This window comes from Muscardinus avellanarius, assembly GCF_963383645.1.
Source record: "Muscardinus avellanarius genome assembly, chromosome: 10".
Classification (NCBI taxonomy): domain Eukaryota; kingdom Metazoa; phylum Chordata; class Mammalia; order Rodentia; family Gliridae; genus Muscardinus; species Muscardinus avellanarius.
In genome coordinates this window covers 13986904-14106015 of record NC_137796.1, presented here as the reverse complement: position 1 = coordinate 14106015, position 119112 = coordinate 13986904, and the positions used below count along the sequence as shown (strand labels likewise).

The 119112-nt window shown below is 41.2% G+C and overlaps 1 protein-coding gene across 2 annotated transcripts; it reads left to right on the top strand.

The window, feature by feature from the left end:
* Positions 1 to 44664: 44664 nt before the first annotated feature.
* AP1G1 (adaptor related protein complex 1 subunit gamma 1) lies at positions 44665 to 118744 on the top strand (the record flags this gene model as incomplete). Of its 2 annotated transcripts, XM_080704136.1 has the most annotated exons (23): positions 44798 to 44998; positions 62237 to 62361; positions 72013 to 72154; positions 75156 to 75252; positions 76750 to 76826; positions 77606 to 77614; positions 80055 to 80150; positions 80966 to 81046; positions 81240 to 81338; positions 88227 to 88282; positions 91743 to 91856; positions 95028 to 95168; positions 96588 to 96642; positions 100054 to 100176; positions 100352 to 100441; positions 101356 to 101483; positions 104605 to 104709; positions 105877 to 106018; positions 106208 to 106334; positions 112472 to 112579; positions 112937 to 113097; positions 116603 to 116701; positions 118643 to 118744. In XM_080704136.1, the coding sequence occupies 23 exons, from the start codon at positions 44798 to 44800 to the stop codon at positions 118742 to 118744; spliced, it is 2478 nt and encodes an 825-aa protein (XP_080560262.1). The 2 variants fall into 2 exon arrangements, with proteins under 2 accessions (XP_080560261.1, XP_080560262.1); XM_080704135.1 differs by lacking the exon at positions 77606 to 77614 and having other exon boundaries at positions 44665 to 44998.
* Between the last annotated feature and the right edge of the window lie 368 nt (positions 118745 to 119112).

The window sequence follows — 119112 nt, the reverse complement described above, 5'->3', positions numbered from 1 at the left end:
TCACTGCGCACGACAAGTGGTGGCCCGTACGGGGAACTTCGCTTTGATCAGAACCTCGGCAGTCCAGGGCAGCTGGCTGGTAAGTACTCCTTTGACTCCGAAAAGGGAGGAGGAGGCTCCGTTTACGGAGGGTTACTTTCCCCGATCAAAGGGGGCTCCATTAAGGAGGATATTTAGTAAATAAGGCTCGCGGATAAGCGAGGCTCGCGGAAAAGCGAGGGACAGCGCTGTATTTTCCCCGATCAAAGGGGGCTCCATTAAGGAGGATATTTAGTAAATAAGGCTCGCGGATAAGCGAGGCTCACGGGAAAGCGAGGGACAGCGCTGTATTTTCCCCGATCAAAGGGGGCTCCATTAAGGAGGATATTTAGTAAATAAGGCTCGCGGATAAGCGAGGCTCGCGGAAAAGCGAGGGACAGCGCTGTATTTTCCCCGATCAAAGGGGGCTCCATTAAGGAGGATATTTAGTAAATAAGGCTCGCGGATAAGCGAGGCTCGCGGGAAAGCGAGGGACAGCGCTGTATTTTCCCCGATCAAAGGGGGCTCCATTAAGGAGGATATTTTTTAGTGTAAGCAAGTTAGAGAATCGGGCTGGTCCTGATTCGACTCCCTCTCCTAATCCGCCACCATAGATGGAAGACACCTGAGGTTAGTTGGAAAAGGCGCCTAATGTGTAAAGGATAGGTCAGAAGATTAGTTCCTAACGTAAGAGTTGTAAACTGCTGCTCAGTACCGTAGAGATGAGTTGTTTTCTTTAAGATCTTTGGGGAATTATTTCTACTTTCCCTCTTCCTTTACCTTGGTTAATGATAGTTTAGGTTGTTTTATTGATACCTGTTTTCTGACTTTCTGCTATGCTTCTATGCATCCTTGGAGACTTTGGAATTTCTGCTCTTATTGCTGTAATTGTGGCCTCTGTGGCCGTGGCAGTTATTGCAGCCACTATGAATGCTCTATCCTCACATGTGGCTGCTGGCATGGCTCAGCAAGCTCAATTATCTGGACTATATGTATAACGTATGTGCAGTATCAGAATTTCTCCCATGCAGGCAATTTGTTTCGTCAATTAAGCAAGACGCTTCTAGGAACTTGGAGCCGTGAATTTGAACACACCATGATTGAGCTATGAGCATCCATCGCTGCAATTAATTCTACCCGCGTGGAAGTCGCCGCAGTGCAACAATGAATGGACTTAATACACGGAACATTGGGTTTTTTAAAAGACTGGGGTGGCATGGCGTTCTGGGCATTCTTGCTGGTGGTAGCATGATGTTTCATGGTTGGATATATCAGGCGAACTCGACAACGCACACTGCAACAACAGCGCATATTGGTGCAAGCTCTGGCAGCCCTTGAAGCTGGCTTATCTCCCCATGTACGGCTCAGTATGCTGGATCGGTAGTCAGTGACGGGTAAGATCGTCCCCGGGACCTTTCAACCTAAGACAGGGAAACAATCATGCTATTGTTCTCCCAATGACGGGTAAGAATGGTCCTTGAGGGTCGGCAACCTAAGACAGGCACGATCCCGAGCCTTATTTTAATAAAACAAAAAGGGAGATATGTCGGGGCCCACTCGGCAGGACCGAGGTGGCACCCAGGCTTGTTGCCAGTGTGGACTCAAGATGGCGCCTGGGCTTGCAGCCAAGTCACGAGGCTCACGAGGCTGGCGGTGCCCTGAGCCTGCGCAGTGAGCCCTATCAGGCGCCTTACGGATAATTAGTGACGCAACGCCTCGTGCTACCACCTGCCCGCCCAGGAGAAGGTTAAAAAGCGCGCATGCCCTAGCGGGGAGGAAGGAGAAGGAGAAGAGGGTTGGTGGACAGGAAGAGAGTTTCTTGGCGGACTGCTCTGGGCTCCGAGCTGGGACGGACATGTTCACAAAGCCACCACTGTGACCGGTGTGTGCTGCAGCAGAGACGTAGAGTGCCACGGAGGAGGGTTGGTGGAGTGATGAGGGAGGAGATAGAAGACTGATGTTGTTTTTACCTGAGAGGGCGTTGAGAGAGCATTAAAGAGGAACGGGAACTGTATAAGAACCTGGGGTAATAAAACTGCTTGAGGAAGATCGTGTAAGAGTCGTCACTGCGCACGACACCCTGGCCCTATTTTATTTTTTATTCTGAAACAGAGTATCACTAAATTGCTGAGGCTAGCCTCAAATGTGCATGCCTCCTCTCTCAGCCTCCCAAATGCTGGCAGGTATGGACCACTGTGTTGTCTTAAAATTCTTAGATGAACATTTTTTTTTTCCCCCTGCAGTACTGTGTATGGAACTCAGGGGCATTCTACCTCTGAACTACACCCCCAGCCCTATTTTTTTTATTTTTATTTTGAAACAGGGTCTTACTAAGTAGCTGAGGCTGACCACAAACCTGTGATCCTCCTGTCTTATCCGCCCAAGTACTGGGATTGCAAGCGTGCACCACCACACTTGACTTTAGATGAACTTTTTTTTTTTTTTTTTTTGTGGTACTGGAGATGGAACCCAGGGGCATTCTACCTCCGAGCTACACCACCTGCCCTATTTTTATTCTTTATTTTGAAACAGGGTCTCACTGAGTTACAAAGGGCCTCACTAAGTAGCTGGGGCTGTCCTTGGACCGCGATAGTCCTGTCTCAGCCTCCCAAATGCTGGGATTACAAGCGTGCGCCACCACGCCGGGCTTAGTCTTTTTATTTTTGAAACAGGGTCTCACTTAGTTGCGAAGGGCCTCGCTAAGTAGCTGAGGCTGTCCGCCAACCTCAATCCTCCGGTCTCAGCCTCTGGAATGCTGAGATTACAAGTGTGCGCCGCTACATCCGGCTAGATGAACATTCTTAACCTATGAAACGTTATTGATATCAATAAACTTTCTCCTGGATCCTTAAGTATCTCTCTTTTTTTTCAGGGAGGCAGAATGATGTGAATTTAAATCCCATCTCAGGAGCCAGGCGTGGTGGCTGGCGCACTCCTGTAATCCCAGTACTTGAGAGTCTGAGACAGGAGGATCACAGGTTTGAGGACAGCTTCAGTAATGTAGAGAGGCATTCAGCAACCTAGTGAGACTCTTTTCCCAAACAAAAAATAAATAAAAAGGGCTGAGGGTGTAGGTCAGAGGTCGAGGGTGTAGGTCAGAGGTCGAGGGTGTAGGTCAGAGGTTGAGGGTGTAGGTCAGAGGTAGAGGGTGTAGGTCAGAGGTAGTAGAAAGTCCCTGGATCCAATCTCCAGTACTTCAAACATGCACACTCACACCACCTCATAATTTCTAACTGTAAGACTTTTGGTAAGTGGTATTGCCGTCAAATATGTGTTAAAGAACAAAGAAAACAGAAGAACAAAATCTTTATTTTATTTTTGTAATACTGGGGATTGAACCCATGGGCACTCTACCTCCGAGCTATATCCCCAGCCCTATTTCTTTATTTTAAAACAGGATCTTGTTGGGTTGGTGAAAGTCTTACTACTTGCTGAGGCTGTCCTTGAACCTGCAATCTTCCTATCTCAGCCTCCCAAGTTCTGGTATTACAGCTGTGCACCACCATGCCCGGCTTAAGAACAAAATCTTAAAAAAAAAAAAAATGAGTATATCAGCCAGGCGTGGGGGGCACACACTTGTAATCCCAGCATTTGGGAGGCTGAGACAGGAGGGTCGTGGTTAATGGACAGCCTCAGCTACTTAGTGAGGTCCTTTGCAAATCAGTGAGACCCCATTTAAAAATAAAGAATAAAAAATAGGGCTGGAGGTGTTGCTCGGAGGTAGAATGCCCCTGGATTCCATCCCCAGGACCAAAAATAAATAAATAAATTAATTAATTAATTAAAAAAATGAGTATATCTAACTGGTACAGTGTTTGCCTAGCATGAGTGAGGCTGTGGGTTTGATCCTAGCACTGCGAAATCAAGCACAAAAGCAAAAAATAAGAGAAGATTCTACCCACTAAAACCACCTGCCCAAGCTGGGCGTGGTGGCACACACTTGTAATCCCCGCGCTTGGGAGGCTGAGACAGGAGGATCGCACAGGTTCGAAGCCAGCTTCAGCTACTTAGTGAGGCTCTCAGCAACTTAGTGAGACCCTGTTTCCAAATAAAATAGAAAATAGGTCTGGGAGTATAGTCTGGAGGTAAAAAGTCCCTGGGTTCCACCCCAAGTACCACATACACACACACACACACACACACACACACACACACACACACACACTAAAACCACCTGCCCAAACAAACAAAATGAGCGTTTTGAAGAGTGAATGTACACCTGTAAGTGAGGGAGACATTTCCAGGGAGTCAGGGGAGTCCTGTGCGTGTGGACTCAAGCGTAGACTCCGTGGCTCACTCGCTGCTCCTCTTTTTCATCTGTAAAATACAGACAGTCCTGTGGACTAGAAGGAATAATGTGTTTAAACCCCAGCGGGTAGTAGGTGACCAACAAGCAGTAGGTTTCTTTTCAGTTTCTATTCCCTTTATGCTAATAGAGTATGTGTGTGTGTGTGTGTGTGTGTGATACTAGGGAAGGAACCCAGAGGCTTTCTACCTCCAGGCTACACTCCCAGACCTATTTTATATTTCATTTGGAAACAGGGTCTCACTAAGTTGAGCCTCACTCAGTAGCCGAGGCTGGCTTTGAACCTGTGAGATCCTCCTGTCTCAGCCTTTCAAGTGCAGGGATTACAAGCGTGTGCCACCATGCTCGGTTTATATGCTAATAGATTAAATACTGGTGATTGATTGTATGATACTGAGTAAAGGTGAGAAAAAAAAAAACCCAGATGTCCAAACTGATTTTTTTGTGTGTGACTCTTCTTTTTTTCTCCTTCCTCCCTTCCTCCCTTCCTCCCATCCTTTCTCTTTCTTTTTTTTTCTGCTACTAGACATTGAATGGAGGGGATTCTACCTACCTCTTAGCTACAACCCCAGCCATTCACTAATTATTCATTTATTATTTATTTATTTAACGGCGTCTTGCTCAGTTGCTGAGGTCTCGAAGTTGCATTCCTCCTGCCCAGTTCCCCAAGTCCTAGGATAACAGGTTTGCAACATCACATCAGATTGCTTTTTTTTTTTTCCAGTATTGGGGATGGAACTCAGGGGTGTTCTACCTCCAAGCTATACCCCTAGCCCTTTGTTCATTCTTTATTTTGAAACAGGGTCTCACTAAATAGCTGAGGCTGGCTGCAAACCTGTCATTCTCCTGTCTCAACCTCCCAAGTACTGGGATTATAAGTGTGCACCACCACACCTGGGTTAGATTGCTTTTTTAAAAAATAATTTTTTTGATGACACTGGGGGTGGAACCCAGAGGCTTTCTACCTCCCGCTATACTCCCAGACCTATTTTATACTTTATTTGGAAACAGGGTCTCGCTAAGTTGCTGAGAGCCTCACTCAGTAGCTGAGGCTGGCTTCGAACCTGTGTGATCCTCCTGTCTCAGCCTCCCAAGCGCGGGGAATACAAGCGTGCGCCACCATGCCTGGCTACAAAATTTATTTTTATTTGTTGTGCAGTGCTGGAGATTAAACCTAGAGTCTTATAATAACCTTCCACATGCTAGGTTATTGGTGTACCACCGAGCTATAGCTCCAGATAAACTTTATATTTATGTGTGTGTGTGTGTGTGTGTGTGTGTGTGTGTGTGTGTGTGTGTGTGGTACTGGGATTAAACCCAGGGTTGTTCTAACTCTGAGCTACACCCCAAGCCGAGTTATTTATTTACTTATTTATTTATTTATTTATTTATTTATTTTTGAAACAGAGTCTCACTAAGTTGCTGAGAGCCTTGCTAAATTGTTGAGCCTGGCCTGGAACCTGTGATCTCCTGACCCAGCCTCCCAAATCCTGGGATTACATGTTTGTGCACCATGCCTAGCTTCAATAAATTTTTCTTTTTATGGTACAAAGAGTTGAACCCAGGGTCTCCGAACTACACCCCTAGTCCTAATTTTTAGTTTTATTTTGAAACAGAGTCTGGCTAGGTTGCTGAGTCTCACTACTTGCTGAGACTGTTCTGGAACCTGTGATCCTCCTGTTTCAGCCTCTCAGGTACTGGGATTAAAGGCATGTATCATCATGCCTGGCTTTCAAGAAACTTTATTTTAAAGAGGAATTTAAGATTCACAGCAAAATGCAAAATTATTACTATTATTACTTGCAGTATTGGAGATTGAACCCAGGGGCATTCTACCTCTGAGCTACACTCCCAGCCCTATCTCCTTCCTTCCTATTTATTTATTTATTTATTGTGGTACTGGGGATAGAACTCAGGAGCATTCTACCTCTAAGCTGCATCCTCATGTCTATTTTTTATTATTTATTTATTTATTTATTTATTTTTGTGGTGCTGGGAGTAGAACCCAGGGGCTTTCTACCTCTGGGCTATACTCCCAGACCTAGTTTATATTTTATTTGGAAACAGGGTCTCACTAAGTTGCTAAGAGCCTCACTAAGTAGTTGAGGCTGGCTTTGAACCTGTGAGATCCTCCTGTCTCAGCTTCCCAAGTGCAGGGATTACAAGCATGCATCACCACGCCCCACTTTTTATTATTTATTTTGAAACAGGGTCTCACTAAATTACAGAGGGTCTTGCTAAGCAGTTTAGGCTGTCCTCAAACTTGTGCTCCTCCAGTCTCAGCCTCTCAAGTGCTGGGATTACAAGCTTGCGCCACTACACCCGGCCCAATAATTGCTTTTACAAATTAATTTTTGCTTGTAATCCCAGCATTCAAGAGCCTGAAACTGGAAGATCACGGTTCATGGACAGCCTCAGCTACTTAGTGAGGCCCTCTGCAACTCAGTGAGACCCTGTTTCAAAATAAAGAATAAAAAATTGGGCAGGGGGTGTAGCTCGGAGGTGGAATGCCCCTGGGATCCATCCCCAGACCTACAAAAAAAAAATATATATATAGCAATTATTGGTTATTGGTTATATAAAGTCTTTATTTCAGATCATTTTTCCCCCCTTGGCTTGGGTTATAGCTCAGTGGTAGAGCATTTATCTAGCATGTATGAGGTCCTGGGTTCAATACCCAGTACTGCAAAGAAATAAAAAATAAAAAGGACTGGAGTATAACTCAGAAGTAGAATGACTCTGAGTTCAATTCCCAGCAGCACAAAAAAAATAGAAACCTGTGTGTGTGTGTGTGTGTGTGTGTGTGTGTGTTCGTGTGTGTGTGTGTGTGTGTGTGTGTGTGTGTGTGTAGTACTGGGGATTGACCCCTTAGCTATACTACAGCCCTATTAGATTTATTTTGAAACATGGCCTCAATAATGTACTGAGTCTGGCCTTGAACATGCCTCAGCCTTTCAAGTGCTGGGATTACAGACCTATGCCACTGTGCCCCAAATCCTTATTCAGAATTCTATTTTTGCCAGGCTTGGTGGCACACAGTTGTAATTTCAGTATTTGGGGAGGCTGAGACAGGAGGATGGCAGGTTCCAGGCCAGCCTCCGCAACTTAAGTAAGACTCTATTTCAAAATAAAAACTAGTACATTCTAGGGGTGTAGCTCTGAGGTAGAATGCCTCTAGGTTCAATCCTGAGTAACTAATACACACACACACACACACACACACGCACACGCATGCACGCGCACGCGCGCGCGCACACACACCATTCAAATAATATGGGGCTGCATGGTGGTGCATGCTTGTAATATCAGTACTTGGGAGCCCTGAGACAGGAGGATCACAGGTTTAAAGCCAGGGCACCTAGTGAGATCCTGTTTCCAAATTAGAAATAAAATAGGGCTGGGGATGTAGCTTGGAGGTAGAATGCCTCTGGGTTCAATCCCTAGTGCCACAAAACAAAACAGAACAGAACAAAACGATACAGGGCTAGTGGGAAGATCTTCAAATCTGAGGCTAGGGCTATGGCCTAGCAAGCTGGCCACCTCTCCACCTCCTCTCAGAAGGGAAGCGCCTCACCTGGCACCTGCTGGGGCCCTCACCGTCCTCTGGCTGCATGGCTGGTGGAGGAGTTTGGTGTTCGCTGATCTGGCATCAGGAACTGGCCACCCTGTTACTGCGGATGTCACAACACTTCCCAGACTCCCCGCTAATTTTGAGGCAACTCCTAGAGCTGATTTTAGAGGCACAAGGATGGGGCTGTGCACTTAAAGGAAAACAAAAACCATTAGCTGTGGGTTCTTTTAGGCAGCTTATGGTGCCCCCCCCCCCTTCTGTGGTACTGGGGATGGAACCCAAGGGCATTCTACCTCGGATCTCCACCCCCAGCCTGTTTTTATTCTTTATTTTGAAACAAGGTCTCACTGAATTGCAAAGGACCTCAAAATAGCTGAGGCTGTCCATAAATGGCAATCCTCCTGTCTCAGCCTCCCAAATGCTGGGATTACAAGCGTGCACCACCACGCCCGGCTTTTTATGGTGCCTATATTAAGGAAATAAATTTGTGCTGGATGTGGTGGCACATACTTTAATCCCAGTACTTGGGAGGCTGAGATAGGAGGATCATAGTGCTTCAGCCTCCACAAGACTCTGTTTCAAAGTAAAAGAATAGAACACAGTAGGGAGAACATGAGTAGTTTAGGATTTTGGTCGCGGGGTTTCCAGGGTCTTGCTTTGCACTCCGTCTCCTGCGACTGAGGCTGGGCCATAAAGGAGCAATGGAGGGCTTTGCAGAGCCTGAGACCCAGCGCCTCTGGCCGCTCCCAGTGGGCTTCTGCCCTGGCCCTGAGCTGACCCCAAAGAAGCTGCAGGGACAAGTGGAGAAATACCAACAGCTACAAGAGGGCTTGAGTAAATCCGTGTCAGGGAGGCAGAAACTGGAGGCGGAAAATGACATCGCACAGGAGGGACCGGCCCGCTGGGTGGGTCCAACGTGGTCTTTAAACTTCTGGGTCCCGTGTGGCTCCTGTCAAACAGGAGCCGAGGGAGGCTCGGGCACAGTGGGGAAGAGACTGGGCTCCATCGCAGCTGAAATGAAGCTGGGCAGGGGAGGTATGGGATGAGGCCGCTCTGTAGTAAATAATGAAATGGAAATACACTCGGCTCTTTTCTGAAAATAAATTTAGAAATAAAATAGGGCTGGGGGTGTAGCTCAGAATGAGAGATAGAATGCTCCTGGGTTTCATCCCCAGTGTCATGAATGCACACCCACACACATACACGCGCGCGCACACACACACACACATACACACACGCGCACACAGATTTAAAAAAAAAAAAAAAGGAAAGAAACCAGCGTGAGGAGAATGGCGTGAGTCAGAAGTCCTTTTGCTGTGTCCGCAGTATCGTCCCCGCCAATGTTGGGGCGGACGGCACCACGTCCTCCGTTTGGGGCTCGCGGTGATCGCACTGTTGTGCTTGCTGAGGTTTCCTTTCTCTCCCCCGAATGCCGACACAATACAGAATGATTTACAAGCCAAGAGTAACTTCAAAAAAGAAAACCCTGTGATACAGAGCGTCTTGGATGGGGGTTTGAGATGCCTCTTAAACCTTTTTTCTGATAATGCGAAGGAAGCAAATTTTTCCCCCCTGTGGGACATAATGGCCTGAAACTATCACCCTAGTACTTGAGAGGGTGGGTTGGGAAGATCACAGGTTCCGGGCCAGCCTCAGGAACTTAGTGAGACCTTCAGCAACCTAGTGAGACCCTGTTTCAAAATAATGAAAAGGCTTGGGGGTATAGCCTGGAAGCGGAATGCCCCTGGGTTCCATCCCTAGTACCACAAATAAAAAAATATATATATATTTTGTGTGTGTGGTGGTACTGGGGTTCCTGGAAGCCCTTCTTCCTCCAGGATACACTCCCACGGGCTACACTCCCAGACCTATTTTTTAACTTTTTTATGTGGAAACAGGGTCTCTTAAGCCAGAGAGGCTGGCTCCGAACCAGCACGATCTTCCTGTCTCCATCTCCCAAGCGCGGGGATTACAAGCGTGCGCCACCACGCCCATCTTTAAAATATGTATTTTTCTCTAAAGTAAAGAGTCTCCGGGTGTGGTGGTGCAGGCTCGTAATCCCAGCATTCGGGAGGCAGAGACCGGAGGATCATGGTTCACAAACAGCCTCAGCTACTTACCGAGGCCCTTTGCAACTCAGTGAGACCCTGTTTCAAAATAAAAAGACTGAAAAAATAGGGCTGGGGATGTAGCTTGGAGGTACAATTCCCCTGGGTTCCATACCCAGTACTACAAATAAATAAATAAATAAATAAATAAATAAATAAATAAATGAATAGCCTGGTCTTTTGGGCTTTTGTGTTCACTTAAAGGAAACAGATTTCTTAATTCTCTCATAGGAGGTCAAAGAATGTATGGAATTGTCCATTGTTCTTTTAATTTTTACATTGATTCATTTATGGACTATGTCAAAATTTAAGGATTAGCTGGGAGTGCTAGCTCACGCCTGTAATCCTAGTACCTGGGAGGCTGAGGCAGGAGAACCAATCGCAGGTTGGAGGACAGCCTCAGCAAATAGTGGGACTCTCATTAACCTAGTCAGAGCCTGTTTCAAAATAAAAATAAAATAGGATTGGGGACATAGCTTGGAGGTGGAATGAACGCCCCTAGGTTCAATCCACAGCACCCCCCAAAAAAACAAAAACAAAGCAAACTTAAGAATTAATTCTAAATCCTTTCCCCAGACTAGAATGTATGGTGGCTGGGGGCCATTTCTTAAGAGAAATGTGAAAATGCCTTTTGTGATAACATTACATAAACAACAGCAGTGAGGCTAATTTCTGACTTTCAGGCTTATTTATAGACTCCTGTGACTCAGCCGGTAACCAAACGGCCCGGCGGAGCGGCCTCTTTGACTCATGTGCCTGTATTCCCCGCAGGGTTTTCCCTCTCCGCTCCCCGCTCTCAGTAGAGCTCTCTGACGTGTTCAGGGACAAGGAAGAGTTCCTTGTGAAAGAGGCTGACTGCATTTCTCCAGGGAGAGCTGTCCCCTTGCTCTAAAGGGCATATGGACGCTTCAGTTGCTGGCACCATCATTTAAGAAACCCACAGAAGCCAGGCGCCATGGTTCACGCTTGTAATCCCCCGCGCTTGGGAGGCTGAGACGAGAGGATTTGCAGGTTTGCAGCCGGCATCAGCAATTTAGGTCCTCCACGACTTAGTGAGACACTCTTTCAAAATGAAAGAATAAAATAGGGCTGGGGTGTAGCTCTGAGGTAGACTGCCCCTGGGTTCCATCCCCAGTACCATAAAATAAAATAAAATAAAATAAAATAAAATAAAATAAAATAAAATAAAATAAAATAAAAAAATAGGACTGGGAGTGTAGTTCAGAGGTCTTAATCCTCCTTACTGCTACACACACACAAGAAAAGAAAGAAAGAAAGAAAGAAAGAAAGAAAGAAAGAAAGGAGCCCACTGAAGCCTGTGCAGTGGCACACACCTATAATCCCAATACTTGAGAGGCTGAGATAGGTGGAGAGGCAGGTTTGAGGACACAGTGAGATTCTTAGCAACCTAGTGAGATCCTATTAAAAAAAAAAAAAAGCCGTGCGTGGTGGTGCACGCTTGTAATCCCCGCGCTTGGGAGGCAGAGACAAGAGGATCCGAAGCCAGCCGCGCTGGCTTAAGAGACCCTGTTTCTAAATTAAAAAAAAAAAAAAGTATAAAATAGGTCTGGGAGTGTAGCCCAGAGGTAGAGGGGCTTCCAGGAACCCCAGTACCACCAAAAAAAATAGGCTTGGGGTGTAGTGCTGAGGTGGAGGCCCATTACAAAGCAACACACACACACACACACACACACACACACACACACACACACACACTCACGAAACCCACTGAATCGCTAAATCCAAGACAGAGGCCCCCTTGAATCCCACAGATTCCAAATGACACTCCATGTCTTCCACAAAGCCTTCTTTTATGGCTCTGACTTCCAGAGACCTCCTGCTTCTCTGCTTTTTTTTTTTTTAAACTAGTACTTATCTACTAAAAGATAATACAACTTTTTTTTTTTTTTTGTATTTTGAGTTCTAACTCTGAGCTATACCACCAGTACTTTCTTTTTCTTTTCTTTTTTTTTTTTTTTTTTTTGCGGGTCTGGGGATGGAACCCAGTGGCATTCGACCTCCGAGCTACACCCTCTGCCCTATTTTTTATTCTTTATTTTGAAAAGGGTCTCACTAAGTTGTGAAGGCCCTCACTAAGTAGCTGAGGTTGTCTGCGAACTGATCCTCCAGTCTCAGCCTCCCGAATGCTGGGATTACAAGCGTTCGCCACCACGCCCGGCTCCACCAGCACCTCTAATTGTTCGTCCTTCCTTCCTTCCTTCCTTCCTTCCTTCCTTCCTTCTTTCTTCCTTCCTTTCTTTCTTTCGTACTGGGAATTGAACCCAGAGGCATTCTACCTCTGAGCTACATCCTCAGACTGATTTTATTTTTTGTTTGGAAACAGGATCACGAGGTTGCTGAGAGCCTCACTAAATTGCCGTCTGTCCTTGAACCTGCGATCCTCCAGGCTCAGTCTCCCAAGTACTAGGATTACAAGTGGGCACCACCACACCTGACTTATTTTCTTGTTTTGAAACAGGGTCTTGCTAGGTTCCTGAGAGTTTTGCTAATTTGTCGAGGTTGGTTTTGACCCTGTGATTCTCCTGTCTCAGTCTCCCAAGCACTGGGATTATAGCCATGTGCCATCATAGCCGTCAAAATATATTCTTTTTTTCTTCCTCCCTCCCTCCCCTCTCCTTCTCTTCCTTCCATCTCTTCTGTCTTTTCTTTCCTTCCTTCCTTCCTTCCTTCCTCCCTTCCTTCCATGGTGCTGGGGAGTGAACCATGGCTCTCGTGCATGCTAAGCAAGTGCTCTACCACTGAGCTACAGCTCCAGCCCGTGGTATAATTGTCTAGATGATAGCGGCGATCTCTTCTATTATGTGTATTACAGATTCCGATAAATCCAGGACAGTATGGCGGAGAGAAACGAATCAGGCTATGTATTGGTTGAATGCTTACTAGTGAGCTAGAAGGAAAGCCCAGAGTTGGAAGGTATATATATATATATATATATATATATATATATATATATATATATAATTTTTTTTATATTGGGGGTTGAGGGTTGACCAGGGGCATTCTACCACTAAGCTGCCCCTCCAGCCCCTTTTTTTTATTTTTTGTGGTATTGAGGATTGAACCCAGAGGCATTCTACCTTTGGGCTATACCCCCAGCCCTATTTCATTTTTTTTAAAATTTGGAAACAGGTCTTACTAAGTTGTTGATGGTCTCATGAGGTCACTGAGGCTGGCCCTGAACCTTTGATCTTCCTGTCTCAGCCTCCTAAGTACTGGGATTACAGGCTTGTGCCACCATGCTTGGCATGTATTTCAGTTTGAAACAGAGTCTAAGTTGTGGAGGGCCTAAGTTAATAAGGCTGGCTGTGAACTTGTGATCCTCCTATCTCAGCCTCCCATGTACTAGGATTACAGGCATGTGCCATCACTCCTGGCTTTTATTTTTTATTTTGGAAACAGAGTCTTCCTAAATTGCGAATGGTCTTGCTAAATTGCTGAGGCTTACCTGGAACCTGTGATGGTCCTGTCTCGGCCTCCTAAGTAGTGGGATTACAGGTAGGTTCCACAGTACCTGACAGGAAGATCTAGACTTGAACCTGCTTTATTATAATATTTATTTATTTATTTATTTATTTATTTATTTAATTCTTTTTATTCTTAAAACAGGGCCTCACTGAGTTGCAAAAGGACTTGCTAAGTAGCGGAGGCTGTCTATGAACCACGATCCTCCGGTCTCAGCCTCCTGAAGGCCGGAATTATAAGCGTGCGCCGCCGCGCCCGGCCTTGAGCCTGCTTCTTGCTATATGAAAGTGTGGCAAATCATTCAGTCTCTCTGGGTTTCTGTTTCCTTTAGTCTAAAATGAGGATGATAATATTTATCCTAAAGACAGGTCATAATTTACCAGGCCCTTATGAGGGGTAGCTGCTATTCCAAGTACTATAAATGTATCAGCTTGTTGTTTTTTTTTTTTTTGTGTGTGTGTGGTACTGGGGTGGAACCCAGAGGCTTTCTACCTCCGGGCTATAATCCCAGACCTATTTTCTATTTTATTTGGAAACAGGGTCTCACTAAGTTGCTGAGAGCCTCACTAAGTAGCTGAGGCTGGCTTCGAACCTGTGTGATCCTCCTGTCTCAGCCTCCCAAGCGCGGGGATTACAAGCGTGCGCCCCCACGCCTGGCCTCAGCTTGTTTAATTATCATGCTGGTCCTCAGATGCCAGTGCTCTGTATTAGTCTGGTTTTACAGATGGAGACACAGAGGGTCAGATGTGTTCAGAGATGTTAAGTAACTTGTTGCAGGTCACATAATGTAGAAAGGAAGGCAGGGTTTTAAACCCAGGCAGTCTAGCTTCAGAAACCAAGCTCTCGACTGCTGTATTATGATATTTTTGTGGTTTACAAGCTGATGGGTGTGGCGCAAATGAGTCAATGTACATAAACTACTTGTGTAAATCGTGAGCTGCGATGCACTACTGTTAACGGTGGGCAGCTAATAAACGCGCCAGTTAAATTGTGAGGCGGCACACAAAACGTTTTAATATTCTTATGATAGTTTGTATGTTAAGTGCTTTCATATATTTGATCCCTTCTGGATAACCAGCCAATTGAAATTCATAGTGAAACAAGGCAAAAAATAATATTGGAAAGATGAGTAATAAGCCCAGAGTGGTCAGGGAACAAAGGAAGTTAAACCCAGCCAGAACTACTGGAGTCTGTGACTTCTGCTCATTGCCTCGGGTCTCTCTCTCTCTTCTCTCTTTCTTTCTTCCTTCCTTCCTTTCTCTCTCTCTCTCTCTCTCTCTCTCTCTCTCTCTCTCTCTCTCTTTCTCTCTTCTTTCTCTTCTTTCTCCTTTTGTGATACTGGGGATTGAACCTGGGAGCATTCTACCTCTGAGCTATACTCCCATCCCTATCCTATTTATTTTATTTTTATTTTTATTAGAGGTACTGGGGATGGAGCCTAGGGGCATTCCACCTCCGAGCGTCACCCCCAGACCTATTTTTTATTCTTTATTTTGAAACAGGGTCTCACTGAGTTGCAAAGGGCCTCACTAAGTAGCTGAGGCTGGCTGTGAACCGTGATCCTCCTGTTTCAGCCTCCCAAATGCTGGGATTATAAGCGTGTGCCACCACGCCCGGCTTCATCGCCTCTTTAGGTTTTTTTCTTATTGCTATTGTTATTTGTTAAATTAAAGCATGCAAGTTGTCAATAGTAAAGAAAACCATACAATGATTTTTTCTTTCAGCCATCACTTCTTCCTAGATATCGGCGTAATCCCTTTAGACTGTATCGGGGGCTAAAGGTGTGACTCATGCGCTTGTTAGTATGTTGAGATCCTGGGTCCATCTCTAGCATTGTAAATAAAAATGTAGCTGGGTGTGGTGGCACATGCTTGTAATCCCAGTACTTGGGAGGCTGAGACCGGAGGAGCTCAGGTTCATGGCCAGTCTCAGCTACTTAGTGAGGCCTTCTGCAGTTTAGTTAGATCCTGTTTCAAAAATAAAGAATAAAAAAACAGGGCTGGGGTGTAGGTTGGAGGTAGAATGCCTCAGCTTCCATTCCCAGTACCAATAAATAAATTAAATAAGTAAATAAAAATTTAGCTAGGTGTGGTGGCACATGCTTGTAATCCCAGCATTTGGGACTTATACAGGAGGATCACGCAGGTTCAAAGCCAGCCTCAGCTACTTAGTGAGGCCCTTTGCAACTCAGTGAGACCCTGTTTCAAAATAAAGAGTAATAAGCCAGGCATGGTGGCGAATGCTTGTAATCCCAGTACTTGGGAGGCTGAGACAGGAAGATGGCGCAAGTTTGAAGCCAGCCTCGGCTACTTAGTGAGGCTCTCAGCAACTTAGTGAGACCCTGTTTCCAAATAAAATATAAAAATAGGTCTGGGAGTGTAGCCTGGAGGTAGAAAGCCTCAAGGTTCCATCCCCAGTACCACAACACAAAACAAAAAAACAAAATAAAGAATAAAAAATAGGGTTGGGGGTGTTGCTTGGAGGTAGAACGTCCCTGGGTTCTATCCCCAGAACCAAAAAAGAAAAAAATTCAAACTCCCAAATCTAGCTTGGTGTGGTAGCACATGCCTGTAATTCTAGTACTTGGGAGGCTGAGGCAGGAGGACCACATTCAGGAGTAGCTTCAGCACTTTAGCAAGGGCCTTTGCCACTTAGTGAGACCTTGTTTCCAAATAAAACAGAGGCTGGGTTGGAGGTGTAGCTCAAGGGTAGAACGCCTCTGGTTTCAAATCCCCCACCTCCAACACATATCTTCTTTGGCATTGGGATCTACAAAACTGCACTGTGTGTGTGTGTGTGTGTGTGTACTTTTCGAAACAGGGCCTTGCTAAGTTGTTGAAGGCCTGGCAGAGGAGGATTTCCTAGAACACGCAATCCTCCTATGTGTATGAGTGCGTGTTGTACTGGTATTGAACCCAGAGACATTGTACCTCCAAGCTCTATTCCCGACCCTATTTTATTTTTTTTATTTTGAAACAGAGTCTTGCTAAGTTGCTAAGGCTGGCTTTGAACCTGCAATCCTTCTGTCTTAGCTTCCCCTGCACTAGGTTTACAGGCATGTGCAGTCACACCGAGCTACCACTGAATTTTCTTATAATGATTTTTTTCAAAATGTAAAATATTTTTCAATAAAAATATAGTTCATTGATTGCAAAAATGAAGTGTAAAGAAAATAAAACCCCTCTATAGTCCTCTCATCCTAAATAACCATTTTTATATTTTAATTTTGTTTTCTCAAGTTTTCCTATGTATATATACATTTTTACCAGTTTGTTTTTAATAATATTGTTTAAAATTTTTTTCATACCATGATAAAGAAATTTAGAGCCATAATTTCATTTTTTTGGCAACATAATATTCCCTTTTATGGATGTGCTGGGATTATATTATGTCTGAGAAGATGAGAGTCTTATTTTTTGGGGGGGTGCTGCAGATTGAACCCAGGGGCAGTCTACCTCTGAGCTATACCCCAGATCTTTACATTTTGTTTTCATTTTGAAATAGAGCCTCACTAGGCTGCTGAGAGTGTTGTTATGTTGTTGAAGCTGTTCTTGTACCTGCAATCCTCCTGTCTCAGCCTCCTAAGAACTGGAATTACGGGTGCGCACCACCACATCCAGCTGGGAGTCAGTCTTTCTAAATTTTAATCACAAGCCACAGAAAGCAAAGTTCCTAGGTTAATGATGACTCGGCTATATAAAACAGTGCAATTGTTTTTAATTTCCAGTTATAGGAGGGAGGGGCATGGTAATTATATAGAAAATATAAGTTAAAAATGGAGGGGGTTTTAGGTTTTCATTTTCTCTTTAATGCTCAGCCATTTGGCATGGTAAATGAAAGCTCCTCTCCTTAAGAAGATAAATTATCTTCTCTTTTGTGGTTTGCAATAGAAAACAATTTTGGCTTCTAAGTTTTTTTTTTTTTGTGTGTGTGTGTGATGTTTCAGAGGGAACACTTTAGCTAACTCTGCTTTGCAACCTGCAAACTTCTTACTTTTATGGAAACCCCAAATGAATTTGGCATGTGTTCCATGCACAGCTAGAGCACAGAGGAATTTTCATTATGTCATCATTATGATCTAGTTTACACAACTTACTAACCACGTGACTCGGGGCTGCACTGGACAGAAGTGTGGCAAAGAAGCAGGTGAGTCTGAGTCCCATAAACATGTGTCTCCCCAAACCTTTGCTCTGAGTTGATTCTCCCTCGAGTGTGTGTGTTGGGTTGGTGACAGGTGATGGGTAGGGTATTCTAATTTGTAAGATGACATCCTATATCAGAAACCCAGGGGGCTAAGGGGACTTTCAGCAAGTCACAGCTTCTTTGACTCTCAGCTTCTTTATATTTTTTTTTAAATTTTATTTTATTGGTGCACTGTATTCATACATCATAGTGGGATACAAACTTTTGTAGACATACATGCACACATCGCCCAGTCAGCCCCCACCCGATCCCCACCCCATTCTCTCCCCATCCCTCCCTCCCATGCTTGGCTTAGTGGTTGACATCTAGTATTATAGCAATTTATCCAAAATTAAAAATGATAATCTCACATAACAGTTTCATTTGTCTGATACCAAGCTTTTGATGACTTAAAGATAATATTTCAATATTTCTTTTTGCTTTCTTTCTTACCAGAGAATATTTTTTTTCTTTTTTTTAGGTGAAACTATCATATATTTATTTTTCAGAAAAAAATCTATCCTGATATGGAATATGGACTCTAGATACCCAAAACAATCTCGAAGCAAAAACAAAGCTAGAAGATGTATATTTTCTGATTTCAAACCATATAAAGCTACAATAATTGAAACAGTGTAGTACTGTTCTAAAGGCAGATATATAGACCATTGGAGTTAAATACAAGCCTAGAGCTAACTTCTTCCCTATATTGTCAAGTTATTTTTGACAAGGTTTCCACGAAGATTTGGTGGTGGAAATAATAATCTTTTAACTAAATATTGTTGAAAAATAATAATTACATGGAAAAGAATAAAATTGGACCCTTACCTAATCCCACATACAAGTATTAACTCAAACTAGATAAAAGACCTAAATATAAATCTTAAGACTATAAACTTTTAGGAGAAAATCTGGGTCATAAAACCTCACAACATTGAAATTGGCAGTGATTTCTTGGATATGATTTCAATGGCACAGGCAATACTAATAGAATTGGATAAAATATTTCCAAATGCTATATCTGAAGGTATATTAATATTCCAACTAGAAATCCTAAAAATTAACAACAATAAAGGCAAACAATACAATTTAGAGATAGGTAAAAGACTAACATAAATAATGAATCTCCACAGATAACCAATCTTAGTTGTCTGTTAGATGGAAACTCTTGTTTCTCTGGTTCTGGTGAGTGTTACCTATTTCTTCTTTGTAGTTAATCTCTTTGAGTATTTTCTCTAGCGCTGGTTTTGAAGACATAAATTCCTTCAGTTTCTGTTTGTCATGGAAGCTTCTTATTTCTCCATCTAATTTGATAGAAAGTTTTGCTGGATAGGAAATTTTTGGCTGGAAGTTGTTTTCTTTCAGAGTTTGGAATATGTTACTCCAAGCCCTTCTGGCTCTCATGACTTGGTTTGGGAAGTCTGGAGTGATTCTAATTGGTTTGCCTCTGAATGTCACTTGGCCCTTTGTTTTTGTTGCCTTTAAGATTCTCTGCTTCGCTTCCACATTGGTCATTTTGACAATTATATGGCGTGGGGATCCTCTTCTCGGATCCTGTCTAAAGGGAGTTCTATAAGTTTCCTGGATCTGTGTATCAACCTCTTGCTCTATATTTGGAAAATTTTCTGCTATTACTTCCTTGAAGAGATTGTTGATCCCTTTGGTATCACTTTCTTTTCCCTCCTCTATTCCAATTATTCTTAGGTTAGCTCTCTTAAGATGGGCCCATATTTCTTCAATGTCAGATTCCTGCTGTTGGATATCTTTTTCTAGATTAGAAACTATGCATTCATTTTTGGATTGCTCATCTTCTAAGAGCGAGATTCTGTTCTCCATGTGGTCTAATCGGTTGTTTGTGCTTTGAATTGAGGCCTTTACTTCATTAATTGCATCCTTTATCTCTTTTTGGCTCTCTCTGAGTTCTTTTCGAAGCACCTCTATTATTTCTACAGTTATTTTCCTGATTTGATCTTCTAGAAATCTCTGATTTTCTGTTTTATCAGGTTCTGATGTTGTGGGGTTGTGCACATTCATTACTTCAGTGTTATTCCTCTTTCCCATGATTTCGGAGGTTTGTGCCTTCTCTGGGTTCTACCCTTGGGTCACTATGGCTTCACTTAATGTGCTCTGGATCTCGAGTCTGTATTATCTCAGACCCTACTACTCCTTTACTGGGTTGTATCACAGAGTCTCCGACCCAGGGAGTCGATAGAGGCTGCTTTAAACTATGGGGGGTGCCAGGTTGCACGCTCTCCTATGGTGTGATATCTCTGCCACCACCACTCCCTCACTGGGTCAAGTCCCAGGAGGCACAATACTGGGATTTCTCCTCTGTGGCCCGCAATTTGACTCACTGTTCTTGAGTACGTAGATGTAGCTGTACTGGACTCGGTGAATTCACTGCTGCTGCCGCTGGTGGCAATATGGCGCTGCAGCCACGCCCTCGGCCATGAGGCTGGCGTATTTTTTCTTCTCTGGTTTTGATTTCCACTCTGAATCCCTGCAGCGTGTGCTGAGCTCAGCCACTGGGAGCTTTAAATGCTGTCTGCGCCGAAAGATCCTGCCTGGCTGTTCCGCATCGGCTCACCTCGGCTTGCTGTAGCCGTCCGCTGAGTTCGCCGCTGCCGCCGGCAGTATGGCGCTGCTGCCGCGTCCTCGGGCGCGTGTATCTCCTCTGTGGCCCTGACCTCTGTTCTCAGTTCGCTTTCTCTCTGGAGCCTGGTGGTTTTTTTGTTTTTCTGGTGATGGTGTTTTCTGGCTATGAAAGGCGCTCTTTTTGTGGTAATGGAGATTGGTTGTTAGCGGGACTCTTAAGCCCTGCTTTTCTCGGTCGCCATCTTCCATCAGCTTCTTTATATTTAAAACTAAATTATTAGCTGGGCGTGGTGGCGCACGCTTGTAATCCCCGCGCTTGGGAGGCTGAGACAGGAGATCACGCAGGTTCAAAGCCAGCCTCAGCTGACTTAAGAGACCCTCTTTCCAAATAAAATATAAAATATGTCTGGGAGTGTAGCCCGGAGGTAGATGGCCCCTGGGTTCCATCCCCAGTACCACCAAAAAACAAAATAAATAAATAAATAAAACTAAATTATTTATTTACTGACTCAAGAGATTGTCTATAGGGTCAAGTTAGATTATACTTTTGAAAGTGTTTTGTGAACAAAGAGATATCAACATTTAGTAATAAAAAAGATAAATTCCTATTATTACACCCTTGGTCTTCCTTCTTTCTGACCACTGGGCATGCCCCAGAAGTTCCAGGACAAAATTGTAGTGAGGGACCCTACAGGGTGGAGCATGTCTATATCCGGGTATTTGGGAGGTTGAGACAGGAGGATAACCGGTTTGAGACCAGCCTCAGCAATTTACTGTGACCCTCAACAACTTGGTGAGACTCTGTTTTAAATAAAAAAATAAAACAGGGCTGGGGGTGTAGCTCAGAGGTGAAATGCCCCTGAGTTCAAGCCCCAGTACAAAATGATGATGATAATAATAATAATAATGATGATGATGATGATGTAGCCCAGTTCAAATTTTTGTAAAATATTTTGAAATCCCAGAATGAAAGCAACTGCCTAAGTAACAAGGTGCAACTTCCTGCTCATGATATTCAAGTCCTAAAGTCAGGGTTTGTAGTTCACTTTCTCAAAGTCGGCTGCTGTGTTTTAATCACGTAGTTGCCAAACTAGCTGAAGGGTTTTAGGTAGGTCACCTTTCCTTGAAATGTGGCAAGATATCAAGGCCCTCTTTCCATTCACATGGAAAAGACTGCTGTCACATGTTAGCAATTATTTATTAAATCAGGAACTGTCTGGTTAGACTTTCTTTGGCTCCCGTCTTCAGTTCATGGAGTCGTAGACAGAAACCCCATTCTCTAAGAGTTTTTAGCTATTATTAGCCACATCTTCCCTTTTTATATATGAGGAAATCGAGGGCTTGGAGAGCTTAAATGACTTGTCCAACACACAAGGGGCGGTACTGGGTTTGGATACATTCCTCTGCTTCAGCTTCTAGCTCTTTTTGTAATATTCATTGCAAAGAACCAGTTGTCTTAAGTACTCGGGAGGCTGAGACTGGAGAATCGTAGGTTCGCGGCCAACCTCAACAGCTAGTGAGACCCTGGTTCAAAATAAAAAGTAAAATAGGGCTGGGGGTGTAGCTTGGAGGTCGAATCCCCTTGGCTTCAATCCCCAGTACTATATAAAATAAAATAAAAAGGGCTGGGAGTGTAGCTTGGCGGTAGAATGCCCTTGGCTTCAATCCCCATGATCACACACAGAAAAATGATTCACTGCAAGGTCCCTGCGCTTGGGAGGCTGAGACAGGAGGATCGCGCAGGTTCGAAGCCAGCCTCGGCTACTTAGTGAGGCTCTCAGCAACTTAGTGAGACCCTGTTTCCAAATAAAAATATAACATAGGTCTGGGAGTATAGCCTGGAGGTAGAAAACCTCTGGGTTCCACCCCCAGTACCGCCAAAAAAACAAGAACAAACAAACAAAAAAGAAAGATACCATAAAGCCGGGCTTAAGAGACCCTGTTTCCAAATGAAACATAAAATAGGTCTGGGAGTGTAGCCCAGAGGTAGAAGGTCCCGGGGTTCCATCCCCAGTACCACACACACACAAAAAAAAGATACCATAAAGGCATAGACTCCAAGGCGACTTGAAATATGGTTCCGAAGCGAAAGAGAGAGCTAAGGTTTCAAAAGGGACAGAACCACCACCACTCGGCCCGGCTAACGGGGCTCCGCCCCCACCGACATCGCCCCGCCCACTTCCTCCGCTGCTCTCTGGCCCCGCCCCCTTCAGGTGGCACCACCGCTTCCTGGTAGCCCGGCGCTCCCCACCCGAACGCGGAACCAAAGTGCGGCGGCTCCGGGCTCGGCCGGATCTTTCTTGCTCAGACTCCTCGCAGCGGTGACTCGGCAGCCGCGTCCAGCGTCATCAGTGACAGACCCGACCCTTGCTACGCTTCGCGTCGCTCTGCCAGGAGCAGTCGCCTCCTCCCTGGCAAATAGTCCTCGGCGGGGTCCGCGTTCTTGGGCCCTCCAGGAGGGGGGAGGCCCCAGAAGTTGCGGTCGGGGGACGCGGGATCCAGCCTGCGAGGGAGCTGGGCACCGCAGCGGTCGCGGTAGTTTGTGAAGTTAGTTGCAAACTCCCTCCCTCCTCGGGATCCCTCCGCCTGCGGGAGCGGTGGTGAGGTCGAGGGAGCCGCCATTTTGGATGTTCGGTTCCTGCTGCCACTGCCGCCGCCGCCGCCGCCGCCCCCGGAGCTGCTGGTTTCCTTCGAGGTTTCGGGCCGGTGAGTGTCACTCGCGGCGCGGGGCGCGCCCGGCGTGTCTCCCCCGCCGCGGCCGCGAGCGCGCGGCCGGGAGCTCCCGGTCAGCCCCCGGGGTCCGCTCCCAGCCCGTGGGGGGCGAGGAGCGAGGACAGAGGCTGGGCCGGCTCGCTCCCGCCCCGGGTCGGCCCCGAGGCCGCGGCCCGAGCCCCGCGCGGAGCGGCGTGCGCGCCGCCGCCCGGCCGGCAGGTGCAGGCCCCCGCGACCCCGACTTCCCCCGCGGCCACGCTCCTCGGCGAGCTCCGGGAGCGGGCTGAACTCGGCGGCGGGCCCAGCGCGCGTGTCCTCCGCGCCCCGGCCCGGCGTCCTGGGTGCGGACGGTCGGGGCTCCCGGAGAACTCCGAGCATGGCACCTGCTGCCCTAATCGGCGCCGGCCCCTGCAGAGCCGTCCCCCCAGAACCGAGCCGGATATTGGCCTCGCCTCCCTCCAACCTTCCAACTAACTTCTTTTCTGATTTTCCGCCTTTTTTTTTTTTTCTTTCTTTTAAACTCACCTGCGACTACCCGGCTTACCCTTCTCTGAAACTCCTGGCCCCGCCGACGTCAGTTTCTAATAATTCTTTCGATGTTCCTGGTTGCCTGAGAGAGGTTGGTTCTGTTTCCCTGTTAGGGCTGGAGGAGATCGGTCGAAGCACTCGCGCAGAGTACACTCCAGCGGGTTAAGAGGCTCTGGGGGAATTGGAGCTGTCAACTGTTTTCTCCCTGTGGATTCCCGTTCCGTGCCGAACACAGAGCTCTCTGGTACTAATTGACAGTTTTGTAATTTTTTTCTGGGTATTGGATATCCCTGAGCATGGAAATCTGACTGTGAAGAAGAATATAATTCTGGCGTAGGTAGAAGGAAGCGTAACTTTTTTTTGGTTGCTATAGGGATTGGTTAACAGAAACGAGGGCTGAGTGATTTCTTAGTGCTCTTAACTTTCAGATGTTTGTACAGTAGTGATTTTTGTGCACATACTGAATATGTTGGTTTCTCTTGGGATAGTTGGATTTTAAATAGTAATTTTCACTGTTCCCCGTAGTACTTGCCAGACTATATACACCCTAGCTTTTGGGGTTGAAAAATAGGAATCCTCCAGGTACCCACATATACATACATACATACTTTTTTTCTTTTCTTTCAGTACTGGGGATGGAACCGACGAGAATTCTACCTCCGAATTACACCCCCTAGCCCTATATTTCTATTCTTTCTTTTGAAATAAGGTCTCACTGAGTTGCAGAGCGTCTCACCAAGTTGCCAAGGCTGGCCTTGAACTTGCAATCCTGTCTTAGCCTCCCAAGTACAGGGATTAGAAGTGTGTGCCACCACACCCATCTGAGGTACCAATAATCTAGTCACGCCAGTTCTTAAAATGTTTGCAGTAGTCGTCTCAGTACTTGGGAGGCTATTGCAGGTTGGAAGATAGCTTCAGCAAGAAGTGAGACTCCACAAGCTAGAGACCCTGTTTCCACATAAAAGTAAAGTAGGACTGAGGTGGTAGCTCCAAGGTAGAATGCCCCAGGGTTCAATCTCCAGTGCCGCACACAAACACAGAATAAATCAAGTAGGACTGGGATGTAGCTCAGAGGTAGAATGCTCTTGGGTTTCACACACACACACACACACACACACACACACACACACACGTTGCTTCCAGTCTAAGCATGCTTGAATAAAAATAATTTCACAATAATTCACTGATGATTTCCTACTTTTCAAGGTAGATGAGTGTGACTGAATCACCTTTCTTTCATCTCAGTCTGCAAAAGAGAATTTGAGAATACAGTTAACTGACTATTGAAATTTAAATTTATAACGTGAATTGAGTCATATCTTAATACTTATAACCCATATACAAATGCATTCTTCTGAATTTATCGAAATGAGACCAAAGATAAATTCCTTTACAAATCATAAGGGTTTCTTAGAAGACTGAATATTTTTAGTATAAATACTCCTTGTTATTTGTTTTTAGGAAATACTTCAAGAATATATCAGTTTTAGATATGAGTGAGTTCTGTGGGTGCATTACTCTGTTTTTGTTTTTGGTACTGAGGATTGAAACCAGGGCCTTTGGCATGCTGGGCAGAAACTCTTAACACTGAGCTGCATCCCCAGCCCAACTACATTACTCTAAAGCTCGAATTTTTTTCTTTGGCTTTAAAAGAATTGTCAGAGGATACTTATGGAATACTAACTCATTTACCAAGTATCTCCTTGTAGTTTTAGTGAAATGTTGTTTCTCGGTTACATATTTAAAAAAGGTATTGGGTGTGGTGGCACAAGCTTGTAATCCCAGCATTTTGGAGTCTGAGACCGGAGGATCGCAATTCGTGGACAGTGTCAGTTATTCAGTGAGGCCCTCTGCAACTCAGTGAGACCCTGTTTCAAAAACAAAGAATAAAAAATAGGGCTGGGGGTGCAGCTCAGAGGTAGAATGCCCCTGGGTTCCATCCCCAGTACCGCAAAAAAAGAAAAAAGGTATTGAAATAGCTATTAAGTAGGTGTTATTTAACTCAGTTCATGTTATAGTAAAATGTGCTAGTATTTAAATGCTATTTATTCTTAGCTGGGCACAGTGTTGTATGTCTTTAATCCCAGTGTGTGGGAGGCTGAGACAGGAGGGTTGCAGGTTCAAGGCCAGCCCAGCAATTTAGCAAGATCTTCAGCAGCATAGTGGGACCCTGTTTCAAATGAAAAAATAATAGGAAAAAAAGGGGCTTGGGGGTTGGTGCTGTAGTTCACAGAGGTAGAATGTCCTTAGGTTCATTGAATCCCCAGGACCAAATAAAATAATGCTAGGGGTGTAGCTTAGAGGTAGACCTTACTCTGGGTTCAATCTCCAGTAAAACACACACACACACACACACACACACACACACACACACACACACACACACTGAATGCCATTGGTGATTAGGTGATTTGCTGTTCACTAATAGAAAGTGTCCTTTTGCCTTAACAAATTGTTAGCAAAGTGCTGTTTAGTGCACTAGTGATTGATTAGTACATATATGGATATCTGTCTAAAATTGTTGAAAATGACATTTGGAATTAAAACTAGTGTTGCTGGGCGTGGTGGCGCATGCTTGTAATCCCAGCATTCGAGAGGCTGAGACCAGAGGATCGTGGTTCATGGACAGCCTCAGCTACTTAGTGAGGCCCTTTGCAACTTAGTGAGACCCTGTTTCAAAATAAAAATAGGGCAGGTGGTATAGCTCAGAGGTCAGATGCCCCTGGGTTCCATCCCCAGACCCACCAAAGAAAAAAAAGAAAGAAATTAAGATTAGTGTTTAGGAAACTTCCATTTATTTTCTTTTGGGAGTAGTTATTTGATCCATTTTTATTGACAGCAATTTTAGATTTGAAAGTAAAATATTTATATATTTACTTCCTTATTTATCATTTATTCATTTATTTATTGGCACAGGAGATTGAACCCAGGGCCATTCTACCTCCAAGGTACACCTTCACCTCTGGCTTCAGCTCCTTCAGTGTTTATTTTATTTTATTTTTTTTTTCAGTTCTGGGGATGGAACCCAGGGGCATTCTACCTCCAAGTGACACTTCCAGCCCTATTATTTAGTCTTTATTTGAAATAGGGTCTCACTGAGTTACAGAGGGCCTCACTAAATAATAGTTGAGGCTGTTTGGGATGTTTATTTTAAAAATGAGTTTTAAGCTGGGCGTCGTGACACATGCTTGTAATCCCAGCATTCGGGAGCCTGAGACTGGAGGATCACAGTTCGCAGACAGCCTCAGCCACTTAGTGAGGCCTTCCACAACTTAGTGAGACCCTGTCTCAAAATAACAAATAAAAAATAGGGCAGGGGTTGGGCGTGGTGGCATACGCTTGTAATTCCTGCGCTTGGTAGGCTGAGACAGGAGGACTGCACAGGTTTGAAGCCAGCCTCAGCTACTTAGTAAGGCTCTCAGTAACTTAGTGAGACCTGTTTCCAAATAAAATATAAAATAGGTATGGGAGTATAGCCCGGAGGTAGAAAGCCCATAGGTTTCACCCCCCCAAAAAAAAAGGGCAGGGGGTGTAGCTCAGAGGTAGAATGCCCCTGGGTTCCATCCCCAAACTCACAAAAAAAAAATAAATAAATAAATAAAAGTTTTAGAAACTGGGCATGGTGGTGCATGCTTTTAATCCCAGCTTTTGGGTGGCTGAGACAGGAGGATGGGGTTCATGGACAGCCTCAGCTGCTTAGTGAGGCCCTCTGCAATAGGGCCTGGTGGGGGGTGTAACTTGGAGGTAGAATTCCCCCGGGTTCCATCCCCAGTACCACAAAATTAAAAAAAATAATAAAACGATTTTAGAAATCAGTGGTAGCAACCAAAACAAAACCCAAGCATAATAAATCACAACTTTTTATAAGACTTTAACAAGTTGAGTATTTCCCAAAAGATTATAATTTTTGAGCTGGTCGTGGTGGTGCAGGCTTGTAATTCTAGCATTTGGGAGGCTGAGTAGGATCATAGATGCGGACAGCCTCAGCTACTTAGGCCATTTGCAACTCAGTTTCAAAAAATACAGAATAAAAAATAGGGCTGGGGGTATAGTTTGGAGGTAGAATGCCCCTGGGTTCCATTCCCAGTACTGAACAAAAGAAAAAAAAGTACAAAAAAAAGAGATTATTTTTGGTGCTGTGGATTAAACCCAGGGGCATTCTACCTCTGAGTCTTGTCCCCCATTCCTTACTATTTTTTTATTTTGTTTGTTTGTTTATTTATTTTGCGGGTCTGGGGATGGAACCCAGAGGCATTTGACCTCTGAGCTACACCCCCTGTCCTATGTTTTATTCTTTATTTTGAAACCGGGTCTCACCGAGTTAAAAAAGGCCTCACTAAGTAGCGGAGGCTGTCCGGGAACCGCGATCCTCCGGTCTTAGCCTCCCGAATGTTGGGATCACAAGTGGGCACCACGCCTGGCTACTGCCTGGCTACCTTTTTATTTTTTGAAACAGGTGAGGTTGCTTACAGAGTTGCTGAGTCTGGCCTCAACCCTATGATCCTCTTGTCTCAGCCTCTGGAGTAATGGGGTTACAGGCATGTGCTACCATGCTCTGATTGTGTTCAGTTTGGCTTTCTTTCATCCATGTTACTTTTAATCAGTTTCTTATTCAGGATAATATTTAAAGTAGCAAGCAGTTTTAAAGTTAAGAGAACACATAGATTTATCTTACTTCACGTTTCATGGCTTACAAATTTTGAAAATAATTTTCTCATTAATATATTAGGGTTTTTCCAGGTATCTTTGTGTAGCAAATTTTATTTTGAAGGAAAAAAAAGACAAAAAGGGTATTTCAATGTGATGTATGATTACAATGCACCAATAAAAATAAATAAAGGACAAAAAGGGGAAGAGGTTTCTTTTCTACTTTGAAAACACGTATATGTTTTTTTTCACTGAATAAACAATACAAAACACTTAATTTGGCTTGAGTTCTGGTTTATTAGAACAAACCTGTCAAAGTTTGAAGGGTCCAGAAGTGGGAGGAACCCGCACTTGCCAAACCTGTAGTCAGCATTAGCTAACACTGTATAAAAGTCAAGGTTTAGGATAAGATGATTAAAATGAGAAGTGCTTTTTTTTACAAGGAACTTACAAGTTTTGCTTTTTTAAAATTTTAAACCTTATTCAGACCATTGGAGAAATAAAATTAATTAAATTATAAGCTGAGTGTGGTGGCACACGCTTGTAATACTAGTACCGGCTAAACTAAAACAGAAGGTTCGAGGTTTGTGGCTAGCTTCAGCTTCTTAGTGAGGCCCTTCACAGCTTAATGAGACCCTGTTTCAAAATAAAGAATAAAAAATAGGGCTGGGTGTAGCTCTGAGATCGAATGCCCCTGGGTTCAACCCCAGTAACACACACACACACACACACACACACACACACACACAGTCATAAATATTAGTGAAAAATGCTTAGAAGGGCAAATCATAGTTTTTTAAGAGATGAGGAAAGTCAAGCCGGCATGGTGGGCACGCTTGTCATCCCAGCATTGGGGAGGCTGAGACCGGAGGATCGCGGTTCGCGGACAGCCTCAGCCACTTAGTGAGGCCTTCTTTAACTCAGTGAGACCCGGTTTCAAAATAAAATAGGGCAGGGGGTGTAGCTCGAAGGTCGAATGCCCCTGGGTTTCATCCTCAGACCCGGGAGGAGGGGGAAATGATGAGGAAAGTACACGCAACCCTTGTACTTGATGAATAATTAAATGCAGTTTTAAAGCAGGTAGTTTTTAAGCCTTTTCTCTGTTGTACAGTCTAGCCATCTGAATGTAACCTGATAAGTACTTGTTTTGCTAACTCCAGCTTGTCGGATCTCTTTGTATTCCTATTGGACCGGGCATCAGTAACTTACCTGGCTTTTTTAGCTTCTCTGGCTTTGAGGTTAATGTTACGGTTTCCCAGGAGTAGCAAATTTGAGAAAGACTTGATCTTAGCTCTTTGGAGCTGGGAAATCACTTTTTGCTCTTCCTTCTTTACAAACTTGTGTTAAAATTACAACTGTCAAAGTAAATGATGTGCAGTACTCGGTTAAAAAAGCTAACTTGTTACTTATGCATTTGTAAAACTCAAGTAAAAGGAGTTTCTTTAGTGTTTTTATAGTTCAAGTTAGTGAAGCTATTTACTAAACCTCACTATTGAGAAATTAACTAGTTTAAAAAAGCTAAAGAAAAGGAAGAGAAGCTAATTTTTTTTGCATTGGAACCCAGAGGCATCATACCTTTGAGCCACACCCCCCGGCCCAGCCCTATTTTTTAGTCTTTTTTTTCTTTTTCTTTTTCTTTATTTTTTTGTGGGTCTGGGGATGGAACTCAGGGGCATTCTACCTCTGAGTTACACCTTCTGCCCTACTTTTTATTCTTTCTTTATTTATTTTGGTGGTACTGGGGTTCCTGGAAACCCTTCTACCTCCAGGCTACACTCCCAGACCTATTTTTATATTTTTACTTGGAAACAGGGTCTCTTAAGCCAGCGAGGCTGGCTTCGAACCTGTGCGATCCTCCTGTCTCTGCCTCCCAAGCATGGGGATTACCAGCGTGCACTACCACGCCTGGCTTATTCATTATTTTGAAACAGGGTCTCACTAAGTTGTGGAGGGCCTCACTAAGTAGCTGAGGCTGTCCGCGAACCACAATCCTTTGGTCTCTGCTTCCCGAATGCTGGGATTACAAGTGTGCGCCCACCATACCCAGCCAGAAGTTAATTTTATAAATTTCTTTTTAAAAAAAGTCTGTGTGGCCAGGCGTGGTGGCGCACGCTGGTAATCCCCGTGCTTGGGAGGCGGAGACAGGAGGATCTGTCCAGGTTTGAAGCTAGCCACGCTGGCTTAAGAGACACTGTTTCCAAATTAAAAGAAAGAAAGAAAGAAAGAAAGGGAGGGAGGGAGGGAGGGAGGGAGGGAGAGAGAGAGAGAGAGAGAGAGAGAGAGAGAGAAAGAGAGAGAGAGAGGGGAAAGAAAGAAAGAAAATTGGTCTGGGAGTGTAGCCCGGAGGTAGAAGAGTTTCCAGGAATCCCAGTACCACCAAAAATAATAATAATAAATAAATAAAAATAAAAAAGTCTGTGTGAAAGATTGGTTTCCTTCCCATGTTTTGAAAAATTTAAAAACATTGTTTTAACCTATAATGAGAATATTGTTTGAGATGACTGGTTGGGGAAAAACTAACTGAAACTAATTAGGTATACTATATAGAGTTAATTGAATCTTTGTAAATATTAGGTTTTTGGTATGATTACTAAAGGGAAAAGAATTATTGTAAGAAGAATGAATCCAAGCCGGTGTGGTGGCACAGGCCTGTAATCCCAGTACTTGGGAGGTTGAGACAGGAGGATCTCAGGTTCAAGGGCCTCAACAAGTAGTGAGACTCAGTAGTAGCCTCAGTTACTTAGTGAGGCCCCCTCTGCAACTCAGTGAAACCCGGTTTGAAAAGAAAGAATAAAAAAAAATAGGGCAGAGGGTGTAGCATGGAGGTAGAATGCCCCTGGGTTCCATCCCCAGACCCGCAAAAAAAAAAAAAAAAAAAAAAGGAAAAAAAGAAAGCAGAATATCTTATCTCCATATCTTTGAAAATATTAGGGTATAAGTTGACATTAGTCCTTTTATGATTTACTCAGCAAAATCTTCAGGTGGTAGCAGAATCTGCTTTTCCCATCACCTTCCTTTGAATATCTATTATATAATTTATTATGCTGAGGAAACTAATAGTAACTTGAGACTCCAGTTTTTTCTCATTAATGGAATGATGCCTTTGTGTCTGAATTTTTTTCAGTTTTTATTTTTATTTATTTTTTTTTTGTGGGTCTGGGGATGGAACCCGTTTGACCTCTGAGCTACACCCCCTACTCTATTTTTTATTCTTTATTTTGAAATAGGGTCTCATTAGCTGTGGAGGGCCTCACTAAGTAGCTGAGGCTGTCTGTGAACTGTGATCCTTCGGTCTCAGCCTCCCCAAAGCTGGGATTACAAGCGTGAGCCACCACGCCCAGCTTTTAATTTGTCTTTTTAAATCTCTGTGATATAGGCTGGGCGTGGTGGCGCATGCTTGTAATCCCTGCACTTGGGAGGCTGAGACAGGAGGATGTCAGCCTCAGCTACTGAGTGAGACTTTCAGCAACTTAGTGAGACCCTGTTTCCAAATAAAATATAAAATAGGTCTGGGAGTAGAGCCCGGAGGTAGAAAGCCCCTGGGTTCCACCCCCAGTACCCCCCCCACACACACACACCTCTATGATAATATGATAATTGTATTGTTCATTGTAGTAAGTGAAAGAAATCTAAAGACTTCTTAAAAATTTGTTTTGGGTGGTACTGGGGTTCCTGGAAACCCTTCTACCTCTGGGCTACACTCTCAGACTTATTTTACATTTTTATTTGGAAACAGGGTCTCTTAAGCGCAGCTGGCTTCGAACCAGTGTGATCCTCTGTCTCTGCCTCCCAAGCTCGGGGATTACAAGCGTGTGCCACCACACCTGGTTTATTCTTTTTATTATTAGTTTTTTTTCTTTTTTTTCTTTTGCAGTACTGGGAATTGAGCCCAGGAACATTCTACCTCCAAGCTACATTCTCAGCCATATATTTTATTCTTTTTTTTTTTTTCCTTCAGTACTGGGGGTGGAACCCAGGGGCATTCTACCTCTGGGCTATACTCCCAGACCTATTTTTTATATTTTATTTGGAAACAGGGTATCACTGAGTTGGAAAGGACCTCACTAAGTAGCTGAGGCTGTCCTTGAACCTGAATCCTCCTGTCTTAGCCTCCCAAATGGTGGGATTACAAGCATGCGCCACCACACCCGACTCCATATATTTTATTTTTAATTTTGAAACAAGGTCTCACTAAGTTGCTGAGGGCCTCACTACATAGCTGAGGCTATCCATGAATGGTGATCCTCCAGTCTCAGCCTCCCAAGTACTGGGATTACAAGAGTGTGCCACTATGCCTGGCCTTTTTCTTTTGGTGGTACTGGGGGTGGAACTCAGGGGCTTTCTACCTCTGAGCTATACTCCCAGACCTTTTTTATATTTTATTTGAAAACAGGGTCTCACTAAGTTGCTGAGAGCCTCACTAAGTAGCTGAGGCTGGCTTCGAACCTGTGTGATCCTCCTGTCTAAGCCTCCCAAGTGCGGGGATTACAAGCATGCGCAACCACGCCCGGCTTTTTTTTTTTTTTAAATATTACTGGTGATTGAACCTAGGGGACATTCTACCTCTGAGCTACACCCCCAGACCTTTTTATTTTTTTACTTTGTTATTAGGGGACGAACCTGGGACATTCTACCTTCTGAGCTACATCCCCAGCCTCACTAAGTAGCTAATGCTGTCAGCGAACCGCGATCCTCTCGTTTCAGCCTCCCGAATGCTGGGATTGCAAGCGTGAGCCAACACGCCCAGCTTGAACTGCACTAATTCAGGAACCCTACTATGTTTTGCTAGTAACATTAGGGTTAGAAGAGTTGAAACATTGCTTATAAGTTTATTAATGTTAAATAAGATGCTTATCTTTTTTACTTGTCATTTTCTTGGCCTTTGTGGCTTTTTGTGCATTTTATGTTATGTGATTAAGTTTTATTTTTGTGTGTGTGGTACTGGGGATTCTACCTCAGAGCTATACACTCAGCCTTATTTTGTTTTATTTATTTATTTATTTATTGTGGCGCTGGGGATGGAACCCAGAGGCTTTATACTTCTGGGCTACACTCCCAGACCCATTTTCTATTTTATTTGGAAACAGGGTCTCACTAAGCTGCTAAGGGCCTCACTAAGTAGCTGAGGCTGGCTTCGAACCTGTGTGCGCGCGTGCGCTCGCGTACACACACACACACACACACACACACACACACACACACATTTTGTTTTATTATACTGGGGATTGAACCCAGGGCCATTTTTTTTTTTTTTCTTAGCTATACCCCAAGGCATTTACTTGTTTATTTATTTTGTGGTACTGGGGTTGGAACCCAGGGGCATTCTGCCTCACCAAGTAGCTGAGGCTGTCTGTGAACATGATCCTCCTGTCTTAGTCTCCCAAATGTTGGGATTACAAGCATGCACCACCATGCCTGGGTTCTTTTTATATTGATTGATTGATTGATTGATTGATTGATTGATTTGTGGTACTGGGGATGGAACCCAGGGGCATTCTACCTTCAAACTATACACCCACCAACTTATTTTTTATTCTTTATTTTGAAACAGAGTCTCACTGAGTTGCAAAAGGCCTCACTAAGTAACTGAGTAGTTGAGTAGCTGAGGCTGTCTGCAAACTGCGATTCTCCTGTCTCAGCCTCCCAAATGCTGGGATTACAAGTGTGCGCCACCACGCCTGGCTCTTTTTATTTTTTGTTTTGAAACAGGTCTCTTTAGATTGCTGAGGCTCTCCTGGAACCTCTGGTCCGCCTGTCTCAGCCTCCCAAGTGCTGGGATTACAGGTGTGTCACACCCTGCTCAGCCACATTTACACATATCTTACATTTGATTTTTATGGTATTGGGGGTTGAACTCAGGGGCATTCTACCTCTGAGCTATGTCCCCAGCCCTGTTTTTTGTTCTTAATTTAATTGATTAGTTAATTAAGTCATTCGTTCCTTTTTGTCCTACTGGGGGTTGAACTCAGGGCATTCTACCTTCAAGCTACACTCCTAGCCCAATCTTTTATTCTTTATTGTTTTTAATTTTTATTCTTGGTCTGGGGATGAAACCCAGGGGCATTTGACCTCTGAGCTATACCCCCTACCCAATTTTTTATTCTTTATTTTTTTTTTTTTTTTTTTTTTTTTTTTTTTAATTTTATTTTATTGGTGCACTGTATTCATACATCATAGTGGGATACAAACTTTTGTAGACATACATGCACACATCGCCCAGTCAGCCCCCACCCGATCCCCATCCCATTCTCTCCCCATCCCTCCCTCCCATGCTTGGCTTAGTGGTTGACATCTAGTATTATAGCAATTTATCCAAAATTAAAAATGATAATCTCACATAACAGTTTCATTTGTCTGATACCAAGCTTTTGATGACTTAAAGATAACATTTCAATATTTCTTTTTGCTTTCTTTCTTACCAGAGAATATTTTTTTCTTTTTTTTAGGTGAAACTATCATATATTTATTTTTCAGAAAAAAATCTATCCTGATATGGAATATGGACTCTAGATACCCAAAACAATCTCGAAGCAAAAACAAAGCTAGAAGATGTATATTTTCTGATTTCAAACCATATAAAGCTACAATAATTGAAACAGTGTAGTACTGTTCTAAAGGCAGATATATAGACCATTGGAGTTAAATACAAGCCTAGAGCTAACTTCTTCCCTATATTGTCAAGTTATTTTTGACAAGGTTTCCACGAAGATTTGGTGGTGGAAATAATAATCTTTTAACTAAATATTGTTGAAAAATAATAATTACATGGAAAAGAATAAAATTGGACCCTTACCTAATCCCACATACAAGTATTAACTCAAACTAGATAAAAGACCTAAATATAAATCTTAAGACTATAAACTTTTAGGAGAAAATCTGGGTCATAAAACCTCACAACATTGAAATTGGCAGTGATTTCTTGGATATGATTTCAATGGCACAGGCAACAGAAGAATATACAAACTCCCTAAAAAATAAAAGAAAATATTGTATATCCAAAGACAATGTAAACAGAGTTAAAAGTTACTAATAGAATTGGATAAAATATTTCCAAATGCTATATCTAAAGGTATATTAATATTCCAACTAGAAATCCTAAAAATTAACAACAATAAAGGCAAACAATACAATTTAGAGATAGGTAAAAGACTAACATAAATAATGAATCTCCACAGATAACCAATCTTAGTTGTCTGTTGGATGGAAAATCTTGTTTCTCTGGTTCTGGTGAGTGTTACCTATTTCTTCTTTGTAGTTAATCTCTTTGAGTATTTTCTCTAGCGTTGGTTTTGAAGACATAAATTCCTTCAGTTTCTGTTTGTCATGGAAGCTTCTTATTTCTCCATCTAATTTGATAGAAAGTTTTGCTGGATAGGAAATTTTTGGCTGGAAGTTGTTTTCTTTCAGAGTTTGGAATATGTTACTCCAAGCCCTTCTGGCTCTCATGACTTGGTTTGGGAAGTCTGGAGTGATTCTAATTGGTTTGCCTCTGAATGTCACTTGGCCCTTTGTTTTTGTTGCCTTTAAGATTCTCTGCTTGGCTTCCACATTGGTCATTTTGACAATTATATGGCGTGGGGATCCTCTTCTCGGATCCTGTCTAAAGGGAGTTCTATAAGTTTCCTGGATCTGTGTATCAACCTCTTGCTCTATATTTGGAAAATTTTCTGCTATTACTTCCTTGAAGAGATTGTTGATCCCTTTGGTATCACTTTCTTTTCCCTCCTCTATTCCAATTATTCTTAGGTTAGCTCTCTTAAGATGGGCCCATATTTCTTCAATGTCAGATTCCTGCTGTTGGATATCTTTTTCTAGATTAGAAACTATGCATTCATTTTTGGATTGCTCATCTTCTAAGAGCGAGATTCTGTTCTCCATGTGGTCTAATCGGTTGTTTGTGCTTTGAATTGAGGCCTTTACTTCATTAATTGCATCCTTTATCTCTTTTTGGCTCTCTCTGAGTTCTTTTCGAAGCACCTCTATTATTTCTACAGTTATTTTCCTGATTTGATCTTCTAGAAATCTCTGATTTTCTGTTTTATCAGGTTCTGATGTTGTGGGGTTGTGCACATTCATTACTTCAGTGTTATTCCTCTTTCCCATGATTTCGGAGGTTTGTGCCTTCTCTGGGTTCTTCCCTTGGGTCACTATGGCTTCACTTAAGGTGCTCTGGATCTCGAGTCTGTATTATCTCAGACCCTACTACTCCTTTACTGGGTTGTATCACAGAGTCTCCGACCCAGGGAGTCGATAGAGGCTGCTTTAAACTATGGGGGGTGCCAGGTTGCACACTCTCCTATGGTGTGATATCTCTGCCACCACCACTCCCTCACTGGGTCAAGTCCCAGGAGGCACAATACTGGGATTTCTCCTCTGTGGCCCGCAATTTGACTCACTGTTCTTGAGTACGTAGATGTAGCTGTACTGGACTCAGTGAATTCACTGCTGTTGCCGCCGCCGGTGGCAATATGGCGCCTCTGCCACGCCCTCGGCCATGAGGCTGGCGTATTTTTTCTTCTCTGGTTTTGATTTCCACGCTGAATCCCTGCAGCGTGTGCTGAGCTCAGCCACTGGGAGCTTTAAATGCTGTCTGCGCCGAAAGATCCCGCCTGGCTGTTCCGCATCGGCTCACCTCGGCTTGCTGTAGCCGTCCGCTGAGTTCGCCGCTGCCGCCGGCAGTATGGCGCTGCTGCCGCGTCCTCGGGCGCGTGTGTCTCCTCTGTGGCCCTGAGCTCTGTTCTCAGTCCGCTTTCTCTCTGGAGCCTGGTGGTTTTTTTGTTTTTCTGGTGATGGTGTTTTCTGGCTATGAAAGGCGCTCTTTTTGTGGTAATGGAGATTGGTTGTTAGCGGGACTCTTAAGCCCCGCTTTTCTCGGTCGCCATCTTCCCGGAAGTCTTATTCTTTATTTTGAAATGGGGGATTATAAGCATGCACTACCATGCCTGGTTATTTTTTATTTTGAAACTGGGTCTCACTAAGTAGTGGAGGGCCTAAGTAGCTGAGACTGGCCGTGAACCTGTGATCCTCCTATCTCAGCCTCCCAAGTACTAGGATTATAAGCATGTGCCACCATGCTTGGCTATATCTTACTTTTGAAATCTTAGTCTTGGTGAATTAGGTTATGGATAATTGACATAGAAGAAATATCCTGTAATTACAGTAGCAATTGGGGAAAATTGAACTGAAGACCTCTTAGAGGGCTGGCTGCTGGCTGCTTATATAGGGTGTGGTTGTATCTCAGTGTGGTCATACTTTCTGAAGCATATTCTTAGTCTTGAGGGTCCAGAAATTCCATTTTAGTGGTTCACCTAGGGTTGATTTAGCCCCCCCAAATTTTTTAGTACTGGGGATTAAACCCAGGAGCATTTTGCCTTCAGCTACATTCCCAGCCCTATTATTTATTTATATATTTAAAAGGTTTTTTTTTTTGTGTGTGTGTGGGTCTGGGGATGGAACCCAGAGGCATTTGACCTCCGAGCTACACCCCCTGCCCAATTTTTTATTCTTTATTTTGAAACAGGGTCTCACTGAGTTGTGGAGAGCCTCACTAAGTAGCTGAGGCTGTCTGCGAACCGCGATCCTCCAGTCTCAGCCTCCCAAATGCTGGGATTACAAGTGTGCGCCACTACACCCGGCTCAATAATATGTTATTTTATGTTTTAAACTTTTCTAAACAATGCTGTGTATGTTTCTTATCTTATTTTGCTTAAGATAATTTATCCAAGGATTTTTTTTTTTATACAGCCAAACAAATATAATGGACATCTGTTGTTCCGGTCACTGTGTTAAGAATGTTACATGTATTCTTATTGAATTATTTTAACAACCATTTGAGATAGGTACTCTTTCTACATTTTGCAGATGAGGACACTGAAGGTCTGAGAGTTTAAGTCATTTGTTCAAGGATTTATTCAAGTGGTGGAGCTGGGATTCAAGCCCAGGTAATTTTACTCCAGCATTATCATTTTTAGCTGTTAATCCACAATCTTTGTTTTAATTCTGAAATAAAGAATCAGAACAATAATAGTAACAACTCCCCAAAAACCAAAAACACTAAGAATTTGGTATTTTTCATTATTCTTTTGGCTTAAATTCTTATCTGACCAGACACGAATCTGTTTGTTGTATTTTTCTCACTTGGTATGAATGTGTTGCTGCAGAAATACTGAGATTACAAGCGTGCGCTATCACTCCCCGCTCTTATTGTTTTGTATAAAGAATTTCTCTATGTGTGTTCGTTTCTCTAGTGAAATATTCATATTTCTAATTTATAGAAACTGGGGAATCTTTAGTATGTTCTTAAGAGTATGTATTTAAAAGACTGAAGCACTTTGCTTTATTCTTTTTCTTATTTTACTTGACATTCAAAATCTTCCTTCAAAATAGAAGGTCATAATCTCCAAAGTTTACTTATTTATTTTGTGGCACTGAGGATTGAACCCAGAGGCCTTCTACCTTCAAGCTATACCCTCAGTCCAGTTTTATTTCTTATTTGGAAACAGGGTCTCACTAGGTTGCTGAGAGCCTTGCTAAGTTGCCAAAAATGGCTGTAAACCTGTGGTCCTCCTCCTCAGCCTCCCAAGTACTGGGATTACAAGTGTGCACCACCACCAACTGTCCAAGGTTTATTAATGAAAGAAAACTTGGGAAGACAGGAGAAGCAGCTGGCTGAGTAACCCCATTTCTGTACTCCAGTGGTTTTCCTTCATTTTCTTTTATTTTAGTTGCTGTTTCTTCTAATACTTGGTTCCTGTGGTGTGCCTTACTTTTTTTGTGATTTGGCCAAAATATGGACACAGATTTTTTATTATTATTATTATTATTCTTTGCAGAGTTGAAAATGTCTGGAATATTTTCAGAATTGACTTTCTGACTTAGGTAGAAATAAAGACAAACACAAGTCTCAGGGGATTTTTACCCTTTTCCACATATTAAAGTATTACATTTTCTTGTAATCTCATTTTACCTGGTTAGAAGTCCAAAAGGGAAGTGGTTTAAGAGGAAGCTTCTCTGACCTGAGTCTATTTGGAAGCCACATCTTTCAGTATGTTACTCAGAAATTTCTTGTGTCCTTTGTGGACATCTTGATACTTCTGTGGTTATGAAATATTCTCAACCACAGAGGTACCAATAATATCAATATTCTCAAGCCCTTTCTAGAAGTCTTCAGCCCTCCATCTCTAGTTCATCTCTAGTTTATTTGTACACACAATGACTTCATCTTTTATTTTTGTGTGTGTGGTTCCGGGGATTGAACCCAGGAGCATTGTCCGAGCTATACCCCCAGCCCTGTTTTATTCTTATTTTGAAAAAGGGTCTCACTAGTTTGCTGAGAGCCTCACTCTTGCTTAGGCTGTCCTCATACCTGCTATCCTCCTGTCTTAGCTCCCCAAGTACGGGATTATGGTGTGTACCACCACACCCAACTCATGACTTAATCTTTCAAGTGAGACCTCCTCAGCTATCCTTTATATGGGGGTTTACTTGTTTTGAGATGAGGTCTTGTTATGTTGCCCAGTTCCTGGGTCCAGGCCACTTTCCTGCCTTGTCCTCATGAGTAGCATGTACCTCTATCATCTCTAGTCTTTTTTTTTTTTTTTTTTTTTTTTCCCAGTACTGGAGATGGAACCCAGGGACATTCTACCTTCGAGGTACACCCCCAGCCCTATTTTTTTTTTTTTTTTTGGTGGTACTGGGGGTAGAACCCAGGGGCTTTCTACACTTCGGGCTATACTCCCATACCTATTTTATATTTTATTTGGAAACAGGATCTCACTAAGTTGCTAACAGTCTCACTAAGTAGCTGAGGCTGGCTTCAAACCTGTGTGATCCTCTTGTCTCAGCCTCCCGAGTGCAGGGATTACAAGCATGCACCACCATGCCTGGCCCCATCCCTATTTTTTATTCATTATTTTGAAACAGGGCATCACTGAGTTGCAAAGGGCCTGCTAAGTAGCTGAGGCTGTCCACAAACCGTGATCCTCCTCTCTCAGCCTCCCAAATGCTGGTATTACAAGCGTGTGCCACCATGCCTGGCTCTAGTCATTTTTTTTTTTATAGACTCAATAGTGTTCCCATATCTTTTTTGGTGTGTATGTGTGGTAATGGGAATGGAACCCAAGAGTGTTCTGTCTCTGAGATATATCCCCAGCCCTATTTTGTTATTTATTTATTTATTTATTTATTTATTTATTTATTTATTTTGGTGGTACTGGAGTTCCTGGAAGCCCTTCTACTTCCGGGCTCCACTCCCAGACCAATTTTATATTATTTTTTTAAATTTGGAAACAGGGTCTCTTAAGCCAGCGCGGCTGGCTCCGAACCTGTGCGATCCTCCTGTCCAAGCGCGGGGATTACAAGCGTGCACCACCATGCCTGGCACTATTGTTTATTTTGAAATAGAATCTCACTAAGTTGCGAAGGACCTCTGTAAGTTGCTAAGGCTGGTTTTGAATTTGGGATCCTTTTATCAGCCTCTCAAGTACTAGAATTATAGGAATGTACTACCACTCCTCGCTCAATATGCCCCATATCTTAACCCATGATCCTTTTATCAGCCTCTCAAGTATTAGAATTAGAGGAATGTACTACCACTCCTGTCTCAGTATGCCACATATCTTAACCCATGCAGTACATACAACATTCTTCTTAAGATTTTATAGTAATATTTTATTTCACTAGTGGTTAAAATACACCTTTAAGCGTTTTGCAGCAATTAGTAATTTTTTCATTACTCTTAAGAGTATATTCTGACTCATTAAATTCATCATAATTGTTTAGTCAGAGATTAAATGGAGATTGAATCCTGGGTCATTCTATCTCTGACTTACACGCCCAGCCCTATTTTATTTTTTATTTTGAAGCAGGGTCTCACTAAGTTGTGGAGGGCCTCACTAAGTACCTGTGACTGGCTGCTAACTTGCAGTCCCCATCTCCACCTTTGAAACTCTGGGATTATAAGCGTGTGCCACCATGCCCAGCTCAGTCAAAGAGATTTTAATGTTTAATAGTTTTTTAAATTGAAAAATTTTTTTTGGAACTGGGGATTGAATCCAGGGTTATTCTACCTCTGAGCCACCCCTGCCCCTAGCCTTATTTATTTCTTATTTTGAAACAGGGTCTTGCTAGGTTGATGAGAGTCTCATTAGTTGCTGAGGCTGTCCTCAAACCTACAAGTACTGGAATTACAAGCATGGGCCATGCCCGGCTGTTTAATTTTAAAAGGCCTCTTAGCTGGGCACAGTGACACACAACACCTATAGTAAGATAGGGGTGAGAGTGTAGCTTGGAGGTAGAATTCTCCTGGATTCAATCCCCATACATACACAGAAGTTTGAGGCCAGCCGTAGCAATATAGTGAGTCCTTGTGTCAAAATAAAAGAGAAGAGCTGGAGAAGTAGGAGTAGTATAGTGCATGTCTGCCAGGCGCTCGCCATAGATTTCAAAGTCAGCAGTCTTGCCTCTTCCCCCTTTTTCTGTGTTTAGGAATTGAAACTCTGGGTCCTAGGATCAGTCCTCTGTGTGTGGAAGGGTAGCATAAAAATGGTACTTTACAGTCATGCACCTGCAATCCCAGTACTCAGGAGGCTAAGACAGAAAGGATTGCAGGTTCACGGTTGGTAGCAGGTAGTAATTTAGAGCCTGTTTCAAAATAAAAAATAAAGTAGGGCTAGGAGTATAGTTTAGAAGCAGAATTCCTTTGGATTCAATCCCCAGCACCACAAAAGAAGTATCTATTCATACCTTCTATTCATTTAAAAATAAGATTGTCTTATTATTGAGTTGTGAGATTTATATATTTTAAATATAAATAGCAGTCCTTTATCAGAAATGTTTTGTGAATATGCTTTTTCTGTGGCTTGCCTTATTTGTGTAATATCTTTTTGTTGTGGTGGCGGTACTGGGGATGGAACCCAGGGGCATTGTACCTCCGAGCTATACCCCCAGCCCTATTTTTCAGTCTTCTCATTTTTGAAACAGGATCTTCTTGAGTTGTGAAGGGCCTTGCTAAGTAGCTGAGGCTGTCCACAAACCACAATCCTCCGGTCCATGCCTAATATCTTTTTAAGAGCAAAAGTTTAAAAATTTTATAGTGTCTAGTTTATCATTTTTGTTTTACATTTTGCTCATTGTGTGTGAAGTCTGATAACTTAAGTTCATAAAGACTTTCTTCTGGAGGATTTTTAGTTTTAGCTTTGATGTTTAGGTTTATTATCCATTTGAGTTAATTATTGTGTATTGTGTGAGAGTAGGATTGAGGTTAATTTTTCCCCCCAAATAGGTATCTAGTACTATTTAAAACACTATTCTTCTATTGAATAACTAAAACTGCTTTGTTGAAAATCAATAGAGCATAATTGTGTGGTTTGTTCCTACACTTTCCATTTTGTTCTATTCTCTAAGTCTTTATGTTCAGATCTATACTGTCTTGATTACTGTAGCTTTGTACTAATTCTTTTTTTTTTTTTTTTTGCGGGTCTGGGGATGGAACCCAGAGGCATTTGACCTCCGAGCTACACCCCTGCCCTATTTTTTATTCTTTGAGACAGGGTCTCACTAAGTTGCAGCGGGGCTCACTAAGTAGCTGAGGCTGTCGGCGAACTGCGATCTTCTGGTCTCAGCCTCCCGAATGCTGAGATTACAAGCGTGCGCCACCATGCCTGGCTGTAATTCTTATTTTTGTTTATTTTTTTATTTTTTGTGGTACTGGGGGTAGTACCCAGGGGCATTCTACCTCTGAGTTATACCCCCCTGCCCTGTTTTTTATTCTTTATTTTTGAAACAAAGTCTCACTAAGTAGCTGAGGCTGTCTGGGAACCTCAGTCCTCCTGTCGCAGCCTCCCAAGTACTGGGATTGTAAGTGTGGGCCACCATGTCTGGTGCTTTGTAGTAATTCTGAAATTTAGGTAGTGCAAATTCTCCAATGTTGTTCTTTCTTTTCCTAATTATCATTTTGGCTGTATAGGTTCTTTATTATTTTAACTTTTTTTTTTTTGTACAGGAGATTGAACCTAGAGGCATTCTACCTCCATGCTTTGCCCCCAGCCCGGTTTTATTTATTTTGAAATGGAGTCTCACTAAGTTGTTATCAAGCCTGTGATCCTCCTGTCTCAGCCTCCCAAATACTGGGATTACAAGCGTGCGCCACCATGCCAGCTAACTTTTTTCTTTTAAATTAAAACTATTTTCTGGGCGAGGTGGCGCATGCTTGTAATCCCCGCACTTGAAAGGCAGAGACAGGAGGACCGCGCAGGTTCGAAGCCAGCCGTGCTGGCGTAAAAGACCCTGTTTCAAAAATATAAAATAGGTCTGGGAGTGTAGCCCGGAGGTAGAAGGGCTTCCAGGAACCCCAGTAACACCCCCCACCCCCCAACACACACACACTATTTTAGTTGGGCATGATGGCACATGCTTGTAATCCTAGTACTTGGGAGGCTGAGATAGGAGGATCGCACAGGTTCAAAGCCAGCCTCAGCTACTTAGTGAGGCTCTGGGAGTGTAGCCTGGAGTTAGAAGGCCCCTGGGTTCCATCCCCACTACCACACACACACACACACACACACACACACACACACACACCTATTTATAGCTGGGTACAGTGGTGCATGCCTATAATTGAAGTACACGGGAGGTTGAGATGGAAGGACCATAGGTTTGAGGCCAGTCTCAGCAATTTAATGTGTTCCTCAGCAACTTTGTGAGACCCCCATTTCAAAATAGAAAGGGCTGGGGTGTAGCTCAGTTGTAGAATACCCTGAGATTCAAAGCCAGGAAGCATAAAACAAAATACTTATTCATGGCACAAATCATCTTATCCTCTGAGGTTGGTTTATTATTTTTCCTCCTTACTCCATTTTTCAAAGTGTATCCAGTGTACTCAGGTGAAAAGTTTGTTGGACAAATGATAATCTGATAATTGGTTCTCTCCTCTTATTTCTCATATTTTGTTGAACTGTGATTGTAATCATATTTGTCTGAACCTTTGTTGAGTTATGTTGAATTTAACAGCAATTGAACAGAAAATATGTCTAATCTAAAGTTGGGCCTGGGTCTTGTTTTAAAGATTGGGCAATGATTTGTGTTGAATTAGTTTTTGAGATATTTGTATGTATTAGTGATGGATTTTACATATTGGTTTTTGTGTCTTTTTTTCTTAATTTAATAGTTAGCAGTTTGCTTGTAGCCTCTCTAGAAATATATTTATTTTACTGAGTTAAGAGTTTGCATTTAATAGCTTTGTTCTGGTTTAGCAAGCTTTGCTTTGCTTAGTTTAGCTAAGCTGGATTTAGCAAGTCTTGAATTCCTATATCAGTCAGAAGCTTATATGGAGCTGGGCGTGGTGGCGCACACTTGTAATCCCAGCACTTGGGAGGCTGAAATAGGATCACGCAGGTTCAAGGCCAGCCTCAGTTACTTAGTGAGGCTCTCAGCAACTTACGTGAGACCCTGTTTCCATATAAAATATAAAATAGGTCTGGGAGTATAGCCCGGAGGTAGAAATACCCTGAGTTCCATCTCCAGTACCACAAAAAAAAAGAAAAGAAAAGAAAAGAAAAGAATTTTATATGAGAAGTTTTATGAATTGTTTTGGTAGAAAAAAAAAAAAGAGGTAAATATCTTTATTTCATGTCTTTTCAAATCCAGAGGATGCCAGCCCCCATCAGATTGCGGGAGCTGATCCGGACCATCCGGACAGCGCGAACCCAAGCAGAAGAACGAGAAATGATCCAGAAAGAGTGTGCTGCCATCCGGTCATCATTTAGAGAAGAAGACAATACGTACCGGTGTCGGAATGTGGCGAAGTTACTGTATATGCACATGCTGGGCTACCCTGCTCACTTTGGACAGGTAGGCTGGGCTGGACCACACCTAGCAAGGATCCTCTTAATGACACTGCAGATCAGGGGCTATCCTTCTTCCTGGCAGGAAATACTTTTGCTAGCCTGGTAGTTTGTACTTTACTTGATCTTCTAGCACTGAGGGAAGGGGATTGAGAGAGCAAACTCTCATGCCCGGAAAGGCATGATACTGATATCAATTCCTTCCCAATGGGAAGCTCTCTTTATGTGGATCAGAGAGTGTTTTGATGGTGGCAACTAGTTTACAGATTAACCAGTAACTTGAGATTGTTCTGCTAGAGGACCTGTACTATAATGAGTATTAAAAATATTTGCTAAATTTTTCTAAGTTCTCTGTGCATGATATTATATGGAAAAACTTAAGACACATGTTTTACATCAAAGAAATTAAATGGTTGCGTCTGTTTTGTTCTAATTACCTCATGCCTTGATTGCCACAATTTCTGAGCAGGTTGGCCTGCTGATTCTTTCCCACACACAAATGTATACTGTTTGTTATAGCCAGTGTAGGTTTTGAAGGTGATATTCTCATTGATAAGTTCTTTCTTCTTTTCATGTTTATGTTGTGATAAGGATTTAGCAACAGTGGAGAAAATAGCTTTTAAAAAAAATGTCTTAAAATGCTGCTAAATTATATTTCATTTAGTTTAGAAATTATATGCTAAAGAGTCTTTTTAAGGAATAGGCTACAAAACTGAAAGAATGTGCAACACTGGGAAAGAAAACAATGCCACTCACCTTTCCTTTTTCAAAGATAACTTCTTGAAGCCGGGCGTGGTGGCGCACGCTTGTAATCCTAGCATTTGGGAGTCTGAGACTGGAGGATCACAGTTTGCAGACAGCCTCAGCTACTTAGTGAGGCCCTCTGCAACTTAGTGAAACCCTGTCTCAAAGAATAAAAAATAGGGCAGGGGGTATAGCTTGAAGGTTGAATGCCCCTAGGTTCCATCCCCAAACCTGCAAAAAAAAAAAAAAAAGATCTTGAGACAGGCATGTAATCCCAGTACTTGGGAGACTGAGACTGGAGGATCGTAGGTTACCAGTCAGCCTCAGCAATTTAGTGAGGTCCTCTGCAACTTAATGAGACCCTGTTTGAAAATAAAGAGTAAAATTTGGCTGGGGTATATATCCAAGGTATAATGCCTTTTGGTTCCATCCCTAGTACCACAAAAAATAATTTTATTTTTATAAAATAATTTTATTTTTTGAAATAGGGTCTCACTAGTTTGATGAGACTGTCCTCAGCTGAGGCTGTTCTCAAACCTGTGATCCTCCTGTCTCACCCTTGCAAGTATTGGGATTACTGGCGTGGACCACCAGGATTGGAAATATTTTGTTTCTTTTGTTGTTTTTCTTTTTGTGATACTGGGAATTGAGCATAGGGGCCTTCTATCTCTGAGCTACACTCCCAGCCCTAGTTTTTCATTCTTTATTTTGAAACAGGGTCTTATTACATTGAGGAGGGCTCAAGTAGCTGAGGCTGTATGAGAACTTGCGATCCTTCTGTCTCAGCCTCCCAAATGCTGGGTTTACAGGTGTCCACCACCACGTCTAAACTGGGTGTGGTGGCACTCGGCTGTAATCCCAGCATTTGGAAGGCTGAGACCTGAGGATCGTGGTTTACGGACAGCCTCAGCTACTTAGTGAGGCCCTTTGCAACTCAGTGAGACCCTGTTTCAAAGTAAAGAATAAAAAATAGCTCTGTGGGTGTAGCTGGGAAGTAGAATACCCCTGGGTTCCATCCCCAGTACTGCAAAATAAATAAATAAAATAAAATAAAAAGGGCTGGAGTTGTAGCTCAGATGTGGAATACCCTGGGTTCAAACCCCAGTATCACCACCACCACCACCAAAAAAAAGTTTTTACCAGCAAAGATGGCCATCAGTTCCATCAGTTTATCTTCTGTTTAGTGTAATAACTTTAGTGTAAAAAGAGATCTATTGCCTCCAAGTTAAAGCAAAAAAGTACTAGGATTGAATCTTACCATATTGAATCTTCCCATATTGACTTGGTTTGGTATTGTGCTCAACTTCTGGGTTGGGAATAGGGTCAGCTTCTTTAAAATACATAACTGAGTATGGGAGAACATTAATTCCTCAAAGGTTGAATTGTTAATGAAAGAAGAAATGGGACTGAATCAGAAGAAAGGGATCCAGCAAAAACACTAACTGTCTCATATAAGTATTTACATATTTGGTTTTAGACAGAATTAGTGTCATAACAGCCATCTTCTATATATCATGAACAGCTTTTTTTTCCTGGTACTGAGGATTGAACCTAGGGGCCTTCTACCTCTGAGCTATACTTCCTGCTCTATTTTTTTATTCTTTATTTTGAAACAGGATCTCACTAAGTTGCAGAGGGCCTCACTAAGTAACAGGCTTGCCATGAACCTTTGATCCTCCTGTCTCAGCCTCCCAAGTACTGGGATTACAAGTATGCACCACCACATCCAGCTCCTATTTATTTTTTATTTTGTTTGTTGTTTTGGGTACTGGGATTGAACCCAGAGACATTCTACTTCTGAGCTATACCCAGGCCCTACTATTTATTCTTTCTTTTGAAACAAAGTCTCACTAAGTTGTAGGGGAGTCTCACTAAGTAGCTGAGGCTAGCAGCAAACCTGCAACCCTCCCGTCTCAGCCTCCCAAGTACTGAGATTGTAAACATGTACCACCGTGTGTGTGTGTGTGTGTGTGTGTGTGTGTGTGTGTGTGTGTGTGTGCGCGCGCGCGTGTGCCCACGGGCTACACTCCCATGCCTATTTTTTTTACTTTTTTATGTGGAAACAGGGTCTCTTAAGCCAGCGAAGCTGTCTCCGAACCAGTGCAATCATCCTGTCTCCACCTCCCAAGCGCGGGGATTACAAGCGTGCGCCACCACGCCCGGTGCTGTGTGTGTGTGTTTTAAAATTTGTTTCTAGCCAGGTGTGGTGGCGCACGCTTGTAATCCCTGTGCTTGGGAGGCTGAGACAGGAGGATTGCATGGGTTCGAAGCCAGCCTCAGCTACTTAGTGAGGCTCTCAGCAACATGGTGAGACCCTGTTTCCAAATAAAATAGAAAATAGGTCTGGGAGTATAGCCTGGAGGTAGAAAGCCTCTGGGTTCTATCCCCAGTACCACCAAAAAAAAAAAAAAAAAAAAAAAAATTGTTTCTATAACATGGTTAAATAAAAATGTGTTTTATAGGTCTATCTAGGTGACTTTTATTTATTTAATTTTGTGGTACTGGGGATATAGAACCCAGGGGCTTTCTACCTCTGAGCAACACCATCATCCCTATTTTCATATTTTGAAATAGGGTCTCACTGAGTTGCAAAGGGCCTCACTAAGTACCTGAGGCTTTTCGAGAACCATGATCTTCCTGTATCAGCTTCTCAAATGCTGGGATTCCAAATGTATGCCACCACGCCCAGCTTTCTAGGTGACATTTTTAACTTAATTATTTGATGAAACACTGAACATTTAGTTGGAAAATGTGAATATTTAAGGAAGCTATACTAAAATATTGGTACAAAAATAATGAATTTTTTGAGTAGGGATAGAAATCAAAATTTTAAATCCTATATATATTTTATTTGTTTGAATAAGTTATTGCCTATCCATATGAGTAATTTGGTATCTGACTCATCAGAATTTCCATTATATTATGTCATAAAATGATTCAGATCTAGATTTTCTTTTCTGTATCTATGAATAATAGTGCCATTCTTGTTTACTTTGAGTAACAGCCACCCTTTAGTGGCATTTTTTTTGGTTGTTGTTAAATGGGCTGTTCATTATGGCAGCCAACGGCTTTGTGTAGCCATTGATCTCTTAAAATGTGGCTAGTTAAACTGAGATGATTATTAAAGGAAAATAAGCATTTTTTGAGTATTTGAATCAATTATTTTTTGGTACTGGAGGTTGAACCCAGGGACATTCCTTTCTCTGCCTCCCAAGGGCAGGGATTACAAGCGTGCACCACCATGCCCGGCTGACCACAAATAAATTAAAAAATTTCTAGTAGCTCTGGCCATGGTGACCAAATTAAACACACACACACACACACACACACACACACACACACACACACACACACACACACACTTATATGCATACATATATACATATACATGCCAGTGTGGTGGTGCAGGCTTTTAAGGAGTACTAGGGAGGCTGCCACAGGAAGATCACAGGTTTGCGGCCTGCCTCAGCAGCTTAGTGAGGCCCTTTGTAACTTAGTGGGACCCTGTGCTTGTAATCCTCGGGCTCGGGAGGCGGAGACAGGAGGATCGCGCAGGTTCTCTAAGCCAGCCTCTCTTAAGAGACCCTGTTTCAAAAAAAAAAAAAAAATATATATATATATATATAATAGGTCTGGGAGTATAGCCCAGAGGTAGAAGGGTTTCCAGGAACCCCAGTACCACCAAAAAGAAAAAATAAAAGAAAAAGAAAAAAGGCCAGGGATTTTACTCAGAGATAAATGCTCCTGGGCTCAATCCTCAGTAACTGCCCCGCCCCAAGAAATTCTAGTAGAGCAGCCACATTCAAGACTCATTAAAAAAGACACATTTAAAACGCTTTTAAGTGTTCTTTCTTTCTTTCTTTCTTTCTTTCTTTCTTTCTTTCTTTCTTTCCTTCCTTCTTTCCTTCTTTCCTTCTTTCCTTCTTTTCTTCCTGTGGTACTGGGGATTGAACCCAGGGGCATTCTAGCTCCTAGTTAGAATCCCAGCCTGATTTTTTATTCTTTATTTTGAAACAGGGTCTCCCTTAAGTTGCAGAGGGCCTAAGTAGTTGAGGCTTGGCTGTGAAACTTCGATCTTCCTGTCTCAGCCTCCCAAGTACTGGGATTACAAGTATGTGCCACCACGACTGCCTTTCATTTAAGTTTTATAATAAAACCCATGGCATAAGTAATAGTCTCATATTATTGATGAGGCAACTGAATTTCATATAGTTTAGATGACTTGCTTAAATCCACACAATTTATAAATGTAAGTGAGGGATATAGAATTAGCTTTTTTTAAACACTAAAACTATTCATTCTTTGGGTTTAATTCAAATTTATATATAACTTTCCTTTTTTTTTTTTGGTGGTACTAGCGATTAAACCAAGGGGCATTCTACCTTCGTGCTACACCTCCAGCCCCCCTCCTCCCCTTTTTCTTTTTTTCAAAACAGTCTCACTGAATTGTAAAGGACCTAAGTAAGTAGCTGAGGCTGGCCACAAACCTGTGATCCTCCTGTCTCAGCTTCCCAGTTACTGTGATTACAAGTGTGGGTCACCACACCTGGCAACTGTTTTCATTTATTTATTATAGCCCTGCCTTACTGTACAAAAGATTTGATTAACATAAACTAAGATCTGGGAGTAGTAAGAATTCAAAACATAAAGCCAGTCTAGTTACAGTTGGGTTAGGCAGCCAGGGCAAGAAAAGAGACATTCAGTTATGTGGTTGTTACTGTCAGAATGGAAGAGCAAGACTGGGAACCTGCTGCCTGCATGTGTTATTTTACTGTCTGTGTTGTGTGATTTGGAGCAAGATTTTAACAGTTCTGTATTGTAGTTTCCTCATCTGTAAACATAGAAACTGTCCAGCCAGCTATGCTGGTGCATGCTTGTAATCTCAGTACTTTGGAGGCTGAGATAGGAGGATCACAGGTTCAAGGCCAGCCTCAGGTACTTAGATCCTTCACAGCTTAGTGAGACCCTGTTTCAAAATAAAGAATAAAAAGTAGGGTTGGGGGTCAGTTTGGAGGTAGAATGCTCTTAGGTTCAATCCCCAGTAACACACACATGTGTGCACACACACCCCTAATGCTTACTTTATAGGGTTATTATGAAGATTAAGTAAGCTAACAAATGTTAGCCACTTATGCATTATACATAAAAAGCCCTCAAATGTTTTCTATTTTATGATTTTCTCAAGGACAGCAAACATATTTTGATGCACTCAGAGTTTTAATATAGGTCTTTTTGTAATATGATCTTTTTGTAATACTATCATTGCTGGGTGTGGTGGCATATGCCTATAATCCCAGCTATTTAAGAAGCTGAGACAAAAGGATTGCAAGCCCGGCCTGGTGGCGCCCATTTGTAATCCCAGCATTCAGGAGATGGAGACTGGAGGATCATGGTTTGCAGACAGCCTCAGCTACTTAGTAAGGCCCTTCGCAACTCTGTGAGACATAGCCAGGCGTGGTGGCTTGTAATCCTGGCGCTTGGGAGCGAAGACAGAAGGATCACGCAGGTTCGAAGCCAGACTCACTGACTTAAGAGGCCCTGTTTCCAAGTAAAATGTAAAATAGGTCTGGGAGTGTAGCCCAGAGGTAGAAGGGTTCCATCCCCAGTACCACCAAAAAAAATAAAGGTCTCAGAGATAGAACGTCCCTGGTTTCAATCCCCAGTACTGCTAAATAAATAAATAAATAACTAATAAAAATAAAAGATTTCTCAAGGAAAAAAATAGGATTCAATATGAGCAGTTTGGGATTTTTTTTCCCCCTGCCAGAAAAATGATAAAACAACCGGCATGGATGTCCAGACCTGTAATCTGAGTACATAGAAGGCTGAGGCTAGAGGATCTTAACGTTTGCAGCCAGCCTCAGTAGCTTAGTGACGCCCTGTCTCAAAATAAAAAATAGGCTGAGTGGTCACTCTCCATTACTGCTAAAACAAACAAAAAGAATGATAACACAGGCTCTAGTCCATATACACTTTTTTTTTTTTTTATGGCACTGGGGATGGAACCCTTCTACCTCTGGGCTATACTCCCAGACCTATTTTTTCTATTTTATTTGGAAACAGCGTCTCTTAAGCTGGCGAGGTTGGCTTTGAACTTGCGCAATTGTCCCGTCTCTGCCTCCCAAGTGCAGGGATTGCAAGTGTGAGCCACCGTGCCCAGTCATATATATATTTTGAAACAATTAACAAGCTTGTTTTCTAAAAACCCTTCCTTTCTTCCTTCCTTCTTTCCTTCCTTTCTTCTTTTGTGCTACTAGAGATGGAACTCAGAGGCATTCTACCATCCTAACTACAGCCAGCCCTAATTTTTTTTTCCCTTTTTTTTTTGGTAGTGGGGATGAACCCAGGGGAATTCTACCTCCAAGCTATACCCCAGCCTCATTTTTTTTATTGTTTATTTTGAAACAGGGTCTCACTGAGTTGCAAAGAGCCTCTCTAAGTAGCTGAGGCTGTTTGTAGATCATGATCCTCCTGTCTCAGTCTCCCAAATGCTGGGATTACAAGCGTGTGCCACCATGGCCCCTATTTTTTGTATTTTATTTTGAAACACGGTCTCACGAAGTTCCGGACAACCTCACGGAGTTGCTGAGGCTTGGCTGTGAACCTGTGATCCTCCAGTCTCAGCCTCACAAGTACTGGAATTACAAGCCGGTGTGCACTGTGCTTGGCTTAGAAAGTTATTTCTAAATATTAAAATGAAATAAAGCTGGGCGTGGTGGTGCACACTTGTAATTCCGATACTAGATAAGCTGAGGCAGGAGGATCTTGGTTGGCAGACAGATTAAGGCTACTTAATGAGGCCTTCTGCAACTTACTGAGACCTTATTTCAAAATAAAGAATAAAAAATAGGCTGGGACTATAGTTTGTAGGTAGAATGTCCCTGGGTTCCACCCCCAGTACAGCCAAAAAAAAAAAAATAAATAATAATAATAATGACTTTTGAAAAGGTTTAGCCAATCATTGATAGATTATTCACTTCAGAAAGCTCTATTGTTAAATTTACAGCAAGTGCTGATGTGCATTTGACCTTGTGTGAAACTTGTAATAGTTAACAGAATGGGTTCAGCTTTTTTCCAAGGGCAACAGATTAAACATTGATGAAAGTCAACATTTGTACTTGGTTTAAAAGGAAGATGTAACAAGGCCAGAAACCTCTTAAAGCTCTCTTTTTAAAAAAATGATTTGATAATATTTTTTTAAAACTGAAACACTAAAAATCATGTAGAAAAGAAATTAAAGTTGTCAGTCTGTATATCAGATCTATTCTATCAGAATTTCCTTGGGAGAGAAGTATTTTCCAACACTCTCCCAGGTGATTCTGACCACTCTAGTTTGGGATCTAGTTTGGGATCTACTTTTTTTTTTTTTTTTTAATTAGGTACAGGGGATGGAACCCAGGGGCCTTTTACCTCTAAGCTACACACACTCCCAGCCCTATTTTGCATTCTGTATTTTGAAACTGTGTCTTGCTGAGTTGCAAAGGGTCTCACTAAGTAGCTGAGGCTGTCCAGTAACCTTGATCCTCCTGTGTCAGCCTCCCTAATGCTGGGATTACAAGCATGCACCACCAGGCCTGGCTCTGGGATCTTCTAAGGCTCTGCATTTGTTCCCAAAGGGGCAGATAGCTTCAGTCTCTTAGGCTTATCTCTCATACCTGGCTAGCATGCTTCTACTGGAGTGGACTCTGAGGCCACTTCAAGACTGGCTACAGAAAATTATTGATGCTCTTGAAGGCAGGGTGCCACAACTATTAAGGGTTGTCTTTTCTGTAATGGCTCAGCTGTCCTAGTGATACAGAAACCAAAACAGGCTCTTAGCTTAAGGTAAAACCAGGATTAAGGAAGTCCAGCTCATAACTCTGGTTGGTTTCTTGAGAGTTGATGATGTGTTATGTAAGTCTAGATGGGAACCTTTCTCTCCCTTCCTTGCCTGTGCCCTTTCAAATTGTTTTCACAGAGCCGGGCATGATGGTGCATACTTGTAATCCCTGTGCATGGGAGTCTGAGACAGGAGGATCTCACAGATTCGAAGCCAGCCCCAGCTACTTAGTGAGGTTCTCAGCAATTTAGTGAGACCCTGTTTCCAAATAAAGTATAAAATAGGTCTGGGAGTATATAGCATGTATATATTTTTTTAGCAAATGTTGGGGGTATTTTTTATCCTTTAAACTGTTAATCAGTGATATTGTCTAGCACATTGGTTTGTATACTGCAAAAATTTATTAAAGCAAAATGCATCCTTAGAACTGGCATGATGGTGCACAGTTATAATCTTAGTACTTGGGAGGTGAAATAGGAGGATTACAAGTTCAGTAAATAAATAACAAAAAGCATTTGAGTCTTTTTAGCCGGCCTCAGCTACTTTGTCAAGCCCTCCACAAATTAGTGAGACCCTGTTTTAAAATAAAGAATAAAAAATCGGTAGAATGCCCCTGGGTTCAATCCCTGGCATCATAGTAACACACATAAAATTTGTCTTCAGAGGTCAAGCCATAGCATCTCAAAACAGAGTCTTACAGTTGGAAGTAAATGTAAAAAAAAAAAAAAAAAAAAAAAGGAGCTGGGTGTCACACTACTTCAGTACTTGGGAGGCTGAGACTGGAGAATCACAAGTTCTCAGCCAGCCTCAGCTACTTAGTGAGATCCTCTGTGATTTAGTGAGACCCTATTTCAAAATAAGAGAATAAAATAGGGCTGGGGGTGTATCTCAGAAATAGAATGCCTTCAATTAAAAAAAAAAAATTAAGAGCCGGGCATGATGGTGCACGCTTATAATCCCAGCATTCAGGAGGCTGAGATGGGAGGATCATAGTTCGCAGATAGCCTCACCTACTTAATGAGGCCCTCTGCAACTTAGTGAGACTCTGTTTCAAAAGAATAAAGAGTAAAAAATAGGTTAGGCAGTATAGTTCGGAGGTAGAAGGTAGAATGCCCCTGGGTTCCATCCTCAGTACCGCAAAAAAAAAAAAAAAAAAAAAAAAAGCTACCTGAGTATGGTGGTGTACTCTTTTAATCCCAACATTTGGGAGGCTGAGACAGGAGGATTATGGTTCCTGGACAGCCTCAGCTAATATTTAGTGAGGCTCTTTACAACTCAGTGAGACCCTGTTTTAAAGTAATAAAAAAGGGGAGTGGTGAGTTGGCCCGGGCCACCCTCCCCCCTCATGCCATTTTGGCATGGGGCTGTAACTATTTTCTGTATTTCTATTTTCTATAATTTTTATCTTTTTAATAAACTTATTTAAATCTTCATAAAAAATAAATAATAATAGGGCTGGAGTGTAGCTCAGAGGTAGAATGCCCCTGCGTTCCACCCCCAGTACCGCCCCCCCCAAATTAACATGACAAAAAAAGAAAAAAGAAATAGAATGACTCAAGTTTTCATCCCTAATACCACAAAAAAGGGGAGTAGAAAAAAGATAGTTGTCAGTTCTTTTGTCCGGAAGGTAGGGGAGGGAGAAGGTTAGTGTGAAAAAAACAAGTCTATGAAGGCAGAAATTAAGTGTAGTGTGGACAAAGGAGAAATTGATAGTAGATGAAAAATATAAATAACTGTTAATAGAAAATTTCAGTTATGTATAGATTAGGAAAGAACGTATTTTTCCTTTTTTGTGTATGTGGTACTGGGGTTGAATCCAGGGACATTCTACTTGCAAGCTATACCCCCAGCCCAGTTTTCCATTCTTTATTTTGAAACAGGTACTCACTAAGTTGTGACGGACCTCACTAAGTAGCTGAGGCTGTGTGAACTTGCGATCCTCCTGTCTCAGCCTCCCAAGTCCTGAGGTTATAAACGTACACCACATACCAAGCTATGAACATATTTCTGAACAAGCTCCTATATGCATTCACAGAAATTATAGAATGGCACAGTTATTGTTTGTTATAAATTTGCTTACAAAAGGCTGACTTTTATTTTCCGTAGTTGTATTTTTGTAAGATTCTAGTGTTAAATATCAGTAATCCCAGTACTTGGGAGGCTGAGACAGGAGGATGGCAGGTTCAAAGCCAGCTGCCAGCCTCAGCAATTTAGTGAGGCTCTCAGCAACCTACTGAGACCGTGTTTCTAATAAGAAATAAAATCGGTCTGGAGGTATAGTTCATAGATAGAATGTCTCTGGATTCAATTTTGAGTAACACACACATATACACACACACAAATCTAGTGTTAAATTTTGAAAGTCTTTTTCATAAAACTACTCTAAGACTCAAATCCTTTTTGGTATGTATGTATGCATGTATGTATGATCAAGGATTGAACCCAGGAGCATTCTACCTATGAGACCTACATTTCTAGCACTTTTTTTTGGGGGGGGGGTGGTGCTGGGGATGGAACCCAGAGGCTTTCTACCTCCAGGCTATACTCCCAGACCTATTTTATACTTTATTTGGAAACAGGGTCTCACTAAGTTGCTGAGAGCCTCACTAAGTAGCTGAGGCTGGCTTTGAACCTGTGCGATCCTCCTGTCTCAGCCTCCCAAGCGCGGGGATAACAAAGTGTGTGCCACCACGCCTGGCCTTCTAGCACTTTATTAAAAAAAATTTTGAAACAGGGTCTCACTAAGTTGCTGAGAGTCTCACCAAATTACTGAGAATGGTTTTGAACTTAGGATCCTGTCCTGTTTCAGCCTCCTCAGTACTAGGATTACATGTGTGTACCAGTGCCTGCCCTTTCTATTTATTTATATTTTTAATATATATGGTGTTTAGCTTTTGAAGGGGAAGCAATTTTCCTACTTTTTTTTTTTTTTTTTGGTGGTACTGGGGGTGGAACCCAGAGGCTTTCTACCTCCAGGCTATACTCCCAGACCTATTTTCTATTTTATTTGGAAACAGGGTCTCACTAAGTTGCTGAGAGCCTCACTAAGTAGCTGAGGCTGGCTTCGAACCTGTGCGATCCTCCTGTCTTAGCCTCCCAAGCGCAGGGATTGCAAGTGTGCGCCTCCACCCCCGGCTCCTACATCTTTTTTTAAAAATTATATTAGCTTTTCTAACCATAAGTCCCTTTATCTTGCAGTTAGATTTATGTTCTAGATTTAAGAGATACAAAAGGATTATTGATGAAAACTCTGCTTTTGATTGTTGTCCTCTGGTCACTTAGTTTCACTACAGGCAACTGATGGTATCAGTTTCTTGACTATCCTTCCAGAGATGCATTATGTATCTAAGGGGATACTGGTTTCTTTTCTACTCCTTAATCTGTCTTTAGGTTATATATAGATATATATATATAAATCTTCCACATGAAGAGTATCTTTGTTTATTTAGCAGCTTCTTTGGCATGCTTATAATAGTATATTTAGCATAGTATCCTGTTACATGAATGAACAATAATTTATTAAGTTGGTACCTTATTAAGGGGCACTCATTGCCAGTCTTGCTGTTTCAAATAATACTTCAGATTATTTAGTACATGTGTGAATGTAAGTTTAATGTCAATATTTCTCTCTCTCTCTCTCTCTCTCTCTCTCTCTCTCTCTCTCTCTCTCTCTCCCCTCTCTCCTCTCTCCTCTCTCCTCTCTCTCCTCTCTTTGGTACTGGGAATGGAACTCAGGGGTTTTCTACCTCTGGGCTACAGTCCCAGACCTATTTTATTTGGAAATAGGGTCTCACTAGTTGCAGAGAGCCTTACTAAGTAGCTGTGGCTAGCTTGGAACCTGTATGGGCCTCCTGTCTCAGCTTCCAAGTACTGAGATTTACAAGGGTGTGCCGTCATGCCCGGCTTGTAATTTTGAAAAAGGAATTGCCTAGTTAAAAGATATATTTTTTGCCAGGCGTGGTTGTGCTCGCTTATAATCCCAGCATAGGCTGAGACAAGAGGATTGCGGTTCTTGACCAGCCTCAGCTACTTAATGAGGCCCTTTGCAATTCAGTGAGACCCTGTTTCAAAAATAAAGACTAGCTGGGCATGATGGCACACGCTTGTAATCCCGGCGTTTGGAAGGTTGAGAGAGGAGGATCACAGTTCGCGGCCCATCTCAGCTACTTAGCGAGGCCCTTTGCAACTCAATGAGACCCTATTTCAAAATAAGGAATAAAAAATAGGGCTAGGGTCATAGCTCAGAGGTAGAATGACCTTGGGTTTCACCTCCAGTATTGTAGAAAGGAAGGAAGGAAGGAAGGAAGGAAGGAAGGAAGGAAGGAAGGAAGGAAGGAAGAAAATAGGGCTGGGGATATAGCTCAGAGGTAGAATGCCCCCTAGGTTTTATCTCCAGTACCGCAAAAAAAAAAACAAAACACATATATTTATTTATCATTTAGTAGGTCAGATCTTTCTACAGCTTGTTGTGCTATTAAGTTCAACTGGGCAATTGAGTGAGAACTTGTCTCAAAAATTTAAATAAAAAGAACTAGGGCTGTAGCTCAGTGGTTGAGTGTTTCCTTAACATGTGCAAGGCTCTGGATTCAATTCCTAGTTTTAAAAAAAGCCTCTTTTCACATTGTCTTTCCTACATTATACCACTTTTTTTTGGTTTTCTTTGAAACTTTAATAACCTTTTTTTTTTTTTTTTTTTTTTTTGCAGGTCTGGGGATGGAACCCAGAGGCATTTGACCTCGGAGCTATACCCCCTGCCCAATTTTTTATTCTTTATTTTGAAACAGGGTCTCACTGAGTTGCAGAGGGCCTCACTAAGTGATCCTCCAGTCTCAGCCTCCCAAATGCTGGGATTACAAGTGTGCGCCACCACGCCCGGCTTCAATAACCTTTTTAGAGATGATAAACCTGTCATATTTTCAGCACTTTTCCTGGCTGCCTGAGTAAAAAGTGTGTGATTAATTAATCCTTCACTGGAGGGTGTATTTCATATGTCATTCCCAGCCATATAATCTTATGGGTTCCCTTAAAATTTTCACTATCAGAAAAAACAATGTTCAGCCAGGTATGAGGGTGCATACTTGTAATCCCAGTACTTGAGAGCTGAGACAGGAGGATTGTAGGTCCGTGGCCAGCCTCAGCTACTTAGTGAGGCCTTCTGCAACTTAGTGAGACCCTGTTTCAAAACAAAAGAATAAAATTGTGCTGGAGATATAGATCTGAGGTAGAATGCCCCTGGGTTCCATCCCCTGTACCACCCCCAAAAGGCAACAAAGGAAAATAAAAAAAATGTTGAAGCAAAGTCACTGTACAAATAGGGATTCTTGTAAATAATTTAGTGTTTGTCCTTTTGTATTTTAGGGTTTTTTTTTTTTTTTTCCCTTTTCTCTTTTGTGGTACTGGGAATAGAACCAAGAGGCTTTCTACCTCTGGGCTACACCCCCAGCTTTATTTTATTTTATTTGGAAACAGGGTCTCGCTAAGTTGCTGAGGCTCACTTTGAACCTGTGATCATTCTCTCTAACCTTTTCAAATACTGGAATTACAGGCATGCACCACCACACTTGGCTTTCTTTATTTGTTAGTTAGTTAGTTAGTTAGTTTGTTTGTTTATTTATTTATTTATTTATTTATTTATTTATTTATTTATTTATTTATTTATTGTGGTACTGGGGATGGAACCCAGGGGCATTCTGCCTCAGAGCTACACCCTCAGCCCTATTTTTTTCTTATTCTTTATTTTGAGACAGGGTCTCACTCAGTTGTGAAGGGCTTCACTAAATAGCTGAAGCTGTCCTTGAACAGCAATCCTCAGGTCTCAGGCTCCTGAGTGCTGAATGACAAGCCTGCGCCACCACGCTGGGCTCTGCTGTTTGGTTTGTAGATAAGTTTTAAAACAAAGGTTGTAGAAAAGAGCAGACTGTATTTACCCAATCACTGGTGTCTTTTAGTGTGACTATCTCCAAATGTGGCCCTAAAAATATGAATGATGCCTGAGAATATGGTTTACTCATTAGTTGATCTTAGTATTTTTGGATGTTTGTGTAGTGCTTGGAGTTTGTCAGAGCAAGATTCAATTAGGATGATGAAAGCTTGTGTGATATCTGAGTCTTGGAATTTTTTTTCACTACTAAAACATTTACTCACAATTATTAAATGGGATGTTTGGAAAAAACTTAGTTTGAAAAAAGCAGATATGTCTAAGATTTCGGCTTCTAATTTTTTTTCTCATCAACAGTGAGTTTTCTGCAGACATTGTAAATAACTTTGATTAACTTCTATTTCAGAAATTGTTTTCAAAATTTAAAATGAATGTTTAGAAGAGAAGGATTGTTACTTACCTAATTTCTTTTGCTCTCACCAGGTATTTAAGTATCCTTTTCAATTTTGTTTTTTCTCTCTTAGAGACTTCTTTGACTCACTCATGCTAGTGTAGTCAATCAGCTATTGTTTTTTTTTCTTTCTTTTTTTTTGGTGGTACTGGGAATGGAACCCAGGGGCCTTCTACCTCCCGGACCTATTTTATATACTTTATTTGGAAACAGAGTCTATTAAGGCAGTTGAGGCTGGCTTTGAACCTGCGTGTCTCAGCCTCCCAAGCACACGGGGATTACAAGTGTGCGCCAATATTGCCTGGCCTGCTATTGGTGTTTTTTAATTTTTTTTTCTTTTGTGACTAGGGATTGAACCCATGGGCGTTCTACCTCTGAGGTATACCTCTAGTCCTATTTTTATTCTTTATTTTGAATCAGGGTCTCACTAATTTGTAGAGGGCGTCACTAAGTAGCTGAGGCTGGCCATGAACCTGTAGTCCTCCTGTCTCAGCCTCCCAAGTATTGGGATTATAAGCATGTGCCACCATGTCTGGCCAATTTTTAATTTTTTGACAGTAGGTTTGAACCCATAGACATTCTACCTCTGAGCTATAGCCATAGTCTTTTTGGTTTTTATTTTATTTATTTTATTTTGTTTTACAGTACTAGAGATGGAACCCAGGGGCATTCTACCTCCGAGCTACACCACTTAGCCCTATTTTTTTTTTTTTTTTTTTTTGTGGGACTGGGGGTGGAACCCAGGAGTTTTTCTACTTCAGGGCTATACCCCCAGGCCTATTTTATAATTTATTTGGAAACAGGGTCTCATGAAATTGCTGAGAGCCTCACTAAGTAGCTGAAGCTGGCTTTGAACCTGTGAGATTCTCCTTTCTCAGCAGTGTGTGCCATCACTCCCTGCTCAGCCCAACTTTTTAATTCTTTATTTTGAAACAGAGTTTCACTGATTTGCAAAGTACCTCACTGAGTAGCTGAGGCTGGCTGAGAACTAATGTGATCTTCCTATCTCAGCCTCCCTAATGCTGGGATTATTAGCATGTGCCACTATGCCTGGCTGTTTGGTTTATATTTATCAAACAGGGTCTTGCTAAGTTGCTGAGCCTGGCCTTGAACCTGTGCCTTTTGCCTTAGCCTCCCAAGTGTTAGGATCATAGATGTTCATTTACCACCACACCCAGTGAAAGCACAACTTTTAAGTAACTCAAAACAATTCTATTTGTGGAGCTGTTTACTTCCCTCAATTTCACTTTTGAACCTACTAGATAAAAATCATCTTGGAAAGCAGCCCCACGTGATCTTGCCTCCTGTGGACACAAGTCTCCTTTGGAGCCCCTTTCCTTAGGATGCATGATCCTAGTGAGGAACATAGTTTTGAAAACTCTGCTTGGAGAGTCTGACTTATCTATGCCCTTTGAAAACCACTGCTTCAGGGGAAATGTTTGGCCTTTCCCTGTTTGTCAAGATGGAATGATAAAGTATATCAAAGTGACTGACTTTCATGAAAGGCCAGATTGAACCACAAGAACTCTTAAGCCCTGAGGAATTCTAACAGTTAGGTAAAGAAGAAATCACATAAAACATTTTAGGTTAATTTCCCTACTGAATTTTCTTCTGGAATCCTAAATCCTCACATCTCATAGAACTTGGATGAAGTCCTAAATGAGGCACTTTTCACATGATATTAAAGTTATTATCTGTCTTTAATTAATTTTACATTCCTGATTTTTAGGGTACTGTTTGGCACTTGGATATATTTTTAGTTATTAAGTGTGTGTGTGTGTGGGGGGGTACCAAGGGTTAAATCCAGGAGCATTCTACCTCTAAGCTACACCCCCAGCCCTACTTCATTTTTTATTTTGAAACAGGGTGTCAAGTTGCTGGAGGCCTTGCTAAATTCCTGGGGCTGGCCATGAACCTGTAATCCTCCTGTCTCAGCCTCCCAAGTACTGGGATTACAGGCACGTGCTACCATGCCTGGCTAATTACTGAGTTCTTTTGATTCTCAAAATAAGAATCAAACCTTTGATATATGAGTTAAGCACATATTGAATGTAAATTAGGAATTAAATTGGTTTATTAATATCTTAGCAATACTTGACCAGTTTCTGTGAATCTGTAGAACTAAGTTAAAATTCACAGATTATTTAGCAAATACTCTGAGACTTTGGCAATATGACCTGTTCTAGAACTTGATTATTCTCATGAAGATATCAAGAGGACTTAAGAAGTCTATGTTTTTACTGAAGTAGTTTGATGATACCAGTTTATATCATCTGTGGACTGTGAGTTAAAAGCATAGGGTTTCTATATTGTGGTAGCAAGTTTTTAATTTCATTTTCTTTTTCTTTTGCAGTTGGAATGCCTCAAGCTTATTGCCTCTCAAAAATTTACAGACAAACGCATTGGCTATTTAGGAGCAATGCTGCTGTTAGATGAAAGACAAGATGTCCATCTTCTCATGACTAACTGTATCAAGAAGTAAGCTTTGCCTTCCTCCTTCTAACAACTACTTTGCTCTTTAGGGATTTTGTATGAAACACCAAGAGCACCCAGTACTTGGGAGGCTGAGACAGGAGGGTTGTAGGTTCAAGGACAGCCTTACCAAGTATTGAGACTCCTATCAACCTAGCAAGATCCTATTTAAAAATAAAAATAGGGCAGGGGGTATAATTCAAAGGTAGAGTGCTCCTGAATCAATCCCCAGTACTACCCCCCCCCAAAAGAAAGCAAATCAGTAGTTTCTCTTTACTGATTTTATAGTTAGTGACCAGAATTTATTTAAATTGATCTTGGTTCAGTTTATATGTAAAGAGACTAAGGAAAATGAAGGTATTGTTGTATGTCTTCAGGTATATGAACACAAAATAACATTGAAATAAACATTTGGTAATATCTAGACTTTGTTATATCAGACTTTTGCCTACTATGAATAATGAAATTTCACATTTATTTAAGAAATAAATAAGAAAAAATGATTAAGAATTAGCTGGGTGTGGTGGCAATTTATGCTTGTAATCCCAGCATTCAGGAGGCTGGGACAGGAAGATCTCAGTTCGCAGAAAGCCTTAGCTAAGTAGTGATGCCCCCTGCAACTTAGTGAGACCCTATTTCAAAATAAAGAATAAAATATGGGGCACGGAGTATAGCTCGGAGGTAGAATGCCCCTGGGTTCCGCCCCCAGTACTGGGGATGGGGGGAGAGAAATTGCCAATGTATATTTTAAGTAAATACTTTTTATTTTATTTATTTATTTTTTGTGGTAAGTAGCTCTCCTCAAATCACAATCTTCTTGTCTCCATCTCACAAATGCTGGTATTACAAGGTGTGCCACCATGACCAGCTCAGTAAATACCTTTTAAAGGTAAAATGAGGTCTTGCTTGTCACTGGTTGAATTCACCTGAGATTTCAGTTGCATGAAATTGTACTTACCCTTTTGAATTTTATTATATCATTTTTATTATAATAATAATTATGTGTGTGTGTGTGTGTGTGTGTGTGTGTGTGTGTGTGTGTGTGTGTGTTGCTAGGGATTGAACTCAGGGGCATTCTACTTCTGAGCTCCACCCCAGTCTGATTTTTTATTCTTTACTTTGAAAAGGGTCTCACTAAATTGCAGCGGGCCTTACTAAGTAGCTTAGGCTGGCCACAAACCTGGGATCCTCTTGTTTTAGACTCCCAAGTACTGGTATTACAAAAATGTGTCATTATGCCCCGTTTATTCTCTCTTTTTTTTTTCTTTCTATTTTTCTTTTTTGTGGGTCTGGGGATGAAATCCAGGGGCATTCTATCTCAGAGCCACATCCCCAGCTCTATTTTTTATTCTTTATTTTGAAACAGGGTCTCACTAAGTTGCACAGGGCCTCACTAAGTAGCCAAGGCTGTCTGAGAACTGCGATCCTCTGTTCTCAGCCTCCCAAATGCTGGGATTACAAGCGTGCGCCACCATGCCCGGCCTATACTTTATTTTGAAACAGGATCTCTCTGAATTGCAGAGTGTCTGAGTAGCTGAGGCTGACTGCAAACCTGTGATCCTCCTGTTTTAGCCTCCTAGGTAGTATAGGTTTTTAAAAATTCTAATAGCTACTTCATTGATGTGCTAGTCCAGGTAATGTTTATCTTGTGAGCCAAGTAAGGAATACTTGCTGCATGGAGAAATTAGAAGACCTGAGCAGGGCAGAGTGTGGTGGCACATGCCTGTAATCCCAGTACTTTCAAGGCTGAGAGAGGAAGAGCTTAGGTGGAGGCCAACCTCAACAACTTATTGAGACCCTGTTTCAAAGTAAAATAGGACTGGGGTATAGCTCAGAGGTAGAGTGCCCGTGGATTCAATCCCCATTACTACCAGGTGGTGGGGGAGGGAAGAAGACCTGAGCAGGGAATTCGTTTTTCCTCTTGTCCCTCTATAAGAATTCTCTTAGAAAGCTAGAAAATTCTGATGGCCTTAAGTATTAAGTTAAAATGTACTTTATGCCTGGGTGTGGTGGCGCACGCTTGTAATCCCCGCACTTGGGAGGCAGAGACAGGAGGATCGCAGAGGTTCGAAGCCAGCAGCACTGGCTTAAGAGACCCTGTTTCCAAATAAAAAATAGGTCTGGGAGTGTAGCCCGGAGGTCGAAGGGCTTCCAGAAATCCCAGTACCACCAAAAAAAAAAAAAAGGTACTTTATGAACTGGGTGTAGTGGCACAAACCTATAATCCCAGTACTTGGGAGGCTGAGACAGGAGGTTCGAGGACAGTCTCAGCAAGTAGTGAGACTCTCATCAACCTAAAGAGACCCTGTTTCAAAATAAAGAATAAAAAATAGAGCTGGGGGTGTGGCTCTGAGGTAGAATGCCCCTGGGTTCAATCGTGTGTGTGCGCGCGCGTGCGTGCGTTTGTATGTGTCTGTCTATCTCTTACACACACACACACACACACACACACACACACACACACACACACACACACCCCAGTACTTTTGGGTTTGTTTAGTTTGGTTTTGGTTTGTCTCTAAGTTTAGTCTTCTTTTTTTATTTTTTTGCAGTACTGGCTATCAACCCCAGTGCTTGCAAATGCTAGGCTAGTACTCTTTCTCTGAGCTATATCCCCAGCGCTACATTCCCTTTGAAGCTTTTTCATTTTAATTTGGACTGTTTCTGTCTTTGACAGAAAATAGAAGCAAGGTGATAGGGATATAGATGATAAAACTTGTGAACATTTAAACTTGTACTTTTTTCTGTATTAACGATCTACTTTTACTTTCTCTGTGGGTAATAGAAGATCCCAAAGTACCAGTATACCAGTTTTGATTTGGTTGTAATACCAAGGTATAGTAGTGTGTGTGTGTGTGTGTGTGTGTGTGTGTGTGTGTGTGTACATACACACACACACACACACACACACATTTATTTTTGTGGTTCTGGGGGTGGAACCCAGGGGCTTAAGTAGCTGAGGCTGGCTTTGAACCTGTGCAATCCTCCTGTCTCAGCCTCCCCAGTGCTGGTATTAGAAGGTATAGCATTTAAATACAAGTCTGTAGCCGGGCTTGGTGGCACATGCTTATAATCCCAGCTCTTGGGAGGCGGAGACAGGAGGATTGCGCAGGTTTGAAGCAGGCCTTGCTGACTTTAGAGACCCTATTTCCAAATTAAAAAAAATATAAAATACGTCTGGGAGTGTAGCCCTAGAAGGGTACCACCACCAAAAAAATAAATAAAATAAAATATAAATAAATAAATACAAGTCTGTAAACCTAATTTTTGGATGAATTCTTAGTTTTTGACCATGAAATAATTCTGATAAAAATACTAAGTTGATTTATTCAACTTCATTGCACACCTGCTCTGTGTCAGGTGCTGTTGCAAGCCCTGGTCACTGGAGAGTGAGAAAGTGGGCAGAAGCCCTTGGTGTTGTGGAGGCTCCATTCCAGATGTTCAGCATGCTCCTTCTGTTGCATTTGCCTTGGATCAGCCTCTAAGAGAGTTCCTTTAATTTTTGTTCCTGCATGCTCTGTTGCCCTTATCACTCAAGCTTTCAATCACATGCTGATAACTTGGCAGTTCTGCCTGGTAGCAAGTTTGTATTAGAAAGTTAATAGGAAACTTAGGTATAGGTTTGTAGCTTGATAAAAATTGAGGAGTGAGGCACATAGATAAAGAAGAAATCTTTGTGTTTAGTTTTAATAAGACCCAGCCAATCCCAAAGTGAGTTTAGGAGAGAACTTTTTAATCAAAAAATTGACAGCTGCTGGGTGTGGCGGGCACGCTTGTAATCCCCGCGCTTGGGAGGAGGAGACAGGAGGGTTGCGCAGGTTCAGAGCCAGCCACACTGGCTTAAGAGACCCTGTTTCCAAATAAAAAAGTATAAAAATAGGTCTGGGAGTGTAGCCTGCAGGTAGAAGGGTTTCCAGGAACCCCAGTACAAAAAAAAAAAATTTTTTTTTTTGACAGCAGATCAGGCACTTCAGTCCAAGTTTTGGATCATTCAGTTTTTATTTAAATCTATCAATGAAAGCCAGACTTGGTGCATGTCTGTAATCTTGGTATTTGGGAAGCTAAGACAGGAGAACTGCAGGTTCAAGACCAGCCTGAGCAACCTAGTGAGGCTCTCAGTAACTTAGTGAGATCCTATTTTCAAATGAAAATAAAATATGGTGAGGATATAGCTCAAAGATAGAACACCTCTTGGTTTTAATCCTTAGCACCAAAAAACAAACAAGCATCTGTTAACATGTATGTTTTTATTTCTGGTTAGTTGGTTTGTATTTTTAGGCATCATAGTTTATCAACAGTTTTATTGCTTAATGAATGTTTGCTTCATTATTTATTGGCTTAGAAAAACTCTAAAACATCTAGGTTTGAAAGTACAAACTTGGAGCTGGGCGTGGTGGTGCACGCTTGTAATCTCCACGCTTGGGAGACTGAGACAGGAGGATTGCACGGGTTTGAAGCCAGCCTCAGCTACTTACTTAGTGAGGATTTCAGCAATTTAGTGAGACCCTGTTTCCAAATAAAATATAAAAAAGGTCTGGGCATATAGCCCGGAGGTAGAAAGCCTCTGGGTTCCACCCCCAGTACCCCCCCCCAAAAAAAAAAAGTACAAACTTGGCCAGGCGTGGTGGCGCACTCTTGTAATCCCTGCGCTTGGGAGGCTGAGACAGGAGGATCACACAGGTTCGAAGCCAGCCTCAGCTATTTAGTGAGGCTCTCAGCAACTTAGTGAGACCCTTTTTCCAAATAAAATATAAAATAGGTCTGGGCATGTATCCCGGAGGTAGAAAGTCCCTGGGTTCCACCCCAAGTACCACCAAACATAACAAAAAAAAAGAAAAAATAAAAAAAAGAAAGCACCAACCTGTAATCCCAGTACTTGGGAGGAATTCAGGTTCAAGGTTAGCCTCAGTAATATAGCAGTAATATATGTTTAAAAATTAAAATAAAAATATTTTTGAAAGAGACTGTGGAGCCAGGCGTGGAAGTGCACGCTTGTAATCCCAGCATTTGAGAAGCTGAAACAGGAGGATCTGGGTTTGCAGTCAGCCTCAACTACTACTTAGTGTGAAGCCCTTTGCAACTCAGTGAGACCTTATTTCAAAATAAAGACTAAAAAATAGGACTGGGATGTAGCTCAGAAGTAGAATGCTTCTGGGTTCCATCCCCAGTACTACAAAGAGAGAGAGAGAGAGAGAGAGAGAGAGACAAACAGACACACAGACAATATCTTGGAGGTAGAATGCACCTGGACCCAATCCTCAGTATCACAAAAAGAAAAAAAAATTTAAGATGTAAGAGGCTTTGAAGTTGAATCTTTTAAAAATTGGATTTCAGCTGGTGCATACCTGTAATACCAGCTGCTCAGGGAGCTAAGGCAGGGGAATTCCTAAGTTTGAGGCCAGCCTCTACAACTTAGTGATTCCTTGTCTCAAAATGAGAACTAAAAAGGGCTAAGGGATGTATTTAAGTGGTTAGAATTGGATTCACCTTCTGGGTCCAATTCTCCAGTACTACCCCTCCAAAATATATGTAGCATTGGGGAGTATAGCCCATTGGTAAGTATATGCCTAGCATGCTGTGAAGCCCAAGTTCTGTTCCCAGCACTGGCAAAGTAAAGACAAAGACCTTTGGAAATTGAAGTGGCATGGGAAGCCATGGCAATTTATAAATGAGAATAGGCTGGGAGGAGTGAGGGTAGGAAGATAGGCATTGGACGGCTGTGGAGATTCTTCGGAGTGATGCTAAATTTGGCAAGTTGTAGTTTCTTAAAAGTCGAGGTGCAGTGTAGAACCTGAACCCTGTCAGTGGTGCTTTAATATTTTGTTACATTAAAACTCTGGTTTGTCTTACACTTTGAATCTTATACTCATGCTCAATTTTGTAACATCATGATGGGTTGTTTGGAAAAAAGTTGGTTTGCTAAGTTAAGATCTTCCAGATGTTAATAATTTTCACTATAGTAAAAATCTAGCCCTGCGTGGTTTTCACACATTTTTAATCCCAGCATTTGGGAGCCTGAGACAGGAGGATTGCAGCTCGCAGACAGCCTTAGCTACTTAGTGGGGCCCTTTCCAACTTAGTGAGACCTTGTTTCAAAATAAAAAATAAAAACTAGGGCTGAGGGTGTAACTAGGAGGTAGAATGTCCCTGGGTTCCATCCCCAGTACCACCACACACACACAAAAAAAAAAAGTTCACTGAAGAGCTGAGATTTAGTCCAGCCATGATGGCCCACACCTGTAATCCCTGTACTTGGGAGGTTGAGACAGGAGGATTGCAAGTTTGAGGCCATCCTTATTAGCAACTTAGCTAGGCTCTCAGCAAGACCAACCATTATAAAAATAAAAAAAAAATAGGGTGGTGGGTATAACTCAGAGGTAGACTACCCCTGGGTTCAATTCTCAGAGCCACACATACAAAAAAGACTTGGATTTTATTACTGACAACAAATATTGTCATTTGTTGCCCTTTGAGTAATAGGCTCATTGTCCAGAAAATTTCTTCCAAATATCCAAATCTTAATAACCATGGTTGTCAGTTATTTTTCAAATAAAAAATGTGCATTTTAAAAGCATATAGTTCATAGTTGTTATTGCAAATTAAAAAGATACACAAAGGATATTCTCTGAGATGGTCATTTCAAGTCACTATACAACAGAAGTAATTTATACATAGTTCTCATTTTGTCATGAAGGATATTTTTTAAATGTTCACTGAAGCCAGGTGTGGTGGCACATACTTATAATCCCAGCATTTGGGAGGCTGAGACAGGAGGATCTTGGTTCATGGCCAACGTCAGCTACTTAGTAAGGCCCCTTGCAACTCAGTGAGACCCTGTTTCAAAATAAAGAATAAAAAATTGGGCTGGGGGTGTAGCTCAGAGGTAGAATGCCCCTGGGTTCCATCCTAAGGACCACCAGAAAAACAATGTTCACTGAAGAGTTGAGATTTAGTCCAGGCATGATGGCCCACACTTGTAATTCCCGAATTTGGGAGGTTTGAAAACAACCTTAGCAACACAGAGACCATAGCAACCAAGTGAGTCCTTGTTTCCAAACAAATAAAAAGGGCTGGGAGTGTAGCTCATAAATAGATTGCCCTTGAGTTCAATCTTTAGTACCCCTTCCCTTCCCTCCCCCCCCCCAACACACACAGTTGAGATTTAGAACCTGATATGGTGGCACATACCTTAAATTCCAGTAATTGGGCGGCTGACACAGGAGGTTCATAGGTTCAAGGCTAGCATGGTCATTTAAAGAGACCCTGTTTCAAAGTAAAAAATAAAAAGAGATGGGAGCGTAGTTGAGTGGTAGAATCCCTCTGGGTTCAGTCTGCAGTACCGTACATACACACACACACACACACACAAAAGTTGAGACTTAGAACTGGTTGTTCTGCTCAGTAGTAGAGTACTTGCCCAGGATGCACTGAGACCCTGGGTTCTATCCCCAGTACTGGGCAAAAAAAAAAAAGAGTTGAGATCTAATAAAACTATGATTGCTTTATCAGCTATATGTGGCAGTGCATTTAGTGACTACTAGTGTAGTTTTGTGTGCCTGTCTTGTTTTGAGTTAACAGAGCAGTTTTTCCCATTAGTGCACATGTCAACACAGTTGACGATGTTAGGATTAGGAAAATGGTTGGGATTGCATGAACTCAATCTGAAATAGCCTTCAGGACTTCCAGAGACTCCTTGAACAACACCAGGCTAAAGGATACGAAAATGCTCTGAAAACTAGTATAGAAGTAGTAAAACTCACATGGTAAATCGGCTTCTGTATAGCAAGAGTTGGTTATGTGGTTGGCATGGTGCACAGGCCTGTAGTCCCAGTACTTGGGAAACTGAGTTAGGAGGATGGAAAGTCCAAAGCCAGCCTAGCAACTTATCAAGGCTCTCAGCAATTTAGCAAGACCTTGTTTCCAAATAAAAATACAATAGGGGTGGGGGTATAGTTTAGAGGTAGAATTCCTCTGGTTTTAATCCCCACCTTCATAATCAGTCAATGAGTTGATTACAATATATAGATTAGCTGATACATTAACATTTCTGGAAATAAGCTTTATGATTAATTTCACCCCCACCCCACCCCCGATGCTGAGGATTGAACCCAGGGGCATTCTACTTCTGAGCTACACTTCCAGTCCTATTTTTTATTCTTTATTTTGAAACTGGGTCTCACTGAGTTGCAAAGGGCCTCACTAAATAGGTGAGGCTGTTTGCGAACCACGATCCTCCTGTCTTGGCCTCCCAAATGCTGGGATTACAAGCGTGGTGGTGTACCACCACGCCTGGCTGCTATTAATTTTTTTGAAAGAACAAAATAAAAATAGCCTGGCACAGTGGCACATGCCTATAATCCCAGTACCTGGGAGGCCATGGCAGAAAGATTAGAGACATGAGGCTAGCCTCGGCAATTTAGAGAGACCTTATTTCAAAGTAAGAATATAAAAAGAGTGTGGATATGGCTTGGAGGTTCAATCCTCAGACCTCCCCAAAAAGAATACATAAAATTAAGAAATGTTATTAACAATAGTAAATATTTATTCAATTTTAATAATTGTAGATGTTATTAATATTTAAAATCTTTTATTTTAAATATAAATTTTATATTATTATGAAATATATTTAACATATTGATGTTTAAAATGTAAATTGAGGTTTACTAAAGCATTGGATTAAAGGTCTTAGAGGCTAACTTAATTTCTGTTGTGAATGCAGTAGAAGTTGTAGTGTGTGTGTGTGTGTGTGTGTGTGTGTGTGTGTGTGTGTGTGACACTAGAGATTGAACCCAGTGGATGGATTTTACCTCTGAGCTACACTCCCAGCCCTATTTTTAAAGTCTTTTTTATTATTTTTATTATTTATTTATTTATTTATTTATTTATTTATTTATTTATTTTGCGGGTCTGGGGATGGAACCCAGGATCATTCAACCTCTGAGCTACAGCCCCTGCACTATTTTTTGTTTTGAAACAGGGTCTCACTGAGTTGTGGAGGGCCTCGCTAAGTAGCTGAGTCTGTCTGTGAACCGCAGTCCTCCTGCATGCTGGAATTACAAGAGTGCTACCCTGCCCAGCCATATTAATTAAAGTCTTTTAAAATGCATTTTTGCTTCATATTCTTATCATTGCCAGTTTGTACTTTTTTTTTTTTTTTTTTTTGGTGGTACTGGGTTCCTGGAAGCCCTTCTACCTCCGGGCTACACTCCCAGACCTATTTTTACATTTTTATTTGGAAACAGGGTCTCCTAAGCCAGCGCACGCGGCTGGCTTCGAACCTGCGCAATCCTCCTGTCTCTGCCTCCCAAGTGCGGGGATTACAAGCGTACGCCACCACGCCCGGCTCAGTTTGTACTTTTAATAGCTAAATTTTCTAAAGTGTGTCTCAAATGTCTAACAAATCACGTATAATTTCTGCTATTCTCGGTATTAGAAACATTGGATGCAAACTTATGAGAACAATTGTTAGTCATTTTACTGTATTGATGATTTGAAATAAATTGGAATAGATATTTTCTTTGTCGTTAATTCTGTTAATCATTTTGTTTATTAGTGAAATATTGAGTCATTCCAAGTTTGTTGACTTGTACAGCTTTTTCCGGGGGCAGCAGGCAGAATGCGCTCAGCATGTTCCTTTTGGCCCCCTTTGTTTTGCAGTGACCTTAATCATAGCACGCAGTTTGTACAGGGACTCGCGCTTTGTACCCTTGGCTGCATGGGCTCATCAGAGATGTGCAGAGATCTTGCTGGAGAGGTAGAGAAGCTCCTGAAAACGTCCAACTCTTACTTAAGAAAAAAGGTAACTTTTAATGAAACTAAATGTCTGTGTTGGATTAGGAAGTATTATGAAGATGAAAAGGCAGATTACTTGTTTGTGAAAGTTCAGATGATAAATTTTTCTTTGCAGCACATATATTTTATTTTATTGGTACACTGTAGTTGCACATCATAATGTGGATCATAATGACAATGGCATACATTCACATAATACTTGGTGCTCCCTCCTCCTCTTTCCTCCCTCTCTCCCTGACAATGAGTGTTCAGGTTAACCATGCTACATTCACAGTTATACACATATTCGAATGTAGCTACTCCATTATCAGCCTCAGCCCTCTTCCTCTACCCTTCCTTTCCAGCTTTGCTGAGGTTTCCCCTCCATTAACTGGAGTCTTTCTGCTGTCAATAATACTCTGCAACATTTTTATTTTATTTATTTATTTATTTATTTATTTATTTATTTATTTATTTATTTATTTATTTTGGTGGTACTGGGGGTGAAACCCAGGGGCTTTTCTACCTCCGGGCTATACTCTACTCCCAGACCTATTTTATACTTTATTTGGAAACAGGATCTCACTAAGTTGCTGAGAGCCTCACTAAATAGCTGAGGCTGGCTTCGAACCTGTGCAATCCTCCTGTCTCAGCCTCTTAAGTGCTGGGATTACAAGTGTGAACCACCATGCTCGGCTGCCTTTTTAAAATTTTTTTTTGAGGTATTGGGGATGGAACCCAGGGGCATTCTACCTCTGAGAGACACTCCTAGCCCTAATTTTTTATTCTTTAATTTTGAAACAGTGTCTAAGTTGAGGAGGGCCTCACTAAGTAGCTGAGGCTGTCCGCAAACTGCAATCCTCCGTTCTCCACCTCCCAAATGCTGGGATTACAAGCGTGTGCCCCCACGCCCAGCAGCATGTGCTAATTTAGTTAGACTTTATTTCATAATAAAAAAAAGTGCATGGAGTATAGTTCAGAGGTAGCATGCCCCTGGGTTCAATCTCTAGTACCATACACACACAAACACAAAGAGAATGATGTAGGACCTGCTTTCTAAAGTTGGTATGTCTGATTAGAATGGTAATGAAAGAGAATTAATTTTATTCTTCTAATTTTTTAAAAGTTGTACCTGAACCTTAAAACCTTTGTATAACATTTAGAAGTCCAAGAAATGGAAGCTTACCACTCTCTGCTTTACATTTATTAGCCTTCTTTATTAATGATGTGACAAAGAGGCACTGAAAGGGCTTAGTCATTTCCCAGGATGCTGTACTTTTTTTTTTGGTGGTACTGGGGGTGGAACCCAGAGGCTTTCTACCTCTGGGCTATACTCCCAGACCTATTTTGTATTTTATTTGGAAACAGGGTCTCACTAAATTGCTGAGAGGCTCACTAAATAGCTGAGGCTGGCTTCGAACCTGCGCGATCCTCCTGTCTCAGCCTCCCAAGCGCGGGGATTACAAGCATGCGCCACCACGCCCGGCTGGATGCTGTACTTTTAATGATGGATGCAAAAATGGTTAGTTCTTTCCTTAATTTGTAAGCCAGTATTTTTCTTAAAGAATGTGCGAACTATTCTTATTTACTTACTTATTTTATTTTTGAGATGCAGGGGTAGAACCCAGGGGTATTCTACCTCTGAGCTACATCCCCAGCCCTATTTTTTAGTCTTTTTATTTTTTTATTTTTATTTTGGTGATACTGGGGTTCCTAGAGACCCTTCTACCTCCGGACTACGCTCCCAATTTTTTATACTTTTATTTGGAAACAGGGTCTCTTAAGCCAGTGAGGCTGGCTTCGAACTTGTGCAATCCTCCTGTCTCCACCTCCCAAGTGCAGGGATTACAAGCGCCCAGCATAGTCTTTTTATTTTTGAAACAGTATCTCACTGAGTTGCAAAGGGCCTCACTAAGTAGTTGAGGCTGTCCGTGAACCCCAATCCTCCAGTTTTCACCTCCTGAATGCTGGGATTACAAGCATGCGCCACCAAGCGCAGCTTGAACTACTCTTTTTTAGAAGGCACATTATTGCATTAAGTAAAATATTCCTTGAGGTTAGAAGCCTCCCTGCCTTTGTACAACGTGGAAGGAGTTAGCAGAAATCTATTTTTTTTGTGTGTGTGTGTGGTATTGGGGATGGAACACAGGGGCATTTGACCTCCAAGCAACACCTCCAGCCCTATTTTTTATTCTTAATTTTGAAACAAGGTCTCACTGAGTTGCAGAGGGCCTCACTAAGTAGCTGAAGCTGTCTGTGAACCATGATCCTCCTGTCTCAGCCTCCCAAATGCTGGGATTACAAGCATGAGCCACCATGCCTGGCTAGCAGAAATCTTAATCTGTCTAAATTTTAGTAGTATTTCTTTCAAATGGTACTATATTTACTTTGGAGGGCTAACCAAAATTCGTCTTTAAATGTACCCTTTTTATAGTGAACAAATTAATAAGATTATCTTTTCTTTAGTAGAAACTATTTATGTATATTTCAAAACTTCCATACTTCTTTGTGTCCTTTTCTCCTTTTCTTGTTCATACGTACTCTACTGCTGAACTATACCCTTCAAACCCTTTTCTTGATGTCATCAGAGTCTCTTGGAGGCAGTATGGATACTGTTAAACTTAATAGCAGATTTATAGCATCTTTAGTTTATATCTTTCCATTGTAAGTTGTGTTTATATCTCTTGGTCATCTTACTCTGAGGAATGATTATTAGGGATGGAAGTCCTTATCTATATTTTTGTCTTTTACTTCTCCAGCTCCCTACAAAAGTTACATTTAACCTGTTTGATAAATTCTTATTAACCATTATAATCTAGAAAGTTTTACCCACTTGTCTAATAGTATGTGGGCAAACGGATAGGTGAGCTGGAATGAGTGCCATAGTATGGACTGTAACGTTTCAACCCTCTAACAAATAATAAATCTCATATCTAACGTCTTTTTTCTTTATTTGTTGAAGTTCCTTTGTTGTTTTTTTAAAAGATTGGTTTCCTGAAATAATGTTTTTGTCCTTTTATTTTTTATAGGCAGCACTGTGTGCTGTTCATGTCATCAGGAAAGTTCCTGAACTTATGGAGATGTTTTTACCAGCAACCAAAAATTTATTGAATGAAAAGAACCATGGTAATGTGATTGGGATGCACTCTTGAAGCACTGAGGGAGAAGGAAAGAGGAAGGATGTAAAGAGCTGTCGGTTCTGTGTCTCGGGGGTAGAGCTGCCTTCAGCTGTGCTCAGGCCTTTGCCAAGAAGGCCTGGTCTGCATGGCGTCTTCTACTGTTATTCTCGTTTTATAATTAGATTGAGTCTTTCACAGTAATCTTACCTTTCATCTTTAGTCTTTTCTTAAATTGTTAATCAATATAATGTATGGATAATCGTACTCTTGATTTCTTGGCCATTTTATAATATAAAGAAAATTTTTCTTGTTATGTGGTAGAAGTCTAAGATTAGTGAAAATTCTGTTGGGCTACAAGAATTTGTAATGGATATCTTTATATAAAAAGTAAGAGAAATTAAACATTTATTATTCTCAAACATTTTATTCTTATTTTGAAGTCAGTGAAATGAGTTCTAAGTAAAGAAAACTTATGTGTCTTAAATGATAAGAAACAAAATGGTAGGGTATATTTAATTTGATTAATTCAGTACTGTTCTAGCATGTTAAGATGTGCTAGTTGAACAATTTAATGTTCAGGTCACTTATGTATTAATTACTGGAAAGTAATTGTGAGATTTCTCTTTTTTGGACTGGGGATTGGACCCAGGGCCATTATACCCCTGAGCTATACTCCCTGCCCAATTTTTTATTTTTGTTTTGAGAGGGCTCACTAAGTAGTTGAGACTGTCTGTGAACCCAAATCCTCCTGTCTCAGACTCCCAGGTACTGGGATTACAAGCATGCGCCACCAAACCCAACTTTGTTCTTTTCTTATAAAAAGAATCTCACAAGTCAGGTATGGTGGTGCAGGCTTGTAATTCCAGTACTTGGGAGGCTAAGACTGGAAGATCCGGGTCACTCACAGCCTCAGCTGCTTTGTGAGGCTCTCCACAAAGTGAGACCCTGTTTCAAAATACAGAATAAAAAATAGGGTTAGGGGTGTAGCTCAGAGGTTGAATACCCCTGGGTTCAATCCCTAGTACATAAATAAATAAGAAAAGAGCAGAACAAGCTATTATACTTTGTCATTCCTGACTGTCTTTAAACTTTGATACATATCTGGAAATACAAAATCTTATTAAGATTTTTGTCTCTTAAATTATGTGTCAGAACCCAGCTATTAGTTTATTGAGTAAGTTTAGAACAGAAGAGACTGAGTATATATTAACTGTGTCTTTGTGGATAGTCTCAGATCGAAAGATATATAGCTGTCATTTTTAAATAATTATTTTGATCACATAATTTTTATAAATATTCTAATTTGTCATATTTGACCAGTGTTAAATCAGCAGCTTTCTATTAAGTACCTCCTTTGTGCTCACCACAATGTTTAGATTCTTGAGGGGATTAAGAAGCAAAAAATAGTAACTGTCCTTTGGAAATGACCTTCAGTAACCAGAGCCCTGTTCTACAGAGTGGCACAATAGAACCTCACTTTTTGTTTTCTGTATCTTTCTTTCAGGTGTCCTTCACACATCTGTGGTCCTCCTCACTGAGATGTGTGAGCGAAGCCCAGACATGCTCGCACACTTCAGAAAGGTGGGTGCCGTTTTGTATGCCCAAGTTTTTCTTAGTGAAAAGCAAGTTTCCTGAAAAGTACATGATTTTCTCACTTATGATTTTCTTTTTAAAGCAAGCTGTGGAGCTGAATAAAGGATTTAACTAGCTCTGCTGTGTGGTAGGGCTGGAAGCCAGATTTAGGCATATAAGAACTGGCAAAAGTATAGTTATTTTCCTTTTCAGAATAGAAGTCTTCTCTTGTTGTTGGCAGACATACAAATCTCTCAAGTGTTTTATCTGCTGTTTTCACATTGAGTCAGGAAATGTAACCTGAGGTCACCTTACAAATAGGAATTTTTAAAAAATACAGATAAATTTCTTTTTTTTTAAGATAAAACTGCAAACTGAAATTTGATTTTTATTATTTGTACTTTAGAGCACTGATTCCTGAGATTGAAGTCTTAGCTTTCTGAAGCCCGTTTCCCCCGTTTGTTAATTAATATTTTAAAGTAGAAGTTTTTATTTATCCTTTTACTTTTAGAAGGTAGTAGGAAGGAGGACCCAGAGAAAGACTATTCTTTGGTTAGATACTTGCAATTAATTCCATTTATAGGATACTGGTCACTACATAAATAGGGCTCACCTTGTATTTTAGATATAACAGCAGGTTTTTTAAATTTTTTTGGTTTTTTCCCCCTTCTTAGATGTTCATGTCTTGATTAAATTATTGTAAAGTAGTATGAGACCCGTATCTGTCCCTAATGCTTGCTTTGTATGTTTTGTTCCTGTTGTCTGTTTGGAATCCCGCTGTATGTTAGAATGAAAAGGTAAGAATTAACCCTCTTTTAGATGGTGCATGCTGGCATTAGGTCCTTAGTAGCTTTTTGTGTATCCATCCACAAATGTGGCTTTTAAACTATACTAATGCTGAAGCTGTGCTTAATACTGTGAATTATTTGTTCTAGCATTTTTGGCTAACTCCCTAGTCCAGTTTTTGTCTTGTCACTTAAACGCCTGACTCAAAGTCAGCCTTGGATTTCAGTTGCAGCCCCTCCTGAATCGTAAACAACCTTCTCTGCCTTTCCCTTAATCTTCCCATGAGAAATGGAGATGTTTCCCTGCAGCTTTGGTGTGATGGCGATTCCAGATCAGTCTTGAGCCTTGACACAAGACACTGTTCTTTTTGAAATAGATATTTTATAGCCATACGTGGGTAACCTCATACTTAAAAAAGCTCTTTGTGTACTTCTGAGCTTTTGATTCAGACTTGGAGCTTTTATTTTTCCCTTCTTGGACTTAATTTTGCCTAGATGCCTTGGGATATTAAAGGGCTTAGAGGTAGAGTAGGTGGGCACCAACTGATTTTCATGGCTGCAGCCTTCCCTTTGTCATCTTATTTTGTTTGTCCTGTCATCAGTTTTAGTAAAATGCATTTTTGTCTAAAAAATAAAGCTGGGTTACAAGAATTTGTATGCTGAACACTTAGACATTTGTGCTTTCTGTCCCAGGGTAAACATATGTGATGTGCTGACCTTTTGGCAATGAATAAAACAATTTAGTAGCCCAAGGAAAAAGGACTTCTCCAAGAACTAAACCAGATCTTAAAAAATAATTAGGGTTATGAGTAGTACAAAAAAAAAAGCAGACCTTTGGGAAGTATGCAAGGTGAGCTGCTTACCTCTAACACAAGTTTGCCCACAGTTGACAGTTTTTTTTTTTCTTGGTGGTACTGGGGGTGGAACCCAGGGGCTTTTCTACCTCCGGGCTATACTCCCAGACCTATTTTATAGTTTATTTAGAAACAGGGTCTCACTAAGTTGCTGAGAGCCTCACTAAGTAGCTCAGGCTGGCTTCGAACCTGTGCCATCCTCCTGTCTCAGCCTCCCAAGCGCGGGGATTACAAGCGTGCGCCACCACACCCGGCCTTAGTTGACAGGTTTAATGAGGATTTGTTTAGAATTTATACATCTTTGTGGCTTAGACTTGTCTTATTCTTGGAGTTGTCCAAATTAGATTTTTGTTCAGATGACTTAGAAATCACTAAATTTTGAAGTGTTATGGCCAAACTTATTTAAATTCATACAGATTGTGTTCTCTTGCAGTTAGAAATGGCCTTAAGATTTTGAGTACATGCCTTGGGTGTAGCTTGGCTTTTCATTGTACTCTCTACCCCCTTGTAGGCCTGGAAAGTAGGGAAAGAAGAGGGATCACAATGAGAAAAATAATTGTTCTGTTGCAGAGTTGAAACTGTTGAAATTGGCTACAAAAAATGCGGTATAGCTCACTTTGGACACTGGTTTAACTTTAGGTCATTAGAGTTGTTTATATAACTAAACTGAATTTTCAGTTGGAGGCTGGAAGTTCCTGTTGGCAAACATTTTGGAGTAGGGTTTAGCAGCAAGTAATTGACATGTTGATGTTTGAGGCATGTGTAAGTTCAGCGTGGCAGTATTGCCTGGTCTGCTATGTAGTGTAGTAGAGAAAGTAAAGGAAGGACACGAGAATTCCTGATAAGGACTTTACATTCTCATTTGTAAGATAAAAAAAGAAAAACAGGCAACAAAGCAATGTGTGTAGTTATGTGCTAATGTTACATTGCAACAAAATTGTGTCTTAGGAGTTAAGAACAGGAAGAGTATTCATGGCCTTGGTGTCTTCTTAAGGTGAAAAGTATATATTCTTCTTGTGTCTTTTTCACTTAGTTAACATGTATGATTTTGGAATTCCCAGTTTCTTGGAAAAGGACGTAACTAGCTCTATCTTAAGAGGAGAAAACCTTTTTTTCTATGGGAAGTGGTATGCTTTAAGGCTGTAATTTTAATGAGATCACTAGTAACATTTTGGTGTGACATTTCATATCCAAATGTTTGAATGGATAAAAATGGAAATTTTTTGTCACCTAGGTGTGTCAAGTTATACAGAAGTAGAAATGTAGTATGCTCCGTGGGCATCTGTTTTACTCAGTGTTCATAGTTATCTGACCTACTGTTCTTTGTAATGCCTTTACATATATAACTAGAATGAAATTGTCTAAAATGGTTTGTTTTTATCTACATAAAATATGTTTACCACTTCTGCAGTGTTTTGGCCTAAGTACACTAAGTCACGTTTTTCAGCATCTACAATATAGCCCTACTCATTCTGTCAGTAGACTTTTCTGGGATTCAGACCCTTGCATCCTTTTTCTGAACCAAAGGACTTGCTTTTCAAGAGACATTCTTAGATAATTCACTGTTTTGTTTTCTGACGCATCTTTCTCTTTTGCAGCTTGTACCCCAGTTAGTTCGTATTCTAAAGAACCTCATCATGTCCGGATATTCCCCAGAACATGATGTTTCTGGTATCAGTGACCCCTTTTTGCAGGTGAGGTTGAAAAAACACTTTGTATAAATGTCACATGAATTTAATACCTTTTGAGTAGACCATTTCCTTCCTCTTAAGTTTGTATTGGGTAGAAATTTGGCAGTGATTGATTAAACTATTAACATATAGGGACACAGTTCTGTATTTTATTAGATTAGTAGATTTTTTTTTTTTTTTTTTTTTGCGGCACTGAGGGTGGAACCCAGGGGCATTCTATCTTCAAGCTACATCCTCAGCCCTATTTTTTTTTTATATTTCATTTTGAAACTGGGTCTCACTGAGTTGCGGAGGGCCTCACTAAGTAGCTGAGGCTGCCTACAAAATGTGATCCTCCAGTCTCAGCCTCCCGAATGCTGGGATTATAAGTGTGTGCTACCACACCCAGCTAAATTACAATTTTTTTAAATAGTTTTTCACTACTTTGATACTTGAGTTGCCAACATAATATATCTCTGCAAGTGGTGGCATACTTTAGAAGGGTGGATTCTCTAAGAACTTCATTAGACATAGACACATATATGTAGCTTCCTCATTTTGGTGCTGGGACAGTCTACCTCCAAGGTATACCCCCAACCCTTTGTATTTTTTATTTTGAAAAAGGATCTTAAGACAGGCATGATGGTGCATACTTGTGATCCAGCATTTGGGAGGTCTTGCTAAGTTTCAAAGCTGGCCTTAAATTTATATACGTTCTTTCTTCTCTAAAAATAATATTTAAAATTCTTTTGTAAGGCCTTATTATTTAGTGAATTTCATAGCATGTAAGATTCCTTTGTGCCACATATAATTTGTTGATCTCATACTTTGCCTGTCAGGTACGAATTTTGCGGTTATTAAGAATCTTGGGACGAAACGATGATGACTCGAGCGAGGCGATGAATGACATCCTAGCACAGGTGAGTAGACCCTGCTCACTCCTGCTGCATGCTCCTTTCATCTAGCGGGAGTAGGATGAGCCTGATTCCTATATGGAGCAGCTTTTTCCCCCCCTCATTTGGGGGCCATAATCAAAATGTATCTCGTCGTCTCTGGATCAGTTTTTGGAAGCATTGTCTTATCACTTACGTACTGTCTGTTGTGTTTTTTCAGGTTGCCACTAATACAGAGACTAGTAAAAATGTAGGGAATGCTATTCTTTATGAAACGGTTTTGACTATCATGGATATTAAATCAGAGAGTGGACTGCGAGTAAGTCTTTTTTTAATCGTATTTTTCTGAAGCATTTTATTTAGCAGTTGTCTTGGACTTCAGTACTTGGGAATTAATTTCATTTGGAACTTTAGGAATTAATGATAGAATAAAACATGGTTTTGGTATGTAAAGTATCATTTTCTTTCATTGAGGGCTTAACACTGATTATAATAATAAAATTTGGAAGAACTTAGGTATAACTAGATATATAGATATTTTTGAGAAGATGAAATATTTCAGGATAAGATTTGATTAGAATCATAATTGGAGTTGTACTCATTATTTCAAACAAGAAAAACATAATATTTGAGTAAATTTATCTTTAAGGAATAAACAGAGAAACTCAAGCAGTACTAAAGGCACAAAAAGAAAATATGTTGTAACTTTCACATGTATGTAGTCTCTCAGTTCTTCTTCCAGAAGGAAACACCGTTAGCATTTTCTAGTATGGTTCTTTAAAAAATTTTTTTATTGGTGCACTGTAGTCATACATCTTAATGGGGTACAAAATGGTAGAGGTGTACATGCACACATCACTCATATAGCACTTCTTCACTTCCTACCCCATGCCTCCCCCTCCCTCCTGTTCATGTTTGGCTTAGTGATTGACTTTGATATGTTTGTGAACGTACGTCATGTGCATTAGGGAGTTTCCTTCTTCCCCTCTACCGCTCCCCTTAGTTAGATTTCCTTATTTGTTCAACTATGGTTTCTCCTTCTTTGTCTAGAGTTCTTCCTGTGACTCTTTCTCCCTAGCTTCCACACATTATAGCAAGCATCTGATTTTTTACTTTCTGTGACTGACTAATCTCACTTAACATTATCCAGTTTCATCCATTTCCCTGTAAATGACATAAAGTAAAATTCCATTGTGTATATATATCCCATAGTTTTTGTCATCTTTTGATGGACATCTTGGCTGGTTCCATAGTTTGACAGTTGTGAATTGTGCAGATATGAACATAGATACACATGCATTAGTTTGGTAGTTTGCTTTCCATTAATTTGGGTAGATACCCAGAAGTGCTATTGCTGGATCATATCTCATATTTTTTAGATATTTTATCCATATCCAAATGTATCTATGCATGCATATTTATTCTCTTCTCTGCTGCCTTTTTTTTTTTTTTTTTTGGTACTGCAGATTGGACCCCAGGGGCTTTCAACCTCTGATCTATACCCCCTGTCCTTTTTCTTTTTCTTTTTCTTTTCTTTCTTTCTTTCTTTTTTTTTTTTTAAACAAGATCTAATTTGCAGAGGCCTCCTTAATTTTCTGAGGCTGGCCGCAAACCTGTAATCCTCTTGTCTCAGCCTCTCAAGTACTGGGATTACAAGTGTAAACCAACATACCTGGCTTTTTCTCAACTTTTAACAAACTCTATGTCAATTTTTTAAGTTTATATTATGATACTTGGGATTGAACCCAGGGGCATTCTACCTCTGAGCTACACCCTCCGTCCTATTTTTAAAATTTTTATGTTGAAACAGGGTCTCACTAGGTTGATGAGAGTCTACTTGCTGAGGCTGTCCTTGAATTTGAGATCTTTCTGCCTCAGCCTCCTAAGTACTGGGATTACAAATGTGGGCCACCATTCCCAGTTCAAATAATATGTATGTATGTATGTATGTATGCATGCATGCATGCTCATTTATTTTGTGGTACTGGGGATTGAACCCAGGGACATTCTACATTCAAGCTATACCCCTAGTCCTTTTTTATTTTTATTTGGAAACAGGTTTTGCTAGGTTGGTGAGAGTCTTAACTACTTACTGCGGCTGTCCTTGAACCTGTGATCATATGTGTGATCATATGTTTGCTCATTTGTTTTGTGGTACTGGGGATTGAACCCAGGGACATTATACATTCAAGCTATATCCACAGTCTATTTTATTTTTATTTGGAAACAGGATTTTGCTAGGTTGAGAGTTTAACTACATACTGAGGCTGTCCTTGAACCTGTAATCATCCTGTCTCAGCCTCCTAAGTACTGGGATTATAGGCATGTGCCACCATGCCTGACTTTAAATAATTTTATTTTTATTTTTATTTATTTATTTATTTTGTGGTACTTGGAATGGAACACAGGGGCATTCTACCTCCAAGTTATACCCCCAGCCCTGTTTTTATTCTTTATTTTGAAACAGGGTCTCACTGAGTTGCAAAGGGCCTTACTAACTAGCTTAGGCTGTCCTCCACCCACAGTCATCCTGTCTCAGTCTTCCAAATGCTGAGATTACAAGCATGCACCCCCACACCCGGCTATTCTTTATTTTTTGCAGCAGGGTCTCACTAAGTTGGGAAGGGCTTCACTAAATTTTTGAAGAAAAGTTGTAAAAATAGTTTAGAGTTCCTCGCCAGGCATGGTGGCGCACCCTTGTAATCCCTGCGCTTGGGAGGCGGAGGCAGGAGGATCTCGCAGGTTTGAAGCCAGACTTGCTGGCTTAAGAGACCCTGTTTCTAAATAAAAATATAAAATAGGTCTGGGAGTGTAGCCCAGAGAAGGGTTTCCAGGAACCCTAGTACCACCGGAAAAAAAAGGTTTAGAGTTCCTATATTCTGAGTGTACTTCACCCATCTTCCCCTAGTTTTAAGTTCTTGTAAAATTATAGTGCAGTTATCAAGACCTAAGAATTTAATAGTGCTATTACACTATTCATTAAATTATTGACATCAGATTTCACTAATTTTTTTTAACTTGATATATATTTTTTGTTCCAGGATCTAATTTATGACCCCACATTTAATTACCATTTCTCCTTAGTCTCTAATCTGTGACAATTTCTCAGTCTTTATCTTTCATGTTTTTCACGTATTTGAAAAGCATTAAGTTACTTTGTAGAATATACCTCATTCTGAGTATATTCTCTTGTAATTTTATAGATTAAGGTTAGATTACTTTGGCAAAACTACCACAGAAATGATGTATCTTTCTGAGTTAATCATATCAGAAGGAGCATTCTATATATTGGCTTATTAGCTATTATATTAACCTTGATCATTTGGTTAAAGTGATATCTGCTGTGTCTATTCAATATAAAGTTTTTATTTTTTTCCTTTTTAACTAATTTTTTTTTTTTTTTTAGTACTAGAGATAGAACCCAGGGGCATCCTACCTTCGAGCAACCCCAGCCCTACTTTTTGCTTCTTTATTTTGAGACAGGGTCTCACTGAGTTGCAGGGCGCCTCACTAAGTAGCTGAGGGTGTCCGTGAACCGCGATCCTTCTGTCTCAGCCTCCCAAATGCTGGAATTACAGGTGTGTACCACCATGCCTGGCTTAATTTAAAATATTTTGAGGGAGCCACTTTTTTTTGGGGGGGGGTACTCTGGATGGATCCCAGTGGTACTCTTATCTCTGAGCTACCCTCTTAGGTTCTTTTATTTTTTTATTTTGAAATAGGGTCTCGAAGGTTGCTATGTTGTAGAGAGTCTTGCTAAGTTGCTGAGGTTGATCTCAAATCTCTGATCCTCCTGTTTCAACCTCCCAAGTACTGGGATTACAGGTGTGTGCCACTGTACCTGTCAGGGAAAACACTTTGAGACTATATGAATATACTGTTGATGGACTTTTGCCCATTATCAGAGGCTGTTAACCTGAAATCATTATGAGAATGGTGTACTAATGGTAGTTTGCTACTTTCTTCACTTTTTCCCCCTCATTAAGTTATTGGAGGTTTTTTTTTTTTTTTTTTTTTTTTGTAGTACTGGGGTTCCTGGAAACTCTTCTACCTCTGGGCGACATGCCTAGACCTATTTTTATTTAATATTTTTATTTGGAAACAGGGTCTCTTAAGCCAGCACGGCTGGCTTTGAACCTGCGCGATCCTCTTGTCTCTGCCTCCCAAGTGCGGGGATTACAAGCGTGTGCCACCACGCCCAGCAAGTTATTGGAGTTTTATAAGGAGGATCTGTCCTTTCTCCTCCATGAATTTATTCATTCATTCAATCAATTATTTATTAATATTAGAATGGTTAACTCAAAGCCTTGAAGGAAACAAATATACTAGCTCAAATATAGTATCATGACAGTATCCAGTCATATAACCAAAGCAATTTCAATTAAGTTCCTTTTCTCTCCCTTCCTTTCAGATAAGATGGTAACATATGTATTATTCTATACCTTACTTTGTTCAGCTAACATCTTGGAGCCAGTTTCATATTGACATAGAGACCAGTCCTAATATTTTCTGTTTCTTAATTTTAATATAATTTACATTAACAACCCTGGTGAACTGTCAGATGCCTGTAATCCCAGGAGTTGGGATGTTGAGACAGGAGGATTCCAGGATGTGAGGCCAACTTTCAGCAAGACCCTCAGCAGCTTGGTGAGCAGGCTGCATTGTACCTCGGAGTAGGCTGTGCCCGGCTTCGGTCCTCGGTACCCTCTTCCAATTAACATAAAAGTTATCATCTTAACCTTTTTTTTCTTTTTTGTGCTACTGGGGATGAAACCCAGGGGCATTCTACCTCTGAGCTACATCCCCAGCCCTATTTTTTGTTCCTTTTTTTTTTTTTTTTTTTGGTGGTACTGGGGTTTCTGGAGCCCTTCTACTTCCAGGCTACACTCCCAGACCTATTTTTTATATTTTTATTTGGAAACAGGGTCTCTTAAGCCAGCACAGCTGGCTTCGAACCTGCGTGATCCTCCTGTCTCTGCCTCCCAAGTGCGGGGATTACAAGTGTTCACCACCACGCTTGGCTTATTCTTTATTTTGAAACAAGGTCTCACTAAGTTGTGGAGGGCCTCAATAAATAGCTGAGTCTGTTCATGAACCTGCAATATTCCCGTCTCAGCCTCCCGAGTACTTGGATTACAAGCATGCACCACCATGCCTGGCCATCTTAACTATTTTTAATGTATAGTTCAGTGGCATTAATATATTCTTTGTTGGGTAACCAATGTCATCATTTTTCTCCAGAACTTTTTTAATCTTCCCAAACTCTGCCATAAATAATAAATGACTCCTCATTCTCTATCCCCAGTCCTTAGAAACTGCTATTCTATTTTCTATCCCTTTGAATTTCTCTATTCCTAGGTACCTCTGAAAAAGATATGACTAAAAGCAAAAAGTGTTTTTCCTAGCTCCTCCTTTACAGAATTATTCAGTACTTTACTTTTTTTGTGTGTGTGTGGTACTGGGTGTGGAACTCAGTGGCTTTTCTACCTCGGGGCTATGCTCCCAGACCTATTTTATACTTTATTTGGAAACAGGGTCTCACTGAGTTGCTGAGAGCCTCACTAAGTAGCTGAGGCTGGCTTCGAACCTGTGCGATCCTCCTTTCTCAGCCTCCCAACCACTGGGATTACAGGCATGCGCCACCACGCCCAGCTCTCAGTACTTTACTTTTGACACCAGGTGTATAAGGGTAATATCCCAAACAACAAGCAGTTTACCAGGAGATATCAGTGGAGTTTCTCCAATATAATTTAGTTCTGACACTATCTTGACAACTCAGCAAGACCCTGTTTCAAAAATAAAATAAAAAGGCAAGGGGTGTAGCTTGAAGGTATAATGCCCCAGGAAATAACTAAAGATGCTACTGTTACCCTGGAAATTTCAATAGATTTAGGAGTTATATGCCAAGAATGGGTATGAAGGCTGAATATATTTATATATTTTATGGTGTCATAGTATTTATATAACCATAGTATATAAATACATAGTCATAATATTTGCCCTTTGGTGTTGTTTGTTGTCATCAAGTTTATGTATATTGTATGATATTTCAGATTTTTCCCCCCTAGGGATTGAACGCAGGGGCATTCTACCTCCTAGCTGCACCTCTGGCTGTGTGTGTGTGTGTGTGTGTGTGTGTGTGTGTGTGTGTGTGTGTGTGTGTGTGTGTGTTTTTCTGGGATTGAACCCAGGGACATTCTATCTCTTACTTATACCCCCAGTTTATTTTTGTTTTTGAAACAGGGTCTCGCTAGGTTGACGAGAGTCTCACTATTTGCTGAGTCTCCTATCTCATTCTCCCAGGTACTGGGATTATAGACATGTACCATCGTGCCTGGTCCAGTTTTATTTTTCATTTTCAAATAGGGTCTTGCTAATTTACTGAGAAGCTCACTAAGTTGCTGAGGCTTACTTTGAACCTGCAGGTGTACACCACTATGCCTGGCTAGAATTCATTATTTTTAATGGCTGCACAAGATTCCATTATATAAATATGCTGCTAGAATATTTAGCAAATTTGCTCTAAATGGACCTTTAGGATATCTCCTATCATTTGTGATTTGCTGATTGTGCTGCAGTAGACTTTTGTATGCATATATATATGGTTAAGTTTTTTAGATAATTTCTAGGATTGGAATTGTTGAGGCAGATGACATATTTTCTTTTTTCCTATTATTTTAGTTTTAAAGATCATATTGTGATTCTAGAATTTGGCAACATTCCATAAAATAGAATAAATATTTCCTATATTTTCATTTTAAGTATAATTATTGCCAGTTTCTTTCTATGGGTTGTGTACATTTCTATGGGAGGTTAAGACTGGAGAATCATAGTTTGCGGACAGCCTCAGCTACTTAATGAGGCCCTCTGGAACTCAGTGAGACCCTGTTTCAAAATAAAGAATAAAAAAATAGGGCTGGGAGTGTAGCTCGGAGGTAGAATGCCCCAGGGTTTCATACCCAGACCCGGAAAAACAAAAAACAAAACCAAAAAAACTTAAAACATAATCTTCCACAAATTACTGTTGAAATAGAATATGCTTTTAATAATTTACCTTTAGATTTTTTTCTTTTGCTAGCAGTCTATAAATACCAGCTGCCATCTTTAAATAATTTGTACTCATGATAGGCCAGGAAGTTATTGTTAGATCCAGGAAACATAAACAGTTCACTTTCCTAGATATTTCACATATGTTATTTCTCTTTAGGTTCTAGCCATAAATATCCTGGGTCGTTTCTTATTGAACAATGACAAAAATATTAGGTAAGTCAATCTTGTATCTTGGATATTTTGAACAGTATTTTCAAGAGTAACTTTGTTCAAGATTGTACATGTATTATCTGACATATATAGAACTTAACTCATAATTTTTAGTTTTAGTCTGATCTTAAAGCAACTGTTTTGCAAACAGTTTGAAGATTTGCCATATGACTTCAACTTTTATTCCTATTTATACTCTAAGTTGGGAGTCAGCAGATTTTTCTGTAAAGAGCCAGGTGGTAGGATTTCAGGGCCACTGGGTTTCTAGCAACTCTCAGCTCTGTCCCTTAGCATACAATTGACTTTAGACAATTTGTAAATTGCAGGCATGGCTGTGTTTAATAGAAGTTGGTTTGCAGAATCAGCAGAAGGCTGGATTCTGCAGGTGGGCTGTAGTGTGTGGACCCCTGCCCTAAATTAAGAAGGAAAACAAAACATTTCAAAACTGAAACATTTCAGTTTAACAAATATGTGACATCTTTGAGAACTTGTTTTTTTTTTTAAAGTAGATTAATCATGCCGTGTGTGTGTGTGTGTGTGTGTGTGTGTGTGTGTGTGTGTGTGTGACTGGGGATTCAACCCAGGGTCATTCTACCTCAGAGCTATGTCCTCAGCCCTATTTTACTTCTATTTTAAATAGGGTATTGCTAGGTTGATGAGAATCTCATTATTTCCTGAGGCTGTCTTTCAACCAGCAGTACTCTTTTCTCATCCTCCCAAGTCATGGGAGTAAGCACCACCATGCCCGGCTATTTATATTTTGGTATACTAGGAATGGCACCCAAATTCTACCTCTGAGCTGTAGTCCAGCCCTATCTTTTTTTTTTTTTTTTAAGCAGGGTCTTGATAAGTTGCAGGGGCCCTCAGTAGCTGAGGCTGTCTGTGAACCTATGATTCTCCTGTCTCATCCTTCCAAGTATTGGGATTACGGGTGTGCACCACTGCATCTGTAATAGGTTTGCTTGCTAAATTTTCTAATTGAGAAGTGGAAATAAATGTAGCACCTTAGATTATCTTCTTGTAAAATAATTTTTATTTATTTTTTATTATTTTGCGGAACTAGGGATAGAATGAAGGGGCGTTCTACCTCTGAGCTACACACCTAGCCCTGTTTTTTATTCTTTATTTTGAAACAGTGTCTCACTGAGCTGAGTGTGGCTGTGCATACTTGTAATCCCAGCATTTGAGAAGCTGAGACAGGAGGATCATGGTTTGAGGACAGCCTCAGCTATTTAGTGAGGCCCTTTGCAACTCAGTGAGATCCTTTTTCAAAATAAAGAATAAAAATAGGGTTGGGGGTATGGCTTGGAAGTAGAATGCCCCTGGGTTTCATTCCCAAAACCAGAAAAGAAAGAAAGAAAGAAAGAAAGAAAGAAAGAAAGAAAGAAAGAAAGAAAGAAAGAAAGACTGACTAAATTGTGGAGAGTCTCACTAAGTAGCTGAGGCTCGCCATGAACCTGCAATCCATCTGTCTCAGCCTCTTAAGTACTAGGATGCCACCATGCCCAGCTTCTAAAATAATTTTTAAGCATTTGAATCTTAAGATCTTTCTATTTTTTATACTTTTATGGTACTAGGGATTGAACCTAGGGGCACTCCACCACTGAGCTGCATCTCCATCCCTTTTTATTTTTTATTTATCTTTTTTTTTTTTTTTTTTTTTTTTGCGGTACTGGGGATGAAATCTAGGTGCCTTCTACCTCCAAGCTACACCCCCCAGCCCTGTTTTTTATTCTTTAATTTGAAGCAGGGTCTCACTGAGTTGCAAATGGCCTCACAAAGTATCTGAGGTTGTCCACGAACCACAATCCTCCTGTCTTAGCCTCCCAACCCTTTTTATTTTTTATTTTGAAACAGTCTTGCTAAGTTACCATGTACTGGCCTCGAACCTGTGATCTTCTTGTGTCCACCTCCCAAGTACTGGGATTGCAGGTGTGTAACCATCATACGTGGCTTAAACTCAGGTTATTTACTTACTTACTTATTTACTTACTTACTTACTTATTTATTATTTGATTTTGGGGATTGAACCCAGGGCCATTCTATCTCCAAGGTATGCCTCCAACCCTCTTCATTCTTTTATTTATTTTTATTTTTTTATTTTTTTATTTGCGGGTCTGGGAATGGAACCCAGGGGCATTTGACCTCCGAGCTACACCTACTGCCCTATTTTTAATTCTTTATTTTGAAACCAGGTCTCACTGAGTTGCAGAGGGCTTCACTAAGTAGCGGAGACTGCCCATGAACCGCGATCCTCCGGTCTCAGCCTCCCTAATGCTGGGATTACAAGCATGAGCCACCACGACCAGCTTTATTTTTTATTTTGAAACAGGGTCTCACTAAGTTGCTTTGGCTGATCTCAAGCCTGTGATCCTCTAATCTCAGCCTCCCAAGTACTCCAAGTACTGGTATTACAAAAGTATTGGTATTAAAAGTCTGCCTTTGCATTTATTTATTTATTTACTTATTTGTTTGTTTGTTTCCTTATTTATTGTGGCACTGGGAATGAAACTCAGGGGCCTTCCACTTCCAGGCTACACTCCCAGACCTTTTTTTTTTTCTTTTTTCATTTTTGGAAACAAGTTCTCGCTAAATTGTTAAGAGCCTCAGTAAGTTGGTGAGGCTGGCTTTCCTTTCCTTTCTTTTCCTTTTAATTTTTTTTTTTCCATTTCTTTTGTGGCACTGGAGATTGAACACATGGGCAGTCTACCTCTAAGCTATACCCTCAGTCCTATTTTATTTTTCAAACTGGGTCTCGCTAGGTTAATAACAGTCTATTTGCTAATGACAGTCGAAGCTGTAAACCTCCTGCCTCAGCCTCTCTAGTACTGGGATTACTAATAAGTGTGTTCCACCAAGCCTGGCTGCCTTTACTTTTATTTTTTAATTTTTAATTTTTTTTCAGAACTGGAGATTGAACCCAGAGGAATTTTACCTCTGAGCTAAACCTCCAGCCCTGTTTTGTATTCTTTATTTTATGGCAGGGTCTAAGTTGTGGGTGGCCTCACTAAGTCGCTGAGGCTGGCTATGAATCTGTGATCCTTGTGTCTCAGCCTTCCAAATATTGCAATTATAAGCGTATGTCACCACACCCAACTCTCCCTTTACTTTTAAATATTTAAAATGTAGCCTGGGTTCGTGGCACATGTTAGTAATTCAGAACTTTGGAGGCTGCGGCAGGAGTACCGCAAGTTCAAGGACAAGTTCAGCAAGGTAATGAGACTCTTAGCAGTCTGGTGAGACCCTGTTTCAAACCAAAAAAAATAAAAAGAGTGTTTAGGGCTGTAGCTCAGAGGTAGAATGCCCCTGGGTCCCATCCCTAGTGTCACCAAAAGAAAAATGAAATGAATAAAAAGTTTGCTTTCCTTCATTCATTAGACATCTTTGTTGCCATTATTAAGGCAGAGGAAAACTCTTTTGAATTTTACATTTAACTGGTATTCTACAACTTTGTCTTATCCAGATATGTAGCTTTGACGTCTTTGTTGAAGACTGTACAGACAGATCATAACGCAGTACAGAGGCACAGAAGCACAATCGTGGACTGTCTAAAAGATTTGGATGTCTCAATAAAACGGTAACAAGCCAAGACTTTCTCAGTTAGTGTTTTTGTTATATAAAGTGAAAGAAAAAGATAATCATTCTATGCCTCCTACTTATAATAGTTTTGGGAGCATCAGTGTTGAGATTCATGTAGTTAGTAACTGTTCACAAATGAACTCTGAAGAGTGGATCCTTTTTTAGAAAGGATTGGCAGAGGAGTTCAGGTCAACTAAGGAGACCATTAGAAAGTACTTAAATGAACACTGCAGTTATCCTCGATTCTTCAATACATATAATAGGTACAGATAAGCCTGGGGAAAAGTTTACTTAACAGTGGCACTGTGCTATGTGTGTTGAAGGATGAAAATAAGGAGTGATCCATCGGCTAAGTGTCTTAACACAATGCTGAAACTCAAATTGCTGACAGCACACATTTTCCACAGTGCCTGGGACCCAGGATACTGGAGGTCGCTGGTTTCTTAGAATAGTGCATCTAGGAATGACTGTTGGGCGGCCAGCAGCACTCTCAATGGCATAAAATCTTCCCTCACCAGAGTGACTGTGCTGGTCCTCCTATTAGAACTGCAGATGTCTGTAAAACCCAGCTCTAGTTAGCCTCAGTGAACTTTGGTTATGTGTGCAGATCTGGAATGAAATAGACTTAAAATGATCTGTGAGACTATTCACTTAACAAATGTTCATTCATACTTTTATTTGCATAGAATAGATGCTAGTGCTTGGGCAGTCCAAAGATAAGACCTACACTCAGTACCACCAACTTCTGTGGTACTTGCAAAGGAATTATAAGCACTTTTTCAGTCCATTCTCAGAACAGGCCAGTGTGAGTCAAGGCACTTAACTTTTCTATCCCCAATAAATAGTTAACAGTCACAGAGGGATCAAATGAATTGCCCTAAACCTTAACCCTTGTGAGGGACAGTCCTAGGAGGAGAAATAAAACTTCTGACTCCTGTATTTTGTTGTTTTTCTATAGCTTGTTACTGAGCTTTGAATTTCAGAAATGAAACCTTTGTCCTTTGACTGGCTATAGAACAGTAAGAGCTTAGACTCTGGACCCAAACCTGTCTCATTTCGAATTCTGTCTGTGCCCCTATTAGACCAGGTCAAATTACTTATTAACCTTCCATTGCCTTACCTGTGTCATATGTAAGATGCAGATAGAAGAATATATTCTTGATAGACTTATACAAAATCAATTGAATTAATGTATGGGAATTACTTAAGCATTTTATGAGTAAGTTCTTCCTAAGGGTTGAACTTTTGTTGTATTTTATGTTAGCTACAATCGAAAGTACATACTTATAAATCAGTGCATAGTATTCACATGTATTTTCATACATTTTTACCACGTATGAAAATTTCATAGGATGATTTTGTATGTTAACTATTTTTATTTTTGGCTTTCTTGGAAAATTTGATAGGCATTTATAAAAATTCTTATTTGGTGTCATACATGCCCTCTTTTCCTTTTTAAAATATTGGTACTATGGATTGAACCAGTGGCATTCTACCTCTGAGCTACAACCCCCCTCTTTTTGATTTTTTAAACAGAGGCTCATTAGTTGCTGAGGCTGGCCTGCAATCCTCTTGTCATAGCCTCCCAAGTAGTGAGATTTCAGGCATATGCCACCATACCTGGTTCCCTTTTTTCCTTTTAATGCTCTCATTTTTTCTTTCAGTTTATTTTTGTTTTAATTTTCTACATATCTTTTGATGTAAATGATATCAAATTGCCTTTGTAAAGAAGTAGAGTATAATAAAAATAGAATATGGTGGATAATTATATCACTTAATTTTGTACTGAGGATTAAAACTAGGGGAATTCTATCTTTAAGCTATATCCCCAGCCTTATTTTATTTTATTTTATTTTATTTTATTTCATTGAGGTACTGGAGATTGAACCCAGGGACAGTCTACCTCTGAGCTATACCCTGTTGTACCTCTGAGCTATACCCTGTTTTTTGAAACAGGATCTCACTGAGTTGTGAACCTTACTAGCTAAAGCTGGCCACATACCTGTGATCCTCCTGTCTTGGCCTCCCAAGTCCTGGGATTGCAGGCAGCTGCCCAGCCCCTTTTTAAATTGTGAAATGGTGTCTCATTAGGTTGATGAGAATCTTGCTACATTGCTGAGGCTGTCTTTGAACCTGCAGTCCTCCGTTCTCAGCCTCCCCAAGTACTAGGATTACAGGCATGTGCCCTCAGCCCAGCAAATATGTCTTATTTTTAAAGGACTAATAATCATTGGGTAATAATTTTGTTGCCTCTTTTTCAGCCTCATAAGTATTCTAAATTACAGCTTCATAAAAGAGACTGCTGAACCCAAACTGTATTTTTGGTTATTAGGAGAGTATCTCTCAAGGATTTTAAAAAATTATTTTCAGTACCTAGGGGATTGAACCCAGGGATATTCTACCTCTAAGCTACATCCCCAGCCCTATTTTTATTCTTTGTTTTGAAACAGGGTCTCACTAAGTTGCGGAGGGCTTCAGTAAGTAACTGAGGCTGGCTACAAACCTGTCATCCTCCTATCTCAGTCTCCCAAATACTGGGATTTTAAGCATGTGCCACCACTCCTGGCTTTCAGGATTTTTTTCTTTTTTGGTACTGGGGGTGGAACCCAGGGGATTTTCTACCTCTCCACTATACTCCCATACCTATTTTTTTATACTTTATTTGGAAACGGGGTCTCACTAAGTTGCTGAGGACTTCACTAAGTAGCTGAGGCTGGCTTGGAACCTGAGCGATCCTCTTGTCTCAGCCTCCCAAGCGCTGGGATTTCTTTTTTTGTTGGTGGCACTGGGGTTCCTGGAAGCCCTTCTACCTCCGGGCTACACTCCCAGACCTATTTTTATTTGGAAACAGGATCTCTTAAGCCAGTGCGGCTGGCTTCAAACCTGCACAATCCTCCTGTCTCTGCCTCCCAAGCGCGGGGATTACACCACGGCCAGCTTTCTCAGGGATTTTTGAAGAAAAAAATTGTTTTGAATGGTGAAGCTAGCAGAACTTAGATTACATAAGAACAAAACTCCTTGGTTATCTTGGTTTTAAAGTTTGGACTTGCAAGGTTATGCAAAGACATTAATTCATCTGCCAGTGCTTTGTTAATGGGGAGAGCACACCTGGGTTGTTATTTCATTTCCACTGTAAATATCATGATTTTTTTAAATCCCCTCCCCCAAGGCGTGCAATGGAATTGAGTTTTGCCCTGGTGAATGGGAATAATATCCGAGGCATGATGAAGGAATTACTTTATTTTCTGGATTCTTGTGAGCCAGAATTTAAAGCAGACTGTGCATCTGGAATCTTTCTTGCTGCAGAAAAGTAAGATTTAATTTTTACCTTTATTGTTAAAAGGTGCTTGGAACATTTTGTAAACATGGGGGAAATGCTTTAATCATTATGATTAAAACATGTCACGTTTATTTCAAGTTCCTAATTAAGTTAGTTATGAGAAAGCCATTATGATCAGCAGTTGAGTATGCATGCTACAGCCAAAGGAAATCTGACTTTTATAAAATTTCCTCCTATATCTGTCTTTAACCTTTTATCTATGCTGTCTTTACAAAGAGAGAGCAGAATTATAGCATTTGAATTGAAGTTCTATGTAACACTTGAAAGAGGAAGTACTTCAAGATTTCAGCTGTATACCTATTTTTTCTTTCTTTCCCCTCTGAATGTAAAGGAAGGGGCTCATGGTCCTGATGTTGTCTGGGTCAGAGAAAAGTTCTACACACACACAGACACACACACACTTTTTTTTTAATGGTATGGGGGATTGAACCCAGAGGCATTCTACCTCCAAGTCATACCCCAACCTGATTTATTATTTTTTTATTTTGAAATAGGGTGTCACTAAGTTGCTGAGTCTAGTTTTGAACCTGTGATCCTCTGTCTCAGCCTTCCAAGTACTGGGATTACAAGAGTGTGCCACCATGCTTGGCTTTTTTCTTATTTTGAAATAGGATTTCTAGGTTGATGAGAGTCTCACTACTTGATGAAGCTGTCCTTAAACTTGCGATCTTTCTGTCTCAGCCTCCCAAGTACTGGGATTACAGGCGTGGCCACCACATGCTTTCTTTCCTATATTCTTTATCCTCTCTTGTCCTGGCTATGATTTTGTACAAAGATTTTTATTTTTTTGTGCTGGGGATTGAGCCCAGAGGCATTCCACTTCTGAGCTATACTCTCAGACTTTTTTAGTTTTTATTTTGAAATAGAATCTCCCTAAATCTCTCAGAGTCTTAAGTTGCTGAACCTTGCCTCGAGCCTGTAATCCTGTCTCAGCCTCTTTAGAAATGGGCCCGCGCGCGCACGCGTGTGTGTGTGTGTGTGTGTGTGTGTGTGTGTGTGTGTGTGTAGAACTTTTCTCTGACCCAGACAACATCAGGACCGTGCCGAGGGTCTAAGTAGCTGAGGCTGGCTGCAAATCTGCAATTTGACTCTCCTAGCCTCCCAAGTACTGGGATTACAAGCTTGCATCACATCTGGCATGTTTTGTTTTTTGAGAGACTAGAACAAAGTGCCAGTTGTCAACTCAGTAACTCCTGTTGCAGTATTGTGGGTGACATCTGAGTTGACTGTATTTTATCATCCTCTGAAATGACAAATGCTGCTAGGTTTAAAGGTATAATGTCTCCAGATACAATCACTTAACCAGGGAGCTTAGAAGGCTACGGGACATAGAATGCAGTATAGTTTACAAGTTTGAATTTTTTTCACTCTGTACCCTTGTTTACTCAGGTATGCACCTTCCAAACGGTGGCATATAGACACAATTATGCGAGTTCTGACAACGGTAAGTAGTCTTTAAGTTCTGGGATGTTCTGTGAGGCAGACAAAGCCATTTTCCTTATGGAACTTACTTTCTAGTGAGGGAGATTGGAAATTCATTAGGAAATATGTAACATAAGGTTGGGAAGGAATAAATGCTATGAAAAGTACTATAAGGAAATATAATGATGACTGGTGAGGGTTAGGCAATGGGGGAACAAGCCAACTGCTGCAGGTAGAGCAGGTCTTGGAGGAGGGAGTGTTTGCTTCGTGACTTAGTGACATGTGCAGCAAGCCTTGAGTGATCTCAGGGGCTGAGTGTACTAATCAGAGGGAACAGAGAGTACCAGGAACTGAGGTAACAAGCGTGGCCTCCTTGGAGAGCAAGAGAAAGAGAGCACAGCCAATGAGGGGAGAAGCAGAGAATGGGTTAAAGCCAAATAAATAAACAGGGCTAGACTATATGGGACCATATCGGAACTTGGATTTTATTTTGACATGATAGGAAACTATTAGAGGGTTTTGAGTGGCTGAATTTATTTAGGATTTATTTATAATTCCTGTTTTAGATGGTGTCCTTTCTTTTGTTTACTAGATTTTTGAGGCTTCTCTGTTTACCCTTCACCCTTCAGTTAATAGATAAGGGTTAGACAGTAAAAATGAAAATGTATTTACAAGAAAGAAAACATAACTATATTTTATTATGTTACCAGAAGTAAATATTATAAATAAAAATGTTCATATATATGACCACATTCAAATTAAAAATTTAGTAAGCTGGGTGTGGTGGTGCATGCTTGTAATCTCAGTATTTGGGAGGCTGAGACAAGAGGAACACAGGTTTAAGGTCAGTCAGCAAGTAGTGAGACTCTCTCATCAACTTAGTGAGGCCCTGTTTCCAAATAAAAATAAAATAGGACTGAGGACATTGCTTGGAAGTAGAATGCTCATGGGTTCAATTCCACTACGAAAGAAAAAGAAAGAAAGAGAAGCCGGGCGTGGTGGCGCACGCTTGTAATCCCAGCATTCGGGAGGCTGAGACCTGGAGGATCGTGGTTTGCGGACAGCCTCAGCTACTTAGTGAGGCCCTCTGCAACTCAGTGAGACCCGGTTTCAAAATAAAGAATAAAAAATAGGGCAGGGGGTGTAGCTTGGAGGTCAAATGCCCCTGGGTTCCATCCCCAGACCCGCAAAAAAAAAAAAAAAAAAAAAAAGAAAAAGAAAGACCTTAGCAAAAGAGAAAACATCTACATAACTACAATGCAGTGGCCAACTAGGGGAAAACATTGTAGCATATGATTACATATAAAAAATTTTAATCTATAACTTGCAAATAATAGGAAAATCAAATACTCTGATAGGATAATTGGCAATGAAAAAATGGATAATTAACATTGGAAAAAATACTGTACTAAGGCTGGGAGTGGTAGTACATGCTTGGAAGGCTGAGACAGGAGGATTGTGCAGGTTCAAAGCCAGCCTCAGCTACTCAGTGAGGTTCTCAGCAACTTAGCAAGACCCTTTCTCCACTTTTTCCAAATAAAATATAAAATGGATCTGGGAGTATAGCCCGGAGGTAGAAGGACCCTGAGTTCCATCCCCAGTACCTTCAACAAAAAAAAAAAAAAAAAAAAAAAAACACTGTACTAGTAAAAAGAAATAGTAACCAGAACCTTGGTGTGTTGGTGCATGCCTTTAATCCCAGTCCTGGGAGGATTATAGATTTGAAGCTAGCCTCAGCAATTTAGCAAGGCCCTAAACAACTTAGTGAAACTCTGTTTTAAAATAAAAAATCAGAGCCGGTTATTGTGGTGCACACTTATAATCTGAGCATTTGGGAGGCTGAGATAGGAGGATCCAGGTTCGTGGACAGCCTCAGCTACTTAGTGAGGCCCTCTGCAACTTAGACCTGTTTCAAAATAAAAACTAGGACTAGGGGTGTAGCATGGAGGTAGAATGCCTCTGGGTTCCATCCCCAGTACCACAAAAATAAGTAAATAAATAAATATTTTTAAAAAGAAATAGTAAGTAAAATAAAAATGAGACATCACTTTTTACCTGCCATACATTTTTCTTTGTGGTAGTGAGGATCATACTTAGGGCCTTATGCATAATAGGCAGTTGTTCTACTCAGCTACACCTGTAGTTCTCTCTCTCTCTCTCTTTTTCTTTCTTGAAACTGGGTATTGTATTCTAACCTTTGTGCTATACTCCAACTCTTTTTAATTTTTTTTTTCTTTTTCTGGTTCTGGGGATAAAACTGAGGGATGCTATGCCTCTGAACTATACCCCCAGCCCTTTTTAAATTTTTAAATTTTGAAACAGGGTCTCGCTAGGTTGCTGAGAGTTTTACTAAATTGCAGAGGCTGATCTTGAACCTGCAATCCTCTTATCTCAGTCTCACAAGTACTGGGATTACAAGGCAGATGCCACAATGCGTGGCTCTTGTATATTTTAAAACTGGGAGCCAGGCATGGTGGCGCTTGCTTGTAATCCCAGCATTCAGGAAGCTGAGACCAGAGGATTGTGGTTCGCGTCCAGCCTACTTAGTGAGGTCCTCCACTACGTAGTGAGACCCTGTTTAAAGATAAAGAATAAAAAAACAGGGCAGGGAGTATAGCTGGGAGGTCGAATGCCACTGAGTTCCATCCCCAACCTCCCCCCCAACCCCCTCCCCCACACAAAAAATAAATAAAACTGGGTCTTGCAAAAGTTTCAGAAGGTCTCACTAAGTTCCTGAAGCTTGAACCTGTGATCCTCCTTTCTCAGCTTCCCAAGTACTGCAGTTACTGGCGTGTGTCCCCACACATGGCTCCCATGAATGTCTTAAATTTTGGAAATTTTAGTTTTACCCTTTCTGTGTGTGTGTGTGTGTGTGTGTGTGTTTGTGTGTGTGTGTGTGTGTGTAGTGGGGGAAGGGGTACTGGGGATGGAACCCAGGAGATTTCTGCCTCTGGGCTACACTCCCAAACCTGTTTTATATTTCATTTGGAAACAGGGTCTCACTAAGTTTCTGAGAGCCTCACTAAGTAGCTGAGGCTGGCTTCAAACCTATGTGATTCTCCTGTCTCAGCCTCCCAAGTACTGGGATTACAAGTGTGTACCACTACACCTTCTTAGGTCTAACCTATTTTGAATAGGAAAAGTCTTTCTTGAAAATTTGAACCTTTATATTTTACTTTTAATTTGAACCAAGAAATGATTTTATTTTTTGACAAAATTTAAAAACTTAAAATATTTGAGTAAGACTCTGAAGTTTGAGCTGCATATGGACCTCAGAATTGAAACCAGACCTGTCTTTGAGGATATTTTATTTTATTTTATTTGCAGTACTGGGGATGGAACCCAGGGGCATTCTACTTCTGAGCTACACCTTAAAAACAGCATTTGTTAGGACTACTGTGTTTTCTAGGGGTAACTCTGCATTTCCTTCTAGGCAGGAAGTTACGTTCGTGATGATGCAGTACCCAATTTGATCCAGTTAATAACCAACAGTGTAGAGATGCATGCCTATACTGTACAGCGCTTGTACAAAGCAATTCTTGGGGATTATTCTCAAGTGAGTACTTAATTTGCTTTTCTTCCTACTTGGGAACAATTCTTCTTTTGTATTCCTGACATGTCACTGTTACTCACATTCGATATGTGCTCAGTTTTGACCTCTACAATTAGGTGACCAATCTACAACAGGGTTTTTTTGTAAAGTGTTGAAGTTCTTGGCTTTCTCTTGACAGCAACCTTTGGTACAAGTGGCTGCGTGGTGTATAGGTGAATATGGTGATCTTCTTGTATCTGGCCAGTGTGAAGAGGAAGAGCCTATTCAGGTACCTCATATCTCTTGGTTACAAAGGAGAGGAGAAAATGGTGTTTTTTGGTTTTTGGAGATTAGTGTTTAATGGGGAGTTGATAAAGGATTTTTTGAAATGTTTGTAAAGAAGTAATTCTACAATTATATTGGGAAACTTGCTATTTTTGGAGATGGAACTTATTAGGTTACTATGAGATTTTAAAACCACTTTAGGGGGCTTGGAATGTAGTTCAGTGGTAAGGTGCATATACAGCCTTGGGTTCCACCCCTAACACCCAAACCAAAAATCGAATTAGACAAACAAGTAAGCAAACAGAAAAAAAATTTTTTTTCCCCTTGTGTTTGTGTGTCTGTGGTGCTGGGAATTGAACCAGGGGTATTCTGCCTCTGAGCTACACCCCAGCCCTGTTTTGTTTTTTATTTTGAAAACAGGATCTTGCTAAGTTGCTGATAGCCTTGCTAAGGTGTTGAAACTGGCTTCGAATCTATGATCCTCCTGTCTCCGCCTCCCAATGCTGGAATTACAGGCATGAGCCACCACACCTGGTTTAGATTTTTTTTAGGCCCCACTCCTTTCTAGCAAACTGAATTATGTGTTTTTTGTTTTGTTTAGTTTTGGCCTTCTGGCTGGTAAGCAAGAAGTGAGACATACCCATGTTTCCATTTGCTTATCATAGGAATGAATTGAGAGTTGTGGCAATAACCCCTGAACTCTTTGTATCTTTTACTTCTTTCTGCTTCTGCCACTTAATCTGTAGTATATACGCCTTTCAGTCTGGAGTAGTCGTTTACCATCCTTTTTGCCTCCCTTCTCCCTGTTTCTTATTGATAGTTGCACCCAAGGCTTTTTTAATAGTAGGCAGCATCCTCTGACTTGCTACTCAGATTCATATTTTTACTGATCTCTCTCTCCCCCCACCCTGCCCTTAGGTAACAGAGGATGAAGTGTTGGATATTTTAGAAAGTGTCCTAATCTCTAATATGTCCACCTCTGTAACCCGAGGTTATGCCCTTACTGCCATTATGAAGCTTTCTACTCGATTCACCTGTACTGTAAAGTGAGTATTGAGGAAAAGTAGGATGAATAGATTGTTTTGTAACTTTAAAACATGTTTTATTGTGGAAAATTTCAAGCATAGAAAATAGGATGATGAAATGAGTTTGCGCTTTCTCAATTCCCTCCATTCACAACGATCAGTTCATAGTTAATCCTTATTTCACTAGTATTTTGCTCTCCCCTCACTCCACCAGGATAAACATGACTAATGTAGCTTGCCCATATGATTTCAACACCAGGACCAGGAAATTGTGGGAAGGGAAAAGGGGTTGCAATTATCTTCTTAAACTTTTAAAATTGTAGGTCTTAATGGGTGCGTGTGTGTGTGTGTGTGTGTGTGTGTGTGTGTGTGTGTGTGTGTGTGTTGTGTGTGTGTGTGTTGGTAGAGATTGAACTCAGGGGCATTCCACCTCCAAGGTATACCCCCAGCCCTATTTTATTTTATTTTGGAACAGGGTACCCCTAGATAAGAGTCTCATACTTGCTAAAGAAGGTTCTCCTTGAACCTGTGATCCTCCGGTCTCAGCCTCCCAAGTACTGAGATTATAGGCGTGTGCCACTATACTTGGCTTCGTAAGTCTTTCTTAGCTGTGCATGGTAGCGCGTGCTTGTAATCCCAGCATTTAGGAGGCTGAGACAAGAGGATTGCAGTTCGAGGACAGCCTCCGCTACTACTTAGTGAGGCTCTTTGCAACTCAGTAAGACCCTGTTTCAGAAAGAAAGAATAAAAAAATAGGGCTGGGGGTGTAGCTCAAAGGAGGAAGAAGAAGAAAAAGTCTTTCTTGAAAATTTGAGCCTACTGTGGATTATTTTAATCTAAAAAGTTATGTTTTTACAATCAACTTTCTGGTACCTTTCTTCTATTTACTTATTTATTTTGGTATTGGGAGAATGAACCAGTTGCATTCTACTTCTGAGCTATATCCTATCACTTTTTATTTTTACTTTGAAACAGGGTCTTGCTAAGTTGCCAAGGCTGGTCTAGAACCTCTGATCCTCCTTTGTTAGTCTCCCAAGTACTGAGATTGAATATGTGTGCCACCCCACCAATTTTTTTTTTTAAGTGGAGAAGTTATTTGCCTTTATAAAGGTGTTGGCTTTATACATCTACACAAATACACACACACACACACACACACACACACACGTACACACACAAATACGTACACACACATACATGCACACCCGGGGGGAGGGTGGTATACTGAGGATTGAACCCAAGGGCATTCTACTCTGGAGCTATACTCCAGCACAATTTTGTTTTTATTTTTAAACAAGTTAGCCATACCTGTAATCCACAGTCTGTACTTAGAAGGCTGAGATAGGAGGATTGCAGGTCAAGAACACCATTAGCAAATAAAAAAGAAGACCCTCAGCAACCTAGCGAGACCCTGTTTCAAACCAAAAAATAAATTAAGGCTGGGTGTAGCTGAGAGGTAGAATGCCCTGGGTTTGGTCCTGAGTACCAAAACAAAAAACCAACAAAAACCAGACAGAGTCTCACTAAATTGCCAAGACTTGCCAGGCATGGTGGTGCACACTTGTAATCCCAGTACTTGGGAGGCTGATACAGGAGGATCACAGGTTGTGTAGCTTGGAGGTAGAATGCCCCTGGGATTCATCCCCAGTAACACACACACACACACACACACGCACACACGCACACACACACACACACACGCACACACACACGCACACACACACGCAGCTTGGAGGTAGAATGGAATGCCCGGATTCAGTCCCGTATAAACACACAATAAACACACACACACACACAACCAAGGCTGATCTCGAGCCTGCAGTCCTCTACTAGTATTACAGGCATGCATCACCATGCCAATCCATTTATTATAATGTATCTTGAGTGTTTTAGTGAGTACATCTTGAAATTTATTTTTTTCATTTTGAAGAAAGTTGATTTTAGGGTCAGTTTTCTAGACAAGCATATTTAAGGCAAACATAGTTCTAGATTTTATGCTTTATTTAATTTAAGGTCGACAAGAAATGGTACTTTTTATTTACTCTTTAAATTGTTAACTAGAAAAATTTGACACCGGGCATGGTGGCACACACTTTTAATCCCAGCATTCAAGAGGCTGAGACAGGAGGATCCAGGTTCACGGACAGCCTCAGCTACTTACTTAGTGAGGCCCTTTGCAACTCAGACCCTGTTTCAAAATAAAGAATAAAAATTAGGGCTGAGGGTGTAGCTCAGAGGTAGAATACCCTTGGCTCCATCCCTAGTACCACACACACACACACACACACACATACACACACAAAAAAAAAAGTTCAATAAAGGCATTTATGTTATACTTTAATACTGCAGAATATGTTTCATATATACCGTTTGATGGCTCTTAACACTGAATGTTAGAAGGGCATCAAATAAAATGTAGATGAACAAGGTATACTATGTATATTGTCTACCTTATTTAAGATTCACTAGAAATTATACTAAAAGACTACACTGGTATCATGTCGTTTATTTTAGAGTAACTGAAAATATACCTCCAAGTGTACCTTGGAGATAGAACACCCCTGGGGTACACAAAAAAAAAAAAAAGGAAGGAAGGAAAAATTTGAGTTTAGCATTCTGATGCTGAAGCTTAATTTAAAGTTATTAAAGCTGAGTGTGGTGGTGCGTGCTTATAATCCCAATACTTGGGAAGCTAGGACAGAGGATTGCAGGTTTGCAACCAGTCTCAACTACTTAGTCCCTCCACAATTTAATGAGACTCGGTTTCAAAATAAAGAATAAAACAGTATGGCTGGGGGTGTAGCTCAGAGTTAGATTGCCCCTGAGTTCAATCTCCAGTACCACAAAAATAGGAAAAAAATACTAAAGAAGAGAATGAACTATACAAACTTCTTTTGTGGCAGAGTAATAATTGATACTTTTGTCTAGCAAGTTTTAGGATATAGGATATTTAGCAGACAAAAATCTTAATGTTACATTTAGAATATATAAATGATGAATGCTGGGTGGATGAAGGTAAAAGTGTTTTGTTTTTGAAAAATTATGTAAAACAAAAGATGAGTATGTCAGAATTTTAACCATTCATGCTTGTTAATGAATTTTCTTTTCAAGTATTTGATTTACTTGTTCTTTTGTCCTATAGCCGAATTAAGAAAGTAGTTTCCATCTACGGAAGCAGCATTGATGTGGAGCTCCAGCAGAGGGCAGTAGAATATAATGCACTTTTTAAGAAATATGACCATATGAGGTAAGCCAAAGAAACTCAGCAGTGCGTATGCCTTAGCATCCTGAGTTGTCATGCTAATCCCTAAAGAAGATTCATTCCTGGTGCTGTATAGCATGGGTCTCACAACCCTATTTAGTTCTCATTGCTTGGCCACTTCTGCTTCGTCATCTTCTATTCTGCCAGATCTCATTCAGTATTTTAGTGTGTGCCTTTCTTTTTCTTCTTTTTTCTTTTTTAACAGGTCTGGGGATAGAACCCAGAGGCATTTGACCTCCAAGCTATATCCCCTGCCCAATTTTTTTGTTCTTTATTTTGAAACGTCTCACTGAGTTGTGGAGGGCCTCACTACGTAGCTAAGGCTGTTTACCACACCCAGCTTGTTGTTGGTTTTTTGTTTTTTCTTTTTTTGGTGTGTGTATTTTTTATTTTTATTTTATTTTTATTTTTTGCTGTCCTGGGGATGGAACCTAGAGGCATTTTACCTATACTCTCAGCCCTATTTTTAATTCTTTATTTTGAAACAGGGTCTCACTGAGTTGCAAAGGGCCTCACTAGGTAGCTGAAGCTGTCCGTGAACCATGGTCCTCCTGTCTCAGCCTCCTGAATGCTGGGATTACAAGCATGCGTCACCACGCCCAGCCATGTGCTTTTCTTTTATTACGGAATATCTACTTTTTTGGAGGGTGGTGGTACTGGATATTAAACCCAGGGCCTCGTACATGTTAGGCAAGTACTATACTACTGAGCTACATCCCATTCCCCTTTAAATTTTAAGACAGGATCATGGTAATTTGCTCTGGAACTTGCTATTCTTCCACCCCTTGAGTAGCTGGGATTATAGGTGTTGGCTGCCTTGCCTGGGTATATCTACTTTCTTGATTGTAGAGTGTCAATACTTATTAACTTTTCTTGCTTTCCAGTTTCTCCTCCATTGAAATATAGGCATTGTCATTTAGGGTAGACAGTTGGTTTTTGTAAGTTTTTTTTTTTTTTTTTTTTGGTCTGCCCTTAATCTAGCCAGGAATTTAGCTCATGTATTCTTATAATTCACATTCTGTTTTAGTGTATATATTGGGACATAAAGAGCGATGGTTTTACATGTTAGTTTTCAAAATAGCTAACAGTAATTGTTTTGGGTAGGGAACCTAGTTTAATTGCCTAGAATTTAACCATTTCAGATTCTTCTAGGTCTGCCCTACTTGAGAGAATGCCTGTCATGGAAAAAGTGACCACAAATGGCCCTACTGAGATTGTGCAAACAAATGGAGAGACAGAACCAGCTCCACTAGAGACCAAACCACCACCCTCGGGGCCACAACCCACCAGCCAGGTAGTCTTTCCCTTGCTTGTCTGGAGCTCCTAATAATCTTATAGTTGCTTGTAGCTTATTTCTTGGCTGATTCCCTTTAATGTCTAGATTGACTGATAATTTCCTTTTTAAAAAGGTCTTAAAAGAGCTTTGCCTTATTTGTAGTTTAGTCAAGTAACTAATGAATTGGGGTGTTATCTCCTTGTTTAGGCCAATGATTTATTGGATTTGTTGGGAGGAAATGACATAACACCCGTTATTCCAACTGCGCCTACAAGCAAACCAGCTTCTGCTGGTGGAGAACTTCTTGACTTGCTGGGAGACATCTCACTTACAGGTGAGGCTAGATTGGAGTTATTTAAGGCTTGATTGGTGATAGAGGCCATGAGGAAAACATAGACTCTCCAGCACATGAATTGATTGAAGATAGAAAAACCTAAGCGAGAAGAATAGAGTTGTTACCACACCTGGGATATAGGCTGTCATGCTAATGATCTGCTAAGATACAGTGCATAGAGCCAGCATGGACGCACGCCTGTAATCCCAGTATTGGGAGGCTGAGACAAGGACTGTAGGCTCGTGTTTAATTTTAGGAGAGTAAATTATTCATGGTTTTTTGTTTTGTTTTGTTTGTGGTACTGGGGATGGAACCAGGGGCATTCTACCTCCTAACTACACCCCCAGTCTTATTTTTTATTCTTTATTTGGGGCCTCACAAAGTAGCTGAGGCTGTCCGCAAACTGCGATTCTCCTGTCTCAGCCTCTGAAATGCTGGGATTACAAGCGTGCGCCACCACGCCTGCCTCATAGAATTTTAAGATACAAGAGACTTCTTCCAGGTTCACAAAGAATATATTACAAGTTACCTCTAGTTTTAGTTGGTGTCTAAAGACACAGCTGTTTTATTTTATTTTACTTTTTTTTTTTTTTTGTGGCTGCTGGAGATTGAACTCAGTACATTCTACCTTGGAGCTATAGCCCCAGCCCTATTTTATTTTTTATTTGGAATCGGTCTCACTAAGTTGCTGAGGGCATCACTGAATTGCTGAAGCTGCTTTGAATCTACAATCCTCCTGTCTTAGCCTCCCAAGTACTAGAATTACAGGCCTGTGCCAAAATACCTTGCAAGATATGACTTTTTTCTCCCCTTTTTCTTTTTTTAATATAATTTTTATTAGTCCATTGTATTTATACATCATAATGGGGTAAAAAACTTGTGTAGACATAAACGCACACATTACCCAGCCAGTCCCCACCCATTTTTTTTTTTTGTTGTTGTTGTTGTTGTTTTGTGGTACTGGGGATGGAACTCAGGGTATTTCTACCTCCGGGCTACACTCCCAGACCTATTTTATATTTTATTTGGAAACAGGGTCTCACTCAGTTGCTGAGAACCTCACTAAGTAGCTGAGTCTGTCTTTGAACTTGTGCAGTTCTCCCTGTCTCAGCCTCCCAAGTACTGGGATTACAAGCATGTGCCACCACATCTGGCTAAGACATGGCTTTTTCTAGGTTTCTTTCTATTCATGGTTTATTTTCCGTAACTATTGCAATTTGTGGTGATTAACCTATTACCTACCTTTTATTCTCCCTACTCTTACTTTTCCTATTATTAAAGAAATTGGAGAAAATCATCCTAATTATAATTCAAACATAACTTTCATTTGGGAATATTTTTACTTGTCTTTGTTTATATATGAAAGACATTTGTGATTGATGTGTTAAGCACTATTATGAACCTCTGAGTTGGAGAATATCACAGTGGTGTATAAATTTTATCTTAAACTGTAATATAAAGTATAGTTGAAAATGTCTCTTTAAAAAATATAATGGGAAGGTATAGGATATGAGACCTGGAATAGAAAACAGCCATCAGGGAATTAAATGGTCAGCCAGGCTCAATGATCACAGGTTACATGATTTTGTTCTGACTTTACAGGCTCACAGAACTTATGATTTGTATATCTTAATAAGATTTCAAAATATTTCTTGTCATATACCTTTGAGTCATTTACAGATAGTCAATTTCAAATCCTCAGATGTGACAGTTGTACTGAAAAAGTAGAAAAGCATATCAGTACCTAGTCTGAATAATTAAAATTAATTATAATTTTAGCTGGGTGTGGTGGCACATGCTTGTAATCCCAGTACTTGGGAGGCCGAGAAAGGAGGATTGCACAGGTTCAAAGCCAGCCTCAGCTACTTAGGCTCTCAGCAACTTAGTGAGACCCTGTTTTAAATAAAATATAAGCTGGGTGTGGAGGCGCACGCTTGTAATCCCAGCATTCGGGAGGCTGAGACCAGAGGATCGTGGTTCACGGACAGCCTCAGCTACTTAGTGAGGCCCTCTGCAACTCAGTGAGACCCGGTTTCAAAATAAAGACTAAATAATAGGGGAGGGGTATGGCTCCGAGGTCGAATGCCCTTGGGTTCCATCCCCGGACCCACGAAAATAAATAAATAATAAAATATAAAATAGGTCTGGGAGTGTGGCTTGGAGGTAGAAACCCCCTGGGTTCCATCCCTAGTACCACAGAAAGAAAGGAAGGGAAGAGAATGGGAGGAAGGGAAAGAAGGAAGGAAGGAAGGAAGGAAGGAAGGAAGGAAGGAAGGAAGGAAGGAAGGAAGGAAGGAGAAGCTGGGTGTGGTGGTGCATGCTTGTAATTCCAGTACTTGGGGGGCTGAGACAGGAGGCTCGCAGGAGGATCACAGGTGTGCTGACAGCCTCAGCTACTTAGTAAGTCCTTGTGCACCGTAATAAGACCCTGTTTCAAAATAAAGAATAAAAAATATGTCTGGGAGTGTAGCTCAGAAAGAATGTACCTGGGTTCCATCCCCAGTACCACACACACACACAAAAAAAAAAAAAAAAAAAAAAAAAATTATAATTTTTAAGCCAGGTGTAGTAGTGTATGCCTGTAATCCTAGTACTTGGGAGGCTTACAGCCAGTCTCGGCAACTTAGCAAGGCTTTAGCAACTTAGTGAGACTCTGTTTTCAGGACTAAGTATGTCTCAAAGGTAGAATGCCCCTGGGTTCTAGCCCCAGCATCACACACACACACACACACACACACACACACACACACACACACAATTTTAAATAGCTGTCTAGTGTTTTTGTTTGTTTGTTTTTTGGTGGTACTGAGGGTGGAACCCAGGGCCTTCTACCTCCAGGCTATACTCCAAGACCTATTTTATATTTTATTTGGAAACAGGGTCTCACTAAGTTGCTGAGAGCCTCACTAAGTAGCTGAGGCTGGCTTCGAACCTGCGTGATCCTCCGGTCTCAGCCTCCCAAGTGCAGGGATTACAAGCGTGCACCACCACGCCCGGCTTTGTCTAGTGTTTTTTTTTTTTTTTAATGAAGTTTGCACTATTATTTACTTAGTTTCTACTGTTCGATATTTTGTATGTTTCTGGATTTTCTTATTCTAGTTGCTCCAACAAATGCCAATTTTCAATTTGCTCTTAATTTTAGAATACTATTTTAGACTAAGTTACTCAATCTTTTTGAATCTGGTTAAAATAACGATTAATAGGAATGATTCCTAGGACACTTGTGAGGACTGATGACCCATTCAGTGCATGACACATAGTAGGCAGGCATTTGGTAAATACTATGTACTACTTAGGCTTCAATTGATATGGCCACTTATTTGTACAGTATTACATATTATTTTGTTCTTTGGTACTGGGAATTAAACCCAGTGGCATTCTACCTCTCACCTGTACTCCTCATCCTTTAGCGGGGGCCAGAACTGGGGGTTGAACCCAGGGGCCTATACCTGGTTTCTGAGCTATACCCAAGTCCCATTTTTTTTATTTTTTATTTTATTTTATTTTTATTTTTTTGGTACTGGAAATGAATGCAGGGGGCATTCTACCTCTGAGCTACATCTCCAACCCTATTTTATTTATTTATTTTTTTTTAGGGTCTGGGGATGGAACCCAGGGGCATCTGAGCTACAGTCCCTGCCCTATTTTTTTATTCTTTATTTTGAAACAGGGTCTCACTGAGTAGCTGAGGCTGTCCGCGAACCGCGATCCTCCGGTCTCAGCCTCCAGAATGCTGGGATTACAAGAGTGTGCCACCACGCCCGGCTTAAACCCTATTTTTTATTCTTTTTTTTTTTTTCTTTCTTTTTTTTTTGTGGTACTAGGGGTGGAACCCCCGAGGCTTTCTACCTCTGAGGTATACTCTCAGACCTATTTTATATTTTATTTGGAAACAGGGTCTCACTAAGTTGCTGAGAGCCTCACTAAGTAGCTGAGGCTGTCTTCGAACTTGTGCGATCCTCCTGTCTCAGCCTCCCAAGCCGCGGGGATTACAAGCTTGCACCACCAAGCCTGGCTCTTATTTTTATTTTGAAATAGGGTCTTACTGAGCCAGGCGTAGTGGCGCACGCTTGTAATCCCCGCGCTTGGGAGGCGGAGACAGGAGGATCGCGCAGGTTCGAAGCCAGCCGTGCTGGCGTAAGAGACCCTGTTTCAAAAATATAAAATAGGTCTGGGAGTGTAGCCCGGAGGAAGGAGGGCTTCCAGGAACCCCAGTACCACCAAAAAAAAAAAAAGAAAAAAGAAAGAAATAGGGTCTTACTGAGTTTCAAAAGACCTCACTAAGTAGCTGAGGCTGGCCACAAACTGAGATCTTCCTGTCTCAGCCTCCCAAATGCTGGGATTACAAGTGTATGTCACCATGCCTGGCTCAGGCTTTTTTTCTTTATTTTGAAACAGTGTCTCCCTAAATTGGGGAGGGCCTAACCCAGTCCAAGTTTATTTTTTATTTTTATTTTGTGTGGGTTTTTTTTTTTTTTTTTCAGTATTGGCAATAGAAACCAGGGGCATTCTACCTCTGAGATATACCACCAGCCCTGTTTTTTATTCTTTATTTTGAAACAGTCTCACTGAGTTGCAGAGGGCCTCAATAAGTAGCTGAGGCTGTCCGCTAACTGTGATTCTTCTGTCTCAGCCCCCTGAATGCTGGGATTACAACTGTGTGCCACCACACCCAGCTTTATTTTTTATTTTGAAACAGGGTCTCACTAAGTTATGGAGGGCCTCATGAGGTTGCTGAGACTGGCTTCAAACCTGCAATATTCCTTTCTTAGCCTCCCAAGTGCTGGGATTATAGGGGTACATCACTGCACCTGGCATTTATTGTTGTTGTTGTTGTTGTTGTTGTTATTTATATTTTTTTGGTGGTACTGGGGTTCCTGGAAACCCTTCTACCTCCGGGCTACACTCCCAGACCTATTTTTTTATATTTTTTTATTTGGAAACGGGGTCTCCTAAGCCAGCGCATCTGTCTTTGAACCTGTGCAATTCTCCTGTCTCCACCTCCCAAGCGCAGGGATTACAAGCGTGTGCCACCACGCCTGGCATATATATTATTTTGTAAAAGTCCAAATAGGTGAAAATTTTGCAGTATTATTTTGTTGATTCTCTTTTTCAATCTTGAGAGATTTTTGGGTGTGGTACTGTGGATTGAACCAAGGGACAACATTGTACCTCCAAGCTATACCTCAATCCTATTTTATTTTTTATTTTGAAACAGGGTCTCACTAAGTTGGGAAGGACCTCACTAAGTTGCTGAATCCTGCAACCCTCCTGTTTCAGTCTACAAGTACTGAGATTACAGGTATGCACCACCATACTCAGTATATATTATTTAAAAAAAAGCCTTAATAGGTGAAGCTGGGCGTGGTGGTGCACACTTGTAATCCCAGCACTTGGGAGGCTGAGACAGAAGGGTCACATAGTTTTGAAGCCAGCCTCAGCTACTTAGCGAGGCTCTCAGCAACTTAGTGAGACCCTTTTTAAAATAAAATATAAAATAGGCCTGGGAGTAAATCCTGGAGGTAGAAAAGCCCCACCCCCAGTACCACACAAAAAAAGTAATAATAATTAAAAGCCTTAATAGGTGAAAATTTTACCCTGTTATTTTGTTGATTCTCTTTTTCAATCTTGTGGATTTGTGTGTGTGTGTGGTACTGGGGATTGACCAAGGGGCATTCTATCTCCAAGCTGTACCCACAACACTATTTTTATTTTTATTTATATTATTATTATTATTATTATTATTATTATTATTATTATTAATCTTTTTTTTTGCAGTACTGGGAATGGAACCCAGAGGCATTCTACCTCCTAGCTACACCCCCAGCCCTATTTTTAGTTCTGAAACAGGGTCTGAGTTGCAAAGGACCTTACTAAGTAGCTGCAGCTGTCTGCGAACTTGATCCTCCTGTCTCAGCCTCCCAAATGCTGGGATTACAAGTGTGTGCCACCACTCCTGGCTCCGGTTTGTTCTTTTAATGGTACATTTTAGTCAGCCTAAAATATTTGAATTTTTAGTTCTGTTCATTTTTGATCTAGGCATGAAGTAATTCTTTCCTAAAATCATAATTCTCTATTTTCTTTATAAGTTGGTTCTGCTGGCTGAAGTTGATTTGACATTGCCCTTTTTCCCTTAGGTGCTCCTGCTGCTGCTCCCACCCCTGCCTCAGTCTCACAGATATCCCAGCCCCCCTTCCTGTTGGACGGCCTTTCATCACAGCCTCTGTTCAATGACATTGCTGCAGGTATAGTTATCATTGTTACCATCATGACCTAGAGCACTGAGCAAAGAGAGGTGCTTTTTTTTTTTTTGTGGGTCTGGCGATGGAACCCAGGGGCATTTGACCTCCAAACTATACCCCCTCCCCTATTTTTTTTATTCTTATTTTGAAACAGAGTCTCACTAAATTGCAGAGGGGGCCTCACTTAAGTAGCTGAGGCTGCCGCGAACTGGCATCCTCTGGTCTCAGCCTCCCAAATACTGGGATTACAAGCGTGCGCCACCGTGCCTGGCTTGAGAGGTGCTTTTTAAGAAAAGGAAGTAATCATTCTTGAAGAATTGGGCCACCTGCAATAAGACTGGTATTCCTGTATTTTCTCAGGCATCCCTTCCATCACAGCATACAGTAAGAATGGCTTGAAGATAGAATTCACCTTTGAACGGTCAAATACCAACCCCAGTGTAACCGTGATAACGATACAGGCCTCCAACAGCACAGAGCTAGACATGACGGACTTTGTTTTCCAGGCTGCAGTACCAAAGGTAGTAGAATGTCTTCATACCTCCTTTAATTAAAGACTAGCTGATTTTTTTCATGCATTTGGTGAAGGATTTTAATGTCTAGAGATTAAATTTAAAGATTTAACTCAATATTGAAATTATAATGGTTCCTTGAAGCATGTCATTCATTTTCCATTTCTTAATATGCAAGTGGTAGAAATGATTTTTTAAAATTAATACCTGGCTTACTGTTGATAGTGACTATTTGTTTTTGTGAATTGAAGTTTTGTCTTTAGAAATCTTAAAGAGTATTTATTTTTGTGGTACTGGGATTGAACACAGGGGCATTCTACCTCTGAGCTACACACCCAGACTTATTTTTTATTCTTTATTTTGAAACAGGATCTCAACTGAGTTGCAGAGGGCCTCACTAAGTAGCTAAGGCTGTCTTGGAACTCCATTCCTCCTGTCTCAGCCTCCTGAATGCTGGGATTACAAGTGTGGGCCACCATGCCTGTCTTTATATTTTATTTTGAAACAGGGTCTCCTTAAATTGATCATAGTCTTGCTAAGGTGCTGAATGTTTAATCCTTCTGTCCCAAGCTCCCAAGGACTGGGTTACAGGTGTGTGCCACCATGCCTGGTTTATATTCATTTTTAAGAATGAACACAAACATTTTTAGAATGAGGAACGGGTGAGCAAGGTTTTTCTGTAAAAAGCTAAGTAGTAAAGTTGGGCGTGGTGTCGCACGCTTGTAATTCCAGCATTTGGGAGGCTGAGACAGGAGGATGGTGGTTAGCAGACAGTTTCAGCTACTTAGTGAGGCCCTTTGCAACTCAGTGAGAACTTGTTTTGAAATAAAGAATAAAAAAATATTGCTGGGAGTGTAGCTTGAAGGTAGAATGCCCCTGGTTACTGGGGGGGGAAAACCTAGACAGTAATTATTTTAAGTCACATGTTCTTTGTTGCTGTTCAGTTCTTCTGTTAGTTGCAGAAAAGGCCATGGGCTGTCTGTCAATGAACCAACTGTGGCTCTGTTCTAGTAACATTACTTTTGAAAATAGGTGTTTAGCCATTTATTACCAAACACTGGTGTTTAGGCTTTGGTAACCTGACCTTTACAGTGAAATAGGAAGTATAGCATTCAGATAACACACTTTTTTTTTTTTTTTTTTTTTTTGTGGTACTGGGGTTCCTGGAAGCCCTTCTACCTCCGGGCTACACTCCCAGACCTATTTTTACATTTTTATTTGGAAACAGGGTCTCCTAAGCCAGTGCACGCGGCTGGCTTCGAACCTGCGCGATCCTCCTGTCTCTGCCTCCCAAGCGCGGGGATTACAAGCGTGCGCCACCACGCCTGGCTCAGATAACACACTTTTATTGTGTGCATGTGGTGCTGGAGATTGAACCCAGGGGCATTCTACCTCTGAGCTATACCCCCAGTCTGGTTTTTTTGTTCTTTATTTTGAAACTGGGTCTTACAAAGTAGCTGAGGCTCTCTGTGAACTTGTAGTTCTCCTGTCTCAGCCTCCCAAGTACTGTGATTACAAGCCTGTGTCACCACGTCTGGCCAATTTAGAGATTTATACTTGTTATTTTAGGCTGCCAAACTAGAAAGACAAAATTCACTATTGAAGCATGGGTTTATTCTTGATTTTATACTGTGTAGTGCATAATGAAGATGTACATAAACTTCAAAGTGTTATACTTCATAGATTCTTCTATAGGTACTTTTTTTGGCATGGGCTTTGCTATGCTAGGCAAGCTCTACCACTGAGCTACATTCCTCTTTTTTGGGGGGGTAGGTGGGTACTGGGGATGGAACCAAGGGACATTCTACTGCTGAGCTACACCCCAGCCTTCTTTTTTATTCTTTATTTTGAAACAGGGTCTCACTAAGTAGCTGAGGCTGACCTTGAACCTGTGATCCTCCTATATCAGCCTCCCGAGTACAGGGATTTTACAAGCATACACCACCATATCCGGCTTCTCACTCATTTTTTCATATCTCTGAAATTGACGTACATATTAAAATTGGTATCTTACCATAGTTTAATGGACAGCCTGTTTTTTCCCCCCTCAATGTTATTTCAAATAATGATGTGAAACCAGCTGTGGTGATGTACACTTGTAATTCCAATACAAACTGGGCTAATGGTGTAGCTCAGAGATAGAACACCCCTGAGTTTAATCCCTAATACTGCACACACAAAAATAAGAATGATGTACATTATAATTGATAGCTTGTTAGATTTAATGCAATGTAGTTAATGATTAATACTTGAACACATATAATTCATCTTAACAATATAATTATGAATAGATCCAGTATAATACATCTATGCTTTTAGATTCTGTCTTTTTTTTTATACTGAGGGTGGAACCCAGGGGCTTTTCTACCTCCGGGCTATACTCCCAGACCTATTTTATACTTTATTTGGAAACAGGGTGTCACTAAGTTGCTGAGAACCTCACTCAGTAGCTGAGGATGGTTTCTAACCTGTGCGATCCTCCTGTCTCAGCCTCCCAAGTGCTGGGATTACAAGTGTGCGTCACCACGCCTGGCTCAGAAAAGGTTTTTAAAGTTATAGCCGGGCGTGGTAGTGCACGCTTGTAATCCCCGTGGTTGAGAGGCAGAGACAGGAGGATCGTGCTGGTTTGAAGCCAGCCGCACTGGCTTCAGAGACCCTGTTTCCAAATTTAAAAAAATATATATGTCTGGGAGTGTAGCCCGGAGGTAGAAGGGTTCCATCCCCAGTACCGCCCAAAAAAATAATAATAATAATAAGTCATAGTATATAGAATGGCTACCTAGTACTGTACAGTATACCTAGATTGCCCATAGCACTTTCATTTCTCACCCCTGTAAGCAAACCAACCAACCTCACCAGCGTTCACCAAGTTAGGGTGTCTGGCTCACCTAGGTCTTTGCTGACAGGCTCGCTCTGCATGTGCTCTTTCACTTAGGGCCACATGTTCCTACTAGGTCGATCCTGATGTGTCCACCTACATGCTGACCAGCCGCCACCTCCATCCTTTCCTCACCTCTCCTGTAAGAGGAGGCCATGGCACGTCCCACATCATGCAGGCTTTGGAAAACAAAAGTTCAAATCTCTGGAGCCTAGTGATCCAATTACGCAGAAGCTAAAGGGCCTATAGCTAGTGACCAGTGTGTTGGTTTGTTATTTTTGGAAAGCATTTCTTTTGGAGTGTTTTTTAAAGCCACACATATCAACTTTTTACTTTTATGATTGATCAGTTACAGTAGTAACTAGTAGTACAGTAGTGAAGTTGCTAAAACAAAAATTGGTCACCTTTTGAAAAGTATCAGGTTAAAATTCCTTCTACCAGACAGGGGACAGTGTCTCCTTGCTAATTTTCATGACTGATAACCTACAGAGGGGTTTTACAAATGCACATACTATGAATTGCTTCGCTCTGAAAACAAACTGTAAATCTGCAATATGACCCATCAGCTGAGTGTCCTTTTATTTGTTGACATCTCTTACATTATACTGTATATGCTTTTCCTTTCTTTCCCTGTAGACATTCCAGCTGCAGCTTCTGTCTCCTAGCAGCAGCATTGTCCCAGCATTTAATACGGGGACCATCACACAGGTCATTAAAGTTCTGAACCCACAGAAGGTGAGTAGCACACTTGAAGCTAGTATCTCAGCAATGTATATGCTTATTTCTTGGGTTTTTTTTTTTTTTTTTGGTGGTACTAGGGTTCCTGGAAACCCTTAAAACAGGGTCTCACTAAGTTGCAAAGGGCCTCACTAATTAGCTGAGGCTGTGTGGTGACCGTGATCCTCTGGTGTCAGCCTCCCAAATGCTGGGAATTCAAGTGTGCGCCACCATGCCTGGCTTCTTATTTCTTGAGATAAACTTTTGCTGTGTGTTTTTCTGATTCATAGTTAGAGATCTGTAAAAATGTCTAACTTCCTTGTTCCCGCGCTTGGGAGGCAGAGACAGGAGGATCGCTCAGGTTCGAAGCCAGCTGCGCTGGCTTAAGAGACCCTGTTTCCAAATAAAATATAAAATAGTTCTCTGGGAGTGTAGCCCGGAGGTAGAAGGGGGTTCCATCCCCAGTACCACCACAAAAAAAAAAAAAAAAAAAAAAAAAAAAAATCAGTCAAATGAAAAAAGTGGCTTTAGAAACTGAAACTAAGTGGTATTTTATTTTCTCAAGTAAATTTGTTTTACTTAATAGTAATTAAGCAACTGTTTTTCAAGCAGTTTTCAAAAATGGCTCAAAGGATCTCTTTTTTTTTCCTTCCATGATCTCTAGTAGTCTTTATTAATACCAGCAAAAATTTCTCCTTGTAACACTTTGCCATTCCTCTGCTGGTTACTGTATTTTGAACATCTTCTGTTTGTATAAGCACAGATTTCTTTGACCATATGATACATAGAGTAAAAATTTTCTTAGTGGATTAGCATTAGTATTTGAAATCTGCCATATGAAACATGCTTAATAACTGTTCTTTTAAAACGAACTTTTTTCTTTCAGCAGCAGTGTATCTGAATGTAGAGCTTAAGATGAATGTGTGTGCACTTCATATCCTAAAGATTTGAATACAGAGGTAGAATATATTGGGAAAGCACTCAGCACTGTTAGTTACTAGGAACGTGGTTCTGTTCTTTAATGCATTCCTTGCCCGTGGAGTGCTTTGGAGCTGCATTTCCTCTACTTGGTGGCATGGATGTTGCCTCCTTAGCTCAAAATGAGATTACTAGGCAATTTTGGTGGTGTTTGTTTGCCTGTATGTGTCATCATCGTCATCGTCCTCTTCTTCTTTCTCCTCTTCTTCCTCTTCTGTACTTGGGTTGGAACCCAGGAGCATTCTACCTTTGAGCTATACCCCCAGCCCTATTTTTTTTTTTTTTTATCTGAGTTGCAAAGGGTCTCACTAAGCAGCTGAGGCCTGGATCCTCCTGTGAACCTGGATCCTCCTGTCTCAGCCTCCTAAATGTTGGGATTACAAGCATGCACCACCACGCCCAGCTCCCAATCCTATGTTTTATTCTTTATTTTGAAACAGGGTCTCACTGAGTTGCAAAGGACCTCACTAAGTAGCTGAGGATATCCGGAACTGCGTTCCTCCTGTCTCAACCTCCCAAATGCTGGGACTACAAGCATGCGCCACCACGCCTGGCATCCCCAGCCCAATTTTTTATTCCTTGTTTGAAACAGGGTCTCACTGAGTTGCAAAGGGCCTCACTAAGTAGCTGAAGGTGTTCGTGTACCACGATCCGCCAGTCTCAGCCTTCCAAATGCTGAGATTATAAGCGTGTGTCACCATACCCAGCCTGTATGCCACTTTAAAGAGACAGCTTTGCTTTGAAGTAGTTCACTGTCTCTTAACATTGAAAGTGTTTGTGAAGCTGTGCATGGTGGTACATGCCTGTTGGTCCACCTACCTGGGAGGCAGAGACAGGAGGATCATGTGAGTCCAGGAGTTTGGGGGCCAGTCTGGGCCACAGAGTGAGATCTTAACTTCCACCCTCCAAAATATTCTATTTATGGACAGGTTGTGGATTTATTCCATTGTATTAATTTGTGATTTTCTTTCCCTTTTACAGCAACAGTTGCGGATGCGGATCAAGCTCACTTATAATCACAAGGGCTCAGCAATGCAAGACCTAGCAGAGGTGAACAACTTTCCCCCTCAGTCCTGGCAGTGAGGGTCTGGCACCATTCTCATTCTTATCCCACTCAATCAAAGGAACTCTGGGAAGGAGGTTGTGATTGCTGGCAAGTCCCCCAACTGTACCATGGGCATCAGGAGCTGAAGAGAACTGTTGAGGAGGGTTTCCTGAAGTTACTGCTGACCTTGAAGCATTGTTAAAGACTAATGTCCTCTCCTCCACCGTTGAGGCTGGCTGTTCTGGAGGCTGCTTGGCACTCTTCCACCTCTTCCCCCCTTTTTGCACTTCTCCACCCCTCCCACATTTGCAGCCAGAATTGACATTCCCTAGGCCCGAGGCACTGAGCAGCTGGTCTGGAGGAGAAGACTGGAATTCATGGCGAGGAAACACTCGGCCTGTCTCTG